This window comes from Tenebrio molitor, chromosome 8, assembly GCF_963966145.1.
Source record: "Tenebrio molitor chromosome 8, icTenMoli1.1, whole genome shotgun sequence".
Taxonomy (NCBI): Eukaryota; Metazoa; Arthropoda; class Insecta; order Coleoptera; family Tenebrionidae; genus Tenebrio; species Tenebrio molitor.
Genome location: NC_091053.1, coordinates 8,907,249 through 9,021,769, shown reverse-complemented (window position 1 = coordinate 9,021,769; position 114,521 = coordinate 8,907,249). Strand labels below are relative to the sequence as shown.

At 36.8% G+C, this 114,521-nt stretch overlaps 17 protein-coding genes and 4 long non-coding RNA genes across 38 annotated transcripts in view; 12 read left to right on the top strand and 9 right to left on the bottom strand.

Annotated features, from left to right (window-relative positions):
• Nucleotides 1-2,669: 2,669 nt before the first annotated feature.
• On the bottom strand, nucleotides 2,670-6,968 carry LOC138136855 (transmembrane protein 181). Of its 3 annotated transcripts, none has more exons than XM_069056177.1 (13): nucleotides 5,130-5,662; nucleotides 4,904-5,065; nucleotides 4,748-4,851; nucleotides 4,529-4,696; nucleotides 4,379-4,481; nucleotides 4,170-4,323; nucleotides 4,018-4,098; nucleotides 3,870-3,969; nucleotides 3,693-3,820; nucleotides 3,494-3,643; nucleotides 3,338-3,440; nucleotides 3,066-3,290; nucleotides 2,670-3,026 (listed from the first exon to the last, which is right to left on the bottom strand). In XM_069056177.1, the coding sequence occupies exons 2-13, from the start codon at nucleotides 5,059-5,061 to the stop codon at nucleotides 2,887-2,889; spliced, it is 1,614 nt and encodes a 537-aa protein (XP_068912278.1). In that variant the 5' UTR covers nucleotides 5,062-5,065; nucleotides 5,130-5,662; the 3' UTR covers nucleotides 2,670-2,886. The 3 variants fall into 3 exon arrangements, with proteins under 3 accessions (XP_068912278.1, XP_068912279.1, XP_068912280.1); XM_069056178.1 differs by having other exon boundaries at nucleotides 2,670-3,017; nucleotides 5,130-5,463; XM_069056179.1 differs by lacking the exons at nucleotides 2,670-3,026; nucleotides 3,338-3,440 and having other exon boundaries at nucleotides 3,134-3,290; nucleotides 5,130-6,968.
• An 11,146-nt stretch (nucleotides 6,969-18,114) lies between these two features.
• On the top strand, nucleotides 18,115-19,293 carry LOC138136905 (uncharacterized). The gene is made up of 2 exons (XR_011161489.1): nucleotides 18,115-19,048; nucleotides 19,105-19,293. It is a non-coding gene; the product is annotated as an uncharacterized lncRNA (long non-coding RNA).
• Nucleotides 19,294-23,193: 3,900 nt separating this feature from the next.
• Nucleotides 23,194-25,548, bottom strand: LOC138136721 (uncharacterized). Its single transcript, XR_011161405.1, has 2 exons — nucleotides 25,327-25,548; nucleotides 23,194-25,086 (listed from the first exon to the last, which is right to left on the bottom strand). It is a non-coding gene; the product is annotated as an uncharacterized lncRNA (long non-coding RNA).
• Nucleotides 25,549-26,916: 1,368 nt separating this feature from the next.
• LOC138136723 (uncharacterized) lies at nucleotides 26,917-30,419 on the top strand. Its single transcript, XR_011161406.1, has 2 exons — nucleotides 26,917-27,505; nucleotides 28,090-30,419. It is a non-coding gene; the product is annotated as an uncharacterized lncRNA (long non-coding RNA).
• Nucleotides 30,420-34,861: 4,442 nt separating this feature from the next.
• Mcm6 (minichromosome maintenance 6) lies at nucleotides 34,862-44,742 on the bottom strand. Its single transcript, XM_069055457.1, has 5 exons — nucleotides 44,496-44,742; nucleotides 44,039-44,447; nucleotides 43,798-43,989; nucleotides 35,084-36,676; nucleotides 34,862-35,030 (listed from the first exon to the last, which is right to left on the bottom strand). Exons 1-5 carry the CDS (start codon nucleotides 44,585-44,587, stop codon nucleotides 34,929-34,931), a joined length of 2,388 nt encoding a protein of 795 aa, XP_068911558.1. The 5' UTR covers nucleotides 44,588-44,742; the 3' UTR covers nucleotides 34,862-34,928.
• Nucleotides 37,857-39,466, top strand: LOC138136319 (uncharacterized). Its single transcript, XR_011161245.1, has 3 exons — nucleotides 37,857-38,832; nucleotides 38,888-39,276; nucleotides 39,334-39,466. It is a non-coding gene; the product is annotated as an uncharacterized lncRNA (long non-coding RNA).
• A 125-nt stretch (nucleotides 44,743-44,867) lies between the features above and the next one.
• Nucleotides 44,868-46,123, bottom strand: LOC138136313 (INO80 complex subunit B). Its single transcript, XM_069055473.1, has 3 exons — nucleotides 45,963-46,123; nucleotides 45,531-45,913; nucleotides 44,868-45,482 (listed from the first exon to the last, which is right to left on the bottom strand). The coding sequence occupies exons 1-3, from the start codon at nucleotides 45,964-45,966 to the stop codon at nucleotides 45,084-45,086; spliced, it is 786 nt and encodes a 261-aa protein (XP_068911574.1). The 5' UTR covers nucleotides 45,967-46,123; the 3' UTR covers nucleotides 44,868-45,083.
• A 161-nt stretch (nucleotides 46,124-46,284) lies between these two features.
• On the top strand, nucleotides 46,285-47,590 carry MRG15 (MORF-related gene 15). The gene is made up of 3 exons (XM_069055470.1): nucleotides 46,285-46,482; nucleotides 46,537-46,654; nucleotides 46,714-47,590. Exons 1-3 carry the CDS (start codon nucleotides 46,455-46,457, stop codon nucleotides 47,537-47,539), a joined length of 972 nt encoding a protein of 323 aa, XP_068911571.1. The 5' UTR covers nucleotides 46,285-46,454; the 3' UTR covers nucleotides 47,540-47,590.
• LOC138136310 (programmed cell death protein 7-like) lies at nucleotides 47,513-48,771 on the bottom strand. Its single transcript, XM_069055468.1, has 2 exons — nucleotides 48,021-48,771; nucleotides 47,513-47,970 (listed from the first exon to the last, which is right to left on the bottom strand). Exons 1-2 carry the CDS (start codon nucleotides 48,769-48,771, stop codon nucleotides 47,603-47,605), a joined length of 1,119 nt encoding a protein of 372 aa, XP_068911569.1. The 3' UTR covers nucleotides 47,513-47,602.
• A 26-nt stretch (nucleotides 48,772-48,797) lies between these two features.
• Nucleotides 48,798-49,464, bottom strand: Tbca (Tubulin binding cofactor A). The gene has a single exon (XM_069055481.1). It carries the CDS (start codon nucleotides 49,137-49,139, stop codon nucleotides 48,798-48,800), a length of 342 nt encoding a protein of 113 aa, XP_068911582.1. The 5' UTR covers nucleotides 49,140-49,464.
• A 198-nt stretch (nucleotides 49,465-49,662) lies between these two features.
• On the top strand, nucleotides 49,663-50,660 carry Tango14 (transport and golgi organization 14). The gene is made up of 2 exons (XM_069055475.1): nucleotides 49,663-50,104; nucleotides 50,156-50,660. Exons 1-2 carry the CDS (start codon nucleotides 49,810-49,812, stop codon nucleotides 50,590-50,592), a joined length of 732 nt encoding a protein of 243 aa, XP_068911576.1. The 5' UTR covers nucleotides 49,663-49,809; the 3' UTR covers nucleotides 50,593-50,660.
• On the bottom strand, nucleotides 50,611-64,692 carry LOC138136307 (arginine/serine-rich protein PNISR-like). 4 transcript variants are annotated; one of them, XM_069055461.1, is made up of 10 exons: nucleotides 64,200-64,692; nucleotides 63,956-64,149; nucleotides 63,754-63,908; nucleotides 63,609-63,701; nucleotides 63,445-63,553; nucleotides 63,184-63,237; nucleotides 62,921-63,018; nucleotides 59,932-60,088; nucleotides 52,014-52,535; nucleotides 50,611-50,982 (listed from the first exon to the last, which is right to left on the bottom strand). In XM_069055461.1, exons 1-9 carry the CDS (start codon nucleotides 64,655-64,657, stop codon nucleotides 52,033-52,035), a joined length of 1,821 nt encoding a protein of 606 aa, XP_068911562.1. In that variant the 5' UTR covers nucleotides 64,658-64,692; the 3' UTR covers nucleotides 50,611-50,982; nucleotides 52,014-52,032. The 4 variants fall into 4 exon arrangements, 3 of the variants coding, with proteins under 3 accessions (XP_068911562.1, XP_068911559.1, XP_068911560.1); XR_011161244.1 differs by having other exon boundaries at nucleotides 51,036-52,535; nucleotides 62,921-63,237; XM_069055458.1 differs by having other exon boundaries at nucleotides 62,921-63,237.
• A 103-nt stretch (nucleotides 64,693-64,795) lies between these two features.
• On the top strand, nucleotides 64,796-68,007 carry GCS1 (mannosyl-oligosaccharide glucosidase). Of its 3 annotated transcripts, none has more exons than XM_069055454.1 (7): nucleotides 64,796-64,934; nucleotides 65,138-65,401; nucleotides 65,450-65,607; nucleotides 65,659-65,836; nucleotides 65,890-66,228; nucleotides 66,287-66,477; nucleotides 66,532-68,007. In XM_069055454.1, the coding sequence occupies exons 1-7, from the start codon at nucleotides 64,932-64,934 to the stop codon at nucleotides 67,907-67,909; spliced, it is 2,511 nt and encodes an 836-aa protein (XP_068911555.1). In that variant the 5' UTR covers nucleotides 64,796-64,931; the 3' UTR covers nucleotides 67,910-68,007. The 3 variants fall into 3 exon arrangements, with proteins under 3 accessions (XP_068911555.1, XP_068911554.1, XP_068911556.1); XM_069055453.1 differs by having other exon boundaries at nucleotides 64,798-64,934; nucleotides 65,143-65,401; XM_069055455.1 differs by lacking the exon at nucleotides 64,796-64,934 and having other exon boundaries at nucleotides 64,989-65,401.
• Nucleotides 68,008-68,019: 12 nt separating this feature from the next.
• On the top strand, nucleotides 68,020-71,421 carry Mms19 (MMS19 nucleotide excision repair protein). The gene is made up of 11 exons (XM_069055452.1): nucleotides 68,020-68,159; nucleotides 68,214-68,416; nucleotides 68,468-68,648; nucleotides 68,699-68,904; nucleotides 68,959-69,102; nucleotides 69,150-70,383; nucleotides 70,434-70,555; nucleotides 70,605-70,708; nucleotides 70,761-70,905; nucleotides 70,966-71,136; nucleotides 71,188-71,421. Exons 1-11 carry the CDS (start codon nucleotides 68,069-68,071, stop codon nucleotides 71,374-71,376), a joined length of 2,790 nt encoding a protein of 929 aa, XP_068911553.1. The 5' UTR covers nucleotides 68,020-68,068; the 3' UTR covers nucleotides 71,377-71,421.
• Nucleotides 71,376-72,592, top strand: AIMP1 (aaRS-interacting multifunctional protein 1). Of its 2 annotated transcripts, XM_069055472.1 has the most exons (4): nucleotides 71,376-71,500; nucleotides 71,554-71,650; nucleotides 71,704-72,213; nucleotides 72,264-72,592. In XM_069055472.1, the coding sequence occupies exons 2-4, from the start codon at nucleotides 71,579-71,581 to the stop codon at nucleotides 72,549-72,551; spliced, it is 870 nt and encodes a 289-aa protein (XP_068911573.1). In that variant the 5' UTR covers nucleotides 71,376-71,500; nucleotides 71,554-71,578; the 3' UTR covers nucleotides 72,552-72,592. The 2 variants fall into 2 exon arrangements, with proteins under 2 accessions (XP_068911573.1, XP_068911572.1); XM_069055471.1 differs by lacking the exon at nucleotides 71,376-71,500 and having other exon boundaries at nucleotides 71,507-71,650.
• An 86-nt stretch (nucleotides 72,593-72,678) lies between these two features.
• On the bottom strand, nucleotides 72,679-75,353 carry LOC138136304 (SCY1-like protein 2). Its single transcript, XM_069055456.1, has 4 exons — nucleotides 75,213-75,353; nucleotides 74,334-75,160; nucleotides 73,982-74,284; nucleotides 72,679-73,930 (listed from the first exon to the last, which is right to left on the bottom strand). Exons 1-4 carry the CDS (start codon nucleotides 75,349-75,351, stop codon nucleotides 72,773-72,775), a joined length of 2,427 nt encoding a protein of 808 aa, XP_068911557.1. The 5' UTR covers nucleotides 75,352-75,353; the 3' UTR covers nucleotides 72,679-72,772.
• Nucleotides 75,354-75,491: 138 nt separating this feature from the next.
• On the top strand, nucleotides 75,492-76,596 carry FRG1 (FSHD region gene 1). The gene is made up of 4 exons (XM_069055474.1): nucleotides 75,492-75,633; nucleotides 75,686-76,052; nucleotides 76,103-76,305; nucleotides 76,355-76,596. Exons 1-4 carry the CDS (start codon nucleotides 75,575-75,577, stop codon nucleotides 76,500-76,502), a joined length of 777 nt encoding a protein of 258 aa, XP_068911575.1. The 5' UTR covers nucleotides 75,492-75,574; the 3' UTR covers nucleotides 76,503-76,596.
• On the bottom strand, nucleotides 76,506-78,976 carry SCCRO4 (DCN1-like protein SCCRO4). Of its 4 annotated transcripts, none has more exons than XM_069055478.1 (6): nucleotides 78,724-78,976; nucleotides 78,381-78,504; nucleotides 77,298-77,655; nucleotides 77,041-77,248; nucleotides 76,919-76,981; nucleotides 76,506-76,862 (listed from the first exon to the last, which is right to left on the bottom strand). In XM_069055478.1, the coding sequence occupies exons 2-6, from the start codon at nucleotides 78,464-78,466 to the stop codon at nucleotides 76,855-76,857; spliced, it is 723 nt and encodes a 240-aa protein (XP_068911579.1). In that variant the 5' UTR covers nucleotides 78,467-78,504; nucleotides 78,724-78,976; the 3' UTR covers nucleotides 76,506-76,854. The 4 variants fall into 4 exon arrangements, with proteins under 4 accessions (XP_068911579.1, XP_068911577.1, XP_068911580.1 ...); XM_069055476.1 differs by having other exon boundaries at nucleotides 78,753-78,972; XM_069055479.1 differs by having other exon boundaries at nucleotides 76,506-76,981; nucleotides 78,753-78,955.
• Nucleotides 78,977-79,131: 155 nt separating this feature from the next.
• On the top strand, nucleotides 79,132-90,475 carry LOC138136301 (NEDD4-binding protein 2-like). 3 transcript variants are annotated; one of them, XM_069055449.1, is made up of 5 exons: nucleotides 79,132-79,304; nucleotides 86,244-86,381; nucleotides 86,438-88,893; nucleotides 88,941-89,377; nucleotides 89,427-90,475. In XM_069055449.1, exons 1-5 carry the CDS (start codon nucleotides 79,289-79,291, stop codon nucleotides 89,500-89,502), a joined length of 3,123 nt encoding a protein of 1,040 aa, XP_068911550.1. In that variant the 5' UTR covers nucleotides 79,132-79,288; the 3' UTR covers nucleotides 89,503-90,475. The 3 variants fall into 3 exon arrangements, with proteins under 3 accessions (XP_068911550.1, XP_068911551.1, XP_068911552.1); XM_069055450.1 differs by lacking the exon at nucleotides 79,132-79,304 and adding an exon at nucleotides 85,784-85,937; XM_069055451.1 differs by lacking the exon at nucleotides 79,132-79,304 and adding an exon at nucleotides 85,856-85,995.
• Nucleotides 90,476-95,705: 5,230 nt separating this feature from the next.
• Nucleotides 95,706-99,934, top strand: LOC138136308 (cellular tumor antigen p53-like). 4 transcript variants are annotated; one of them, XM_069055462.1, is made up of 7 exons: nucleotides 95,706-95,859; nucleotides 96,239-96,356; nucleotides 96,409-96,465; nucleotides 96,520-96,565; nucleotides 98,042-98,619; nucleotides 99,057-99,270; nucleotides 99,322-99,934. In XM_069055462.1, the coding sequence occupies exons 2-7, from the start codon at nucleotides 96,277-96,279 to the stop codon at nucleotides 99,481-99,483; spliced, it is 1,137 nt and encodes a 378-aa protein (XP_068911563.1). In that variant the 5' UTR covers nucleotides 95,706-95,859; nucleotides 96,239-96,276; the 3' UTR covers nucleotides 99,484-99,934. The 4 variants fall into 4 exon arrangements, with proteins under 4 accessions (XP_068911563.1, XP_068911566.1, XP_068911564.1 ...); XM_069055463.1 differs by lacking the exons at nucleotides 95,706-95,859; nucleotides 96,239-96,356 and adding an exon at nucleotides 97,937-97,970; XM_069055465.1 differs by lacking the exons at nucleotides 95,706-95,859; nucleotides 96,520-96,565 and having other exon boundaries at nucleotides 96,340-96,356.
• Nucleotides 99,935-100,195: 261 nt separating this feature from the next.
• The window catches only part of LOC138136309 (cellular tumor antigen p53-like), a 14,969-nt gene continuing 643 nt past the window's right edge, over nucleotides 100,196-114,521 (top strand). Inside the window, exons 1-6 of one of the 2 annotated variants that reach the window (XM_069055466.1) lie at nucleotides 100,196-100,400; nucleotides 100,449-100,506; nucleotides 113,508-113,702; nucleotides 113,756-114,174; nucleotides 114,227-114,425; nucleotides 114,473-114,521. The exon at nucleotides 114,473-114,521 is cut by the window's right edge and continues 96 nt beyond it. In XM_069055466.1, the coding sequence (XP_068911567.1) occupies nucleotides 100,303-100,400; nucleotides 100,449-100,506; nucleotides 113,508-113,702; nucleotides 113,756-114,174; nucleotides 114,227-114,425; nucleotides 114,473-114,521 (1,018 nt within the window). In that variant the 5' untranslated portion in view covers nucleotides 100,196-100,302. Of the gene's footprint in view, nucleotides 100,401-100,448; nucleotides 100,507-113,356; nucleotides 113,448-113,507; nucleotides 113,703-113,755; nucleotides 114,175-114,226; nucleotides 114,426-114,472 lie in introns of those variants that run through there. The other variant, XM_069055467.1, reaches the window with a different exon arrangement.

Below are 114,521 nucleotides of genomic sequence, written 5' to 3'. Positions count from 1 at the left end.
CCGTCTTTAAGTCTTTAAGTTTATTTAAAATTATAATGTCTGGTCTGTTATGCTTAATATGAATGTCAGTTAAAATTGTTCTATCAAAATATAACTTGTAACTGTCATTTTCCAAACAACTTTCTGGTGTATAACTATAATGTGGTTGTGTATTCTTTAGTAAATTGAATTTAACAACTAAATTCATGTGTATAATTTTAGCGAATATATCGTGACGTTTTTAATATTCGCTTTGAGCCAAAACGGTGCAAGAAGAAATGATGTGTTCAATTGTTTCCCCTTCAGTTCCGCAAATCCTACATTTATCAATTATCGATTGTAAACCGCATATGTGTTTTTTATTATTTCTTGTATTTATAACACGATCTTGTATTGCAAATATAAAACCCTCCGTCTCAGGGTGAATATTTGATTTTTTAAGCCATGCATGAGAGGCCTGAATATTAACTTCTGGTTGTTCCAGTTCTTTAAAGTATCTCCCATGTAAAGACTTCTGTTTTATATTTGCTATAGTGTCAGGTATATTTGGCTTAACAATATCTGAAATTATATTATCACTTAAATTTAAAGGTGTGTAGCCTTTATCGGCTGAAACCAAAGCATTAAAAGAGGTGTTCTCACGAGCTCTATTGAGGAAATAATTTTTTAGTGAAGTTATTTGATTATGTAGCAGTATTTCTAGATTTGAAAAACCCCTACCACCGTTTTCGCGTGGTAAATTAAATCTTTCAATAGCAGATTTAGGATGGTGTTTACTAAATTTGGTAAAAAGAACTCTAGTTTTAATGTTTATGTTCTGTAAATTAGTTTTGGACCATTTTATAACACCGAAAGAATAGGTCAGTAATGTTATTCTTATGCTTTTATATTGTTTGTTTAAATATGTGTACATACTAAATAGTTTTTTTTTTGTTAGGGAGTATGGCTATTGGCGAGATCCCCTTTATAGGTTAACGCATTGCCAATAGTACCTCATTAGGTGATGTGGAAATCTATTGAACTTGAAAAAAATCAAACATGGATTTATTATACCTATAATTTATTTCATATAAATATTCATCAAGTGAGCTGTGCATGTAGGTATAAAAACACGTTTAATTTAGTTACATTACAAAAGTAACATTTATGATAGATCCCTGATCCATTATAGGTTATCTCCAATAAATCTTTACTTGATGAAAATACGGTGTGATTAAGAATGACTGAGTCTGTTGGTAACAATGAAATTTGGCAAATTTGAAATTTACCATCAAAGGTTCATTTTTATAAGAGCATAAACATAACCAGCATAACCAAAAATGTTTTTAATGTCGTCTCAAGTTAAAAAAATTCAGCCAGTGCGAATTACGAGACAAAAAAAAAACAGTACTTGTTTCATTGCCAACAGACTCGGTCATTGTTGATCACGCTGTACAAAGACAAAAGCAAATAAGAATTAGTTAATTACTTTAATTTAAGCAGTAAAAAAACGTAACAGTGCTTTTGAAATCAACAATGCCGAAACGGACAACAAAACTAAAAAATTATAATCAAGGTTCGCACAGGGCAAGCAACAACATCATATGCGTAAGATTACTACTGGCGGGAATTAATCTGCAAGGCTGCCTAAATAACGTGAAACAATTGAGATGGAAAGTTTAGTATTTTTTACTGTGTTGTTTTGGAACTCGTAATGTAAAGTACGGTGTTTACCTGCATGTCACTACATATTTACAAAACATAATTACAGAGCCAAAAATAATGTATATTTATTTAATTATGAAAATAAACTGATTTATAATTTCAAAATTTTTATTTTCCTACTTATAAATTTAAATCATATTCTGGGGAATCCGACGGAAATTTCGTAAAGCGGCTCGGGATTTAGAAACAGGGCAGAGGGTAGCAGGTAGTCTCCTTTGGGCGAAGTGCTCCTCTTCACACTAGGAGGTAACAAATACTAATCCCCTCATTATTAGCACTGCATGGTAGTGCCTGTCGTAAAACGGTCAGCAGGTGTTGTATGGTTGGTTGTATAGTTACGAAATAGATATTTTCGTTGGGTGTCTATAAGTCTTAATGAAGAGGAAATCATACGGCCCATTATCCTTAACTTTTTTGGCTCAGTGTATATTAGGATATAAGGTTAGTAAGTACATACCGTGTGAGCAACACGTACTGATTGAGTTGGCAATAAATTCTGGTGATTTTTGGTGACTTTTATGTCATTACAAAAACCAAGACGTTTAAATTTGAAATGTAACGAAGCTCTAATTTCCCGACTCGGCACCCCCCACAATGCACCACTTGCCAAAATGTAAGAGTAAATCATATTAAAAATTAAAACACTGACTACACCTGACCTGACCTCACCTGACCTGACCTGAAAAATGATGTGACAGCGTCCTTATATCGAAAATAACTATTATTTTGCACGTTTGAACCTGATATCTGGGGTCTGGGGCCGCCGCAATACCTGATCACAAAACCCGACCTGACACGTGACGAAAAGTGGGGGGTGCCGAGTCGGTATATTAGAGCTTCATGAAATGTATACCAGCTGTCAATAATGTCAATAAAACAAACCAAAATAGGTACAATTCAGTCTTGAAAATTTTAAGTAAATTTTTTTATTGCCAACTGAAACAGTTATTGTTGCTCACCCTGTAGATTATAACTGAATCGAGGGAGAGTTTTTATTTAATTTTATTGATTTATTAATATTATACACCTAAATTACAGACATCAAACAGTAAAAAATATATAAACAATTTACACCCAAATTCAATAAAGAATAAGTGGTAAACAACAAAGGAATAATATCTAACAACACGAATTATAAAAGATTATGTATCAAACATTTATAATAGTTTCAGGGCAATTCAACTAAAATATCATTTAGTATATTTAATCACTATCGTCATCGTTCCTGCTCCTGTTCAGAGGCCTCCTGCTCTCCTCGTCTGATCCATAAATAACGTCTTCATCCGAATCATTTATCATAGAAAATGCCGGATTGTCTTTCGTAATATCGAATTCTGCAAAATCTAAGAGAATATTTGTTTCTTTTTTGGTTTAGAACTCACCGTGAACAGCTTTGTTAGCAGGCGAATAGACGTATGCCATGGTATAAATGTAAAAATTGAGCAGTCCGTAGAAAGACATGAATTGGGCAGAGCTGTTGTAATGCGTAGACAGCTGCGCCACAAAATTATCTTCAAGAACTCCGACGCCGAAACGCAGCACCGTAATAACACAAGTGATCACGATCACCACTATCATCAACAAGGTAAGAAATTTCAGTCGCAAACCTGCAAAAATACGTTCACTTTTGGCAAATGAAAGATTGGAAAAGTACCAAAAAATGGCATCGACCTAAGTTCGGTGTAGGCCCTCAGTATCAAAAGTATCAAATATACGAGATACACGACCCCAAAAATGAAGAAAAACGCCTTGAGGGTCTAGAACAGGCGAATTTGAGTGTTGTTCTTGGAGAGAAAGAGAAATTACTTACATAAAAATTGGCGGTATCGACGGAATGGTTGTAGGTGGGATCTTGCAGTTCGCTGTACTTCTGCCAAGTGGCTAGAATGATGGCCGGAAACCACAACATGGCCACGATAAACACCTTCGGGAAGTAGAACGTCAACAGTCGCCTCTCGTTCTGCAAATCAAACAATCAATTCAAGCCTCGACCGTTTCAACCTGTTCACTTGTCTCAGTCCATGGTAGATGCACAGCCAAAACAAAAGCAGAGCGCAGAGGAAAGACGCCTGCGCGATAGCATCGATCATTCCCGGGATCCAGGAATTGACCAGGAACATCATGGGAAACACCGGATCTGTCAGTCATTCAGTTACCTCCAAGTCGACACAACCAACCACACTTACTGTTATAACCTAGAAGCAGAGGCAACAACAGCGACATCCACTTCTGTTCGATGGACCAGTCGTGGATCGCGTATTTGCGAAGGCTGTAAGCGAACCAACACTGCAAAGAAACTCTTGAGTGACAGCAACGACACCAAACGAGACCTACCGTGACCAGAAACGTCGCCGACAGAAATATGAATCTGAATCCAATCTCGATTTGGGTGAAAGCCGGATTGTACGTCTTGAACTGGAGAGAATAAGTGGGGGCAACGTATACCTCCCTGTCAGACTCCACGACTATATAACGTGCAGACTTACGTAAAAAGTTAACTGATTGATGTTGTAACGTCTGTGGAAGGCTTCCAGACCGTAGAAATTCACAGTTATGATGTAGTGAGTGTAGTCCAAGTAGCCCAAATGCAAAACGATGAATTCATCGCATTTTTGATTCTCACAAGTCAAATGTCGAGTCCTGAAAATAATGTGATTCGTTTTGGTAACGAAACGTGAAGCTGTCCGGGACCTACCTGTTTCTTGTACTTTTGTTGTCCAAGATTGTCACGGGTTTGTGTTCTTGGTTGACTCCTTCGATTGTGACCGACACTAGGAAACTCTTGTCGAAGGACTCATCTGCAACTGACTCGTGACTCAACAATACTTAGTTGTTGCTAAATTACCATCAGTGTTCTCAGTTGATAACTTAGCGATGACCCAGAGTTGTTGCGAGTAAGTCATCAAAGAAGGTGTCTTCATGAGAAAAGGACCCGTCGCTATTGAATTGCTGTGATTATCCTTGGTCAACAAGGATCTCCCGTCCACTTCAGTGGTGCTCGTTATGGGAGGCCCTACGATCACTATTTGATGTACCTATCTTATCAATCTGTGATTATCTTTACCTGCCACTCCGATAAAGAGTCCTAGACCAAAACAGGCGAAAAATGCAATGAACACCATGACAAATTCCCGTTTGTGCATCGAGTATAGCCTCATATAAACCGATCTTTAAACAAAGAAAATATGAAAAAGTGGAGTGTGCGTGACCTCTCGCTAACCTTTCGCATCTGTCGTGGTGGTATGCCGGTGCTATGTACTTGTCGAATTCGCTGAAGAGATCACTGAATTGTGAGAGAACACTTCTGATCTTCAGCGCCCAACCACCTGACGGCAGGTGGTAAGAATATCCTAAGCCTACTCCATCCAGTTTGGCCATTTTCCTTTGAAATGTAAACAAAAATAGTGCGAGGGGTGCCATAATTGGCGAATTTTTTCATCACTTACCTGCGTGTTTAATCGGAAAACAAATTATTTCGAGTACAAGATTAATCTATAATCCGGTGATAAGGTTCATGCAAAAAATTATTCTACCAACAAGTAATTTGTATAATACTGAAATGGGAGGTTTGGTCGCATGGCGACTTATTGATCTGCGCCGAACGCAGACTCGACGGGGAAATTTGGAAAGGTTGAGGATAAACAAACGATTAGTGTGTTGCGAACAAATAAATCACGAAGTCGGAAGGTTTTCCCGAATGGGAAAACCTTGGGAATTTTTTTATAAGTTGTGACAGGGCGATTAAAAAAGTTTCGTGGATTGAGAAGTTAGGAGTTTTATGGAAAATAACAGTTTTCGACTGATCGGAGAGAACAAACTGGAAATAAAATTGAAGTAATGAATTTTTTAGAAATAGTAGTTCTCGCCTAAATATGTCATTTAATGGAAAGAAAACACGAAATTGTCAAGTTCGAGATACAGATTTATGTAAAAAACCTAATACGCCGCCTCTAACATTATTCTCGACGATAATTTCTTATACTTTGAGTCAAATCAAATCTGAAAAATGTGTTTTATAAATTTTATAATGACGAATCGAATGTAAAAATGTGCATGAGTGTATCTTAAGTACACGCAATTGGAGAAATAGATATTTTTGTATTAAGGGTGTGAAGGACGCGATTTTTGCCCGCGGTGGAATTATAACCACGGGGCCCGAAGGGCCGAGGGATTATAAGACGCCAAAGGGCCAAAATCGCCGTTCACGCCCGATATGCAAACATTATTTTTTATAAAATCATAAATCATTTAAATCCACCTTAAAGCTTTGAAAAAATAAATGACATGATTCGTTCTCAAAAATCAAGAGTTATGTTGTTGGTTGCCAATGTGATGCAACAAATAAAATAGCTATTAAAATTAATTGTTGTTCTTTTAGGGTTTAGGGCGCAAAAGGCATTATTTACGCCGGCAAATTACTGTATAAATGACTTCATTGTGATACGATTTTATTTTATAGATAGCAAAATGGTGGAGGCGCCAGGATAATTTTTCTACATAAATATCGATGTCTGCCTTACTGTTTGAGTTAGATCAAATCTAAAAGCCGTGATTTATAAATTTACATATTCGAAATTCGAACGACTCTATCTCTAGCAATAAACAACAATAGTATATTTCAAACCAAGGTAAGAAAGTGCTTTCTTGCAGACCGCAGGCAAAGATTATAAACCGAGCCGTAGGCGAGGTTTGTAAGTGCCTAAGGTCTGCAAGGACACTTTCTTAACAAGGTTTGAATACTATTTTTTCCCTACCGGCACAAGTTCGTTGAAAAAAGTAAAAAAAAATTGTTATATTCCTGATTAAAACGAAAATTTTGAGAATTGACTAGTAGGCTGGGTTATTTGTTTAATTAACTTGTCATCGCATTTGAAGATTTGACGTTTGTTCGAAAATTTGATATAAACAGGGTAAAGTAATCTACCTACCTAGCTTATCTGTTTATTTTCCAGATTATATGATTGATCTACCAACTTGCTTTATTGAATTGGCTTTCATTTATCAATAACTTATTTCACTTTTGACACTTTTGACATTTGTATTTTGGTACAGTTTTACCATAAACATTTCAAGATTAACTTTCTTATCTTAGCGAGAAAGTTGAATTGAACCGGTAGGGAAAAAAAGCATGTACACTGCTGTGCAGAAAAATCGCGTACACTTCAAAAATCAAGCAATCAAGTTTTCCAGTATTTTGTTCTTTGTAAATGTGGATTTTGACATTATATTTGTAAATAGGTTATAAACTGTCAGTGAGATTGTCACTATTTTATGTATTTGTTAAAGTCCATTAAAAAATCAAAAAACCACCAACGTCGCATTTTCCTCGATAATTACTATCGGCAACGCTGTCTAGTGTAAAATTTGGTGAGACCTCCTTGGGTGAGACTTATAATTTTGAGGTTAAATGTTTATTAAGTGTCTTGTTTTTCTGGGCATGTTTAAGTAAAAATAATAAGAATCAATAAATAAATGAAACGTGCTGCTAATAAAACAATATGAACGAAATTCAAAGCAATTGAATTTTATTTTCAATCAAATAAATGTCATAATTTATAGTTACAAACATACATAGTATGAAAAAATATCTACCTAGGGTTTTTTAAATTTTACCAACCTAAAGCAACAGGTGGTGTTTTTTTGATTTTTGAATGGACTTTAGTAGGAAAATGTAACAGTTGTTTGACACTGACAAATAAAACGTCAAAACCAATCTATTAGATCGAATTAACCCAGCGAAAAATAGGTGTACGCGATTTTTCTGCACAGCAGTGTACTCGTAGCTTACAAAGTGCATTTGATAACAAAGTTTTTTGACAGAAATAACGATATTATGTCCTTTATGGTATAAGCTACGTCCAATTTGAAAACTATGTATTGTAGATCTAAAGTGCAGCACTCTATCTCCAACATCATTTGAGAAATTTCCAATTTTCTTTGCCATAGCTTTCAAAAAGTTGGATTCGCCAGGAAATGTTTTTAATATAAAATAACATCTCCCCTATTATTTGAGCTAAACACCGTTCACGTTGTTTTGGCATAAGGGGAGGCCATGATTTATTTTTTTATCGTTGGATACACTGTTTGATTTCCATCACTAAAGTGCCTGACATGCGGACCTATCAAAATGAACATGACAGGTTGCTGAATTTCCCCACGATGTCTGAGTATTCTTCTTTTGCAATCTAGTAAAACTGACAACAATGCACTAGAAAACATTGACGCTGTTTATAACCTCAAACTTAGAAAAACATAACTTAATTTACCACCAAATTAAATACAAAATTTCCATGGCCTTCAATTATGCCAAAACAACGTGAATGCGTTTTAGTTCTTGGAATTTATAAGAGAATTTGTGCGGTGCCGGTGGCCTTCCACGGGAACGGACTCCCAGGGGTATGTGTAAACGCTAGGAAAGATCGGTTGAAGATCGACCTCGAACCCTCTGAGTAGGCACTAGGCAGGCTGGAGTTACAGTCGAATGCAAAAAAAGTAGACAAGAAATTTTCGGCTGCTTGGTCCAGTCTTCCAGTTTTTCGATTTTGGTTGGCAGCTGACTACGACTGTATTCTTGGTTGCCTAGCCGAATGCAAGAAAAATGAGAAGAAGTTGTCGTTATTAGAAAAGCCAGATTTATACAATAACATTTTAAGGAAAAACAATTACAGGAAACTGTTTTTGTCTACTTTTTTTTGCATTCGACTGTAGCTCCTAAAAGTGTCAATGTTTATTGAGATTTACCTAATGTAAAGTCACTAGATATCTTTAACCTAATGTAAAGTCACTACCTAAAGTGACTTTAATCTAATGCTAAGCACTACGCCCTCTGACGGAGATTATTCGTATTCACGTCACGTGACGTGTAAGTGTGATTAACTCTGATGAATTTACGAGAATTCAGTGGTAGGTACTGAAAAATTAAGTATTTTCGGTAATTAATTGATTTGCAAGTGACATTACTAAGAGTATAATGAGCAGTAGAGCAAATTGCTGTGTCCCACGTTGTTTATTTCGTGTTAATGGCTTTTCTACTGCTAATTTCAAAATTACTTTTTGGGCAATTGTACTCTATTTGCTTTTTTACCACGTCTGTTTCCAAGACGGTAAGCTCTGTTTACTCGTGGCTAAGAATAAACTCGACGGTAAGTAACTTTTGGTGTTCTAGAACAGTAAGTAAATTTTATTCAAAATTAATCGATTATTATAGATAATAATTTTTATGTAGACAGAAGTTAAAGACAAGATGTGCAGGCACTTTCTGGAAACTCATAAAGCTCGTGTAGTCGGCTTTCCTTGCCCTTGCATTAGCAAACTTGCCGCGACATTGCCATTGTCAAAATTTTCATACCCCGGATTTTCCTTGTCTTCTTGATTACATATTGAGGTCACTGGTTTCGAAAATTCTTAATTTATGTAGACAGAAGTTGAAGACAAGATGTTGGCACTTTCTAGAAACTCACACGGCTCTTGTAATCGGCATTCCTTGCCACTGCAATGAAATGATATTAGCGGACTTGCCGCGACATTTGTATTGTCAAAATTTGCATACCCCGTGTTTTACTTGTCTTCTTGATTACACATTGAAGTCATCGGTTACAAAAATTCTTTAGTTGTGACGCCGAGGAATTTTTCTTGTACATTGATTCTTGTTTTCGACACAATCTTCAATGTAGCTGAACTTCGAAGAAACGACTGACTCCTAGTCCTAGCGTTCTTTGAATTTCTCAGAAATCAGGGCTCAACGCACCCCACATTCAAAGTTTCTTCTACAATAACTACTTCATTTTCGGAATCACTAAGATCATTCATTTTACTGCTTCTTTTTCAACACGACTGGCGATACTTGCACATTTTGCATATTTGCAATGGCGGTACTTGTTTGCAGATTGCCCTAGAAACGCGATACGATAAAGTGCATTTTAGTTAGGAATGTTTTGTAATAAATATTCAATCGCGAAAAAAATCTCATAAGCATCAGGAACGTTAATGACAATGTACCGATCTCAGACAATATATAATTGTATACAGGGTGTTAGGGAATGGTCTCCCAAGAATTTCAGGGTTTAACATTATGCCCCACGTTGTGGCGCCACTTTTAACATTTGTTTGTGTTGTAAATTGTTTATTTACATAAAGATAAACAAAGTTAATAAAAGTTTGCAGTGCGACTCTTGAGGGAGTTCAAATGATCATATGAATAATGATTCATTTGTCCATGCGTGCATCCCTTTTATAAGGCTATAAGCCAGGCGGCTGGGGATGGTGTGGCACGCTCCGACGGCGCGCAGCTGATGATGATGGTAGGGGCCCAGCGATTAGATTCTCGCTGGCGACGGTAGCGCTTCGAAAGGGTTAGTACGGGGCGCTTTGGTACTACATCCGTGATTTATGCTACAAGGGTGAATTTGTGAGGGAAAATGTGGTCGGAAACCTTAATACCATTTTTTCCTAACATGAATGGTTTTCTCAGAAATAAAAATTTAAAATGTTGCCCCACTGTTTGGGAGCTTTAACACCATTTTATTGTTGTGATACTTAAATAAATAGTTAACGTTTTGTAATGAACGTTAGTTGCTTAGTAACAACAAACAATGCCTCTTTGTCAGATATTATCGAGTACCTACTGTCACAATGACGTTTCGGTTTTACATATTTCCTTTGGATAATATCTCATCCAAAACTACCAGGACTGCATTTTTAATTGCCAAAATCAATAAAATGTTCAAAATAATTATCTGCATTCACCACAACCTTGAGGTAAGTGTCTTTTTATTGTTGCAAAGAACTGAAATTATTTCTGCAGCTTTATTTGTGATACCACATCTCGATCAACCTCTAAAGAGATTTGAAATCGAGTACTGACCACCAACTAATAAGATTCGTTAATTTCTGTGTAACTTTATTTATTTGTATTGAAAAACTTCATAATAAATGTTCAAAATATCCTCCGTTTGCCCTAATACAAGCATTGGCATTTCTGCTACGTTCCCTACACACAAAATGTATATCTGCATACTTCTCGGTATAATATTCTGGCATTGTAAACGACTGTAATCTTTGCAGGCGACCGATAAAAATTAGGTCAAGTCAAAGTGTAGACTTTGACAGTAGTCAATTTCGAATCGTTACCAAGCAATCATTTTTAAATCGAAACATTTTTTCGTGAACAAAACAATATTTCAGCAGTCCCAAAACAGCAGGGAACAATTTTATTTTCAGAAAACGGTTCAATTTATTCAAAAACGGTTTAAAGGTTTTTGACCACATTTTCTCTGATAAACTCACCCTGAAATTTTTGGGAGACCATTTCCTAACAGCCCTGTATAATAGTAGGTATAATTGTCTTCGATCGGTACATTGTCATTACCGTTCTTTATACTTAATATACTATCAGGCGTTCAAATGAAATCCTGGGCTGAGTAGGCGTTGGAAAAATTAAACCGTTTAGAACAGTGTAAAGTTTGAATTTCCCGCCGTTTGACACGAATGATATTTGTTTATGTTTAATCGGGACATAATTGAACATGTTTGTTTTCAGCAAAGAGTGCCCTTAGATATTTGCTTCGAGAATAGGAATCTTACGTTATTCTATTTTTGATGTGAAACATTGCAAAGAAAGAAAAAAAATAAAAAAAATGTGGCTCTAAATTTTAGGTTAGCTGTCAATATGCTCCAATTAATCTACGCTTTAAAAAAGAACAACAATTGACGGTTTCCAACGCCTTCCCAGCCCAGGATTTCATTTGAACGCGCGATATTTTAATTTTGAATTATAAAAAGTAAAATTATTGATAAAGAATACTTATGAAGTTATGATATAAAATAATTAATGAAATGCATGTCTGCATTCTTTACGAACACGAGTGAACCAGTTGTGAGTTCATTGACTGGGTTGGGATACAGGTAGCTGATGATCATAGCCTGAGGCGATGCATTTAAGGATGTCTGTCTGTTGCTAAAGCTAGTGTGACACGATACTAAATTTCATAGAAAATTCTGTAAAAATGACAAAGACAGACTATGATCCTGATCGTTCATTGGTCCTGATCGAGGGTCTCTCTCATTTTATAACAAATTTTCTACAAAATTTAGCATCCTTTAAAGAGGAATTCATGTAGCGAATATAAATTTTTTTTTAATATTCGCTACATGAATTCTCTTTAAAGGATGCTAAATTTTGTAGAAAATTTGTTATAAAATGAGAGAGACCCTCGATCAGGACCAATGAACGATCAGGATCATAGTCTGTCTGTCATTTTTACAGAATTTTCTATGAAATGAAATTGGTATCGTGTCATTATTATCATTATTAAATCAAAGTTTACCTTCATCAATATCAGATTTGTTTATCCATGATCGTTTTGACATACCCAACCATTTTACATACTTAGTTTATATTTGTTTCCTTTTTTTCGTAGAATTTTTTATATTAAATTGAAATGTGGGTGTATACAACTCTTTGTAATTCATGTGCATAAAAACCACCTAAAATTGGTTCACCATCTTCATCTTGTAGTAGACAGGTACCTACGTGGTAGAATTTGATGTACTTTTTTTATTGAAAATATTTCATTACTCCAATTGCGTGTGCAAGATTTGGAAAAGACCTGTCTATAATTATTGACACGTACAAAATCACCAACTTTGAATTTAGGTTTGTGTGGATCTATTATCTATTATTTTCATGTGACTGTAAACGTCTCGTAAAATTTTCTTTTCGTTTTTTTTTGTTGATTGCAGAAGGTTTATATTGGGTAGTATGATGTTTTGTATTGTTATATCTTTTGAAAATATGTATCTTGTAAAATATCTGTCCACTCATAGTTTTCTCGAAAACTAAATTCTTTCCAAATTAAATTTTTTATTGTTCTAATTACACGTTCGGCCATTTGTGCTTTTTTAGTGGAATAAGTGGAACAGTGATTAATGTGATATTTTTTGAAAACTGCATTCAAACTTTTATTATAAAATTCTTTACGAAAATCTGTTTGAAAATGTTTAGGAATGTTTTTCTTAGTTTTAAATAATTAATTTAAAGCCTTTGTCACTTCAGTTGCGGTTTTTGTTTTTAAAGGATAAGCCCAAACAAATTTGGAAAATGCATTTATCACTATTAAAATATACTTTATGCACGATTATATTATAATTTGACAATTATGCACACATTTTCTTGACATAAACGTCTCTTTATGGCCCACGGATCACTTTATGCCCGTGGACCATAAAGATATGTCAAATAAAAGTCAAAAACATTTTTGGTGAAATTAGGGAAAAAATTGCCACTTAACTTAAGTTACCTAATCCCAAATGGGGATTACTCGATACTGGACACTCATTTCTGCCGCTTTCTCATCTTCGTTCATCATTTCGTTAATGAATTTATAACCGAAAATTGCAATTAGCATAATGGCTACGGGTGTTTTCACTGTTCCCAAGGTTACGCGCAAAACTAAAAATTTGACGGGAGCACGCGATGCAAACATCCCGTGGTGTGGGCAGACATCTATTTATTAATTTTTCTTAAATGTTACGGTTTTTAGGTCTTAATCGTGCATAAAATAGTGTATGTACTGCGGGCGTGAACTGGCTTTTATGGCCTTCAGCGTGTTTTTAGCCCTCGTTATCACTCGGATTCAAAATCACACCTCAGGCCATAAAAGCCCTCTTACGCCCTTAATACATAAATAACTATGAAACCACTGTTAAAGCGAGCGTACGGAATCATTTCAATTAAATCAGATTGTAATAAATAAGTCATTTAGTCCTTTCACGATAACACGTCGTCGCTTAAAATAAAATTTACTCTCGCCGGAACGTGTAATTCCACTACGCTACGACATCACGCTTCATCGACACATCACCCATCACCCTGTTTCATGGTAAACTGGTAGGTAGTTTTAAAATAATCTCGATCAGTAATCTGGTATCAGTGGTATCTGTGGTTTTTTTACTTTTTTGAAAACTTAATTTATCACCGTCACGTAAAACGTATCTCAACAAGTTTCGCGTAGTATTATTTATTGAAGCCGTCCATCCTGCAGTTGGATATGATTGAATAGATTTAACAGTAGCTTCTTTTAAGGGATGCGTCCCTAAATCGTGAATTAAATAAGCATTTTTATATCAGGGTCAAATTTGTCATTCAATACAAAAGGAATATACGTAAAAGATTGCAATTTTTGAAGATTTATCTTAAAATTATGTTGCGATATGTGCTGACCAAATTTATCGAGTGTCATATTGTTGCTGTACGCAAAAGAACTGTTAAGAAACGAAACAATGAAAACTAATTTATAGTCTAAATAATAATTTTTGCTTCTCTCAATTCAATTAATTTCATTGGAGTGACTCGTATTACCGGCAAGTTGTGATGAAATCAAAAGAGACGTAAGCGATGGACTAATTTATTGGGATTATCCCACGGAACATATTCAATATTTTTTATTGGTAACTTCTAACGTTTTTAATCCTTTATCACCTTTCGATTTTGCAGGTGATGATGACGATGATGTTAGTGTTGTCGAGGGAATTTGAATATCACATGTTGCACATGTAACATATGTGGTCGTCGAACGTATATGTTTTCTTCTCGAACAATTCTCCTTTTCATGTTTCAGAAATGCTCGCTTGGTAGTGAAATGTGTCAAACAATTTCCACATTGAACGGTTTGCTAAATATTATAAACAAAAGAAAAATATACATATTTATAATAGTTGTGCGGTTTACATTTAGACTGTCTTTAGTTACTATTATTTATCAAATTAAAAAAATAAAATAAAAATAATTGATAAACAATAGATATCCAGCAAGACCACGTGGAGGAACAGTCACGCTTGCCATCGCGGGTGTGCTTTTTTTTGCGAACTCTCTCTCTTTCTCACTACTCACTCATCCCAACATCAATTGAACATGAAAGGTACCGAAAAAACACGATCTTTATCAGCATCATCACATGCCAGATTGAAAAGATGCTGGTGAATTTGAACTCATATCATTGATATCTTCAAAATCCTCACCAACCTCCACCAAACGTTGATAACCTTGGTCGTTATCACGCATCTGGCTTCTCTTATTTTCGACATCCACCAAACGTTGACAATCGTAGTCATTGTCACGCATCTGGCGTCTGTCGATTAATTGGTGAGAATTTAAAAGATTTTCATCGAAAGTAGGGATCAAATCACCATAATCACCACCGTGAACCCCTTGATCATTATTTTCCTGGTCTTTCAGACATTGATGTTGATAATCATTTATGTCAAGTTTGGAAAAATGATCGAGATTTTCATCATGATGATCATTCACAGCTACATCAACATTCACACCTTCTTCACTTTTATTATAAAAAAAATCCAACAAACCATTTAGCGATACATCATGAAATTGTTGATCTAACGCTTGGGTTGATGGAAGATTAAAATCCATTCCAAAATTATTTTCTAACACCGAATCTAAAATTTGTTGTGTATCGAGAATTTCGACAGTTTTTATCGACTGTGTATCGAGAATTTCAATAATAGGGGGTTGTGTATCGTTTTGTATCTTCAATCGCGATTGTTGCAATTCGCGGTTTTTTAAAGAGTTTGTTGGATTGGATAAAAATTTTGGGATGTCTTTTGAGCAACAAAAGACTTCTTAAAAGTGGAGAATCATTCGTACTTACAAGTGGGGGCGGAGTGCCAATGCGAGATGTACCAGGACAAGCACAACTGTTACATTCCTGGTCACCACTGCACCCACAGAAATCAACAAACGCACGTTTCATTTTCTTAACACGAAGCACACCACACGAATGAAGCTCCTCACGAATGCTCGTGATTTTTAAGGGAAAACGGATGGGGGTATTTTGGATGGGGGGTGGAGTGGGGAGAGGTCAAGACCAACTAAGGTCAAGGCCAGGTTAGGTCAAGGCCGGTCAAGTCAAGTTTTGTTTTACATATTTCATCATACTTTAAAAAAATTTCTTACATCAAGCCTTTCCGAGATATTTAGATTTTTGTGATTTTGCATTGTGATGGATATTTAGGTGATTTTTTAAAACTGGTAACTCTACATGGATCTTGCGAAAATCAGTCGAAAACTCTATTGGTTACTAATCGAGGTTTAGATACTTGGATACTTAAAAAAAAAACAAAAAAAGAATTGGTCATTGTTCACTTTAGCTACTTCTGGAATTTTCCCGTTTTTTATGGCTAGACAGCCTCGGGGCGTCCTCCTGCATCGTTTCCACCACTCAAACCTTGTGCAAATGAATTTTCCTTACCCTTTAGTTATACTAAGACATTGGCGCGACCTTGACGCGACCTTGAAACACAAGAAGAGAGAAAAAGGCGTTTGCACAAGGTTTGAATGGTGGGAAACGATCTAAGAGGACGCGCTGAAGCTGTCTAGCCAGAAAAAACGAGAAAATTCCACAAGTAATTAAAGTGAACAATTACCAAAGAATTTTTTTTAAAACCCATTTTTTATTATATTTTTTTGGAATAATTTTTTTTTAATCTAATCCCGTGGAATAAATGATACTTATCCCGCTGATTTTGAGTGGGATACGAACTTCATTACCTCACGCATTTTCATTACCTCACTCAGTGAGGTAATGAGTTTCATTACCGCACTCAGTGGGATAAATGAGTTTCATTACCTCACTCAGTGGGATAAGTAAATTCTTACTTATTTCACTGCACAATCAATAGATAAGATTTAATTTTTTAATTTGGGGCGGTCTTAGATAAAATTTTGTACATAACACGTGGGCTAAAGCATATTACAGGAAACTCAAGTCCCCAGACTCCCCAGCTCGAGTCCACTAATTATGTAAATAACTATTACCTTAAACTGCGGAATGAATGTGGTTGGGAAAATCAACTGTAAGTGTACGAAGCCAACGAACGGTCGGTTATGTTGGTTGCATAATCATTGTTGCAGTTGTAACTATCCCCATACTGGTGATAATTGAATAATTGCAACATGAAAATAACAACAATTTGTTTTTCCATATCATTAGTGCAATTTTTACCGATGTTGTTTCAATTATTATATAACATGGTTGATGATTCTAATAGAGGAGTTTCTGGTAATTCTATTACCGGCATCGTAATACACTTTTCGATAAATTTTGCCTTTTCTTTACCCTTGACATAAATTGAATCACCATCGCCTATTACTTTTTTTTAGGATTTGTTGAAATTTCCAATGCGGTACAAATCCAGTATCCCATTTTATACAATGATGATTTTTTGATAACCACTTTATTTGATATTGAACATCATCTGGTAATAATGTAGATGGAAATGGAGGAGCAAAAACGTAATGCGCCATTTTATTATTTTTGAAAATTGTCAATTCTTTGGGTATGAATTTTTTATTGGTAATGTTAAATCCTTGAATATCAATTACCACCATATTTCTTCGATCCATGATACAACTTTTTTGTTCACATTTTATCAGTTTAAGAAAATATTTTTTTCTATTAATAATCAAAAGTCGTACTCTAGATGGGCGCACTACTGCACTGAATATTGATCTGGTAACAAATGTTTTTAAATTATCCAGCTTTATGTCTTTATATTGTTATTAATGTTAAAATAAAACATTCTTAATTTGTAATAATAATCATATTTCTTTTTTAACGTCCGTTGAAAAAGTGCAAGTTTTTTCATTCGTTTGCGTTCATAAAATATGTGATTTTTGAATCGGCCAAGAAGCGTTAAAAAAAGTGTCATAGCGGTTCATTTTTGCACGCATTTTGCGTTAAAAAAAGTGCCGTAGCGTGTCATTTTTTAATGCAATTATAAAATTTTTCATTCATAATGGCATTAACCAGTCTTCTGTATTGCAGAATTGCCAATGAAAATAAGTTTCATCCTTATCATGTCATCTTGGTCCAAGACCTTAAAGAAGCAGATTACCTACCCTAAAAGACTGAATTCTTGTCGATTCATTTTAGATCAACTTTTTTTGGATAATGTGTTTTCAGTGATGAAGCGTCTTTCAGCAACAATAGGGGTGTAAACAAACACAATTTAACTATTATGCGCTGGATTCGCGAAGGACACTTCCAGACGGTTTATTCTACAAATGTTTGGTGTGGAATATTGGGGAAGAAAATTATACGACCATATTTTTTTCGCAAAAGGCTAAACGGTCTAGTGTATTTAAATTTTCTGCAAAACATTGTGCCAATTTTGTTGGAGATAAAACATATGCCTCCAACAAGATGGCGCTATTTAGACCTGTGTGTCTCTGTGTGCGAATAAGTGGATAGGTAGGGGTTCGATTAATCCTTGGCCCCCAAGAAGTCCTGACATAACTCAACTAGATTACTTTTTAAGTTTTTATAGGGAATGGTCAAAGAGCGTGTCCACCAAACATCTATCAACAGTAGAGAATATCTCGAAGTTTCGAACGTTCTGTGATCGTCGTTTGTACCGTATGTTTCAAAAAATTTCTGGTCAAGTAGGTTCTGAAAAACAAAAGCATTAAAAACGTATGGCGTAACTTGAATATTCAGGTGGAAATGTGTTTATCACAATAAATGTTTTGAATGAACTGTCATAAAATGGCAATTTCAAAAAAAGCTTGAGAACGGTTCTTTTCCCCTACGATTCTACGAGAATTGGTGTTGGCCGTTGGCGTTGGCGCCAAGATTTCATATTGCAGTACCGCGGAGGCGCTGACGATCGCTTATTTGCTTCGGATTAAAGTTAGGTTATGTACCCGGCACGGCCGCGCAACAACAACATCAACAAAAGCCAATAAACCCGGGCAATATGTGTAAACAAGTAATGTAACAACAATAAATACCTAAATAAATAAACAACAATTAACAATCATGTGTTTTAAATTACTCTAGAGCAAGTGCTAAAAATGATAGCCTTGAGCTTCGATGCACATTGGAAGACTCCTCTTTATCAAGCAACATAGATGCAAAAAATTGCCACAAATAACGAAGAGTCTCGCGTGCTGTAGCCCCGTCTTATTGAAAATACCCTTGAGCCAGCTGGAGTTGATTGTGAAAACATCAAGAATGTTGTTCCAGTATCTTTCAGCTGTTACTGAATCTTCAAGATCCTTTCGAACAATCCTTTAACAAATTAACACTGATAACTCAGTCTGCTGCGACAGTTGCCTGAGAGATAATTGGGGTTCGTCTTCCACGTTTGAGAGTCTCAATATTTTCCTCAGTACGAACTTTGGGTCGAGCACTTCTGCTGAACACTGTCACTTTCTCGAAATGTGTGAAGTGTGTGACCATTGGAAAAATAAGGTTCAATCATGAATGTCTGTTGTTCAGGAGTGAAAATCATTCTCATAGATAACATTTTGCGAACAAAATTATTACGGCAATTAATGACGTTTTTGACAGTTCAGTTATTATTTGACAAGCTGCGCCATACGTTTTTAATGCTTTTGTTTTGCAGGACCTACTTGACCAGAAATTTTTTGAAACATACGGTAGATCTGTAACGCTAGCGATGCTTATAAGAGTGAGAGGATCTTTTCGAAACAGCAATGATGCATGTAAAAGAAGTGGTGGACAGCATTTTGAACATCTTAATCGATTCACTTAATTTTTATGTTCTGTTTGTTATTAAAACATCTCTTGCGTTGGTATTTCCTTTGATTTTATAACTATTACTAGATTGGCCACCTAAATGGAAAACCGTATGCAAGAAATTTTACTTTTGGATGCCACTGATAGAGAGCGTAGCAATCAACGAATCAAATTTTTACAGTCGACCGAATGAATTTGTGAGCACTAATTAGAGTTGATGAATATTCAGGCGAGCGGTTCTTTCTTTGCCACTTTTCACAGAATCACAGACAGCGTACGCTATCAAGGGCCGAGCCAAGCCATGTAGTGGAGCAAAATCGGACTGAAATTATGACTTCTAGTGATTCCAAGGTATAACTAAATGAGACAGGTACTATCTTGTAGAGGACATTTTGGGACATACGGAATGATCATCTACAACTTTTTTTAATAAGACCGAACTTTGAAAACGGCCTTTATACGTAGTTGAGGCGTAATCCGAAACACTACGTTTCTCGTAGCATTTAACGCTGTGTTAATTCAACTATTGAAGCTCTAATTTTGATTTTTTGTATACTAGCAACATAATTCTAGTAAGAATGGTATGGAATTTCAAGTAAATGTTTGGGCAACTGTGAAGATTTTGACAACGTCAAGTTATAATTTGATTCGAAATTGTCAAACTTCGTATTGAAATCATGTATACAGCTGCAGAGTATGCCGAAATGCTCATAATTTATGGAGAGTGCCGGCGCAATGCACGTGAGGATGCAAGGGAATATGCAATACGTTTTCCATGGCGTTTGCCACATCCAAATTATAACGTATTTCTACGGTTGGTGTACCGTGCTCGAGACACTGGGTCCTTGGTGCCTACCTGACAAGAAATTAGAACGCCAGTGACTGAAGATGCTGTTCTTCAGTCCTTTGATGACGACTGTAGAAGAAGTATATTTGAAGAACTATATTTACCGCGAACCTATCAATATTTTAGAAGAACTAAATGACCAAATTTACGAAACACTGGCTACTGTTATTCCTAATATGCTTAGACTGGCAAGGGAATATTTAATAAAACGAGTTCGCCTATTCCTTCAGATGAAAGGTGGTCATTTTGACCACTTGTTATAAATTATTCTTTTTATTTGTTGCATTCTACATCGTTTAGTATTAAATTTGATCTTAAATTTTTACTAATAATGATGCTAAAATAAATAGGTTAGTTCAATCCAGTTTTGTCTTCTTTCTTTCAGAACTGCTACTATGCTTGATATGTTGTTCAAAACCTACGTGTAACTCCAGCTTTTTTTGCAATGTCAAGAATGTTCCTAAAAGTCTTTTCTTTCATTTCGACAATGACGAGTCCCGCTCGTGTAGCTGCGCTAATACGTTGCAGAGTGTATGCACAGGAATCAGGATAAATTTCTTGTGTTTCCGATTCACTTCACAGGCCCTGCGGAAGAAGAAACTTCTTGCGTTCTCTGATTTAGATTCTATACATTTGTTCACCTGCCTTTGGCGAAATTATCCCATTTTTGGTTATTTCAAAAGTAGCTGTCACTTTTGACGTCTGTTTCGACAAGTTGACCAGATAAATATTGAAAATAATTTTATTATTCACCGAATTATACGTTGCTTGGCAATTGAGGGAAGGTACTCAATTTTCTCATAAAGGGAAAATTAGATCAAGCTCTATTGGTCAATTTGATTAATTCATAACTAAAAAGCTGTTGCACCCTGAATATTTTTCTAAACGTTTTTTACCTTCATTACCATCAAGGAATATACAGTTTCAATTTGATCCGCGAGTTCTGGGACACCTGTATTTATACTAAAAAGCACAGCGCTTCCAGTAGTAAATTGGAAATTTCGCAAATATTGAGAGTTTTGAAAAAAATAATTCATAAATTTAGATGAATCAAAAATGCGCATTGTAAACTTCACTCTGCTGGGACCTATGTGAAATGTTGAAAATTTCGATACACATGCAGCGAGTCAAATGTAACTAAGATATTGGTAAAGTTTTTTAAAAAAGAATTAATTCGGTGGCCTGTATACTTTTTGAGAAAATAATTATTTTTTATTCGACGAGCGAACGCGCGGCAGCTTCTGGCAGGCAGAAATAACCCGGCACGCGTATTTTATATCGATATAGATAGAGGGTGTAGCCGTCTAAAAACAATAATTGTAAAGTTTTGGGTAGGTAATATTTTTGTATTTTTGCTAAAATTTATCTACTTTAAATGCTTTCTTCTTCGTTATCCTCATCCTCATATAAACAAGAAACATTGTTCTGACATTTTTTGGAAGAACAATCACTGCAGCATTTTAAGCCTTCCTTCATGCGCATATGAATTATTGTTTTGTTTCTTTTTTATTAAGGACAGTTAAGTTATGGTAGATACTTTCACACCATTAGGTAGTGCTGCTGGCGGTAGTGTAAATTTGTCTATTAGTTTGTCTAACGTTGCGAAGCTAGCAGCACATCCCAAATTTGTGTGGGTTTTCAACGCCAACTGCGATGGGACAATCATTTATAATGATCCTGTATATAAGTTCCTGCTTTTTTTCGGTTCCGGTCTATTATTAGGTTTGTCATATTTTTCAATATTCTGAAATGACACTCCAATGTGTCAGCCTTTAAAAGGAATATTCAATTACTTTTTTCTATAATTGATTCAAAAAATTGAAATTCACGCATAGTTATCTGTGCCTGAAGTAGGTCATTTTCTGACGTGTATTTTTTTTGCATTGTTAGTAAGATCGAAACCATAGAAACCATACAAAACAGTGTGTGAAATGCAATTTCACGCATACGACTATTTCTGTTTTTCATTTCACGCACTGTGTTTTATTAGTTACCTAGTAACATGGTCACTGCATTGAAACTTCAGAGTTCCTTCAAAAATTTGAATTTTTTATTTCAATGTTTTGAATCAATTATAGAAATAATATTGTTTATATTTCGTACGCGAAGATGTTTTTGTGCATTCAAAGGCTTATACTGCCTCGACCTTCGTCTCGGCGTAAAAGACCTTTTCATGCACAAAAAACACTCTCTTCGCGCACTTAATATAAAAATAACTATAGGAATTTCATTATTTGGTGTTAAACTATCACATTTTTCTTGAATAAAGACCAAAGCGGTGAGTGGTTTTTTTTTCGTCAATATAGTTTATAATTTGTTATGTTATGATATGAACGGATAAATTAAACAGAGACGTACCTGTTTACACCCGGTTGCCAAAGGGTTGGGGCCAAGTGAGAAATGGCAACCCGAACTTTTCAAGTTATTTACACATCTCTATTTGAAATGAATTATAATTTATCTCAGAAACGAGTGAACGAAATTGTTTGGAAAAAATTAATTAATTTAATTTTAATTAAAAATCCTTGCGGCTATATTTTCATAGGCAACTCGGCAGAAACATATTTCTTTTATTGTGAATAATTGGTTTCTGATTTTAATAAAGTATTACATTGATTTGCTCCAAATAAAATAATATGTACATTAGTACCTACAGTTGACTCAAGTTGCAAAAAACCACTTGTCATTTGTAACAGCATTTTTTTCATATTTTTGAACCAAATAAAGGCACAAAGGGATCAGAAAATCATAGTTTGGGTTGAATATTTTCCATATAAGTACAGTTTAATAGTATTTTACAGTAGAAGTCCGTTAGGATAGCCTTTACTGCCGAGCCAGAGATTTTGTGAGACGAGCTCGCAGAGCGAGTCGAATAATAGGGGAGAGAGGGGTAAAATAATCCCTCTAAGAAAGAAAAATTGATTTTTCTTAACGTGTTGAGTGAATTTGTGCGTAACTATATACATCGCTTTTATCCATCATTTAGCTACTCAAAAATATTTTTATTGGCGCCTTCAAGCTTCTGAATTTATATATATGTATAAATAATTGGGTAGTTGCAAAAGGATCATTTTGTACACAGGTTTGGGTAAAATGATCCCACACTAATAAATGCACAAAAAAGTTATATTGGATGAACAAAAGTTAAAAAAATACCAAATCTTCAAAATTTTAATAGGCGTTTGGATGAATTAGCATTATGAGATGAATTTGTTAGACAAAGGTCGCAGATGAAGTCATCCCAGGCGTTTTCATCTATTCCTGCACAAGCGTCATGAGCCCATTGACGACACCGTGAGCATTGTATCCACCCTTCGCCTTCGATAGAATTTCCATAGGGTTCAGAACAATAAATACAGAGTGCACCATTTTCCTGTTCTGATTCTTCGCTGCTACTTTCTGCAAGCTTTTTGGGAGGCCCTTTTTTTGATTTTTTTGGGTTGCATTTTCCTTTCTTGTTTTTTCTTGTTTCTTCCTTAGCAGCTTTTTGTTTTTTTTCTTCTGTTAAATTATCTTTGTAAGGCGTACTGGTTAACAATACGGTACCTACAGATTTCCTTTTCCTCTGTGCTCGGGGTCCACTTATTTTAGGTAAGGGCCTAAGTGTGATAGGACCGGCTTTGGTAAACGACGTATCGTGAGTCTTATCAATTTCAACATCCTCAGTCTTATTTGGACTAGTGTTACTTGTACTGGCTTCACCTAAATCAGTGGCATTTGCTTCAACATTTTCAGATAACTCAATCTCAGTTGTTTCTTTTTCATCCGTGGTTTCAGCCGCTATAAAATCTAAATCATTAAAAATACCACTGTTGTAAGGCACAATCCCTGTTTTTTTAAATGCATTAATCGCATTGGCTGGAGTGCAAGCCTTTAGATATCCCTCACAAAAAATTTTACTTATTTGAAAGGTTGTTATAGTCCTGCCAGGGTTGTTGTTTAGCCATCTTTCAAGTGCATGATCTACAGCTGTACTAAGTGGAAACATAATTCCTACATCTAGTGGCTGGAGCTTGTGCGTACAGTGTGGAGGTAAACATAAGATAGAAACAAAATTGTCCTTTGCTTTAACGATGACATTTAAATTTTTTGTATGGGACAGATGCCCATCTAAAATTAGAAGAACTGGATCTTCTGGCGAAGGTTTTGCAAAAGACAAAAAATGTTCAAACCATAAGGAAAACACTTCTTCTTTCATCCAGCCAGATTCATTGCATGCAAAGATGGTACCTGGAGGAGCTCCATCTTTTAATTCAGGTTTCATTCTCTTTCTACTAAAAATAATCATTGGTGGAAGAAACATGCCACCAGCTGACATACATATCACTGCAGTTGATGATTGTCCACGTTCTGCGGAAGTAACACGGCCAACTTGCTTGCGACCTTTTTTTGCAAAAGTTTTCGAATTGCGTCCGGGAACGGTGGACAATGAAGTTTCGTCCACATTGTATATTCTATGAGCTGGATAGTTGTGCTTTTGGTATTCAGCTTTTAATAAATCAAAGAATTTTGAAACAACCGGTTTATTAAAAGCTTTTGCTCGAGCAACCGATGTTGCTTCTGGGACACGCAGTGATAATCCAGGATGTCTCTTTTGGAAACCAAATAACCAGTCTCGACCAGCAATTTTATTTTCAAGTGAAAATGGGTGATTAGCAATACCATTTCGTTCAGCAAGTTGATATGCTAAACTTCGAACATCATGGGTAGTTAAACCATACATTCTCACTTCCATGTCCAAAATGTAATTTACCAATTCTTCTTCCTGTTCAGCAGAGAAGACTGTCTTTCTGCTGCCCAATATTTTTTTGTGAGTGTTAGTAATAACATTCCTACTCCTCACTCGACGTTTTAAGGACATTACAGGAACTCCAAAATTTCTGCTAGCGGTTTTTATTGGCATTCCTTGGTTCTTGACTGCGTTAATTGCACTTTCCATGCTCCGCTCTGACCAATTTTGCCTTGTGGTCTTTCGTATATACGTACGAGGCATTGTGTAGACTGAAACAAAACTTATTTACTTAGAAATCGTTGAGGAGGGTAAAATGATCCCCGGGATCATTTTACACCCTACTATGCAGGATCATTTTACCCCACACCGCATGTCTCACATTTACTTATTTTTTTTTAGGTTAAATTTGCGAAAAAATGTGATGATATTGCAGTATATCGAAAGTTTACAAAATGCTCTAATCACAAATGAATGCAATTTTACAACTACGTCGCAGTAAGTGTACTTACAATGGTAACAAAAGCCGGTTGGCCTTATATCAATGTCACAAAAAATAAATACTTCACTCTGCTGACGCTATGCGTGCTAGCTTTGGAACAATACTGGGTGCCCTGACTGCAACTGCATCTGTAAGTGATGTTGTAATCAATTTCCGCTAGATTGCGCTAACCATTCTGTCGTCATTGAGAGGGATCATTTCACCTGATAGGATCATTTTACCCCTCTCTCCCCTACTGGCAAGGCTGTAAAGGCCCTAACGGACGTGTATTGTACAATAGTTTTTGTAATATCTCCACGATTCGTTCACAATTATCTTTTTGAAATACATTTTTTTCAACGCCATCGAAAAAACCGAATGATTAATAAGTGTGCGGAGGACGTCGTCATGTCAACCGTTGTTTGTGAAAAAAAATTGTTTCAATGTTGTTTGTCAGATTTGTTCAACGCTTAACTTTCCGTTAAAAATAAATGAATGACATCAATAAAAAATCGCAATCAAGATATGCCCGATGTCCGGAAGTGAGGTACCGTTATTGACTGCAAAATCGCGCTTGTGTTAGTCTTAAAATTGTGAAGCATCGTCTTCGATCTTGTCTACATTTGCTGCTGTTCGTTAGATTTGTTCAACACGTAAATTTCCGTTGAAAATAAACGACTGAAATCAATAAAAAATGAGGATATTCCCGATGTCCGGATGGCCGCAAAGCAAGTGTGGTCATCGTTATTCCCCGTAAAATCGCGCTTGTGTTGGTGTTAAAATTCTGAAGCATCATCTTCGATCTCGTCTACATCTGCTAGTGGCATACGGATTTCGATTAATTCAAGGTGTGTCCCATAACAGTAAACATTAATTATTGTACCAATTGTAAAAAAGTTGAAAAATAAAGTTTAGATCTACGTTGCTATAGTTATTTCGTCATTCATAACGGCCGCTCCCACTCATAACGGACACCCTTAACGGACTCCGGCCGTTATGAGGTTGTTTACATGGTGACAAACAGTCCGGAAAGCCACCTTTAACAACTAGATATTACAAAAAAGTAATTTCAAATGACTAATGCCATAAAAGTGCTGTTGTAAATGCAAAGTGGTTTTTTGCAACTTGAGTCAACTTTAGTCATAGTTGCGATTGTAGAAAAAATGTTGTGTGTTGCGAGCGCAAGTGTTTTATTGGGAGCACGGAATTTCGGCAGACTTGAAATTTAACTGATATAAAATGTGAAATAGGCTTTAGATGCTAGACGACTTAATAAACCTCATTTTAATATCTATTATTGTTGCATGTCATTTTGACAAATTGCATTCATCAATCCTGAAAAGTTGCAAGTGCTTAGATGTGATTTTCTGAAAACTGAACAGTCTTTTATTAAACTTTGGAAATTACAGTCGCGGACAAAAAAATAGGACAATATTTTTTCGCTAATGTAAGGCTCTTTACTATTTCTATGGTTACTATTAAAATATTTATGTATTTATTAGAGTAAGCCAGGTTTACTTAACTCAATTTTAGTTAAATTTTGTAATAAGACTTGTCCCACTTTTTTCTGTCCGTGACTGTAATAACTAAAATGTAAAATAATTGTGCATAACTGTGACAGTTTATTTCGTCAAAATTAATTGTTATGACATTTATGACAATAAAGCTTAGACTTCATTGGGTTTTTTTAAATGACATATAAATAGCTGCCCGAAATTCCATGCTCCCAATAGTACATTGTCAGTCTCTCAATCAACAATGTATCACTTTCCGTTCTTAATACACAAAGAATTGCATATTTCGTGTTAGTTTCCTGAGATACATAACGTGAAAAGGCAACAAACAAACAGTTACCATTGATACTCGGGAATTAATTTTATAATAATTTTTAAACTAAAACAATGATTTAGTGATTACAGTATGAAATAAAACGCATTGCGTTATACGTCCAGTAATATTTTAAACAGTAACTCGTCGCCTCGTCTGTTCCTGTCGTGTTCTGGAAACATTTCGAATTTCGACTCGATAGTGCGATACTCCGAACTCCGCGCTTTATTCAAGTTACGACAAGCTTACTCTGGCGACAGAAACGTAACGTATGTCTAACCGAATTCTTACAGCGGCAATAGGCGCTTCCTCTGGTACCCGCATCCAAAAGTTTGCAGAAAACTGGTTCCATTGGTGGCCAATCTAGTAATATAAAATCAAAGGTATTTCTGTTATGTCTGTCTATGTCAAAAAATGACAATGATAATGATTGATAAACATCGTGGATCCAAATTGTGATTTTTTTAAAAAGCTTCGCAGTTGCGAAAATGTAATGTTGGTTGCATCGAGAATTTGATCAGACTTATTATTCCTGGTGTATACTAAATTCATCAAAACAAGCCCAGAATCATCCCAACAGCTCTAATAATAATCGAAATCGTGTGTAAAGCCAAAATGACTTATTGTTAGGACAGATTAAAAATTCTAAAACGAATGAGGGTATCAAAATACAGTCATAGATTTTGACTTCAAAATTACAGATCACTTAGAATTAGTGCTAAAGTCACTAGTTGACTCAAGTTGCAAAAAACCACTTTGCATTTGCAACAGCACTTTTATGGCATTAGTCATTTCAAATTACTTTAAAACTGTAGGTACTTATATGGAAAATATTCAACCCAAACTATGATTTTCTGGCCCCTTTGTGCCTTTATTTGGTTCAAAAATATGAAAAAAATGCTGTTGCAAATGACAAGTGGTTTTTTGCAACTTGAGTCAACTATACAGTCATTTCTGCTTATTTCAGGTGGCGAGCTTTAAGCCGCAGGAACAACATGCCACCTTGTTAATTGACGAAATCGCAATCAAGTCTGGACTGCAGTATGACAGCTCTTTGTGTTCAGTAGTTGGACGGTCTACAGTGGCAAATGCTTCTGGATTAAATGAAGAAACAGCTACACATGCCCTCGTATTTATGCTAGCAGGGGCGTCTAGTCGATGGAAGCAAATAGTTGCTTGTGAGTTTACTGGGAACTCCTTTTTGGCATCAGAAATACTCCAAAAAATAATGACAATCATTGAAAAGTCACATGAGATTGGAGTCACTGTGAACTATGAGAGTCGTTATATCAGATATGGATCCTCAGAATCGTGGCATTTGGAGGCTTTTAAACATAGTGGCCAACAGGCACAGTGAAATAAGAAATTACACTCCTCATCCATGCCTCGAAAACGAGAAGTTATTTATTATGCCCGACCCCGTACATCTTTTTAAAAACATCGCTGCGACTTTGAGAAAGGGACACAAATTTTACATTTCAGATGTAATACTATAGTCCTATGGTTTATCTTCAAATGAAATCTCTTTGGAGCCGGTGCGAAAAGTATTTGAATTTGATCAGCAAGACGTTATTACACTATGTCCACGCCTCAAAGAGAATGTTTTACAACCTAATCACTTTGAGACAATGAATGTATCCGCGGCAATATGATATCACATTGCCGCGAATAACATATCTTCAAGATATGAAACTACAGCCTGGTTCCTGTCTATTATGCACAACTGGTTCCAACTAATGACTTGTCGTTATCAACAACTAGCATTGTCACATAAGGAGATGGGAGAATACGAAATTTCAATAATTTTTTTGCATTCATTCATGAAGATAATACGCCATACAACAACTGAGGATAAATGCTGGAAACCCTTCCAGACAAAATGTTTGTTGGCAACACAAACGGCTCTGGATTACCAACAAATATATCTTGCGCAAAAAGGTTTTCAGTATGTAATGCTAGGGCGATTAACACAAGATGCATTAGAAAATCTCTTCTCTGTTATAAGAAGTCGCAGATCTGTGCCAGATGCTCGAGAGTTCAGATCTGTACTGCGATTAGTGTGCCTGTCACAATTTGAATGCAGCATTAAGCATGCTAGCTATGGAATTTCGGACCATACATATCTTGTTCGTTACTGCCACTCAATAAGTGACATACCACCAGTCATAGAGGAAGAGTGTAACGACGAAATTATAGATTCCTATCTCTCTGATGTAGTGAATGATCCAGTAAATGGACAAACACTTAGTGACACTGTGCAGGCTGCATTAAATAATTTTTTATTATACCTGAATCATAATCCCTGTTTTTGACACTAAAATGCGTGCGAAAAAGGGCCTTTAAAACACTAAAGCTTTAAGGGTTGCTTAGGTAACAACAAATGCACCTACATTTTGAGCAATGATAAATAGACATTGATATATACACGATTTATGATAGCAACGAAACAACAACAATTGACCATTTCTATATCAACGATTAATGACACAGATTATCTCCGAAAAGGTATTTCAGTTTACTTTTTTTTGTTATAATTTTCAGATTGTAATGCAGGTATAATAAAAAATAGCGTATGATACACGTTTATAAGGGCCTTTAAAGCGCTTGCGAAGTTAAAAGCACTCCGCTACGCGTCATGCTCTTAAACTCGTCGCGCGTGCTTTAAAGGCTTCCTTATAAACTTGTATCATAATATACTATTTTAGGCGCCTTACTTTTTAAGCTAAAGCAGAATCACAAGCTTTGCGATACATGCTGGTGTTCTGTGCTAGACACTACCGATGAACCAAACAAAGTTTGACATTTTACTGAGTTACGAGAGTTCAAAGAAAATGCGCATTTGTGTTATGCTAGCCAAAATTTGTTTTCATTTATTATGTATTGTGAATTGTCATTCCGACATAATTGGCCACAACTTTTAAATAATAAGATGACCAAAAACATGTTTACGCAACATGTGCTTCAAGAACCAAGTAAGGTTCCAAATGAAATCCCATCTTGCCATGGAGTTCTACAAAAATTAGTTAAAATGTTTGTAAACAGCAGGTTTTATTTTTCTCTGCGTGAAGTAAATAGACAGAATAAAAACATTTTAAAAACCTCATTAGACAGTCGCAGTGTCGCGATGAGACAATCTGTCGGGAAAAAAAATGTAAATAATTAAGTTTTTTTAAACTTATTTGTCTTATAAGACATTTTGTATAATAAATAGCTATTACTTATATAGGTACCTGATATTTTAGTGTGAATTTATAAATATACAAAATACATATTCATATTAAATTAGTACTACTTTTATTCGAACATTTTTATTTAAATAATTAATCCACACATCCTTTTTAGTCCCAGAATGTAAATTTGACTCAAGTTGCAAAAACCATTTTGCATTTGCAACTGCATTTTTATCGCATCAGTCATTTGAAATTACTTTAAAACTGTACTTATATGGAAAATATTCAATCCAAACTATGATTTTCTGGTCTTTTTGTGCCCTTATTTGGTTTAAAAATATTGAAAAAATGCTGTTCCAAATGACAAGTGTTTTTTTGCAACAGCATTTTTATGGCATTAGTCATTTGAAATTACTTTAAAACTGTACTTATATGGAAAATATTCAACCCACACTATGATTTTCTGGTCCCTTTGTGCCTTTATTTGGTTCAGAAATATTGAAAAAATGACAAGTGTTTTTTTGCAACAAGTCACTTATATGTCTAAAATAAACTCAGGTTGTATAAATCCACTTATCATTTGCAACAGCATTTTTTCAATATTTTTGAACCAAATAAAGGGACCAGAAAATCATAGTTTGGATTGAATATTTTCCAGTACTATTGGGGACACGGAAAACTGGGCAGATGTCATTCAGTTGTCAAAATTTCTAAATCATACCTTAGCTACTCATAAGTCATCATAACCAAGCTTAAGTTAATTTGACATTTTTTGTGAAAATATCAATCATAATGACCGTAAAGGTGCATTTACATTGACACTTTTTGAAATGACAATAACAGACTGCCCAGGATTCCATGTCCCTCATTGTACTATTCCGGACACGGAATCTTAGCCAACATTTTTTTGACATTTATAAAATAAATGATGTAAACCAATCATTAGCGTCATTAATAAATGACAATTATTAAAAATCACTTTGAAGTTTTTATTCTGACACCAAAAAAGCAAGGAAATGGCATTATCGAGTCAAAAGTTGGGTTGAATTCAATAAAGGCCAGTTCACAAATATTTGTCAGTTAAATGTCAGTTATGGCCGTAGAGGGATATCCCTCTACGGTTATGGCCTGTGGTTATGGCCAAGATTCCGTGTCCAGAATAGTACAAAGAGAATAAACGTTTAAATTTCCCGCTCGTTGGTGGCCCGACAATGGCGGCGTCATTGCGGTACTTTGTATATCTAGTGACTTTAATTAGTGCCCCATAACAGTGCGCAGTGCCACCTTTACATTACAGACCATGCGGTTGTAAGTTTGGCAACATTGCAAGTAGTCCGACTCTAGTTTGTGTTAATATATTTACGTTTCTTGCATTGGCTAAAACAGAACAAAGTGTTATGCTAAGTTCCTGTTTTGGTCATTTTAAGGGTCCATAGTCTACTCCAAATCGTTTTGGCGGGTACTGGGTACGATAAAAAGAAATGAACATTCTGGTCCAATACATAATTTAAACCATCCAAAATCAGAGATTGGATACTATTAACTGAGTCTAATATAGGAGTCGGACTAACAAAGGATACCTCTGCTGCACTCTGCTGAAAGAAGCACAACTGCTTTAGTCGATTAGTTTTATATTCTGTTCAACGGTTGGGGGTTAGTTTTATTTATGTCTTAGGAGGCAAATTTCAGACTGACTGGCAATCTAGAAAAAAGATTGGGTCAGTATCGTCGACTGTCTGGGTTGTGAGTTTTCAACAAATAGGTAGGTAAGTACCTACTTGAACAAAATAAAAAAGAGAAAATGAAATACATTTTGTAATACCCCAGTTTGAATTCAAATTGTCGCCGCCGAAACAAACGCTAAAGGAACTATTTGGTTCTTTTGTTGTGCACGGTTGGTAGATTTTGGATTGCGTACGGTTGGTAAGGGGAGACGAGAGACTGGACTCCCAGCCCTGGGAAGTGAAGGGTGATGTTTGTTAAACCGCCGTTTTCATTGTTATTGTTTTAGTTGAAAATGTAGTTATTGTGGTTACGAATCGCGAGTCGTGTATTTTCTTGTGTATTGTCAAGTTAATCTGGGCCGTGCTCCGTAAACATTCGCCAATCGCGGAGGAGATTACAGGTGTGCACCTCGTGTGTCGCCGACAGTTTGCGCGTTGTAATTCAGGTAGGATGATCTTACAGACAACAAGTAGTGTTTAGCAGGTATGTTATTTCGTTTTATTATTCCGATAAGCTCGGGTGAAGTAGGAATTGATAGAGTGGGTAAATTCTTGAGGGAACGTCGCAATAAAGTTGTCAGGTAGTTAAAATTCGTGGGACGAGTCCATTTTCAAAGTTAGAGAGAGTAAGGGGTGAACCGTGAAAATCCGTTGGTCGCGTCCAGGCTTTAAAATCAGAGTTATTTAGGGGCGTGGGCGAACAGTTAGAAATACTTTGGGCGAGTCCATTTTCTGGGTAGGGGTAGAAACGGTTAACAGACCATATTGCGTCAGCGATGTAATTAGGGAAAACGGGAGTCCATTTTGGGAACGGCCTTCCATTTGCCCCAAGGAAAAACGGGGTACGTGTTTGGCCGAAGTTAGGAGTGTAGCTGCGGGGTCAGTTAATCTACGTTGCAATGAAAAACGAGAACCCATCAAAAAGGCCGACGTGAGATTACCCACGTGGGACCCACGAGGCTTTTTAATGACGTGTGACCTTGGCCATGTAGTTTCTCGACGCCCTCGGTGGAAGGCCTCTGTTTCATCTGGTGTGGGACCCGCAAGGGCGATTCGGAGGACACAAACTGGGGCACTGCACCCATAACGAGTTAGGTGTCGCAGGGACTTGGACGACCCGACGTCACTAGGGTAGAAAGTAGGAGACTGGGGGGCGAGAATTAGGTTAACTTCGCGATCGGAGACCGTGTGCTATCTTGAAGAGCTGAGAGTCAGAGGTCCGTAATATTCAATTAGGGAATTAGAGTGGCATTGCAATCTAGAGTCTTGCTGTGCAGCCTTATGTATCATGTTGTGTAAGTTTGGCAATTGAAAAGATTACGGTGCGCCATCGTTTGTGGATGATTTTTGGGGGTTTTACTCATCCCATTTAGTGTCTATTCGTAATTACTTCACTATCACTAGTTTCACGGTATCGCTTTGTTCTTGTATTTCGAGTTCAGGTTCAGAGGAACCGTTGTTATTTTATTTGTTGTATAGTTTCGTTGCGACAAAACAAACAAAAAGAAAAAGAACTTACTTTTTCTACACTCCTCAAGAGGTAGATAGACAAATTTATTATATGTATTTTTCTTGTTATGTCATGTAAACTCGCACCGCTGAATATTTTATGTATCATGTGATCGGGTGTGATATCAATCAGCACTGTAGATGAAAACGAGAATAAATACAGGCGTCCTCCCACCGATTTATGCATTTTTATTTCGAAGTTTGTCCACCCTACAGGTCCGCCATTTGCATCCCGAGCTAGTCTGCCGCCATTTTGTACAAAACACACAACGTAGAGGTTCTTCTGCTTCGATGACGATCACGACATGGCCAATTTGTTCAATTTCGCGGGTTTAGTTTGAATTTTCAAATGTTTAAATTTTGGCGGAAGACTGGCGATTACTAGTTATTACAATTTGAATTATAATTTTATAAATATGTACACTTGCTTTCAAAACTTTCGCGTACACCTATTTTTCCCTGTATTAAATCAACTCTGACATTTAAACTTTTGAAAAGTCAAAATGCCTTGACTGATAGAGCAAGACAAAGTTTTGATGCTTCCCAAATGAGAAGAGGAGTGGTCCATAACAAGAGTTGCTACTCATGATGAGCTAAATAAAAGCACTGTTCTACAAGTAATAAGTAAAGAAGAGGTGGGAACAAGAAGTAACCGTGAGTAGAAGACCGATCATAATTTTTTTAATTACTGTCAATGTCATCTTTAACCTAATCTCAAAATTGCCCGTTCACACTGCTTAAATTTTGCAAAATCGTTGTTATACTTGATTTTGAATGTGTACGTGAAAGTTTTGAAAGCAAGTGTACATAATATTTATATTTGAATATTTTAGTCAGTATTAATAACATTTTTGATTTACAATGCAAAAATTTCCGATAATAATGCGGATTCTGGAAAAGTGCTCCGAATGCTTGCAGCGTTTCCACGTTGAATGGCAAGGGAAATCCTCTCAAAAAGGAATTTCTTTGATTTTGAATCGCCTGATTCCGCGATAAGTCGGTTTCCGATGACATTAATGAAATCGATGGTTTCTTTGCACCAAGGGCCTAAGGTTTCAAAGGCTAAACCTTTAAATATGTAGTTTGACGAAATAATTGAACTATATTTGCTATGTTTGCATTTGCAAGCCATTTCAGCGGCAAAACCTGAGACATCAGATGTTTTCAATACGTAATTGTTTGCAAGTGTATCTACAATAACAGTAACGTCCCAAACGAAAGGTTCACCTTTACCTAATCCACGGTCATTCCATCAGGGCGTTTTCCGTCATCCCGAGATAGTCCGTTTGGTTGTAAAGTTGAATTAACACGAACAGAAGTCAAAGAAGTCAAGTCATCAATGTTCAAAATATAATTTTATAATCATCAACACCACATGAAGTTGACAAAATACATAATAAAAATTAATCAATAATATAATTGGGATGGACCACCAACAGCGGATTCTCGTCTGCTTGTTGCTCAGCTCCTAATCCTGTCCTAGTCAATGGTATAATAATTTGATCCTGTAACAGCCCTCGTAGGAAAAAACACAAAAATACTATTTAATCCAACTCACGTGATAAATCAACCGATCGATAACCTTCTCGATCAACTCCTTTTTCTCCAACAACTCATCTTCGCTCTCGATTTCGTCAGCTATCATATTCAAATACCACTCGACCAGATCGCTCCTCCTCGTCCCTTCTTCATTTTCTTCGTCTCTCCTCGTCTCTTCCCGTCGCATATGCACTACAATTTTGTTACTCAACAACTTATAATTCTCGAAACTCAACTGCAACTTCTTCTTCGGGGGAGTTGGCGGTTCTTCCGTGTCGTCCGCGGTCGGACCTTCGTTATCATCTACCATCGGCTCGTTTGCGTCGTCGTCAAGATGTATGTCGGGTTGTTCCACTCTAATTATGGACTTGTTGAGTAACCTGTACGCTTCTTTGACGTGCTTTGGCTGCACTTCATCGGATATTTCCATCTTGGCCATGGCCTCGGCTAATCTGATCATGCTCTCGAGCTGTCTTACGGTGATTCTCCACGTCGATTTGCCGCTAGTTGTGGTGTCTCTCAGCCGCAGGTGGTTGTAGTGTCTGACTAAGAGTTCAGCGGCGTCTGCGTTGATTATGGGTTTGAATCTTCGCACGAAGGAAATGTACTGGAGGACTTCCTCTTTCGAGTAAACCTTCTCGATGGACTCCTCTATGTTACTGTGCAAATCAACGATTTTCCTGGCGATCGCGTAGTCAATGACTTCGTTGCATTCGTCTACTAGGATGAAGAAAAGATCAAATCTCGACATAATAGGAGCAGACAGTCCTATATTCTGTTGCAGCGACTTGGCTCGATCGTAACGCCCTCCTATGGGATTCGCAGCTGCTAGAATCGACGTCCGCGCGTTTAACGTCGCTCTCACTCCAGCTTTGGCAATCGAGATCGTCTGCTGTTCCATGGCTTCGTGTATAGCGACCTGATCTCTGGGGTCCATCTTGTCGAACTCGTCGATGCAGCATACTCCGTTGTCGGCCAGCATCAACGCACCTGCTTCTATAACAAAATCCGAAGACTCCTCGTCCCTGACCACGGCCGCAGTCAAACCCGCAGCAGACGAAGCCTTCCCCGAAGTGTACACCGCTCGAGGCGAGAATTCCGAAACCTGTTTCAAAAACTGCGACTTGGCCGTGCTGGGGTCCCCCACGATGCAGCAATTCACGTCTCCCCTTAACTTCGTCCCCTCCACGGTAGTCTTAGAGACGCCACCGAAGAGCATGAGGAGAATCCCGCGCTTCACTTCTTCGTTGCCGTGGATGCTGGGGAAGAGGCTGTTGATCAGGTTCTGGTAGAGATTTCTGTCGTGGCTCATCTCGTACATGTGGTTCCACTCGCCTTCTGTCATCTGTTGGCGCATCACTTCCGGGGTGATCTCGTTGAGGGGCAGTTCGATCCCGCCGAACTTGGGGTTGGTCGGTTGGACGCTGCAAGCTAGGAACGCGATCCGGTAGTGCAGATCGCGGACTCCTAGAGATTTCAAACCGCGCATCCCTTCGCCTTCGTCGCCACCTTTGTGGCGGGAGTTGATTTGGGCTCTGGCCCCGGGGAGGGCGAGGGCGCCGACATCGGGCACCACGATCAAGGTACCGGTGAAGTCGTAACGGTCGCCAGCCTGTGTCAAAGATACGTCACAAAATAGGTAGACTACGTCCACTGATAGAATGCATTTTTTTAAATATCCTTAGATAACAAAATTCCCAAACCATAACATTAAAATATTATGGCCGGTTGCACCGCATTTTCGTTAATCATGTATTAACTAAAACGAGATTTAAAGTTAATGGTGTATTAAAATTTGTTTCATTGCACCGCATATTTTAAAGTCTGTTTAAGTAAACATGATTAATTAATTAATTTAAACAAAAATCATCGAATTGTAAACAAACCCCTTGACAACGGAAGAAGAATTTCGCTGGAGGCGCTACTATTTGACAGTTTCAAAGTTGACAATTTGAAGAAAAAGTGGAAAAAGTCGGAGTAAATCGTAAACAATTTGTGAGAAGTTCGAAAAGTAACGATTTCCATTTTGTAAAATGATGAAAAACCAGGCAAAAAAGAAGAGAAAACGCTGTCCCAATTATCCCCCGGAGAAAAAAACGCTTCTTTTGAGTATTGTACATAAGAACATAAGTACAAGAGTATCATAGCGAATAAAAAAACAGACGTGGTAGTGTTCGGAGGAAAAAAGTAAGTGCTGGTAGAAAATTGCCAAGGATTTTAACAGTCAAAACCCGGGAAGCGTATTTCGCGGTGCAGCTTCGCTACACAGATTTTTTTTAAAACTGTGTCCAACAAACAAGAAAAACGGCTGCTGAAGAAAAAAAGGAAACACACAAGACTGGTGGAGGATTGATTTTGAGCATCATTAACAAAAAAAAAAACTGCATAAGGACTTACAAATGAGTTTGATTGTGATGCTACATTGAAACCAGCGGAATCAGAAGTAAATAAAATTAAAGTAAAATGTGCTTTTGTTGCGAAATATCTTACAACAACTTACGTTGTATCTGCAGGAAATTATATTTCCTCTTCAATTAAAATAAAAAAAAATGTAAAACACTTGCTTTTATGAGATTGAACCTCGAATAAAATGTTAATTTATCCAGTCCATGAAAACGGTCAGACCTTGTGTACTGAAACAGTGGAAAACCAAAATCTATAATCTCCAAAATGTATAACTCGTCCTCCAAGAAATCATCAAAATCTTCCATGTTGTGTAAATTTGAAGTCACATTGACATTAATGACATTACATACAGAGTGATCAACAAGAATCCAAATCAGAGCAAGCGTTGCAAATTATAGGTCACGTCCATGATAGAAAGAAGACTGGTATACCCACTCACCGCCATTTTGAGAGCCAAATTTGGGACCAGCTGGAGCCCGCAAAATAGTTCATAAAAATTCGCTAGATGGCAGTGTCTGTTTCGGGGACTGTCACTGTTGAACTTTGTACGTTAAATTTTAAAGTTTCAAATATTAGACAATTTTGATTTTTGCTAAAAATGAAAAAGTGTGTGCTTTGTGGCAATATAAAATCTATAAATATGGATATATCCTTATTCAAAACTCCTAAATGACAGTCCCTCGTACATACAGCGCCATCTAGTAGTAACTTTTGAAGCGCACACCTGGGGTGCTTTTTTGACACGCTTATTTATTAGAGAAGTATAGGGAAGTGGGCGTACCAGTTCTTATGTATATCGTGGTCACGTCGTAGCAAAATCATATGCACATAAGCGGTCAAAACATGGGCGTAGACAATTTATGGTCTCAAACGCTACATAATAAAAAATGATACTTTATGAATTTTAGACGTTGGAATTATAATTGTGCATTTTATTATTATTATAAGATAAGGGAAACAATTTATAAGATTAACAAGAGCAACATTTTACATTTGTAAGAGTAAGTAAATTATCATCTTTATTGCCAAACGCGACGCTACTGGTACGGAGCTGCTTCGTTGAAATGTCACATTTCAAAATTCAAGGTTGTTGTTGTTGACAATTTAAGTGATTTAACCTAGAAAACAAATCTTCGATTTCGGCAAAGTTTACTTATTCTGGGATAATTATTGCTTACAACGTTTATTGAAGTTGTAAGCAATAATTATCCCAGAATAAGTTGTAAAATGGGTTTTACCATTAAAGAGAAGGCATTTTTATTACATTATTTTCGAAAGAGGGTGAAACAAGAAAATGAAGACTGGCCTTACTTTGTACCCCCTTACACTGAAGAATTTTAAGCCAGATGTCCGAACCTGATGGTATTGGTTATCAACAAGTTTATCAATGTCTTAAAATTATAGTGCCTAATTTTAGCAAATCATAACCCATCATTAAGAAGAAGTCAGGTCAGTCCTTAGTGCAAATTTTAGAAATGGTGCAAAATGTTCAACAAATTATCAAGGAACATCCCTCAACTTCCATAAGGCGTTTAAGACAAGACAACAAGTTAAATTGTGTTATAGCACTTATCAGACATTTTTTAAGAAGGATATTAATTTGTTTCCCTTTGTGTGTTGCAAGAAATAAAACCCACACATTACCCTAAACAAATTGACAGCTTCATAAGGGTTTTTGAAATTATGAGAGGCGAATTTGATTCTGTCTGGACCACAATGGAGAACATTTTGAGCAGTTTTTGTGAAAACTTATTTTTTGACCTTGGAGTAATTTAAATGTTTTAAACACTGCTAGAAAAGATACGAGTAAGTTCTCAATTACCCAAAAATTAGTGAATAATAACTTTTACACTTTTCTTACAGAAAACAACAAAACAAAGAATTGTGAAAAATAATTATTTTTAAAATTTTGTAACTCAAGATTGTGCCTTATGAAGGAATTTTGTGTAACTGTGTGTTTTTTCCTTAATCAATAATAAATAATAATTAATTATAACTTGCTTTTAAATCTATTATTCATGAATTACAAAAAAATTATAAAGGCAATTAATGATAGATTTTTGAGAGGTAGGCAACCAACAAAACGAGTGTCCACAGCAAGTAAATAAAAGCGGCTGATCCATGATAGAAATACGTTTCGATAAAACAAAAGATGAGGTAGCACTCTTGATTTGGTTTCTTGTTGATCACTCTGTATAAGTCCATTTTTTTATTATAGTCCGATGAGCTTAGTCCGAATCAAGAAGTCGACATGACCTGCGTCTGCTTTCGACATTTGACAGCAGTGCATGGTTCTACCAATATTTGAAAATTTATTTAGGCAACATGAGACAGATATTGTGTTCTTTCGTGCTTTCTTGGTGTTTCTGCAAATTCATTCCTCCGTTTTAATTTTATTTTTCAAAAAACCGCTCCCTTCAGAACGCTTTTGATCAAGTAATACGTCAGATATATTAAAAATTGTTGAAAACAACACTAAACAACCACGTTTAGACTGTCTTTCTTTCTTCCTAGATTTTGTTTCGGCAACGCCATGAACACAAAACAACTCTCTAGGAATTAGTTCACCCCCTTACCTGTTAACTTCCAGTCTTGCAAGTTTCCGCGCAATTCCAATATAATTTTTGCAATTTACAAATTCGGTAAAAGGATCTGTCCACATGCTTTTCGTTGGCAACAGACGGAGAACATTTCAAGCAAAATTAAACAAAATTATCACAAATAACGTGGTTAAAACGTAACCTAAAAATTTGACGTCGCTAGTGGAATAAACGTACAATTCGCGTCTTGCTCTAATCGCACATGCTAAAGCGAGATGCATAGTGGGACACGCTTAATACAATACGTACAAGAATTCAATAGTTTGTTTACATTATGTTGAAAAGAGATAGCAATATGACAGTTGCTCTGCTTTTTAATTGATACATCGGACTATAATTAAAAAATGGACTATAAACTCTATTTAAGGGTTAATTCGCCGATTTTGGCTACTTTACTAAACAAAGATTAAAGTTTATTTAAAGTGCGTTGCAAACAAACTTGTCAAATTAAATAATACGTAACGTTAATCATTGGATTAAAAGTGCGGTGCAACCGGCCATAAGAATGTATCATAGATTGTGTTGGTAATATCTTGAAGCATTCGCGCCACTGATTCTCATTGGTTGTTATGAAACCCACGCGAAAAATAAATTATATGACATTTTAAATTTGAAATTGTCAGTTCTGTCAAGTGGTTTAAGCATTTAGATTTGCGATTTTTCATCTTTAGAGCTTTGTTTTGCGATTATCTGGTTTTAAAAGTTATTCGTTTTGATCGTGTTGCTGTTTTGACCTGTTCCGTTGCGATTTTTTGTTGATTTTTTTTTAATTTGTGAAGTGAGTGCGTGCCTCAAGAATCTAGCATTATGAACACTTTAAGTGACATTACAAACATCGAAAATGATACAGAGGTAATTTTTGTTCATGCATTAAATAGGAATACATATTAAATAATCTCTTGCTTGTGTTTAGCCATTTCCGAAAAAAGCTGTATATTTTAATTTCAATAGCCAGCTTTTTCGGAAATTCGAAAATGTATTGTGGGTTGCATTTTTTTTTCCGTCAGCCACATTATCACTCGTGAAATACCCTGTATTAATATATTACTCCTACTGTACTGAAGTTTTCTTTCGTCTTACCTAAGTGCAAACATGCAGAATAATAATAAAACATCACGTGTAAACCTGCTCTTTCCATTTTTTTAAATTTCGCGCTGGATCTATTTGTTATTTATAGCGTAAGTGAACATTTTTAGTAACATTTATGTCAAGCAATCTATGAGTGGACAGAGTTTATAATCTGTTTTTTTTTTTTTAATCAAAGAACCACCAACACTGCAATTTACACCCAAAATAGAGCTGGCAATATTGTACACTTTTGACCTATAGGGTGAAAAATCTCATCACAGTTACAAAGGTTGAGGTTATTAGAGATATTAGTATCTAGCACAGCATGTTAATAAAGTTAATAACAACTAATTTGAGAGTTTAATAAATGTTTCACTTTGCGAGGCATTTTTAATAACACGTTTAAATTTTAAATGCGAGTTTGCGTACTTTCAAAGACATTAAAAATGACAGGCTTTGGCTGGTATCATGGCCAGCTCCATTAAACCTATGATTATGGCCATCCCAATTTCCCTAAATTAACGACATTTCAAAGAATGCCGTGGAGTGCGGTCAACTAGCCCCCTCTATCTAATTTCACAAAAACAACAATTAACCGCTAACTTTCAAAAATTTATCAAGCTAACATTTTCACTTACTTTTGAGTTTAAAATGAGGAAAAAGAAGAATTTTGTTTGTGGATAGATTAATAAACCATTAAAATTTAAATTTACATTTAAAATTTACGGTCAAAAGTACATAATGTGCATCAGATCCCTTTTGCAAGAATCAGGGTTTTATTACGTTCTGGCACGATCTTTCAGCTCAGATGCTGTAGAGGCTACTTTTTCGCACGTAAGGCTAAGAGCTGGTTCTAATGATACTACGAATGCTAGAACAGCTGAGTATGCAATGCGCCAAATTTTGCGCTGTGGCATTGTCAAAGCATCGAAATTCTCGAATACGACAGAAAATATAAATTTCGTCAGTTCTGCAAGAATACAAAATTTAGTTAGTAGAGACAGAACCAATAACTTTGAAGATTTGTTAATACCATTGGAAATACGAATTCAAATTCAAGCATTCCGTCAAATTACTCTCTCTGTCGGCATCAGTGGCTTTTTTAGCAGGATACATTTAAAAAAAATTAAATGACAAATTCCTTTGCGACGACTGTCTTGCACCACTACTTTCAAGGGATATTCCTGGACCATTGCTTCGGCTCATTTTTTTTTCAAAGTCGAAGATGTTTAACGTATCCTAATAAAATATTTGTGGGACTTGTAAAATAGATCGCTGCCATAGCCCAAAAGATTTTACCGCTCTTGGAAGTGGAGAAAACTTGTCAACAGATTAGTAATATTTTGTATCCAGATGTGGAACAAAACCCAATGTTCTGATGTTCCACTCACACAGATGCAGTGTTTATGTTTTGTGTTGAATTTCTGTTAATTTAGTTAAATCTAAATGGGCATCCTTCAATAGAAGAAAAATGACTTTCTTTTTATTTGTAAATTTTTGTGTTTTTATTTGTTAATTTTTATGGACTGGTTGTAGGTAGATCTTGGAACTAGACGTTTTTATTTATAAATGATAATACCTCAACAATGATAACGTTTTTGATGCCAAGAAGCCGCATTACCAATATTATTGCTGCTATACTACGGGGTGATCAAGAAGGACTGTTTAAGTTGGTTACACTGGATCGTATTTTAAATCGTATAACAGGAGTCACTTCCGGTTGTTGGTGGCTTGTCGTTGTTAATGTTATACCTATATCAGATATTTGTCAAATAAACCAACAATACATATCCAGTTGCAGTGTTATAAATAACCCAATTAAAAAATTTTCTTAATTGTATTGCCAACTTAAACAGTCCTTCTTGATCACCCGGTAGATTACCTACTTTTTTTGAAAGTATTGTTTTAACATCACACTGGTAATTATTTGTACATGTGTGTATAATTGTTCAAAAATTTCTGACAGTCACATTTCAATATTTTGACAATTAAATTTCAAAAATAATTAACAAAAAATCTACTGGAGGTCACTATATGACCTCACGTCACACGAATGTCACAGAATCAATTTTTCATGTGAATTGGGACGGCCATAATCATAGGTTTAATGGAGCTGGCCATGCTGGTATAGCCAATTGATATCATTAAATTCCCTAAATTTTGTAATATTTTATTACTGCAAACCTAAATCAAATGCTCGTTCTTTGATAAAAAAAAAAGAAAAAACAATTATACGGGGATGTTATAAATATTTTTTCATTTGACTGATTTATTGTATACATACAGGGTGAGCAACAATAACTGATTCAGTTGACAAAAAAAAATTGTACCTATTTCGGTTTGTTTTATTGACATTATTGACAGCTGGTATACATTTCAAATTTAAAAGTCTTGGTTTTTGTAATCTTTTATTAATAAAATGGTTTTCTCGTTGGAACATGTCATAAAAGTCACCAAAAATCACCAGAATTTATTGCCAACTCAATCAGTACTTGTTGCTCACACGGTATTATTTTACCTTTAGGGGTGAATTTCGCATCGAACTACGATTCAAAAAACATTAATAATAACTCTGTATTTATTGAGCGTCATGGCATGTACACTCGGCTCAACTTCCAACGTCAGTATACCTATAACTAAGAGGGGGTGTATCTCTTACCTGTACGGTCTCGACGTTTTCCGCCCTCAAGATAATCTCCACACATCTCGGGATGCACCCCCTGGGCAGTTCAGCTTGAGTCTCTTGTATGCGCACCTTCTGGAAGTCGACAAACACTGACTTGTCCACATCCAGCATGAACCGCCTCCTGTTGCTGCACACAGGGTTTCGGCAAATGGTGGGATTGGTGAACTACAACTGGAATGTAATTTAAAGTGCCTAACTAGTAACCCATACAGACCTTGAACTGCTGCTCCACATCTTTAACCACCGTCTGACAGTCCAAACAAACGAACGTCCCTAAGACCAATTCTGGATGGACCGGGTGTGTTCGAATCACTTGTCCAGAGATCCGGATCAAAGTACCCACCTTTTCTGTTTTCAGCTCTCTTACTTTGTGTCTTGTAGGGACATCAGTGAAACTGATGTAACACTCTTTGTTTTTTTTCAAGTCGCTGCGGTCTTTGACAAAATTGGACACTGCTTGACACAGGTATGGATAAATGCGGTAGTACTCTTCGATGACGGTGGTCGCGAGATTTTGATTGTACTTTTCTAAATCTTCGAAGCTGATTTCGATTGTGCTGCGTTCTTGACTGAGGAGCTCTCTGGCAGGCTCCAAGTATTTGATCTCGCCGTCCTCTTTGTATCTAAATGATTACAACGTAACGTTTGCATCTACGAGATCAGATACTTACTCTTCTAAAAAGTCTTGGAACAATTTTTGGCATCTTATCCCGATCTCATCGGTGTGTTGTCTCTGACCGATTTGAACGTTGGCAACATCCATTATTTCACAATTGTAACTTAATTAAAAGGAATTACAGGATACAAAATCGTCTATAAATTACACGATATTTAGGCGGGAAACAATGGCTCAAACACATAACCTCAAATTCAAAACGACGCTTCCCGCCTTCAATTGACAGCCATGGCAGCCAAAATTAACAAGAAAAAATATTAGTGGCAACCAAACATTTATTTATTTTTTTTGAGCACTACCGCACCGCAAAACTGAATCCACAGTTCCACACTATAATATTTACAATATTACAAATGACACAAAAAGGCACACATGAGGTTGTAATCATGTCAGAATATTGTTCGTGTTCCTAATTATTACATTTTAACACATCAGACTTAAGATGATCTTAATACTTGCAGAAATGTTTTCATTCATTCGCGTAATAGCAATGTCGCTGTTTACAACGGCTAATGCGAAAGTCGAAAGATTGGAGACGGTATTCTATTTTCTTCTCCTTTCCTTTAAAGAAATCCACAATGTGTCACAGTATCATACGTGCAATGTTATTTTTATAACAAGCTAAGCTACATAAAGGCGCATTAGTTTGTGAGCAAGAGTATTTCTTTAAATTTCCACACCCCATAATGCAATACACAGGTTTTGGAGGTGCTTTTCGCTTAGGAAGGTTTTCTAGGGGCAACTGCATGTCTGGTGGAAAGGACATAGTGGTAATATGTGGATTCTGTCTGTACAATATCATAGGGGCGCTATTTTTCGCAATTTTAATCTTGGCCGCTTTGGCAGCTTTAGATTCCTGTTTTTTCAACAACCTCTCCATTGTCTTCTTTTTATCTTTCTCTCTTTTTTCATCAGCCAATTGTTTACGTTTTTGTGACTTAATCGCCGCTTTTTGTATCGCCTCAGCAGTCATCACCTTTTCCTAAAAAATTAAATAAATAAAAACATTTATCTACAAAAATGAGGGCACCTTGTAGCCTGTAGGAAGTGACATAAGAGTGGGGGTGGTAACTGAAGGGTTGCCATCCACACCCCTATCATACATAGCTCTTTGTCGCGCCGTCATTAAAGCGGGGTCTTTGGGCTTAATTTTTTTCAATTCATCATCAACATCCTCTAGTTTGCCTGACTCGATAGCTGTGAGCCATCTTTCCTCATCACTCGAGGCACTATCCCGTTTTTTGCGTTTTTTATTGGAAGTGTTGGGGAGCGCTGTAGGTTTACTCACGGGAGATTTGTTCTTAAGTGCCGATTCGTCAACTATCAGCAAGTCACTGGAGGTGTCATCCTCGGGAAGTTGGGACTTCATTCTTCTCAATTTATTCTTTTTAGATTTCCTTGTGTCTTGAGATTCTTAAATCAAAGGTGCAACCACTGACGCTGCAAATGGTGAAATACTTACCCATTCTCTGACAAAAAACCAGTTGGGTTTTTGGTTCACCGATGGTGAAGCCCAAAACCAAAAAGCGAGGTTATGAGAACTTTAAATAATAACATTAAGAATGTTAGGTTAAGTTGAACAAATTAATAAAATAATTAATGCAGCCGGAAGATTGGTTCTCTCGTATTTTCAAAAATTATTTAGAAATGTTTTAGTTGAAAACAGCCAGTTTTAAATTTGCACATTTCATTTGATACTTTAATTTTCCTGGCAGTATTTCGTGTAACTTCAGACGCAACCCAATTTATTTCTATTTATTGATTCATATTTTTTAGCGAAAAGGCGTAAATCCTACTCTTAGGTACATTTATTTCATTATTAATCTAATTTACTTCAACGTATAAAGTAAGTAAAAATATACAAAGTAATAAAGAAGTTTAAATGTGGATGTGGCTTTAACCACTATTGTATTTGTCAAATACGATACTTGGTTGAGAAAAGCAAAAGTTGATTATGCCTCCAAAGTTTAAATTTTCTGAAGGTAAATAGTGGAAAATCTTTTATTAAACGCAGCAACGACTTTTTTTCTTTTAAGGCGAAAAAGTTTTATGTTTTCACGGTCCACTAATCTACGAGGCGAAGTGTTTGAAGTCTACTATAACCAAAGACAAACAAATCAAATATTTCATTCATTATGCTGGTTGGAATAAAAAGTAGGAAGAACCCGTTGGTAAAGAATAGAGCTATAATTTGATGTGTTTGATCATTTTAGTTGGGACGAATGGGTACCGGAGAGTCGCGTCCTTAAATATAATGAAGCAAATGTTGCAAAACAGAAAGAAGTGCAAAAGGCTCACTCCACTCAACCTAGTAAGACGAAAAAAACAAAGAAAAATAAGACAGAAACGACGAAAGAAATCGATTCGCGGTCAAGCACGCCCAACAACGAACTGACAAAAGGTGTGAAGAATAAGCAGATAAGTACTCCATCAAGTGGACAGGACTCAAGTTCAGATGTTCCGCGGAAAAAGCGGGGTCGGTTGGATCCATCTGTTGAGTCAGAAGAACAATTTTTAAATAAGGTAGAAATTAAAGTTAAGATACCAGATGAGTTGAAACCATGGCTGGTAGATGACTGGGACATAATAACAAGACAGAGGAAGTTGGCGAATTTACCAGCGAAAGTCACAGTCGATCAGATTTTGGAAAATTATCTCACTTACAAAAAATCAATCAAATCAAATAACTTGAGCAAAGAATCTGCTACGATCGAAATAGTGAAAGGAATCAAGGAATATTTCAATGTGATGCTAGGTACACAACTGTTGTACAAGTTTGAACGCCCCCAGTACGCGGACATTTTACAAAATTACGTGGACAAGCCCATGTCCGAGATGTACGGCGCCACACACCTGCTGCGCCTCTTTGTCAAGCTGGGCGCCATGCTGGCCTACACGCCTCTCGACGAACGCAGCATACAGCTCCTCCTCCAGAACATCCAAGACTTCCTCAAGTATTTGGTCAAAAACAGCGCGCAGTTGTTCAGTCTGCAGGATTACGGAAACGCCTCGCCCGAGTATCACCGAAAGGCACTTTAATCGCATTTGTAAAAAAAATTGATTATAATTTTATTAAAATGTTACAAAGCATATTGTGAAATTCTAGTCGCTCGACAAATAAGACCCCCAAGTCTCGTTGGGAACGTCCGGTGGAATGACCCAACCGAGCGGTATCGCCGTCCCAGAGGCGTTCCCGGAACTCGTCAAAAACGTGTCCCAGCTCTTCCTGATGGCGATGAAAGTCTCCAAGTCTCGCTCGGCACTGGTCAAAGCCCAGTAGGTCGGGTTGTTAACTGGAGTGTCCTTCGAGCCGAATATTAAAGTCTCCCAATCGTCTACGACTCTTGTTTGTTTTGCTGTCATGGCTGCTTTCGTGTCTTTTGTGGCGTTGTGTTCTAGCATGACTTTCAAGCATTGCTCTTCTTTGCAGTAATTCTGGAAGGAGTTTTCCCACATACGGATCAATTTTTCTAAAACAGAAAGGTTACTACGAGAATCTCACCAACTGTATTTTTACTACCGGTGACAAGTCCAAACGCTTTTCTGTCTTCGAGTGAAGGTTTTTCGCCTCTCTGCGTAGCCATATTGTCGCGAACCGTCCTCAACTTCACTAGAGCCGATATCAGGGATAGCTGCTTGCGCGCCTCCGATTTCTTCTTCGTAACTTCGTACAACACGCAATCAGCGTCTTTCTTCATTTTTTCTTCCATCTTGGCCCGCTCCGCTTCTTCCTTTTTACTTTCCAGCCACCTGTCAATATTTTTGTGAACTTCAATTTGCATTTCCTTCTTTTTTTTCAACTGCTCTTGTAGCATTTTTTTACGCTTTTTCTGATTGACCCGCTTTTTATTACGCTTCACCACCAACCCTTTCAAACTCTTCAAAATCGTGTTATCTTCAAACGGCAGCATCGACTTGTCAAACTCATCTTTGAGACTTCCAATATCTAACGTTTTTTGTTTCCATTCGAGTGACGACATCGTCTCCACTTTACTCCTGAGTTCTTCTTGCGTCTTACTTAGTTTTTCTACGATAGCCAAACAATTGTGAAGCGAATGTTTGGCAACATTAATCGTAACTTCGCATCGAGGCTTTCGCATAGAAAAGTACACAGAATTCAGCTGGAACTTGCCCTTTTCAACCAACCAGGTGTCTATAAATTGACGGTCTTTGTCTTCGTCGACTTTCACAGGATTAGATTGTAAATTAACAAGGTTATAAAGCCTTGGATCAAGGTAACTATGTCTGGGGGGATCCCCGCCCTGATCCATGGTAAAAATATATAAATAAACTAATACTAAGCGCTCAATTTGGGTAATTGAGATTTTGCGTCTTCTAGCACTTGAAGGGCGACTTTGTATTCTTCGATCTCTTTCAAATCTTGCTCGTTCTTGAGTATATTTTTCAAATCCTCAAAAGCTACAGCAAGGCGACGTTGACAGTCCGGAACCATCATCAAAGACTCCTGCAGGACCTCCTCCTGCTTTCTGATGTCATACTCATCCTTACCTTCACGCTTCAATCTCTCAATTCGATTTCTCTGTTGATCGGATTCCGTCTCGTACGTTACTTTTTCTTTGGCCAACCTCTTCACCACACCTGTTTTTATTTTGATGGTTCTTATGCGAGGATCTGCCATAACACTAATCTGCAGAAAACGACTATGGCCTCTGTACGATCAAAAAACTATCTTTGATGCTTGTACGATTCAACATAAGTAAAAACACAATTGAATACCTAGATTGAAGTTGAATCACACAACTCGTACGTCGTACACTGACAATTTTGACAGTCGTGTCCTTGGACCACGGATTAGTCAGTTTTATGAGTCAGTCGAGCAATTAGCGGCTTAATTCAAATTATAACAATTCGGAAATGATTTTTTCTTACATTTTACAAAATAAACGTAACACATTATAGTAGACTACTTTTACAAAAATTCAGAGAAGTGTTTAAGGTTACGACAGTCGAGGAATCGTATTAAATAATCGGAGAAGCGTGGGACAATATTTTACTGCAAGACGTTTCGTGATAAGATAATAACGATCACAAGGGTGAGTATTTTTGATGAACTTGTGTCGGTCTGATAAGAGATAGTTTTAACAGGTTTTAATCGGGTGAATGTGGATGTCACATCTTTGATCTTTGAATGACGTTAGCAGTGTTGCCAACCCACTCGTGAGAATAATGGTGGGGGCGCAGTTTTTTACGACACGGTGTCTCATGTTCATTCGCTCCGAATTAATTGAGCGGTTTATGTGTGATTTAAAAAGGTTTTATGTATCTATTATGTGAACAAGACCGCCAAGATGGACCAGAAGTCCGCCGCTGTGATCTACAGAATGTTCTATTCAATACTGCACTTAGTCTTCACGATATACGAGTCAGTTGAGAGTATGTACAGAAGCCTAAAAATTAAACTACTTGAACTTCGTCACGAGTTCAAAATAAATAAAACTGAGAAGTTGGTGAAGATCGAAAAAATTCCCAGACACCTGACGGTGCTCCTGGGCACTGAAGAGCCATCACCGAAAGACCTGGCCAATTTGATTTTGTGGTGTCTGGCAGCTCGAATAACATTCGTCAGTTTTTACGATCACAAAGGTTCGTTTTTATCAGTATTGTGCGATAAAGTTAGGTAAAGGTCAATTTCAGGAGAACTGAAGAAAAAAGAAGAGAAGTTGCGATTGCTGGTCGAGGGCATGAAAATTGCGTCAGATCACGTGATTTGGCACAGCGACCCGGACAGCGCCCCCAAAAACGGATACACAGGGAGGAAAATACACGTGAAGGTGTTGTCGAGGGATGATGGAAGAGGAGGCGTAGTGAACGTAATTAAAACCCTCGCGTCTAGCAGTGACATCAACTTTAATTTAGATAGTTTTGATAAGGGACTCAAAAAACAATTCGAATTTCCCGACCCAGACTTGGGGGTGTGTTGTGGAAAGACTTTCAGTTTGTTGGGATACCCACCCTGGCAGATCCGAGTGACTGAGTTTCTGACGATAAGTAGTCACCGCAATATTACTTTTGATATGTTTGTTAAGTTGTTACATAGATACAGTAAATGTGAGCAAAGATATGGGAAGTAAATGGAAAACAATTGTATGTAAGGCGAAAAATATTTATTCCTCCAAATAAAAAACATTACATTATATTACATCATATTTTACTCGCCCTTGCTTGTTCTACGTTTCAAGTACAAGGTACAGAAATCAGCTTTGCTGTTTTATTCAAAACAACGCATTTTGAATTGAAATACTTTCATCGCAAATTAATAAATCAAGGTATTGCTATCTCTATAAGGAAGACAATAAACACACCTATGATAGAAAACTTACAAATAATCCTCATTTTTATGGTGTTTCATATTGTGGTGCAACCAAGTTAACATTATTTACAACATTATTTTATACAAATTTACAAGAAACTAACTTACGAAGAGAAATAAATTATTCGGTAGATGTTTGTCCGTGTTTAACCTAAACAAAAAATACACGTTAAACTTTCAGACATAATGAAAACATGCAAATACCATGGCCAGATTGTGTAAAGCTAGTTTTCTGATTAGACACAAATAATTTGGGAAGTTACTCGAACGAACAAAGAAATATTCAGTTTATTTAATTACTGATTCTGTAGATTTACATTCCTAAAAGTAGTTTCTCCATCGATTAAAATCAAGAAAAATATATTATCGTGATATCTTAACACTTGATGCTGACATACAACGTGACTAATAAAACACTCATTTTTATTGTGAAAATCGACCAGTTTTGCCAGTAATAAGAAATCATCAGGACGTTGACATCCCTTCATAACGTTGATGGTAATTGGGCCATAACTAAGATGAAACGGCGAAAGTTTCAGTAACATCGGTCTTCAAACCAGGCACGACAACACCGTAACACAGTGGCCACATTTCGTCCCACACCATTATTTTGTAAGAAATTCTAGGTGTTGGGAACATTCGTGTAAAATAAAAGGAAAAGTTCTTATTATAGCCACATTCTGCATTATCAGAACACGGTGACGTCAGAAGTTGAGCTGAGTGTACACATAATTCAGATTAGAATAAGTCAGAGTGGCCTACTTGTACAACATATTTTTTCACTTATTGTCTGTTACCGGGTGATTTTAAATTATTGTGACTTTTTTTCTTAAGTTGGGAACATTTTTCATAAATTATTTTGGCAAACTTGATACCTTAATTAACACATTGGCGTACGTACGTCATTTTGACATTTTATGTATTAATAAATTGTGTCAAATAGGCGAGGACGCCTATGTTTATGTCAACTATCACATAATAAAGCAGAATAACCAACAATAATATTACCAACCTATGAAAAAAAGTCACATTCATTTAAAATCATCCGGTATTTATAGATTTCTATTAACCTGTACTATTTTGAAGAGTGTCGTGTTTTATGAGTCACACTGTACATCGTGAATCCATGTATTTGCATTTTCATTCGTAAGTTGTCAATACTGTATAAAACAAAAATATAACCTGCATGCGTCGATCGTCTTCAGCGCCTGCGCGACCTCTTACCCCTGCCGCTGCTCGACGACCTCGACCTCCTCTTCCTGCTCCTCGACCTCGACCTCCTGCTCTTCGTGTACGGACTTCTCGAGCGTCTGTTCCGCGACCTCGACCTCCTCCGCCTGTATGACGACGATCTGGACCGCCTGGACCTAGACCTCGACCTCGATCTCCTAGAGTACCGTCCCTTCGCGGTGTCTTTTCTCTGTTTCGAGGTCGATCTGGACCTGGACCGTTTCGATTTCGATTTGGTAGAGGATTTGTGGCGGCTCCGTTCGGGCGTTCGACTCCTCGTGGTCGAACGGCTGCGCCGTCTTTTGGACGCCTTTTTCGAGTCGCGGCCTCCGCTGCTCGACGTCGACGAGCGACGGCCGCGTTTTCGCGAGTCGCCGTAGGAGGAGGCGTCGTCCGACGAGCTCGACGACGATCGGGACTTGGTCCGCTTCAGGGCGGTCTTCGAGTGGGAGAGGGAGCGTTGCTTGCGGCCGCCTGCAACACGCAAATTCACGCATACGCAAACGACGTTCGCTAGTTTTTCGGGCCTTATCTAGGGGTTTACACGACGTGGTGGGACACGGGGAAATTGTACTTTTATCGGTCTCCTACGAACACTTTTTACACAATTTGCGGGACATACTTCTCTGATAACACAAATTCTTTGACCAATAAAGATAGGCGAATCGAATATAGCGTCTATAAACAAAAAGTTAATTTGGTTTGTACGTGCAGAAACATCGTCGAGTAACCATCATATCAAATAATTTTTTTTAATGATCCGTAAATGCCGCACGTGCGCGTTTATGTCGTTTTTTAATACGAACTGATTCATCAACTGTGGTACTTGGTGCGCCCACAATACAAGACATAAATTAAGCAACTTTAAATATTAATTTACTGGCTACCGGCAATACCTATTACCGTAAGATCATTTAAATTTATAATTAAAGAAGGGTATGACTTTTAAATTAGGTTGGCAACACTGCTGTCGTTTAGGTTCTCATGTTGAATCATTTTAATTTAAAAGGAATTAATACAGTTTTATTGACAATCATAGAAAATGTTCAAAGTGTTCTCCCCGACTTGGATACAACTGTTAACTCGCCGGTTCATATTTTGTATTGAATTTTGAAGCGTCACTTTGACAACAGCCTACTTTAATTATAAATAATGATCTCACGGAATTTGTCAGGTTTATCATTCTCTGTGTCTGTCAATTTCCGTTTTTATAACTCAAGATTTTAGAATAAAGGAAAAGAACGAAAACCTTGTTTAATGCAGCAAGTAAGTAGGTAGAAAATAAAACCGTAAAAGCAAAATATGTAAACTTATAATCTGTTTCAAAATCAAAAATCCACCAACACTGCATTCTACCTCGAAAATACAACCGACAACGTCGCCAACTTTTGTTTTTAGTGTCTGCATGTGTCAGAAAAAAGTGGAGTTATGTCAGTTATAAAAGAAAGCTGTTGACAGTCGTTTTGGTCGTAGTTCATCCTGTTTTTTATTCTCATTTTATCATTTTACTCAAAATGTATTGGGTATATGGTAGCTACGACCTTTTTGCACATAATAATTATTTTGTGTTATTATAGGTAAATAAACTCAAATTTTGGCGGGAGGTTGGGCCAACCCAAAAAAATGAAACTTATTCTAGGGTTTTTTTTTCTGGCAACATAATTCAACAGGTGGTGGGGTTTTTATTTTGAAACAGATAGTCTGTTTTTTTTATAATCAATTTTCAAAGTGTTGTCAGGTTGGTAAAAAATTCGAAACAGTGAATTTTATAAATCACATTGACTTTCGAAATTGTCACCGATTGTCACATTTGATAATTTAAATTAAAAACGTGTCTTACGGCCGTATTCACCAACGCCAGTTAACGTTAACTGTAGGTTAAAATACTTCGTTACTTTAGTTACCTATTGTTATAACAATGTTTTCGTATATTTTAACCTACAGTTAACTTTAACTGGCGTTGGTGAATACGGGCCTAAGGCTCGGTTTCTGGAAACATTTTATTTGGCCAGTTAGTTAACTCTCCGATAAATACAAAAATCATGTAATGTGATTGGTTACTTTCTAGCGTTTCTAGAGCAACGCTTGATTTAACCGGCCGTTAAGTTATCGGACCGTTCCAGAAACCGGGTCTTACACTCATAAACATATGCAATATAACCTCAATAATGATCTAGGGGAAATCTAGGGTGAAATTGAGACAGAACTGGACCAAATGTCAATGATTTTTAATATACAGTTTGGTCTTTTTCTGTATTTTGACACTGACAATTGATTATAAAAAAAAAACGGACTATATATGAATTAATATCGAATCACGTTTGTCAAATAATTATATTGCCAATTTTGGTTATAACAATCCCCAATTTAGGAATATGTTTATTTAAGTTATCACATGGTTAAAATAAACTGAGTCCTTTCTTCAAAAAAAAAGCTTTTGACTCATTTGGAAAGGCACAGGGCAGCAAAATTAATTTTTTCACAACGGCGGCCACCACTCTGGGGTGGTGCTTCACTCTATATTTTTAGTTAAATGTTACAAAGGAGAAAGTTTTTGAAATATTTGATTCTGAAATTTAAAAAATGGAATATTTTTATCCATTAAAAAAAATCAAGTTAATCTCAAACGTCAATAATGCTGTGAATTCTAACGAACAATTGTTTCTCCCTCATCTTGCTGTAATTAACAATTCTAATGCAACAACAAATATACGGGTTGCATTTAATAGAAGTGCTAAATCAAGCAACGAAATTTCTTGAGGTTATTAAGGCTCCTTAGCACAATATGTTTCCAATTTCATAAATTGTATTCAACACATAACACAGAGATGATGATGATGAGTCTGTGGGGCATCAAATTACAGAGCTTGCGTCGATCTTACAATCCTAGGTAATTGGTTTCCAAGTACTGTAGCGGTCGGCTATGTAGAAACGCTGTTGTTTTTTTGCAAGTAGCAATGTTACTTCAAACCAAAAAATCTTATACAAAATCCATTTCATGGTTATATCGTGCGTTCATTTAAATTTATCCTCAAAGTTGGCGTTGAAGAACTCCTTTTCGAAACCCGTTTGAGTGTTGACTGTGTTAAATGTGCAAAATAGAAAAACTACTATTATCTACGATCGTGTAAAAAGTGGGCACTTTTTGCATTGAAAATCGTTGTCAAAGTTGCCGTTTAGTGAACCGACTGAACTGTGCAATAACATTTTCATTGCACAGAACTGTCAGAATAAAATAATAGAATTTGTTGGCGGTCACAATTTAAAAAATCTCCTAATAATAAAATAATAACTAAAAGTAAAACGTTATGATCGTAGATAAAATGTTGTAAGACATACGTGTAAAAAGTTCCTTTATTGCACTCACATCCTTTAAAACACTCGCTCGTAGTTTACTATTAAAATAAAAAGTAATCATTATGAGGCGGACAGCTCAATTACCAGAGTACGGTTTCACAATGGGCGTAAGCATAATAGTAGTTTATTTGACGAGTTTGTGTGTAAATTGGGCCTTTTTTGGCACGAGTGGGCCATTTTAAAACGCGAGTGAAACGAGGCCCAATTTACATACGAACGAGTTGAATACAACGTTTTTTTGTTCGACGAGCCCCTTAAAGGCTCCAAATCGCTTAAAACCTTTAAAATTAGCTTGATGTTTCGTTTTGACAAGTTGTGACATTTATAAAAATCCGTTCACATAGGAGAACATTCTCAAATTCTGACATTTTTGTAATGACGAACTAACTGGAACTTTTTTTTTTGTTAGATTTATTTACAAAATAAATGAAAATCAGACAGTTGGCAATGATTTAAATTGTCACTGCCAAAATGAATGAATTTCCAAAACGGAGTAAAGCATCAATAAGCAAACAGACGAACCAGCACAATTTAAAGGCTTTCAACAAAATAAAAGAAATTACTCATGGAGATAATGGAAACGCAAGTACGAAAAGTACAAAATTGTAGAAGCAGTGGCGGATGTTTTTTCGGTAAATTCTAATCTAAAATAAAACTCTCCCTAAGTGCTGTACAGGCTTCCCAGAAATATGTACAAAAGGACAAGGACAAGGCCTATGGGAAACTTTAGGATCCATGACATATCCCCAATTATTGTTAATTTGGTCGAAGATTCCGATTCGGACTTAGAAAACAGCGACGATGACGAGGATGAGTAACAAAATGCAAAATTATTTCTTTGTTTTGTTCAACTGCCTTTTCGTATTTGTTTAGTGCAACTTTGCTTTTTTTTTTTTCAAAATAATTAAAGAAATTTTATTTCACAATACTTTGATTGGGACCAGTTTTGACAGAACAAATGACGTGACCCATAACCTAACTTTTTAAAAGCCTAAATTTAGTAACTTTAGTTCGTCATTACAAAAATGAATCTATACTATAGTCCGTGTTGTAAGCAGTGTTGGGAGTCAGTTTTATTACCGGTAAAGTACCGGTAATATTACGGTAATATACGGTAAGTTTCATCCCTTTCGGTGTACGCTAACGCCGGTGTTGCTAGGCAATAGCGTAACCGATTCATTATTACAATAAGCGATTACGGTAATTGCTCGCGAATGGCGTACCGGTTATTTTAACGGAACGTAACGCGAAAACTCTCTATTACCGGTAACGTTACGGTAATTTACGGTAAGTTTCAACACTTTCGGTAATTTTGAAGATGGCGCCCTCTATCTTCAAACAAATATGATCTGATGCTATATGATTGAAAGTGATTGAGACTATTGAGAATGATGACTGATGATCTAAATTCTGAAATCTGAATTAATCGTTCCAATTTCCAATTCCAACATTCGCATCATGCGTAAAAAATCGGAAATCAGAAATTATTTTGCCGAAACAAAGCGCCAGGGAAAGATATCCAAATTTATATGCAAATTTTGTAAAATAGTAAGTGCTTAAAATAGGTACAGTTGCGGCTAGTGAAAAGTGAGAAACTTTGACAAATGAAAAATTTTGACTTTGTAAATTGGTGCTAAAATTGACAGTCGCCTGTATTTATAAAATGTCACTAAAATAATTTGAATCAGTGGTGTAAGGATTAAAACTCATTGAATATACAATGGAGAAACATAAAAACAAAAAATGAAAAAAGGGGTGATATTATTGTTGCATATTATTTAAAATTAGTCATTTTAACACTTGGCAAGTGCCTATCATTTGTCAAAATTGACATAGTCGATGACGCTAACAACGTCTTTAATAAAAAGTTAATTTACAAAGTAAAATTTTTCAAATTTCGATCGAATGTGTAAATTTTTAGTGTCGCACTGTACATACAATTTATATTTTTCGATTTTTGGAACTCTTTATTACTAATTGCGATGTTTTTACAAATATTACCCAAACAAAAATTACCGGTATTTTTACAACACTGGTTGTAAGCATAATTTTAAACATAACGTCTTGAGCGTTCACAATATATTTTATGTATTCGCACATGCGCTTTGTGTTTGTTTATGTTGATGGTGTTGAGGTTGAGGTTATAAAACGAAATGGCAAAGGCGGATCTTGTTATTACTAGAGCTAAAGTCAAAACGAAACATGACAGGGCGGAGCTTAGGATGCGCGCTCCCTGACAGGGGCGGATCATACAGTCGTCAGTTTAGGGGCAAAACTCAATTTTCTTCACCTGATGAAAGAAATTCTACACCGAGGTCATCTACTTTTGTTGTAAAACCTCTAATAGAATAATAAAAACTATCTTCATCTTCATAACATTCCTCCACCACCCATTATAGCGTAAACAAAAGAAAATTTTTGACTCGGCCACTGTCATATACGTAAGCTGGATTCAACTGATCTACATTCGTCTTCTGCGCAAACCACGTGATGTCATGTTTCGTTTTGACTTTAGCTCTAACACGAATTAAAAACCGTCATTGCAGAAAATCTGTTATCGGCCTGTTTGAAGCAGAAATGTGGAAAATACCCAAACAAAGTGGTCGGTTGACCCAGATAAAAATGGTTAATTTTTAAATTTCCTGGTTAGGAAAAGTACTATTGGGGACACGGAAAACTGGGCAGATGTGTGATTCAGTTGTCAAAATTTCTAAACCATATCTTAGCTACTCATAACCAAGTTGACAGTTTTCTTGAAAATATCAATCATAATGACGGTAAAGGTGCATTTACATTGACACTTTTTGAAATGACAATAACAGACTGCCCAGGATTCCATGTCGCTCATTGTATCAGATTTAGTACCGAAGTACTAAAAAGAACATCTCTTCACAAGACTACAACTCGAGCTTCAATTGACTAAACAATACCGCGGGTATTTTAAAAACCTATTTTTACGTAACATTTATGTTTAAAGTTGAAATATTCCAACTTTCTTATGACTCATGCATGATCATAAGAGGTTCATATGCATAACGATAACGAAAACAGCGTGCACTGTGAGCAGTGTCATAAGAAAACGTACATTCAATTTACCGTATTTCTTACGGCTTATGTAGTTTTTATGCTTACGCCCATTGTGAAACCGGACTTATGGACTCGTTTTCTTTTTTGGGGACACCTGTATAAGAATAATTTACCAAATACCTAGTGAAACTTTCAAAAGTTGCTTGATTTATGTTCAAGAACAATTTTCACCTTCAATAGTAAATAATCACGCAATTCACGTCGTCTTGGATTTTTGTTTTGTTATCGATGTAGTTCAAATTATACATCTATTGAGTATCGACAAAAAAGCACAAGGGTGGTAAAACTAAAATGGGATGTTATATTATTAGCTTCTCCACAAAATTAAATCATCAATTAAGACAAATACCAGTCCCGTTGGTCATACTTAAGACGAAAAGTGGTCAAAACTGGCCAACAAGAAACCACCCAGAAACATAACTTGAGTTGCACCATCCACACAGCATTCGATAATTTCTCTTAGACAGGGTGTCTCAAAATTCGCGAATTCCGAATTCAGAGCGTGGTAGAGAAGGACCTTGTGGAGCTCGAAAAATACTTCGAAAAAAAAATTTTGCTCTTCCTGAAGAAGACAGATATAAAAGCACTTTAATTTTGTTCAATACATAGCAGCCTTCATTTCCACAGTGACAAAATACTGTTCCAGCTACTACGTAGCCGTTCCATTTTTAAGAAAAATTACAAAAATTTTGATTTTTTTACTCCAAAGTAAAGCTAGTCTTCAAAAAATTGTTTTACGTTATTATTTTCCACAATCATCTACGCCATAAATAACAATAAACACTGAACTTTTCAGCCTGTATTTGAAGAAAACGCAGTTCAAAGAGTGCACCTTCAGACCAATGTATCTTTGTGGGGGAGTCCCGATTTTTTTTTAATTTCCATATTTGGACTACTGAAGTGATCCCCTACAACGCTCTGAACTCGGAATTCGCGAATTTTGAGACACCTGTATGTTATGTCATTTGCATGTTTTGAGCACCAATAAAACAAGTTGAAAATTATTCTGGTGGTTCTCCACGCAACTCCGTAAATCTCACTTTGTGAGAAATACCTATGAAAGTATAACGTGTCTTTGAACCAAATCACTCTATTGACGAGAGTCAATAAATGCTTCTGTGTTTTACCAAATTAAAGAAACAGTATTTTACATCATTAAATAATGAAAGCAACAAATTTGATTTTTTAATTCATATTCCAAATCTGGTTAAAGAGGAAAACTTTTGTGTTTTAGAATCTGAATATGCTGGCTCCTGTATGGATAGGTCACACTTCATAGTGTTTCCGCACATAGGAAGTGCCATATTGGACACCAAAAACATGAACGATTTATGTCGCTTTCTCTGCTAAGCTTACCAAAAGAAACGCGCCGCACATTTCATTACTTTTTTTAGGAAAAACTGTAAAAACTAGTGACAATACTGACCTTGAACTTTTGCGTCTACCTGTGTGTCATTGTCGTTTGTGTCAGGTGTAGGAGATCTGCTGCCAGTGTCTTGTTTACGACTCTCAGCCTCGGCCAGTTTGTCTTCGATCTCCTTTTCCGTCTTCGAAAATTCTGCCTTCTTCCGTTTTATGGAATCCTACCGTTCATAAAAACAACATTAACGTCCATTACATTTCTAAAATCACTGCAGGCGTGATCCTCGCTTTATTTATGATCCAAGCAATACATATTTAAAAGGTCAGAAAACAGACATCTCCTTACTCGTCCCCTCTGCTACATGAAATTTGAAACAATTCATTTTTTATAGTACAAGATGGAAGATTATTAAAAAATTTGCGGAGTAAATTTTTTTTGAGAATTTAAGGAAATGAAGCTTTCTTCCCGTTTAACGACACTTTTTTATAATTCGTTTTTGAAAATAGTAGTTTATTTAACGAGTTCGTGTGTAAATTGGGCTCTTTATGGCCTGAGTGGGCCAGTTTAAAACGCGAGTGAAACGAGTGTTTTAAAGGCCCACAAGTGCCATAAAGAGCAACGAGTGTTTTAAAGGCCCACGAGTGACATAAAGAGCCCAATTTACACACGAACGAGTTGAATACAACGTTTTCTTTTTTGTTCGACGAGCCCCTTAAAGGCTCCAAATCGCTTAAAATATTTAAAATTAGCTTGACATTTCGTTTTGACAAGTTGTGACATTTATCAAAATCCGTTCACACAGAAGAAAATTCTCAAATTCTGATAGTGTCGAACAAAAAACATAATTTCCCATCCTGTGGATTACGTGACAACTTTCCACGTCATTCTTTTCTAATACAATTTTGAAGGTGTCGATTTTATTAGAATCATCTGATTAGAGCCGCACAACGTGGGGGGAACACCATCTTCTTGAGATGTAATAGTAACTGTGTTTTTTCATTAAGCGTAACCAATTCAATTCTTTCTGGAGTGTGTAAGTTATGCTTCTTGCTAAGTGCAAGACAAAATTAACGAATTTAATAAAATGTGAAGATAACAATGGTCTTCTATCAACAGAAACTGATAAGGTAAGCCAAGCAATGTTTACAAGATGTTCTTTTGTAGTTTTTGTAAGAAAAATTAAAAAAGCTTAATATTTTTCTTCCATTTTATTTAAAAAATCCAAAGAAGAATCGAACCAACACTTTGTGTATTTTTTTCCAATTATCACATCCGCTGTCAAACCAACGACTCGATTATTTGTTCATCCGAAGGTCATGGTCATGGACCTGTATGGGTCAAACATGTAAACTAGGTACGAGTATGTATAAAATAATGAAGCAGACATTGCATCCCTAATAGGGTCATCTGTACGTTATTCGTGATCGTTTTTTGATTCTTCTAATATTAAAGCTTGAAAGTTTTCCTGCTACACCCCATATATCGGGTGTTCATTTAAATTTCCGGTCAAAGTTAGCGTTGAAGAGTCGATTGTGAACGCACCACTCATGTAAAAACACAAAAAACGGTAACATTTAAACAGCGGATCCGTGATCCGTAGTGCGTTCACAATCGACTCTTCAACGCCAACTTTGACCGGAAATTTAAATAAACATCCGATACACACAGCGCTAACCAAAAAGTTCGCACCGGAAAATATTTTATTCATTGATCTAGCAAAAATATCGGGTGTTTTTTTTAATTTCACCTCATAGTAGGCGTTGAAGTGTCGATTGTGAACGCACTATACTGGTTACGGATCACGGATCAGCTGTTTAAATCTTACCTTTTACACGAGTGGTGCGTTCACAATTGACTCTTCAACGCCTACTACGAGGTGAAATTTAAAAAAACACCCGATATCATTGTGTAAACTTTTTGGTAAACACAACGTTTTGGATTTTTGTAATTTAGGAAAACTCCTTACTTAATAAATGTCAAATACAGGCGATTCTGAAATAAGTTTGGAAAAAAAATGTGGAGTATCCTTGACACAAAATAACTCTGCGTAAATGACTTTTGGAGGTGAATCAAAAGGAAGGAAATTACCCTAGATCCTTGTATTTTCAACGCCTATGAATAGGGAAAGTTTGTCCGAATTTGTTCACTTCATTAGCAACCATTGTTACATCAACTCCAGAATAAAGGCTTAAGTGCAAGCACACTGCTTTGTAAATGTTTCTATGGAAATGATCGACAGGAGTAAGGTTACGTTTGTGCCTAACGGGCACCTTTGATTATTATTGTCGCTAAACTACCAAGATAATCATGTAATCACCTTTAACTCAGCAGCGTACTAGCAATTTTGACCAAATTTTCAATCATTTGTATCTCGAAAACGAAAAAACTTTTATGAGAATTTTTTTTTGTCTATGACTTCTCATCATCACCAATTACCGGGTTTTTTTTCCAAACTTATTTCAGAATCACCATGTATAATTCGATTTGTTTCAAGCAGTTTTTGCTAAAATGCATTCACGTTGTTTTGGCATAATGAGAAGCCATGAAAATGTTGCACTTAATTTGGTAGTAAAGCTGTCTGTTATGTACGTTATGTTTTTCTAAGTTTGAGGTTATAAATAGCGTCAATGTCTAGTGCATTGTTGTCAGTTTTACTAGTTTGCAATGGAAGAATACTCAGACATCGCGGGAAATTCAGCAACATGTTATGTCATTTTGATAGGTCAAGTCAGGTCAGGCACTTTAGTGACGGAATTCAAATAGTGTATCCATTGTTAAAAAAATTAATCATGGCCTCTCATTATGCCAAAACAACATGAACGGTGTTTACATTTAGCAGGTGGAGAATTTTTGAAAATATTTTTCCTCTTGAAGAAAGTCCTCCCAGTATATTTAAAACAATCTTAAAATTCATGTTTTCAAAGGTGGGTTAAAAATGTTATCAGCAGGTGTGATATAAAAACACCTTTTTTAACGCCTTGATGGTGTCAACATGATCGATGAAACACAGTCAATTAAAATGTATACAAAATATGAAATTTGTGATTTTTACCTTGAGTTCGTTGTCCGAATCTCTGCGATCTTGGGTGTTATCCTCGTCGCTGTCCTCGCTGCTGCTGCTCCCTGACCCTCCACCATAGATCCCCAGACCTGTCATTATTCGAACATTAACGATAAAAATCCAACATGCCAGCGCCTCGTCAAATGTGTTTGAACAGAAATGAATCGCTATTATTCTCAAATTGCTGGTCAAAACTTGAGAATAAATCGCTGTGGGGTGTTGTGGGGAGGGGTGGTAATTTTTCGGTAACTTACCAAGTTTGGCGATAACGTTGGCACCGCTGGGTGCGGATACACGATGATCTGAAGCTGAAGTTTACATAAATTATACACAATTAGGTCCATCAACCCTGCTAACAATCTCACAAAAAAAATTGACAAGAAAGAATGAGAGATAGGGGACGAGAGGGGACTTGCCGTCCCCGACCACTTGAAAGAAAAAAAATGAATCAAACAAACATACGACCAAACTTTTTTTATTCGTAAGTTTACAAGGTGACGCCCTAATACCGATACCTTTGTACTTTTTGTGGTGGCGCTGCAGTTCCTCACGACATATCGATTCGATCTCGCGGGTAGTCACCTTTAGCAATATCTCCGTCATGGTGCGGCGTACGTTCATCATCTGAAAAAATAATCACAAAAACAAACATAACACGGAAACCCCTTTGAACTAATACTTGTTCGGCAGGCGTGAGGGGCACAGACTCCAAATGACGCACGGGCTTCTTCCTCTCTGGAACGTCGTCGTCTGAGCACTCACCGTCGCTTTCCTACACACAATAACATCACAAACAAATAACAATCACCACATAGAAAACTAACAAATTTGCTCTTCTGCTGCTCCTTAATTGTGGTCTTCAAGATCTCCATAGTTTCCTTCTCAGTTTGCTTCAACTTTTCATTATATTCATCCCTTTCTTGTTTCTCTTTTTCCCTTTCCATCTGCTTCTGTTTATCACGTTCCATCTTCTCTAAACCTATGTACCACAATAATAAACAGCTAAATTATTATGTAATGTCTTGCCTTCACGAATCCAAGCTGGCAGCTGTTTCCTCTTATTTGCATCTAGGGCTGGTTGTGTGTCTGAAATTATTGGTTGCACAGGTCTAGGAACATTCACCTTACTGAACCTCCTATTGTGTGGTTTGATTTGTTTGGAACTACCAGCTGAAGTCCAATAACCGGAAGTGTAATCATTATTAGGGGCTGTGGAATACCTACAAACATTCCTTTTTTCGACACTACTCACGACATAACGTGCTTTTACCCCGTAAAATTGGCGTTATCACTGCTACTCTCCGGAGGTGCATTGAACTGATTATAACTTGCAGGAGTCGGTAGAAGTGGTGGTTTCATAGGTGCAGGTGGCGGTACTCCTGTTGGTGGTGTCCATGTATTATTCCAACCCCACGATTGGTTCTGTGCATTCCAACTCCACTCATTTCCTTGTTGGTTCTGTCCACTGTTCCAGTCAGAACTGATTTCTTCTTTTTCATTCTCTACATCCATCGGGGCCTCGCCTCCTTCATTCAGTGGTTCCTTCTTTGGTTTGGGTTTTTGCTCGGTGGGAATCACCGGTGGGGGTCCCGCTTCTTTCATTATTATCCACTGCTGAGCCAGCGCAGCCCAATCTACCTGGTCGTTTGACATGTTTTGGTAGGTGGAAGGGTTGAGTGCCCATTGAGGGTAATTCTGAGATTCCGTCGAATCACTTCCAGAATACATCACTAGATTCAAAACAGTAGCACAAACGCGAACATTTTGTTTATTTTCGTAAATTAAACTCCTTTTAATGATTATAGCACAACAACACAAACCGGCTAGCGGCTACATTTCCCACTAAATCCGAGCTGCTCCACCAACATAAATTCGTAAATATACCTAAACGGGAAAAAATTAGACAGTAACCAAACACAGCAAATCACATCTTCACAAGAACATTATTACGAATTCACTACCGAATGAAACACATGAATGAATACCCAAAAATACGTTTAAAATGGTAATTTCTTTAATTATTTATCAAATCATTATTACTGTTGGTATGGCAGATTTTCTTTTTTTGACAATTTTTGACAGATATGTCAATAAAAAATCAAAAAATTAGTCAATTACGTGTCAAATTTGTCGATAATCAATAAAATTTTAATTTTGGAATGTTATTTTGACATAATATAACGTAAATTATTGAAAATTTGTATGTAGAACAGCTCCACGATTATAACCTCAAAAAGAAGGATGGTCAGGCAGAGGAGAGGCCTGGGACAGGGCGACACAAAACTGGACAAAGGTACAAACAGCAGTAGCAGCAACGGAAGCAATTCCACCAACAATAGATCTAGGAAAAGCACGAGTTTACTGTCATACTGGAAACAAATCATTGGATGTATCGTTTTGGGTATCGCAGTCTCTTTGGGGTACATGGGGTACCTCGAAACTAGAGTCAACACACCGTTTGACGACAAGAAGGTAAAACTTGCGGTGATGTTAAATCAATTGATAGTATTGTGGTTGTAGATGGTTGCGAGGAGCGGTTTAGAAGTACCTGAACAGTTTTGGGGGTCCTATCGCCCGGGAGTGTACTTTGGGTTCAAGACAAGAGATCCGACGTCGCTAGTGACGGGATTGATGTGGTATTTTCCAAAGCGATTGAGACCAGGAGGCGACGGCATAAGGTGACGGTAACACTGTTCAATGTGTGCTTCAATGAAGAAAAATATTTTTAGGCACTGGTGTGAACAAAGCGATGGTTTGGAAAAATATGGGTGGCTTCAACATGACGGGGGCAATTTTGGAGTGCAACAAATCATCGATGGGTCACACATTATCGACACTTCGTTCGTGAAACGGTTAGGGGGGAGTCATGGGGGTGACTGGACAGCGAGAATTTCTGTTGATTTGAAAGTGATTGATTTTTGTTTTGTTTTTTGGCTCTATGGACGTCTTTGTTTTTTTAGCCTGGCCTCAAGAATAATCGTCACCTAGACGAAGAAATATCGCTAGTGTGGTACACGGCGTTGGATGAAGAAACCAAAGGTTTCATTTCTTTGACAAACTCCGCCACAAAACTGACAGGAATCAAAGGAGAAACTTTCGGTTTGGGAGAGTTCACGATTAAACTAACAAATCAATCAGGCTCTGTTTTGCACGAGTCATTTTTGAGTACTGTGGCACCTGGTTTACATTTATTGAAAGAAACAGTTGTGGCGTCTCTGAGGTTGGCTCAAGACAAATCAACATCTCCTAGAAAAATAGTTCTCGCGGGGGAACTGCTTCCTGAAGCCGGAATTGGAAAAGTACATTCTTTTTACTAATAATCGATAAATGTCAACAATAATTAGCTGTGATTTGAAGGCAGAACCCAATTTCGTCGCGATCCAGCTAACTGGGAAAGTACCGTTCACGGTAGATGTCGTCTTTGAGTCGGGCAGCTTCGGAACTCGACAGGACACACTGGTGGGGGAGATCTACACCAAAGCATTGTCTTGGCACCAGGCGAGGTTCGTTCAACGATTCGAAGACACATACGGACTTCAAAAACGCGGGTTTGTGTCATGTTAATCGATTGGAACAGCGCCACCTTTGAATTGAATCTTCAGGTACAATCCCAAAGAAGTGAGCTTCGCTCAAGCCGCTCTCAGCAACATGATCGGAGGCGTCGGATATTTCTTTGGTACGTCGAAAGTTCAGAGTTTTTATACTAAGGAGCCGGTACACTACTGGCGGGCACCCCTCTACACGGCAGTACCGTCCCGTAGCTTTTTCCCGAGGGGGTTCCTGTGGGACGAGGGCTTCCACGGTTTTCTCATAAGCACGTGGGATTTAGACTTAGAACTCGACATAATAAGTCACTGGTTCGACCTGATGAACGTGGAGGGGTGGATTCCCAGGGAGCAGATCTTGGGGGTCGAAGCTTTGGCGAAGATTCCCGAAGAGTTTGTGGTGCAGCGTAACACAAATGCTAATCCGCCTACTTTTTTCCTGACTCTGCAATACATTCTGAGGAAGTATTACGATAAGTTGAGCGAAGGTCGACTGGCCACTTTGGAGCGGCTGTATCCGAGACTTCAAGCGTGGTTCGCGTGGTTCAACACGACTCAAAAAGGTTCGGTGCCGGGGTCGTACAGGTGGAGGGGACGCGACCCTCTAACCAATCGCGAATTGAATCCAAAAACTCTAACTTCTGGTCTAGACGACTATCCCAGAGCTTCCCATCCAACCGAAAACGAGTACCACATCGATTTGTACTGCTGGATAGCCATCGCAGCTGATACTTTAGCCAAACTAGCAACGTTGCTCGACCGAGACGGCTACAAATACGAACAGACGGCGGAATATCTCAAAGACAACATTTTAATGGACAACTTGCACTGGTCGAATTACGCATCGCGGTACTCCGATTATGGATATCACACAGATTCAGTTAAATTGAAACGGCCGAAACCCTTGCCCCGTTCGCAAAATCAAAACATGGAGATGATCCGTGTTACACTGAAGAACCCAGAGTATCGATTGGTCGATTCCACGTTCGGATACGTCAGTTTGTTTCCGTTTTTGTTACAACTAGTGGATCCAGATTCGCTGAAACTGGGACAAATCCTGGACGATATACGTAACCCTGATTTAATTTGGTCGAATTACGGGTTGAGGTCGCTTTCGAAGAATTCGCCCCTCTACATGAAAAGAAACACAGAGCATGATCCGCCATATTGGCGGGGACAGATTTGGATCAATATTAATTTCTTGGCTGTTAGATCTCTGTACTATTATGCCAATGCGGAGGGGCCATACAGGGATAAGGCCGAAAAAATCTACCAGGAACTGAGGAGTAACATAATCAAAAATTTAATGACTCAATATTTCAAAACTGGGTATTTATGGGAGCAGTACAATGACGAGACTGGAGAAGGAAGTGGTTGTAGGCCTTTCAATGGGTGGACGGCCCTAGTCGTCATGCTAATGGGCGAACAATATTGACTTAACGTTTTCTTTTTTATTTGTGATCGATTTTTAGTCAATTAAACTTGTTATGTTGAACAGAAACAAAATAAAATCACGAGTACGGTCCTGTTCAATTTTGACATTTAATTCCTTTTGACAGTTTAAGTTGGGAGGTTATGTTGCATTGTGCAAATTATGGAAGTTGATAGCAATTTAGTAGAAGAGTTTAAACACTTGAACAAAGAAAATGTAGAATTCAGAAAAAAATGTGCACAGTTAGCTCAAGGTAATCGTTAGACACTCAATACATTGATTTTTATTTCTAACCTCAAATTTTCAGAAATCACTTCTGGACAATTGTCAATTGTGAAGTTAGTGGAAGAACTAGGTGCGCTTTTAGTAGACGTTTCTCCGAGTAATCGAGAACTGGGAACGTGGGTCTTAACTCATGTACTTGAGGGTTTACCTGCAAAGCATTTTGATAAGAAACAACTGGACTTTATCTGTGCATTTTATATTGACCGGCTTAAGGATCATCACCAAGTACATATTTTTCAGAACTGGAAAGCTAGAGTGATAATTTTGATATTTTAGGTTGTACCTGCTGTCCTTGTAGGAGTCTTAGCTTTGGCCAAGTTTAACCACTTCCCAGATGGCGCTGCTTCTCAGATTTTATCTGCAATTTTTCAAAATGTGGCTTGCCAGCAGCAGCAAGAACGTGACAGAAATAACATTTACAAAATTTTTGAAGTTTTATTAGATAAATGTGAAACAGGTTGGTAATCGTGATTTAAATTAGAACTTTTAAATTTGATATTTTTCCAGAACTGTGTGCAGTAGGTCTGGATTATGTGTGTGGCATTATATCTGCAGTTGATGGTGAGAGAAATCCCAGGAATTTGGTGTTATTATTTAACTGGTTCCCTAAATTTCTCAAAACTGTCAATTTGGGGCATCTGACCGAAGAGACATTTGAAATTCTTGCATGTTATTTCCCTGTTGACTTCAAAGCTCCTACACAAGATCCAAATGTACGTAAAATTTGTGCAATCTATCATCTATCTACAGTCAATGTTTTATTACAGCCAATCACAAGAGAAACATTGGCTGACTCTTTAGCTCCATGTTTAACTGCAATACCACAATTTGCGGAATTTTGTTTTTCTTTGGCCTTAGAAAAATTAGACTCTTCACTAGAAATCGCCAAGTTGGACTCACTGAAACTCCTGGTAAATTTTAACAACCACATATATCACAAACTAAATGATACTTTCAGGAAATGGGGTGTCTCACTTTTGACAACACATCTTATGTCCAACATTCGACAGAAATTTGGTCACAGATTCAAAAAGAATTGTTTAATACTCCCGCTCCTGTTGTGGAGGCTGCTTGTCTATCAACACTGGTAGCGGTGATAAAAAAAATATCTCTAGATTCAAGTTTGAATAGTACGGTCAAAGATATTTCAGATACACTAAAAGGGAATTTATTGCCTGATTCGAGACTGTTTGAACCGTCGGCGAAAATATTACTTAACGCGGCTAAAGCATCACATACTTCTTGCACCATTATCAGTAAAGAAATAGTACCGATTTTGATAAACACATTCAACATAACTACTACTGCTACTCACAAAGTAGCGCTCCTGAACGTTTTAATTAATTTTTTTGAAAGTTCAGTAAAATTGTATAAATTAGAGTTTGACGAATTGAATAAGATACCGATTTTGTGTCTAAAAGCTTCAGTTGACGAAAATGACAGCTTAAGAAAGATTGGATTTGATGGTTTGAGACAGATTTCCCAATTTTTGTCAATCGATTTGAGGTATTCAGTTTACGATAATTTGCAAAAACTGTTGCTAATTCCGCAAACAAACGACGTGAGAAATTCGATTCTGAACTGTCTTGACGAATTAGCGAAAAATTATCCTAATGAAGTGAAAGAAAAACTAATTGGTGTAGGAGAGATTACAAATGTGCAAACTTTGGAAGCTTATTTAGACGCTTTGAGTGTCATAGTGATCCAGGGTTTTTTCACAAACACTGTTGTCGACATTTTGTTTGAATATTTACGAAAAAATGTAAGTTTAGGGCAAACCGCAGTTAATTCTTTGAAGAATATATTACTTAAACATGATGGAGATGAAAATGTTCTGTCTGTTTTGATTGAAAGAGGTACAATAAGTACTCTCGTTGATTGGTTTTTAAGTGAAGAAGATAATCTAGGAGCAGAAAGTGTCGAAAGTGTGGCGTTCATCTTAAAATCAATAATTGGTAATCAATCTAGCGATAGACAAAGAGAAATACTCTTTAAAGAGTTCCCAAAAGTTGATTTGATTAAATCGGTGCGTATATTCGTATTAGATGGTTTGTTGTGCCGTTTAAGACGAGATGTCCAAATTGATTATAAAATTCTCGACGACTTAATGGCGCTAATAAGGACAAAAAATAATGACTTTGTGAAAAATGTTGCTGTGCAGCTTTTATCAAATTTATTAAACAAATGTGACGGTAAACATTTTGTGGTGGATTTGTACATTTTTTTATATTTATTTTTTTAGAAAATACGTTGCAAAATTATTTAACACGATACGAAAGTAATAATGACATAACAACCATGTCATGGATCACAAAAGCTTTAGTTATGCGGAATCACGAAAAAGCAAATCTTTGGACGGATAAAGTATTTATTGAATTAATTTTGATTCAGATTATTTATTTAACAGTTGTAGTTGGTAACATTACTGGATGAAAATAGAGAAGTTGCAGGAAGTTTTCGAATTGTAATGAACGACAATTTTGATGCTTTAAGCTTGAAAAGTAACTGTATTAGAATGTAAGTATTGTATTAATTGTTTTTTAAAATCATTGTTTATCGTGTTTTTAAGGTTGTTGTACCAACAAAAATTCTTCACTGTTGTTAGTAATCGATTGTACGAGAATTATCGTCCTGACCGTGGTTCGTATCTCGTAGCTCTCGGATACTTACTAGAGTTCACTCCCAAACAAGCTATTTTATTACAATTTAAAAAAGTAACACATTCAGTTTTACAAATAACTGCACTGTTGTGACATTACCTACTTTGATTTCAGCTTTTAAAATTAATTATTCTTTGTCTAGACGAATGTGAAGAAAGTGAAGTTGTTACAGTTTTACTCCAGATTATCAAAGATTTTATAGTTAGAAAAGAAAGTTGCATTGAAGATCACCTTTCAGAATTTTTGACAAGATTTTTAAAATTATCAGCCACCAACAAGTCAATGGTAACGCCGTGAATATTTTTGAATAATTATCTCGCAACTTGTAAATTGCAGAAAGTGAGAATCTTGGCGTTACAGTGCTTAGAAGAATGTACATCAAGTTTTCCAATATATAAGTTGCTTTTGCATAAGCAGGAAGTTTTATCGATATTGGGAAAAGTGATTGACGACAAGAAAAGAATAGTTAGGCGAGAAGCAGTTGAAGCTAGGTCAAGTTGGTTTCTCCTGGATGCACCTATCTAGCATTATATATATTTTTAAATATTAAAACATTTTTGTTGAACTAAATTTGATTTTTCTTTATTGCGACCAGTTGCGACGTGGGGGAAAATTAAAACCCTAAACTTTTTGCACGTGTATAGGTTAGGTTAGTACTTTGGGCAGAAAAATGTTATTCCTTAATTGTGTGAATATTTTTAGAAGCAACATACGAAACTGTATCAAAATGTCGTCAATCGAACGCGTTAAACTGAATGCCGAAACGGCAAAACAAGCTATTCAGGAATTGAAAAGTGAGGTTAGGATTGGATATTGCCCATTAAAAAACTTGACTAAATCGAATGCTTGCAGTTACATTCTCTAAATAGCGAATACAATAATATTGTCGCAAAGGAGTTGCGTGCAGAAAACGCGCGACTTCTTGTCGCGGTTGAAGAAGCGAGGGCGCGTCTTGTGGAACTTGAAACTAAAAATGGAATCCAGCAGATTCCTGTTCCGAATCAATCTCAATCTGTTGGCGCTACTGCCAAAGTAGCGACAACGATTCAGGCTTCAAAAGAAGAAATTTCTAAACCCAAAGAGGCAGAAAAACCTACAAAGGAAGCAAAAGCAAAAAAAGAAAAGAAACCAAAAGAACCCCCAACTGAAGAACCTCCAGTTGACGTCGGCCGCCTAGACCTCCGAATCGCGAAAGTCGAAGACGTGCAGAAACACCCGGACGCCGACTCTCTCTACGTCCTCAAGATCAACTGCGGTGAAGACAAGCCGCGTACAGTTTGTTCGGGACTAGTCAAACACGTCCCCATTGAAGACCTACGTGACCGCGTGGTCCTCCTACTTTGTAATCTCAAACCCGTCAAAGTAATTTTCGTATATTCGCTTCAGCCACCAAATTAACAAACGAATTTTAGATGCGAGGAATAACTTCCGAGGCCATGGTGATGTGCGCTAGCAGCGAGCAAGGAGTCGAGGTCTTGTTGCCTCCGTCCGGTTGCACTCCTGGCGAACCGGTGCATTGCGACGGTTACACCAGAAAACCAGATCCGGTGATGAACCCAAAAAAGAAAATCTTTGAAACGGTCGCGCCCGATTTGCACACCGACGCGTCGTTGAGGGCCTGCTACAAAGGCGTGCCGCTGGTTGTGCCCGAAAAAGGACCCATCCTAGCCAAGACGCTCGCCAATGTCCCTGTCAAGTAATTAAAAAATTGTAATAAAGGTGGCGACAGTACATTTTTTGACCTACCGTTTGACATGGTCACATTCGAACCACTTACTGTTTAAACGCTTTAAAGGAAGGAAAACATGCAGGAAATTGTCAATTAACTGCACTGCTACTCGGACGTTTTATTTGTAACGAAATGGAAACTTAGCACATCACAATTTCAATCATAAACAGAAATAATTAAAAAAGATATAAATTAACTTAACAAATCCATAATGTCATCCTTTGACAGCGCATTGTTGTTGGGATTTGCCAACCCGACGTTAGGACTAGGAATCAGTGGTTGTTTCTGCGGAATCATCTGATTCATCGGTATTTTTGCGTTATTAACCGGTAAGAGTTTATCCAACGCGTTCCAATTCTGCGGCGCATTGTTACTCCTGTTGGCGTGATTATTACTACTCCAGGTACTTGGAGAATGAAAATGATTTTGTTGCGGAGTGAACATCATATTGGCGTTCATCGTCGGTGCCCCGCCCCCAAATCCAACATTCCCGCCCTGAGCGTTAGCATTCGTCCAATCAGACATCAGAGATGACGCCAGATTTTTCGGCGGAGAAATCGGATTGGTCGCGACCGGTTTGACAGGTTCCAAAGCAGGTTGCCTCGTGAACGCCTTGAAACTGTCTTGCTGTTTGGCAACCTTTTGTTTTTCGCCTGAACTCATCGAAACAAACGAATCCAACCCTAAACCGGTGAAGGCTTGGTCCAACTCTTGCGGCTTGTTGGAGGGTTGAATCGAGGGCATCGCCGCTGCCAACACCTTCTGCTCGTCTTTGACCGAATTCAACTGTTCCAACTTGGTGCGGTGTTCGGTCTCGACCAGTTGAAACATGTCTTTCACCAGCGCCACCAAAGCGTTGAACTGGACCAGTGTGAGGCCGTTTTCGATGCACAGTGGCATCAAAAACGGAAGAATCCTGGTCGCTATCACCTCTTTGCTGATTCCGAGTTTCTTGTGGTTCATCGCCAGTTTGTAAATACCCAAGATTCCCATGAGAACTGCGGGTTCGCGGGATGGGATTTGCGGGAGGAACGGAAGGATTTCGTCGAGGACCAACCACTTGTCTAAGTGTTCCAGAAGACGACCCACGCATAACAAGCAGTTGACTCTGACGGAGAGACTAGATGTGGAGAGACAGAGGCGCTTGATTCGAGGGAGGAGACTGTTTTTAACGTTGGAATGATCTAAGAGGCCGGCGAAGGTCGGAAGGACGGACAGACAGAGTTCGTGAACTTGAGGAGTGTCTGAATCGAGACCTCGGTACAACATCGGTAGGACGTGTTGTTGGACGTCCTCCGCTGGCGTCAGTTTCAGGAGTAACTCCATGCGTTGTAACATGATCAACAAAATCTGAATAGAAGAGAGAACTGTTGTCTCTTCCTTGGCTACACTGCCACTTACCTGAATCGGTTCCATAAGTTTCATGACGGGTTTGAGATGTGGCAGGACGTAAGAGCAATACTCCTCCTTGGTGCACTCCTGCGCAATATCCAAAATACTCGGCAATACGAACGGTACCATCGCCGGTTGAGTCAAGTCGCGTGAAAGACACGACAGGACTCTCTGGACTTTGACGCGCTGCGGCAGCTTAGGAAGAGCTTCCGGTAGTCCTTTATAAAACTGGGACTTTTGCAAGTTGTCCCACTGAAGAAGCGAATCCAGATACGTCAACGTCTTAATCCCCACATCGTCGAAATAAGGAATCTGGAACAGTACCAGTTTAGCACAATTCACATTTTTAGACTTTACTCACTTTGATGAACTGATGCGCATCTGGTCTAATCTCCGGACTCACGTTCAGCAACAACTTGACGTATTCGCGTAGCGCTTCAGGGACGCACTGTAGCTTCCCAAGATTTAGATTCTTCAGTTGCTGAGTCCTGGCGCGAAACTGCTGAAGGTCCTTTACTGGCGAATACGGCTGGTTTCCTGGAGAGTTCAGCATGTAGGCTAACATACCGACTGAAAACATGTCGCTAGCGGGCGAATGGTTTTGAGTTAAAACGCATTCAGGAGCTAGGTACTCGAGATTGCTTTGGCAAATGTCAGGTAAAGTAGGGCAAAACCCTTCATGTGGATACGACGGTGGCAGATTTGCGGGGTTCGTGTTGTGCACGCAAAAATCCAATCCAAAAATTTTCCATGCTCCTTGTTTGTTGATTACGATGCTCTCAGGGCACACATTCTTGTGCAACAATTTTACGTCGTTATGCAAGAACGCTAATCCTTCACTTATTTGCAACAGGCCATATTTGATTTCAATGTCGTATAGTTTGTAATCAGACATGTTGGCGGGTTGAGGCATGTTGGTTGTTTTCCCAAGAACATTAGCTAAACTTGCAAAAACTGGCTCAGTTGCAAATGCTAGACTCTCACGGCTCTCCTCTAGGGGATGTTGAACCGTCAAGATTTGCGGGTGACGTATTTTCGTCAGTTGCGTCACTCCGCGCCGCAGACTTTCTAGAATTATTTCTCGATCTGACTTGTTCCATTTTTCCAGCTGACGTTTCTCGAACACGAAAATCGACGCTTCTTGCTTAGTGGAGCGCTTACAACCCTTGTACACTTTCCACACCAGTCCTACATTTTTTCATAAATTAAATACACTTTTGCTACTATAAACAGTCAGTACCTGGGCCTGCTGAGGCGATATGGGTGGTTGCGTCAAACTCTCTAGTTACAGGATTTCCAGGAAGAACTCCAGATAACTGCGATACAGTACTGCTCACTGAACTGCTCACTTGAGAATATAATTTATTGAACACTTCCATTTTTAATATAACAAACAACAAGAAACATTGATTTGTTCCATTTACATAACCTTGGAATTGACAGTTCTGTCAGGGAACAACTTCTGTCAAACCAAGGCGCATGCGTACCAACTACCAACAAAAGGAAATGAACCATTGAACTTGAACATAACCTAGTTTTACTTACATGAAATAAATTTGTTCATTTTGAAGGTAGGACATGGACATACTTTAAACAGTGAAAATGTCTGAATACGAGCAAGTACGCGGTGGTAAATTAGTTTTGAAAGGTGAAAAAAACAAGTAAGAATATAATACACAAAGGAAGTAAAATGTTTAACCTAATTTTTTGCAGATCAAAAAAACGTAAACATAAAAGCAAACGCGTACATTCGGCCCCGAAAGTTGACGCGGACTGTGTGACTCACGGCAATTGGTGGAAAGTGACAAAAAGTGAAGAAATCACGGGGCCTGTGGCTATAGAATTTGGAAAACACACTTACGTTAAGGCTTTAGATAATGGTTTGTTCACATTGGGTGCCCCACATGATGAGGGTGAAGGTCCCTCGCCTGAAGAAATTTTAACAGCCGTTCTGATTGATGAACGAAAAGTTGCCTTCAAATCTGGATATGGAAAGTACCTAAGTGCAGAAAAAGATGGAATTGTTACGGGACGCTCTGACGCCATCGGTGCCATGGAACAATGGGAGCCAGTTTTTGAGGTTAAATAATTCAAATTTTGTCACAGTTGACCCTGCACCTAATATTTCAGAGTGGTAAAATGGCGCTGCAAAGCTACTCTAATTGCTTTATGAGTGTTAATGATGAAGATGATGCTATAATAGCTGCAGACAAGAAAGCAGGTTCAGCACATATGTTACAGATTAGATCCCAAACTGTTAAAGATGTGAATCCACTGAAAGATGTTCCTGCAGAGGAACAAGGGGCTCTTGAACAGGTGGAAATTAATTATGTGTAAGTGTCACATCTCACCCCATATGTCAATCTAATGGTTTTTTTTTAGTAAAAAGTTCCAAAAATTCCAAGACAAGCGTTTGCGGATTTGCAAAGAGGACAAATCTGAATTGAAAAAAGCGAAAGAAGAGGGAAGTTTCCATGAGACTCTCTTAGACAGAAGGAGTAAAATGAAAGCGGACAGGTATTGCAAATAAACCTGATTTCTAATGGAATTTATTTATATTTCCTAAACTTATGTAGATTTATTGTACAACAAAAAACATACAAAATTAATTTACTTCTCTGTCAGTGAGTTTTTTTTTCAGTGAAATAATACCAAAACTTACACTTACATAATAAATTAACTAAGTCAGTTCGTCTGAGTTACACTGTTATAGACAAATTTCTAAACATTAGATTTTTATTACACAGTTTCTTCATCATGATACATCGCAATTAGAATTTGAAACTGGAAGTTGCTAAATTGTTGTAAAGTGTTGCAAAAAAAATTAGTTCTGTATATAAATTAGAATCACTTCCAGTATAAGATGAATTAGGTATGTATAATCATGATTCTGTAACAAAATAATTTACAGTGTTTAAAAAAAAACTTAAATGACTAAATCTCAACTTATGGCGACTTTAGCTCTTGACGCTTTCAGCCATTCTACAAATTCATCTAACATTACCGGCCCTGAAAAAATAAAAGTGTGTTTTTGGACAAGTGACTGTCAATATTGTCAATATGCTTACAAGCGCCATCTACGTCATAATTAGATAGGTCATTGTAGATGGTCCGTGAAAATTCGAGAATATTACACCACTGGTCCTTATTTATAACTTTGTACTTTGACTGATCAAGGAACTGACTGAACTGCGTGTAAAGAGCCCAATGTTTGCCCAGCAATAGCTGAAGCATCGCTTTAGCAGTTTCCATGTCCATGCTTCTTTGATCTTTATCCTAGAAAAGGCAAAATTTTTGACATGATCGGACAAGCAGTCGCACTTACCCTAGCAAAATCATACGCGTATCGATAGATGGCCTTAAATATATTTTGATCATTTAGAAGACAACGTAAATAGTCCAGTCTGTATTGCAATTTCTGTATTGAATCACACTGCATCTCGCCTAGTCCTTTCAACCACTCTTCTTTAGTGAAAAACCCCATTTGCCTGGCTTGCATTTTAAAAGCTAAAACTAACATAACAACGTTCTCTGGTTCGACTCCAATGTCTTCACAAAATTTCTCCATTCCTTCTGGTCCTAACGTGTCTGGATCGTCCGGTGTTGTGTATTCCCTGAACCAAGCCAAGCACCGTTTCTGACTGAACGACTGGGCCTCCTCGACGCGAGAAACCCGTCGCGAGCTGGAAAAGAATCCACATTTTTTTTTCACCGATCTAAAACTACGACGGAAACCTACTCTTCATTGTCCATACAGCTGTCAACAGTGACCAATCAAAACCATCAATGAAACGAGTGTTTTAAAAATACTGTCAGCGGATAAAACAGTTAAAAATAGTCTCACGGTCGGGCTAAGGAAATTCACGTTCGAAACGGACGCTCCAAAATATATTCATTGGAACGCCTGCGCCGTAATCGCTAATGCAAACATTGCAAACCCATCGAGAAAAATTCGGTCTAGAAATTTTGACACCTGTTTGACAATTTCAAATGTCTCACGCTGGAAGGGGGTTTAAGAAAATGTTTGTATGTCAGTCACGACCAACACTCGAACGGCAGATTCAGCCTCTCGTCGTAACAATGATCCAACACTTGCCATAATGTTACATAAAATTTTTCTAATACGAAAATGTGAGGTTATGGTTCTCAAACTTACATGCCGAATTTCTGCTACCCTAATTGTACTTAGTCGTTTCATTCCTCGCGCTTTGTATTTACTATTTGATGGAATGAAATCTCACAACTGATAGAAAATGTCAAGTTTCTACTATAATGTCGCATAAGGGGGCACCACAAGAAACGAATTTGTGGGAGATTGATCTGATTAAATGACTAACCCGGTAGTCTTAATTTAAAGCTAACATTTCACTGAACCGTTCAAGCGGCTGATAAGGGGGTGAATACATACCTTGAGTTTCGTAGCCTTTTAGATGCATATCTGTCATCTTCATTAGAACTCATTTCTGTCGTTGATCTACGTTTACTACGTGGCATTGCAAATTGAAAATCCTAAAATCTAGCGATGATCTCGCCTGAAAACACGAAAAATGTGTATTTGCGTTACAGACGGAAAGTAAGGTTATGTCTTTCAAACAGACAAATGATTTTTTTCTCAAAGGGGTTGGCTTTCCCAATTTTGTCAATCAAGCATTTATCGATCAAAATTAGTGTGATAACAATGCCGATTGATAAACAAACAGCGAATTCATTACCCCTCCCTTATGTGTACTTCAAAACAAGAATTTTTTTACCCCGTGTCGAGACCACTGCAAACACTTACACTTGGCTTTAAATATCGACGAGTGCAATGTGATTTGGTTGCTGACTTTTACAATTTCATGTAGTTTTCGTGTGATTAAAATTGTTAATTCTAAACTGAGACGATCTCTGCATCAGCTGTAGCATATTTTTAACCTTGAAAGTTCAGGGTTTTTCGCGATCGCGACGCAACATCGTCAAGGTTGGCGATCATGGATCAGTCTTCGATCATTATTTTATCGGAAATTTACGACCTCTCATGATAACAGGTGTCCTGCGTAAAATGGATAATCCCAAATTAGTATGTTCCACTGATGATAAATCCGTTATGAAAATCTATGAGTAATTACACAATTTTTGATTACCATGAGGTACCAACCCGACGGCTGTAAAAACCTCTATAAAATCACCAAACATGTGACTAATAATGCTATGTTGTTGTTATCATTTTTGTGCCGTCTGGTACACATTTTGAAAATAAGATTCAACGAAAAATTCTTGTGAAGTGTGTTGTACGAGTGTTTCAAGTGTGAAATATTATTTTATTCGATTTGTGTGATGCTGAAGACATCAGGTAATTATAAAGGAATAGTCGATTGTTTCAGTGATTATTTTGCTTTCAAGGTGCTGAATTGCAATTAGCTTACATAAATATGCACTCGTTTAATGTGTGAAATACCTTTTTGTGTGGTAGATTTAACTGTGTTCTCAACGTCGCCACAGCTTAATCGATATTTCGATAATTTGTTACTTCTGTAATCCAACAAAGAACAAAGGACAAGACAAAATATAACGATCATCTAGCTCTTTCTCAAAATTTTCTTTCACTAACTCGACAGAAGTCAATTGAGCACGTGAAAGCGTTTTGTTTTGAGTCACCAGAATGTCATTAATAACATATTGATTGATAACCTAGTGAATGTTTTATTTATGTGTTTCCTGCTTATGCTCAAATAAAATGGAGGGAAAGTGTTGACGTCACGAACTATTCACTGTTTTACATAATCTAACCAATTTACAACGTAAGATTTGTCATTTGTTACCAAATTTCATAGGACAGACACCAACACGTAAGGATTAAAATCGTCAAGTTCTAGTTCAGTACTTCAGTATGGAAATAACCATTCATAAATAATGAGATTTGATCAAATGTCGTATTTTTTACATCCACTGAAGCTTCATATAGATTTTGGTAATGTTGCAGTTTAAAGTCCTAATAGTGCGCGCTCCGTGCCCCAAACAGAATACTTTTGTTGATGTACTTACACCGTTGCCAGATTTATTAAAGATTGAACAGGCTTTTCTGGATCATGTACGTTTTGGTCCGATTTGTTGATTTGTTTGTTGTCTTGTTTGAAATAAGGTGACTAGCCCAGTTTTTAAAAAAATCGCGGTAATTGTTCACTTTAACTACTTCTGAAATTTTCGCGTTTTTTCTGGCTAGACAGCCTCAGGGCGTCCTCCTAGATCGTGTCCCACCATTCAAACCTTGTGCAAATGCCTTTTTTTCTCTCTTGGTTGTGTTTCAAGGTCGCGCCAAGTCTTAGTATAACTAAAGGGTAAGGAAAATTTTCATTTGCACAAGGTTTGACTGGTGGAAAACGATGTAGGAGGACGTCCTGAGGCTGTCTAGCGAGAAAAAACGCGAAAATTCCAGAAGTACCTACTTAAAGTGAACAATTACCAAAATCGCTTCATTAAAAAAAAATTAACATGTTTTGCTCAATTTTTCATTTTAAGGTGAGCTAAAAAGTGCATTTTATTCAGAAGAAACGTTTCTACGGGGTGACTGTTGTAGTGTTTGCAAAAACAAATTAAACTGAAAGACACATGGTCATTGTTCACTTTAACTACTTCTGGAATTTTCGCGTTTTTGCTGGCTAGACAGCCTCAGGGCGTCTTCCTAGATCGTTTCCCACCATTCAAACCTTGTGCAAATGAATTTTCCTTACCCTTTAGTTATACTAAGACATTTGCGCGACCTTGAAACACAACAAGAGAGAAAAAAAGGCATTTGAATTTGAATGGTGGGAAACGATCTAGGAGGACGCCCTGAGGCTGTCTAGCCAGAAAAAACGCAAAAATTCCAGATGTAGTTAAAGTGAACAATTACTCACAACATGAACAAAAATGTGAACAAAATGGATAAAATTCTGTCATTAGGCAACCCACCATACTTCTCTGCTACGAGCAATTTAAATAAATCTGGCAACGCAACGGTGTAAGTACCGAGTGACTATAAATGATTGAAAATTATTTTGTTATGTTGGTAACACATTTGAAATCTTTAGTTGGCAACATCGTTGGCATGACACACGTAATTTTTAAAATTGAAACAAACGTCAAAAAAATCTAAATCGACAAAGTACCGGGTGATCAAGAAGGACTGTTTAAGTTGTCAGTACAATTAAGAAAATTTTTTAATTCGGTTATTTATAACACTGCAACTGGATATGTTTTGTTGGTTTATTTGACAAATATCTGATATAGGTATATCATTAATAACGATAAGCCACCAACAACCGGAAGTTACTCCTGTTATACGATTTAAAATACGATCCAGTGTTACCAACTTAAACAGTCCTTCTTGATCACCCCGTACTTCGTGACTCAACCTAACCTAAATAGAAATGATTGACAGATGATGCACGAGAAGACTTGCATTACCAACTCCATCAGTGTTGCCAATCCACAATTTTCTTTCAATCATTTATAGTCACTCGGTACATATGGAGACGTAAGTATTGTACGGAACACGGAGTGCGCAATAGGGCTGCGCAGTAGTAGGACCTTAAACTGTATAACATTACCTAGATTTTTATAAAGTTATGTCTCCTGCACTGCAAATTGTAGACAGTGATTAAAAATTTGGATCTCAAATTTGTCTATTTTTAACTTTCGCAACAAAATGCAGCTTTATACACATCACATTAAAAATATGTGATTAGTTTAACCTCAAACCCTAGATCTCCAAATTGATGATATGTAAATAACAAGTTGATTTAAAATGTAATTTTTCTTTTAACTTTTTGTGAGTCAAGTTTTGCCGCCCTCACGCTAAACCCTATTATTAAAAAATTAGTAAACATTACGAAACGACAAATAGTAGTTTATTGCTTTCAACTGTCATAAATTCTCATTTTTCTTCTTTGTAAACTGCCTCTTAACTGCCCTAAAGCAAAATGAGCAGATAACGAACCGTTGCCCTAGACAACACACTCAAACTGTCAAAAGCAAATGCGAATTCATTTTTAATAGATTTGGAAGCTTTGGGGACGTCGTTTCAAATAATAAAAGTTTGTATGCAACTCGTTTCTGTGCAAATTGGGCTTTTCTAATTGCCCGAGAGGCCACATTGAAATACGTGCGTAGCGAGGATTTTTTTAAGGCCTCTTCTATTTATGGCCTCGCTCGCTGCGCTCGTTCGTCCATAAACTCGACTCGTCCAATAAAGCATTACATTATGGACTTGTTACATAAATAACTATTATTCTATTTTAGTCAATAATCGTCTTTATACGCCCCCAAATGAGGGCATAAATTGGCCTTTATGGCACAGATCTGTCAAAAATCTGCCAAGCAACGGTTGGTTTAATTATTCAAACAATGCTTTCAAACCGACTTATCGCGGAATCAGACGATTCAAAATCAAAGAAATTCCTTTTCGAGAGGATTTCCCTTGCCATTCAACGTGGAAACGCTGCAAGCATTCGGGGCACTTTTCCAGATTCCGCAATATTATCGGAAATTTTTGTATTATAAAACAAAAATGTTTCTGTAATTATGTTATTAATATAGATATTTCCTTATTTTTATTAAAGAGAATCATACATTATATACACAGTAACCCTAACAATATCGAAATACCTAACTAAATTTGCATGGACACAACTTTTAGTTGATTTCCTTTCAGGAATACTAAACATTTGTTTGAATCTTTTATAAATTATAAAATACAATAAAACGTTGTATGTACCACGGGCATAATTGTCGATTATGGCCCTCGGGAATTTAAAAGCCCTCGTTGCTCGAGCTTTAAACATTCCCTCATGCCATAATCTCCTGATTATGCCCTTAATACATAAATAACTATTTTATACCATCGCACATTGATTTGACAATTTTCAAAATTGCGTGACTATGAACTGTCAAAGAAATGTCAACTCTATCCTACCCACACAGTTGCCACATACATTTTCGTACATACTCGTATTTTTGGCAAAAACGTTAAATTTGACATTTACAAAAATATATTTTGATATGTAATTGTTAAATGTCAGTTTCAATCGTTTTCATTCAAAATCAAAGCAACAAGATTGAAACAATGTGCTCAATATCGGGACAACCAGCTAATTCTAAATCACTAATTTATATCTAAACGCTATTCAAAAATCAAAAAACCATTGTGGTGCAAATGATTTACCTGTCACTGTGATAAGTAATAGGAAATGTCATGAAAAATGTATGTTATTTGCACCACAATGTTTTTTTTTATTTTTGAACAGCGTTTAGATCTATGATCTCTTACCGAACCGTAACCCCACTTTCGATTCTTATCATTTTGACATGCATATTGTTATTCTGCTAAACTGTTTAAAGTTCAGATATTCCAAAAATCCGACATGAATCAACAAAATTAGAGCAGTCGTACAATCGCGAGCAATAAATTTTGGTCGTCAATGTCACTTTTTGACGCAATGGAGAATGCTCGTTTCCATTATAAAACGGTCATAGACATCATAACCTATCATCATCCTGAATGGCTTTAATTGTCATTTTTCCTCATTTTTTTGACACTTTGTTGACATGGGCATAATTAGGCAGGGAAAAATTTTTAATTGGTGACAATCTAACCAAATTTTGAAATGACATTGACGACCAAAACTTATTGCTCGCGACAGTACTATGGCGAGCATGGAATTTCGGGCAGCAATTTACATGTCATTTAAAGAAACCCAATGTAGTCTAAGCTTTATTGTCATAAATGTCATAAAAATTAATTTTGACGGAACTTCAAAATAAACTGTCACAATTATGCTCAATTATTTTACATTTTAGTTATTGATTTCCAAAGTTTAATAAAAAAAAATGGTTTAGTTCTCTGAAAATCACATCTAAGCACTTGCAGCTTTTCAGAATTGATTAATGCAATTTGCAAAATGATATGAGACAGTAGTTGATATTAAAATGAGGGTATTAATACGTCTAGCACCTAAAGCCTATTTCACATTTTATATCAGTCAAATTTCAAGTCTGCCCGAAATTCCGTGCTCCCAATAGTACATAGATACCCTAAGGTAAACGTTCTGTGTAGAAGAAAATGACAAAATAATTTCGCGTTTTGAAATTTACCACCCAAAAAATACCAATCATTATCAAGACGGTAATCATAATGACAGGCTAAAATTTTTTGGCCGGCATAGTACACTTGACTGTCAAATTCCATTGCTATCTAGAACACAAAGCCTTAAGGCAGCAATTGTTTTTGATCGTGACGTCACAGTAAAGGCTTCATCGAAAAACGCATTCAACCTCCAGAATTTAATAAAAACAGTAAAATTTTTGGTTAGCACTCTTTTTTTTAGTAGAACGATGTGTTTAGGCTTTACAATTACTGCCTCGTGGAGTAAAATGCCATTAATGACGCGAAAATTGTCATTTACAAGTGAGGTTAAGTTTGTGTATTTATTGTTTTTGCGTAATTTTTACTTTGTGAATCATTTAAATAACACCAAATCACAACAAATGCTTCTTACATCTTAATTATATGTGTATCAAATATAGTTTCAACTAAATTGCCCTTACGACGACTTGTAATCACGAAAATGTTGATAGGATATAAAAATACTTCCCAGGTTTCAATGTCTCTTGCGACGTTCGATGAACAGTAAATACCCTGGTATCAACTGAAACTATTATATACACTTGCCACCAAGCTTTTGCTTATCTCACAATTTTCCATAAGAATGATGAAAACACCGAATTTGATACTTTCTGAAAATGTAAACAAATGTCAAATTTTGACGTTTGGCCTTCCTCGTGACGTCACACGCTGTCTGGCTTAAGGCCTGGAGTTCGAGATGGCAATGCAAATTCAAATATGACAGTCCAAAAGTCAAAATAAATCATTGTATTGGGTGATTCAAAATGATTGTGGATAAGTATGGCAACTATGTACGAAAATTTATGTGGCAACTGTGTGGGTGGGATAGAGCTAACATTTCATAAGCGTGCATTTGATTTTTTTTTTGTTCGGCACTGTCAGAATTTGAGAATATTCTCCTATGTGAACGGATTTTGATAAATGTCACAACTTGTCAAAACGAAACGTCAAGCTAATTTTAAAGGTTTTGAGCGATTTGGAGCCTTTAAGGGGCTCGTCGAACAAATTTTTTTATATCATTGCACGTTGACTTGACAATTTTAAAAATTGTACTGTCGCGAGCAAAAAATCCTGGTCGTCAATGCCATTTCAAAATTTGGTTAGATTGTCACAAATGAAAAAAAATCCCTGCCTGATTATTTTCCATTGCGTCAAAGTCTGATTTTTACGACCAGTTTTTTTTTTTTTTTTGCTGGCGACAGTACGACAATGAACTGTCAAAGAAATGTCAACTGTATCTTTTTACCCACACAGTTGCCACATAAATTTTCGTACCTAGTTGCCATACTTATCCACAATCATTTTGAGTCACCCAATATTTTGGCTAGAATCTTAACCTAGAAAGCGAATCAACACAACTCTTTGATAAATGACTACGGATACGGAGCCATTAATCTGGTGCAGACAGAAACACCCGACTCACCCACCAGAGTTTATCTTTGTCTATGTGAAGATACAGTAACAATAATACGATTACAAAACCTTGCTAATAAATCGTTATTCAGTGGTTCATATCATAAGTGAAGCTTTTGTTACACAATAAGCAGCAGTGCAATTCAACTTGCAACAAGAGATACTCCATTCTTTCTGCTATTATTGTGGGGACTTTACCTATATTTGTACAGAAATCTAACACAATTTGTCCAAACATGTAATTTATCCGTCGTAGGTCCTATATCTACGAGTTTATCATCAAAGATAGGCCGTTATCAAGCATGTAACATGATACAGACAGAAACAATGATATTGTATTTAAAACTCCACTGTTAGTTAATGGTGACCTACAAGCTGCTCCAACAGAAACAGTTTTTTTAATCATTACAGGTGTGGATTTTGTCATTTTATTTAACATTTTAAAGTGCTTCACACACCAGATCTTAATGTAGGTATAAATTTGTTGACTGTTCTATTAGCATACAGGGATCAGTAATAATTATCCACAACTACCTCTAGTTTTTAGCAGAATTCGTATTTTTGAGAAACAAAAACATGTTATCGATATTATGACCGCCTCAGTAACTTGCATTATTTCTAAACGGATGTAATTATATTTTTTTACTGCAATTCGTTCCGTCCTTCATTTTTGAATCAATAAGCGCACCACACTAATTCCCACATTTATTCCGTAAGCAATGGCGACGTGCAAACCCTCCGAGAACAAACGCAACAAACACAAAGACGGCGTCATCAACAACCTGAAGGACTTGTTCGGGAACGTCCTCCACATCGACATCATCCGCACCGTGGCATCGGAATGCGACTTCGACGGTAAGTTTACAAAAACTAGTAAATAAATCCATTTCTCGATTCACAACCCGAACCAGTCCAGAGGTCGTCGAATTTACTCCTGGAGATGACCAACAACATCGACGAGCAACCCTTCAAGAAGAAGGAGAAGCCGAAGCCGAAAAAGTCGCCGCAGCACAATACCCAACCCGCTAAGAGACCCCAAAATCTGACCCTTCGCCCTCAGCCGTCACCGAACAAGACGAAGTCGAGGAAGACTCTCGAACTCGAACGGGTGATCAACAACATCCGGAAAGGATACAAAGTGTTGGTGCTTCTTAGGGGCCTCCCGGGTAGCGGCAAGTCGCGGTTGGCTGTTGTGATCACTGACGTCACTTTAGGACCGGGGACTAACAGTCATCACATTTTGAGCACCGATGACTTCTGGGTGCAAACGGGACGTTACGTTTTTGATTCGAGCAGATTGCAAGAGGCCCACGGATGGAACCACAGTCGGGCGTTCCAGGCGATGAGTCGCGGTCTGAGTCCGGTCATCATAGACAACACCAACACCCAAATGTGGGAAATGAAACCGTACGCGATGATGGCGACGGATTACGGCTACATAATCGAAATCGTAGAACCCGACACTTGGTGGTGCTTCAACGACAAGGAACTAGCCAAGAGGAACACCCACAACGTTCCCAGAGCCACGATAAAAGATATGCTGGAGAGATACGAGAAGAACGTCACGCCACATAAGCTGCTCTGCGCATACAACCTCGGCTACAAGTTCCAGAGGCCGCCCCAGTTGCGCCTCTTCCCGCCTATAATCCATAACGTGTTCTACAGAGTGCAGCAGAACGGTCCCATCGATAGGGTCACCAAGTCGAAGAGCACTTCAGCTCTCGACAGACAAATCTCGGTCGAGAACGGAATCGAAAACATCAATCTGATGGATTTCAGCGATGTTTCGAACGAAGATGCTGACAAGAATCAGAACCACAATCAAAATTTTTGGGACGTAAATCCAGTCGATGAGATTCTGATGTGCACCGAAGAAAGCTCCGGCGATGTGTTGCAACCGAATCAGATAACCAGTAGCGGAGCGAACTCCAGTTCGAAAAGTGATTCAGACAAGGTGTTCCGAGATATAGAGAACGCTTGGGGGGTAGATGCCAAAGCTCTAGAGTCGTGGGATATCGTCACCCCCATCACTTGCGACCCAGATCAGGTTCGCGTCATGTCAAACAACGACCAAGAAGAAGTGACACCCGAAACTAGAGACGCTGGCAGTGTCGTAGAACCTGGTGATTATTTAAGAAACGATTCAGACGTACCTGATGGATTTAAAGTGATAAGTGCCCAAAGTCGGGACATCAATCTAGACTCGCCTGTCAGAAGATTGACTCCGCGTAAGAAAATAATGATCGACAAAAGTTGTACCGCTGAAGATCTCTTCGATCACGAAGGCAAAAGCGAAGAAGCTTACATCAGAGATCTTCTAGATCTGTTCCCCAGAGTTCCACGATCCTCACTACGAGAGTTTTTCAATAAATGCAACAAAAACTTTCAATGGACTGTTGATCTTCTTCTCGACGATGCCAATCTAGAAGTGGCGGAAGGACAAGACGAAGAAATGGAGAGTGAACCGGTCGAGACGGCGACAGAAGTGGACGAGTCGTTTGGTGAAGAACATGAACCTGCACCACAGAGAGAAGTCAAAGTTTTCAAACACAAACCTATCTCTGAAGATTCTTTAGAATTGAAAAGGTGTCTCGAGGGCAAGATCGATATCAACAAAGAGCACTACTCTGAACACGTCATCAAAGTGAAACAAACGAAATTTGGAAGTTATCAAGAGCCTCAAGCGTCCACATCGACGGCGATCAATTCTGACGTGGAAACGGACTCTGAGGATGACGATTCCTCGAGTCACAGCGACGACAACCCGAAAAATATGATAGAGTTGAATTTAGGGGAAGTGTTCGTGGGGCAGTTAGAAACTATGTTCGGTGGAGATGACGGTGCTTTCCCGAAGGGCTACCAACCGGTGGTACAGATGCCGGTGGGTCTAGCTCGACAGATTTATAGTTTCTACGTAGAGTCGATTTGTCAGCAGATGGAAGCCCAAAATTACATTCTCGAGGGTTTGGTCAAGGAGGACGAAGACTTTGCTAGGAAACTCCAGTCTCAAGAGGAACCTCGCGTTCCCGAGAGACCACCGAATCTCATGGAAATCATGGACGAGCAAGTCGCGTTGAATCTCCATAAGAGAGACGTCGACGAGTGGAAGAACATGACTGCTGACAGTTTGGCAGCGAAGTTGACGAAACAAAAGTTGTTCAGTACGTTTCCTAACGTTGATAAGGAAGCGCTTCTGGAGATCTGGCACGCCTTGGACTACGACTACAACAGGACAGTTGAAGATTTGATGGCTTCCGTGGGCCCGGACTACATCAACGGGTCAAGAGAAACGATCGCGGAGCCGCCCTTGAGCAAGACCACTCTCGACGAGATGAAAGAAGCGGAAGAGGACTGTACCGAAGTGGAGGTGATCTGTGATGTTTGACTTGAACATTTGAGAATTTTTGATTGCAGGAGTCAGAAGAGCAACAACCGGCGACCTACTATAGAGAAGAAGCCAACAAACATCTGAGAAAACGCGCGGAACTCTACGAAAAAGTCCAGAGTTATTACCAGAGAGGCATGACGGAAGTCGCAAGGTTCTATTCGGAATTGGCCAAAAGAGAAACGAGATCCTACGACAGAGCTAACCATTTCGCTGCTGCGGCGTTCGCAGAAGAGCACTCGAAGAGGCTCCAGAAGTTCGACACGCTCGACCTTCATTATTTCTACGTGAAAGAGGCTATTCCAAGCTTGGACATTTTTATCGACAGGAATATAAACCTGTTGAAGGGGACTTCCAAGCGGGGTCAAGATTTGTTCGTCATCACCGGAAGGGGTAAAAACAGCGAAGGAGGTCGTTGCAAGATCAAACCAGCGGTCATCGCTAGATTGAAGAAACGCAATATCACGTGAGTTGCATACATCATCGCAATATTCGTCTGATTTGATCCTTTCCAGTTTCGTGCAGCTAAATCCAGGACTGTTGAAAATTAGAGTCATGAGAAACTCACTGGTGACTAGTGATCTATCATAAAATGTTTTTATTCTCTTCATAAGTTTATATAAATGTTATTTTTTATATAAAACACTTTTCCATTACGTTACCGGCGACATCGACCTACAGTGTAAAAGTGTTTTTTAGGTAAAAAGAGGTTGATTCAGTTGCAATGCAACAACAATCAAAATTTAACCCGGTTCAAAGGGTTCTTAGTACAAATGATTTGTTTTATGCTAAGTACCTAACTCAACTATTTTGGTGTTTTGGATAGTAAGAGTTAAATTTGTTTAAGTACAGTGGTTTGTTGGCTTCTAGTGAGAAGAGCTTTCATAGATGTTGTACAGTCCGAAAAATAACTAACTGTGAGATGTTTTTTTTGTCTGTGCGGTAATATGGTCAAGGCAATTAGTATGGCAATTATATGGCGGTATGTTGTATGAATAATATAAATTTCGCATCGATTTGTTTTGTCAGAAACTAATTTTTGACGAGAATAATTTGATAATTTTAGCGTTCGCACTCTATTTTGTGACATCGCCTCATCTTTATTCTCTGGGTTTGAATGATATGTACATACAAATCATGTGATTTTAATTTGTGTCATATTGGGTGATTCAAAATTGTGTGGATAATATGGCAACTATGTACGAGAATTTATGTGGCAACTCTGTAGGTAGGATAGAATTGACATTTCTTGACAGTTCATAGTCGCGCAATTTTGAAAGTTGTCAAGTCATTGTGCAATAATGGTATAAAAAAAATCAAATGCACGCATATGAAATGTCATACAAATGTCAACTCTACTTCACCCACACAGTTGCCACATAAATTTTCGTACATAGTTGCCATATTTATCCACAAACATTTTCAATCCCTCATTACATTAATAATAATAAACGCAATTATTCAATGTGTGTTGTTACACATGTCATTATTAGATTGTTAGTGTATTATTGTTATAAATGCTATACTTTTTATACATTTTTAAGAAATATATTTTAACTATGAAGTGTGACGTATGATTTTGTTTAAGAAAAAAGATGTAGCATCTTCAGAAGTTGCGCAGTCGTCGAAGAGTTGACGATCTTAACATAAAATTTGAAAAAGGACGATTTTAAAGAATAAAACAACTTCCGGTTTGCATCCTTGAAAGATAAAAACAAGGACGCTTATTATCAAAGTTGGCTTACATTTTTTAAAATATGATAAGTATACAAGGGTGTACCTATTTTAAAAATGTGCCGAAATTGTACCTACCCAGGTTGTGGGACAACGTAGAAGACTAAGGCCCGGTTTATTCACCTTCAAATAACTTTATTTGAACGGTAATTAGAGCTCGAGCCAACTCTCATGATCGATGACGCAGAAACCAAAATGCGTACCGAAGCGGCCTCACTATTCGAACTAAAAACATCGGTACCATTTTATCACACTACAGATTTGTGGGCTAATTTGTGTCGAATATTTATTAGCGACAGGTCCCTAGATAATGTCCGGCATTCAAACCCAAACCTTTGGACAGTGTAAAATGCAACTTTGGCGGCACCCTGAAAATTCTAACCAAATGACCGATGTTTTTACGTTTCACTTATTAAAATTGGGCTCCGCCGTCGCGCAGCTTTTGTCAAGGTCATCGATCATGACAGTTGGCACAAGCTCTACCATGGATCCACCAATAGCAGATTCGAAATTATAGCAACTACTGGCCAAATAAGTTTACTTGAAGGTGAATAAACCGGGCCTAAAGCAAATAAAAAAAAATTGTACCTCAAAAATTAAATGTCATTTAATATTTTGACAGAATTTTTTAAATATTTTTTCCGAGTTCTACATGAAGCCAGTAGCTCGTGGTTCAAAAATTGCCATGCATTTCAGGAACACCTGTATAAAACATGTCGTCAATAGCAACGTATTTTATGAAATTATAAAATACGTCGTCAATGTGCAACGTATCTTATAAGTTATAAGATTAGAAAATAGGCAGATGCACATTATTCAAGTAACATTTTATTAATCATTTTTACAGTAATTATTTCAAAAATGAAAAGTACAATTATTAGATTGGAAACTCAGCCCAGTAGGTACTTAAGCTAGAACTGCCACATTCCTTCCTATTGTTTAGCTTGGTGCTCTTGTTTATAACATCTACTTCTTTAACTGCTGTTTCATCCAATGCAAGCGTCCCACCACCGAAAACTTTTCTGGCAATCTTTACTTAAGTCAAAAGAAAAGTTTGTCCACCTTTTTTGCGTTGCACTCGATAACTTTTTAATCTTACTATTCGTTCTAACCAGATATCAGTGGCGTACTCAACTTTTGTGCTTAAATTGCACGTAAAGTTGAAAAATAAAGTTAAGATCTACGTTGCTATAGTTATTTATTCATTCATAACGGCCGCTCCCGCTCATAATGGACACCTTTAACGGACTCCGGCCGTTATGAGGTTGTTTACATGGTGACAAACAGTCCGGAAAGCCAAAATAGTATTCTACAGTAGAAGTCCGTTAGGATAGCCTTTACTGCCGAGCCAGAGATTTTGTGAGACGAGCTCGTAGAGCGAGTCGAATAATACTGGCGAGGCTGTAAAGGCCCTAACGGACGTGTATTGTACAATAGTTTTTGTAATATCTCTACGATTCGTTCAAAATTATCTTTTTGAAACACATTTTTTTCAACGCCATCGAAAAAACCGAATGATTAATAAGTGTGCGGAGGACGTCGTCATGTCAACCGTTGTTTGTGAAAAAAATTGTTTCAATGTTGTTTGTCAGATTTGTTCAACGCTTAACTTTCCGTTGAAAATAAGTGAATGAAATCAATAAAAAATCGCAATCAAGATATTCCCGATGTCCGGAAGTGAGGTCATCGTCATTGCCTGCAAAATCGCGCTTGTGTTAGTGAAGCATCATCTTCGATCTTGTCTCCATTTGCTGCTGTTTGTCAGATTTGTTCAACACTTAACTTTCCGTTGAAAATAAACGACTGAAATGAATAAAAAATCGCGATCAAGATATTCCCGATGTCCGGATGGCCGCATGCAATTGTAAAAAAGTTGAAAAATAAAGTTTAGATCTACGTTGCTATAGTTATTTAGTCATTTATAACGGCCGCTCTCGCTCATAACGGACACCTATAACGGACTCCGGCCGTTATGAGGTTGTTTACATGGTGACAAACAGTCCGGAAAGCCACCTTTAACAACTAGATATTACAAAAAATATGTACATGGCATTTCTAGCCTCATGCGGTGTATGGCGCAAAACTGAATACCTACAAGTGATTTTCATAATTCGCTTTAATATTCCGATGTAGGTATTTCGATTTCAGCCTGTATTTACAACAAATAAGAGGGAAATGAAAATGATACTAACTTCTGGGTAACAACGATAGTACAATAGTAATTTTGTGTTACCTACTTGACTTTTCGAAATAAGCAATCATTTTCTTTAGCTGCTGATTTACAATTTCTTACTAAAGTAAGTATCTGTATTTCTCTTTCTTTCTTCTTTTTCGTTGGTTTGTAAATGGATTTACACCTGTTGACCAATCTAATAGTAAAAAAAATAAAATGACATTGATGATCAAAATGTATTGTTCGCGACTGCAGTGCCGCGCCAAGTGGTGATCGTCCATGTCCAAAAATTAATTTTGCTGCACTGTGGTGCCAGCTTTCCAAATAAGTCAACAGGGGCTTTCGGAATTTTATCTTGCTTCATCTCAATTCAATTCAGAGTCATACATGCCACATGAGCATAAATGACCTAAAATTTGATATTTTGTAGCTATTTCAAAATATAAACCTACAAAAAAATTACTTGATGAGATGCCCGTTTAAAAGGTGAAATTAGAAATGACTTCCTGAAAATCGAAGCTTGTTTCGTTTGTCGCTTGTAGGTATCTTGCAAATTAAAAGAGATGGCTAAAAAAATCAGACGGCAAAATTGTTCGTATTTTTGCTCTCTAGAACAGCGTGTAAAAAAAAGTGAATTTAATAATTTTCTTCCAAAAACCATTTCGTAGTACTTCCACCTTCTTGTTTGTTTTCATAGTTGTTTTTTTTCCATTTGAAAACGGGATCAAACAAAAAATTAGTATTATTATACAGGGTGGTCCCGATATAACCTGCCAGAAGAAATCCAGTAATAGGTGACGATGAGTAGAACTCATACACAAAAAAAGTTTCTAATAAAAGTCTTTTCGTTTTCGAGATAAAAATAATTGAAAATTTGGTCAAAATTTGCTGTACGCTAATGAGTTAATCGGTTTTAAAAAGGTAATTCTGGTTACTTGGCTGCGATTTCTTTAGCAACGGTACCTGCAACACCTATGACATTTGTCAAGTTTAATTTTAAATTTGCGAATCCTTCAAAAAGTTATGAAATTCACGAAACAAGAATACGCCGATTTGCATTTACTCTATGGCGAAACACGTGGTAATTCAAGACCGGCATGGCTACCATACGGCGAGCGTTTTCCTGAAGGAGTCCTTCCGTCTCGTACTTTTGTGGAGCTACATCTGCATTTATGTGAGGTTGGTTCTGACTGATTCCAATACGATGGCGTCCCCGATCCTCCATTTAACCCCTCTGGATTTTAATTTTTGGGGCCACACGAAAGATTTGGTATACGAAGTTGAAATAAATACAAAAAGCCAACTCCAGAAACGCGTAACAGACGCCGCGAACCAGATTCGTAAAAACCCAGAAATGCTGAATTCTGTTTATGGAAATTGGTACCAGCGTACTCAAATGTGCTTAAATGCCAACGGAAGGCACACAGAACATTTATTATAAAATAATGTTTCTAGTCTAGTTTACCTTTCATTAGTTAGTAGATATGCTCAGTTAGAGTTGAAAGTACGAATATGTAAAGTGTAAATAAATTTATTCAATACATTATTTTGGCTATTTAACCACAATTAAGACGATACTCTTATTACACAGTTCTTCCACAATTTTGCACACACTACCTATACATTTATTTACACATTGAGGAACACCACTTTATTATTTTCTTACTCATTCATCTCAGTCTACAAAATCAGCTTTTGTACCTAAATAAGCTGGTGAATTAACGCACGCAGTGTACAGCGTTTTCAATAAATGTCATTAATTTGATTTAGTTTGTCAGATTTGAGATTTGTCATAAACGATACAGGTACCTATGTTGCTTAGATACTGTCATCCTTACAAACACCAACAATTAATTCCTGAGTAGGTACGTATTTTTGTGGTCAGCAGCGTCGAATGGGTGTGGATAGGGGTTAATTTATCCCCATTATTTTGGACCTAACGAAGGGGGGTTTTTTGGACTTGTTAGATCCTTCTAATGACCCAGAATTTTTTTGGCAGGTTATATCGGGACCACCCTGTATATTTCTAAAATTTAACTGAAAAAATAATTTATATGAAAATAAATAAGATGCTGTACCAAAAATGGTTTATTTCAAGAAATATATAAATCTTGTTTATTGTAATTTCTCATTTACATATTCTTGTAGAAACGTGATTAAACGAAATTTTTGCCATTGAATTTTTTCGCCATCTTTTGTGGATTTCGGATATGATACAAGCGATTGGGTGATTTCACGTGCGTCCTAAGCATTTAATTTCTTGTAAGGGTTTATAGGTAGTGTGAAGCGAACTATGGGTAGGTACAAAATATTTAAAAAATCCACCTGAATCTCAGAGTACAGTAAAGTAACTATTCACTGTCGTGAATAATTTTTAGTGCTGTATGAGTGCATTTAATTATTATAAAAGCTGCAAGTTCAAGTCAAAATGATGGAGGCCCTTGGCACACAGCCGCTTGGCGCGGCCGAACACGACTTCATATTTTTCTAAATTTTTAAATCTCAAAAAACGATATTTTGGTGTGTCATTTTTCCTTCCTTTTTGAAGAGTACCGACGTATCTCCATCTCTCTCTCCTTGCCTCAGACCATTCGATCTCACCGAAATTTACCTGAAATTCCCAATTTTTTTCCGAACAGGACGTTCTGACAGTTCGTTATTGTACCACTGACTCGTTAGACCCAACCTGTGGCTGACGAGGATGACTCACTACCTGCAGGTGTTCGAAAACCACTTGTTCCCTCCCCCTTCGAACCGTTTTCTTCTCATTTCCCACCATGTGACGGTGAGAACAAACAGATTCGCATCGCATTGTAGCAATCAGCCGTCCAATCAACGTCGAGAAATACTTCAAGGTCGCCGAGACCGACATCTTTCGACCACGTGACACTTCTTTTTACTGCTTTTTCTCAGTTCGGTTTCAATTTTGTTTGTGTGCGTGTGGGATGGGTGAGTGGTTGGCGGCGTGAGACAGAGAATTCTGGCTGGACCGGAAGTACATAATATGTAAAAATCCATTAAAACAATCCACATATTTCCAGGTAATTAGATTGTTTACTGTTTGACACTTGATAATAAGTACCGCAGCAAGCTCTCATAGTGATTATTGTCATAAAGTAAGGTTAGGAGATGTAAACAAAACATTTCTAGATAGTTGTTTCTTACCATAATCCCACTCAAATTTGCACGTTTTTACTGCTGTAAAGCAATTATTCAAAAATTGAAAAAAAGACGGATCGGGTCATGACCTACTGTAATTTATCAAATTGTTGTGCAATAATCATAGACGCTAAAACATTGATGGGCACATAAAAAAAATCCATAGAGATCAGAATTTGGAGATTGCCAATCAACGCGCTCAGTTGCTAAATTGAATGAATAATTGCGATCGACTCAGTGATACAATTTTCAATTTTTCAGTTCCCCTTTTATCAATTTTATCTGTTTCACACCGCAAAATGATCGAAGAAGAAAACGAAAATTTTTCAGACATCGTCAATGAAGATGATTACGAATTAATGCAAAGTACAATCGGAATGTGAGTATTCGCCAAGAAATCTTGAATATCAATAATTCTGATTTTGATTTAGATCACCATTGGACATGATGGCTTCACACTCAATAGCCGAAAGTGACGACCTAAGCATGTAAGTTTCGGGGTTGGTTTTGTATGAATTTGCATTTATTTAAAAAGTATTCAGGGATCCCATGATGTTGAACATGATGAATGCAGATGAGACTCTCCGTGTAAGTATTTTTAGTGTTTTTGTGACTTTGAAGTTGGCGAAACTGCACAGGGGTATATAAGCCAACTGAGGCATTCATCATGTTTTTTATTGTGTCAGTATTTGCACTAATTTTTTAACATCGTTTTTGTTTTAATAAATCAATATTATAATTATCGAAAATTTTTGTATTGTAAAACAAAAATGTTATGTACTTCAAAAACTTCAATATAATTTCCTATTTTTTAGTATATTGAGAATACTTTTCGTTCCGCCTATATACTTTTCGTTCCAATTTAATTTTGAAGGAATAAACGAATTCATAAAAATCTTTCGATTAAACATGTAGAATGGTAAAACACCGCACGAGCAGCAATAACTGTTTTGGTTGGTAATAAAAAAATGAACTTGTATTATAATTGAAAATACTGAATTGTACTTATTTACGTCTGTTTTATTGTTATTATTGACAGCTGACATAAATTTCAAATTTAAACGTCTTTGGGACCCGTTTAAAGAAGTGAAATTAAGTTAATCGTAATCAAATGCGAGATTAACTGAACACGTGATCAGATTGAACCAATCAAAGTTTCGGATTCATGGGTTAATCGCGCATTGTAATCCGGTGGTGCGTTCACAATCGACTCTTAAACGCCAAATTAAAAAAAAACACCCGTTATAAGCGATCCCCATAACACTTGAATCAATTAAGTGTAAAATTAAAATGTTATTAACCTGCATCGCTTTTGAGAATACGGCGACGAGTTAATTTAATTATATAAATTTACAATTTATTTGTCACAGAGAAACATTATTCATTTTATTTTAATTAAGTCTAGGTACACTTCTATTCAAAAAAAAGCGTACAAGTAGTGAGCACAATTTTGGCTAGATTGCCATATCGTAAACCTATCTTTAAATTGTTGTTACTTAGAAACCTGTAACAAAAGTCGGAAAATCTTTCCTAATTTTTTAAGCCACTACACAACGTTTTGCGCCAAAATGGCAGAGAGAAAAGTTGTTCCTTTTGATGAGTTCTATTACCAGTTAAAATTAATGTACTTATTTCAGAAACACCTGTATAAGTGTACTCTAATCTAATTAAAACATGTCTGAACTTAAAAAAAAATATTACGGCATGATTTGTTACTCTTGTTTCCATTTTTGTTTTGATCTCATCACGAACTTGGTAGTACGATTACGGTTTACGATAGTGAGTCAGAATTACATTGAAGCTTGAACAAGTCCAAACGTGTGCGGCATAGTTCGGTATTATAAACCGAGTCACGCCGGAATCGTCCTAGTCTCGTCGAGATCACTGACAGTGGCTGTGTTAAAGACTAATTGTCGTATTTATTAACCGTTTATACATTTTTAATTTATTTCTTTGTAGATTATAAGTAATTAAAATGGTTGTTTCTGTAAAGGTGAGTATGTGAGCACAAGGGATAAAAGTCGGCGAACACCGATCAAACCGCAACTCGCGTTTCTGTTTTAGTTGGAAGAGTATGGATTCATGCAGGACACTAACTACCTCGCAACTTACCACCATCCATTCCCACCGAGCGAACCGAAAGAACTCTGCAACACGGACTACTCCGGTCCTCACAATTTCGAAGTGTTCGTGGACCCCAATGTGCTCAAGAATCCGTGGGAGTACTCCACCATGCTGAACAAAATCTACATCGACATGAAACACAAGTTCCCGATCAATTTCAGCGTGAAAAACGAATCTCTGGATCAGCTGTACGTTCGTGTGATGCCCATGTTCGCGGAGGACCGCTACTTTCAAGAGCTAGTGTTCAGGTGCATCTGCCACGAACAACTGCAAGATTCTACCAATCAAGATGTTTCGGAACTCGTGGCTCAACATATCATACGTTGCGACAACAACAAAGCTCAGTATTTCGGCGACAAAAATTCCGGAAAGCGTCTCAGCATTGTGATACCGTTGTCCAGTCCGCAGCCTGGTACCGACAGTGTCAAAGAGTTCTTCTATTTCGTCTGTAAGAATTCTTGCGTCGGAGGGATGAACCGTAGACCTATACAGGTCATCTTCACTTTGGAAAATTACAAGTAAGTTGCCCACGGCGGCGAAAGCTCGGCCGTGGTGGGCTAATTAACGGTAGTTTCGTGTCCAGACTTGAAGACGTTCCGTTAGTGTAAAAGTATATGCTATGGTATCGGTCGTAGATTTAAACTAACACTACCACTTTAATATTCTTTAGTATAACTGGCTAACCTAAATCACATCACCTTCATTGAATACCAACCAAACACTCCAACTGGTCTAGTTCAAAACAGAGTTTATATCTATTTGTTGGTCATAAGTCATAAAGTTACCTAATTTTGCGCAATAATATATACATTCAAGGTAGTCATCTTGTACTTAATTAGTTTAAATAGACTTCCATTATTCTTTATCAGAATCATTCATTCCATTCTTCTTCATCAGATAATATCTAGATACTTACCGTTTGCGAAGAAACAGATAAGATTTGTTTAATTTTTAGTGGGACTGTTCTGGGCCGTCGCGTTTTGTGTGTTCGTATTTGTTCTTGTCCTAAGCGAGACAGAGAAAAAGAGGAAGCGAAGAGAGAGAAGCATGAAAATCCTCCAGTGAAAAAACGTAAAGCGGAAAGGAAGTTGCCACCGTCGACAGATACAGTGGATAGGAAGCTGCCACAGTCACCAGATGCAGTGGATAGGAGATCGTATCAGCTGAATGTAGGTTGTTTGCAAACAGATGTATTCGTAAATATGACATTATATTTACAGGTCAATATCGTGGGTGAAGAAAATTACAAACATGTCTTGAAAATCTGTCACGGTTTGATGTCCAGCGAGATACTTAAACTGGACGGGAAGAACGGCAACGATGCTCCATTCAGGAAATGTCTGGACGAAGTGAACGTCCTGATGAATCGATTTTCGGAATAATCGGCAATCGCGTTTTGTGGTCCCAGATTGCGGAATGTGTTTTATTTAGTTTTAGTAGCTATGGGTTTTGGAACCTACTTTCAGTACCTTAATTTTGGCAGGTTCCAAAGTCGCAGTGTTGACGGTTCTCGGAGAATTTGAAATTTATTTAAATTCTCTCGGAGGAACTAGTGATGTTTTATTGTGCATATTTTAGGAAATTTTATGATTTATGCATTCCTGTTTTACTCTGTCGAGGCATATTTATTGCCTTTTTTTTGTCTATAAATATTTGGTTACATTTTGTAGTAGGAGAAATTTTATTCTCCGGATCAGCACGGCCATGTAACTTCCATCTAATTAAGGATTTTCCTCATTTTACTTCTTTATTGCAATAAGTATGTTTTTATATCATTTACTTTTTATCTATAATATTTTTATACGTTATTACAATAAATTTTTTTATACATTTTCTTCGTGTCTTCCGTAATAATTTGCCGCCACCAGTTGACACTTTAAAAAAAAAAGTAGTTGCATCAGTGCAAATAGAAGTAAATAATTTTTAATGCCGTTTTATGTTTTATGTCCGTTGAGTCAAAAGTAAACTACTAAATATTCGATGATTAATTTAAATTAATTTAAACAATTTAATTCTAAAAATACTGGACGGCTTTATTTTATATTTAAAGTTCCCGCCGAAATTTCCCGAGTTGGTCAAATGACTAAAATGCGCATGTTGCACATAACCGTTGCTTTTGCTTGCTCAGTTTAGTCAGTTTACAAGTGTTGAGTAAAAATTTTTTAAGTCAATTTGATGTGAAATAAACGACGTAGGTAGAAATGAGTAATCAGCTAAGTCAGATTAGCGAAGGTGGCTTTTCTGACATCATCGCCGACGTTGACAATTTTATTGAAGAAAATGGCATGGCAGACGATGTGTAAGAAGATTTACCTTTAAAGATGTTTTTGTTGAGTATGTATTTTAGGGGACAATTGTTGAGGGACATACCTAACGGGAATCCAGGTTCGTTGAATTCCACTGAGGTAAGTCCAGTGAGCTGCGATATTTCACTATTTTAACAACTGACAAAACTTGTGTTTGTTCAGTTGTGTTGTTGAGTGCATAATTCGGCTTAATTATATACATTTGTCGCACGTATGTAAAGTTAGCTACACATTTTGAAAAATTACCCACTTGCACATCTGCTTAGAACCTAACCTCAAAAGTGTCTTTTGATTTAAAGAATACAAACACTTGAGAATTGTTGATATATGTATAGTCGCGAGCAATAGATTTTGGTTGTCAAGGTCATTCTTTGACGCAATCGAAAATGCTCTATTGTAAAACAGTCGTAAATGTCATAACCTATCATCATGTTGTATGACATTAATTGTCATTTTGTTCTCATTTTTTTGACACTTTGTTGACATGGGCATAATCATGCAAGGAAATTTTTTTAAATTTGTGACAATCTAACCAAATTTTTGAAATGACATCGACGACCAAAATTTATTGCTCGCGACAGTACAATGGTCGGCAATAAAAACTAGCCATCACCTTTCTGTCACGTCAAAATCTAAATGTGTAATTAATAATTAATGGTTTAATGACACTGGGCCGTATGATTTTCCATTCGTTAAGCCTTTCATTAGCTAAATAATTGATTAGACAAAGTGAAAGTATATGCCAAGCAATATGTTAGACAGAGACAAAACAATTTAACGACGTTCCTTAACTTTAATGAAAGGGAAATCATACGGCCCAATGACAGTTAAATGATGGCTAACTTTTTTTGCCGGCCACTGTATGTAGTAAACATTTCCAGAATATTTCCTATGGAAGTGACGTGAGAGTCTTGAGACGTAAGTTAAACACTAACAACGTTTGTTCTTTTGTAATGTCACAAAATAGAGTAAAGATCATAATTATTCTTTTGACCTCAATCTGAAAGTAATGATTTTTTCTTTAAACGTCCGTAAGTTATGACATTATACTGCTGCATTGATAATGCTAAAGTGTCACTTCATTGTCATGGCATCTAACGAGCTGACCAGCGTCCGTGAAGTTATTATCTCCGCTGATGAGCGGCTGTGAAGTAAACTAGCTAAATCATTTGAAATTCCTACCTCAAATTGTAACAAATTCGTGTCCGAATGTGAGATTATGGCTCATAGTAATAAAGAGGTAGCATTTGCTTTTGCTTGCAATTTTTCTAGCCTTTGCTAGAAATGCAAGCAAAAGCTACATCTTTATTAATATCAGCCATTGAAAGCTGAAGTGAATAAATAAGGTTTAATCAAGAAACTTGTACATTATTGCAAAACGTACAGTCGCGGACAAAAAAAAGTAGGACAACGTTTTTTCGCTAATGTAAATTTGCTTGCCCTTTCTATGGTTACTATGAAAATATTTATTTATTTATTATAGTAACCCCGGTTTACTCAACTCAATTTTGGCTAAATTTCTTAATAAGACTTGTCCTACTTTTTTTTGTCCGCGACTGTATAATTGATTTCATATAAATGTTCATCAAGTGAGCTGTGCATTTGTAAAAGCGCCTTTAATTTAGTTACATTACAAAAGTCACATTTATGAAGGTCATGTCCAATAAATCTTTACTTGGTAAAAATACAAAGACAAAAACAAATAAGAATTACTTTAATTTAATCAGTAAAAAGACGTAACATTGCTTTTGAAATCAGCAATGTTAAAATGGGCAAAAACTGAAAAATTAGTCAAATCGGGTTCGCGCAGAGCAAGCAACTTTGAAAGTCAGTCACTAGCTTTAATAATAATAATAATAATTGTTTATTCGTGTTAAATATACAAAATAGTATTTACACATGTCCCAAAACGAAAGAAAAATTAATTACATAAAGAATAGTAATGAGAGAAAAAATAAATAAATAAAGAACAAATAAAACAAATTTGACTATTTCAAATCATTAGATGAATTGTTTAAAAATTCATTAAAAGAGTATAGTTATTTTTATATTAAGTGCGCGAAGAGAGTGTTTCTTGTGCATGAAAAGGTCTTTTACGCCGAGACGAAGGTCGAGGCAGTATAAGCCTTTGAATGCACGAAAACATCTTCGCGCACGAAATATAAACAATATTTTTTCTATAATTGATTCAAAAAATTGAAATCAAAAATTCAAATTTTTGAAGGAACTCTGAAGTTTCAATGCAGTGACCATGTTGCTAAGTAACTAATAAAAAACAGTGCGTGAAATGAAAAACAGAAATAGTCGTATGCGTGAAATTGCATTTCACACACTGTTTTGTATGGCTTCTATGGTTTCGATCTTACTAACAATGCAAAAAAAATACACGTTAGAAAATGACCCACTTCAGGCACAGATAACTATGCGTGAATTTCAATTTTCTGAATCAATTATAGAAAAAATTATTTTTTTGTTCGACACTGTCAGAATTTGAGAATTTTCTCCTATGTGAACGGATTTTGATAAATGTCACAACTTGTCAAAACGAAACGTCAAGCTAATTTTAAAGGTTTTAAGCGATTTGGAGCCTTTAAGGGGCTCGTCGAACAAAAAAACGTTGTATTCAACTCGTTCGTGTGTAAAATGGGCCTTTTTTGGCACTCGTGGGCCTTTAAAACGCTCGTTTCACTCGCGTTTTAAAATGGCCCACGCATGCCAAAAAAGGCCCAATTTACACACAAACTCGTCAAATAAACTATGTACTATTATTTAATAAATAAGTTTTTATATGCTTTAAAAATTGGTTTGGAGGTAAATTTTTATGCGAGTCCGGAAGTGCGTTGAAAAATTTAATGCAATAATAGTGGATTCCATCTTGTGATTTAGTTAAACGTAGAGATATATGATCAATGTCTTGAGACCTAGTACTGTATTGATGATAAGATGATAGTTTGGGGTATAGTTTCGGATTTTTAATGACATATTCCAAACATCTATATATAAATATGGCGGGAAGAGTCAAGATTTTCAATTTAGCAAAATGTTGCCGACAATCGTCTCTAAAACCAAGGTTGGCAATAACCCTAACAGCCCTTCTTTGCAATCGGAAAATTCTGTACAGAGTACCTGAGTGACCCCAGATTAAAATACCGTATTCAATATGGCAATGCACTAATGCAAAATATGCTAGTCTAAGACTTTGGAGAGGAAGATTGTTAGCTAGATTACGTAATAGATATATATTTCTAGATATTTTAGAAGCCATTTGTTCACCGTGTACATTCCAGGTTAACTGCATATCGACATATATTCCTAAATATTTTGTTTGTTCTGAGTATTCTACTCCTCCAACAAATTCTTTTAAAGTAAACATCATATGTACAGTTTTATCTTTGTTTAAATTTAGTCGATTTGCCAGGAACCATTCTTCAGTTAATGAAATACTATATTTTTTTTAAGTAAAAGATTCTCCATGGATATTTCCGCATTGCTCACAGTAGTGTCATCGGCAAACAATGTAATATCAGCACACGAAACATAAGAAGATAGATCGTTAATATAAATTAAAAACAAAATCGGGCCAAGGATAGAACCTTGTGGCACCCCATAAACAATGCGTGAAAAATCAGATAATACTTCGTTTATTCTAACACACTGACTGCGGTCACTCAAATATGATAAAATTAATCGTGTACTCGACGGATGAAAATTATACGTATAGAGTTTCCTCAATAGGATGTCATGTGACACACAATCGAAAGCCTTGCTCAAGTCCAGGAAAGATGTTGAATAATATTCTTTACGTTCAAAACAGTCTATTATCTTCTCTACCAAATTAGTAACTGCTTTTACGGTGGAAGATCCTGTACGAAAACCAAATTGCTGAGGAGACAATAGATTGTTATCATGCAAAAAATTTAAAATTTGTTCAAATAATAATTTTTCAAAAATTTTTGATATAGCGGGCAAGAGAGAAATAGGTCTATAGTTATTCATATCAGCTGGATTTCCTTTTTTATGCAGTGGAATGACAACGGCCTTTTTTAAGCAATCAGGAAAAATATTTTCTTTAATGCAGTAATTACATAATTTAGTAAGAGGTGGAATTAGAATATTTTTAACACATGTTATAATCGGTACAGAAAGACCATAAATATCTTTTGAATGAGTATTACGTAACTTGGTGATTGCATCCCGTACTTGAACTTCCGATACCCCTTTAAAACAAAAAATATTATTTGTACTATTCTCATTAGTCATAATACATAGAAATCGGATCTCTGCTTCCACTGGGTAATGAATTAATGATATTTTCAGCAACTCTCGAAAAAAAAATTATTAAAATCATTGGGATTTATCTCACAATTGTTGTGTTTGTTCTTTGATGTTCGATTATATTGTTGATAAGGTTCCATAGGACTCTGGGATTGTTTTTATTATCAGAAATAAACTTGGCATTTGCTTCAATTTTAGCATCTCTAATAGCAAGATGGTAACGCTTCTTATAATCTGTTAGAAGTGATTTCAATTCCGGAGTCCTATGTAAGCGTCACATATAAGACCTAGTGTATTACGCATCTTATCTAGTACAGGTGTAAACCACTTCACAGAAGTGTTAGATCTGGAACCAGTTTTACAGAAAATTTGTTTTTGTGGGAAAGCTAAATTGTAATAGTACATAATAGTGTTCATAAACATTTGAAACCTAACATTGAGATCAAAAGATAAATCTACAAAATTCCAGTTTACATTTTCTAAGAATTTAAAGAACATAAATTTACCCTCATCAGACAAAGGTCTAACAATTTTTACTTTAGACTTTCTCGTGATAAAATGATTGGTACGTAAATTAACTGATATTCCTAAATGGTCTGATATGTGAAAATTTACTGGAGTAACGTCTATGTCTTCAGTAATTATATTAGAAAATACATTGTCAATTGCGGATAACCCTCTAGTAGGGAATTTAACATGCGGATATAGACCATAACTTTGAAGTACATAAATCAGAAAACGATTGTGCATATTTGTTGTTAGTATTAAAGTGCATGTTAAAATCCCCTCCAATTATTAGATTTTTATTTTTATAATCGATTTTACCCAAAAGCTTGTGCATAGTTTCAATAAACATGTTAAAGTCACCCAGAGGTGACCTATACACCGTAATGATGTACACATCTAATGAAGGAATAAATGTCCCTACTAATTCACAGTCTATTTCTATGGATAAAGTTTTAACAGTAGGAAGAGGTATACATTCAAAACTGGAGTTAACAAACTGTATTACTCCTCCATGGATATGATTTTTTCGAGCAAAGTATTCAGCTACTGAATAACTACCTACTGTAAAATAACTCGCCTCAGACTCGACCAGCCAGTGTTCTTCGAAACATAAAATATCAAATTTATTAGTTTCTAATACAACCTCAAGTTCCTGAATTTTGTTTCTTAAACACTGGATGTTCAAAAAAAGGATACCTGTTTTTACAACACTGCAGCACTTTGATTGCTACATCGAGTAGCGCGTTTTGCTTTTACTAACTGATACTTGTTTTTTTATATACTTCACATGAGTAATTGAATCGCGAATGATCAACTTTCAAATTTAAATTGTTGGATTTGTTTAACTTCAAACAGTTAACACACACGGAATTATTATTACAATCCTTCTCGTCGTGACCTTCCTCGCAACAATTCAAACATTTAGAAACATCTTCTTTGCACTTTTCACTAGTGTGATTAAATCCTCCGCATTTAAAACACCGTAAAACATTTACGTGTTCATAAACTTTACAGATATTCCATCCGATACACACAGATTCCATTTTCATAAAGTCGGCGAAAGTAAGAGGATCAACTTCGATAATTGCTAAATAATTTTTTTTCATTTTCTTGCAGGTAATCAGTTTAAAAGTACCGCTGATGTTTTTGAGAGATAAATTCTGTTGAATTAAACAGTTTCTCAGGTTTTCCTCGTTGAGTTCCTCGCTAAAACCTACAATTTTGATTTTTGGGTTGTACAGGATTGTTTTCTTAACACTGTACGCATCTCCAAGTTTTTTTTTTGCCTCAGTCTCCAATTTAATCCTTTCATCAGCATTGTTGCATGCGACTGAAATTCCTCCATTTTTGAGATGCTTAATCTTTGTTATTCCTACTCCAACTTCAGCTAAATTAATTTGTTCTTTTAAATTTTTCATAGTAGAAAGAGAGTCTTGAAGAACCTTTGGTTGAAGAATTACTACATCCTTGGGTTGTTTAGCAATTTCGCTGTAAGTTTTTGGCGAAGATATTGACGGCGATAACCCAGTTCCCAGCTCATTAAACTTCTGACTAACGTGTATGTTTATATCATTTTTTAGCGAAGAGAAGTACTCCGTTAAATCAGCATTAAATTTATCTGTAATCGTTTTTATAACGGTGATATCAGTACTATTTTCCTTAACTCGGAACTGTTATCGCAATTTTTTAACTTATTAATCTCCATTCCAAGGGCTTCGATTTCGGAGCTTAGACTACAATTTTCAGTTATTAACTTACTATTTTCGTTTTTCAGAGCCAAATTTTCCTGCTTGAGTTCTTTCACTACTCTTTGAAAGGTCTCCTCGACGCAACTTATCTGCCTGCAGTGTTCCTCGCACAACATCATGCTGTCGGTTATCACACAAAACTTTTTACCCTTGCCAACTAATATTTGAAAACACCTTTCGTGATATATCTCATTACATTTTGCACACTTAACTGATGCATGTAACACTTTTCGCCTGCATTTTCTGCACTTTTCATTACTTTGTTCGGAGCTCGAGTCGGAATCGTCATCCCGCCCAGGCGACATGGCGACTCTCTCGCATTGTTGTTGTTTTTAGCTTTAATACCAACAGAAAATCAGATTTTCATGGCTTGCTTAGATGCACATTTATATGAAATTGAGTATAAGCACGTAGGGAATATTTATTTAATGTAAAATCCCAATCAAAATCTACCTTTATCAAAAGAAGAGGGCATTTGGAAAAGGAAAATAGGAGTATAAAATAAATTTTTAAATTGTCAGCTAGAATAGTGTCAAAAAAAATGACAACAAAGCTTGAACTACGTCGAATTTTTCAAAACTGATAGAAATTTGATGTCCCACTTTTTATGGTCGCAATAGTACCGGATGTTCGTGACGTTTTTTCTTAAGTTGGGAACATTTTTCATACATTATTTTGACAAACTTGATACCTTCATCAACACATTGGCGTACGTACATCATTTGGCATTTTATGTATTAATAAATTGTGTCAAATAGGCGATGACGCCTATGTTTATGCCAACTATCACATTAAAAAGCAAAATAACCAACAATAATACTTATTACCAACCTATGAAAAAAAGTCACAATCATTTAAAATCATGCACCCGGTACTAACTCAGTGCAAATGTCATGACCGTCAACGACCGCATAAAAATTGACAGAAAAACCAATTTTTAAACACAGAATTACGTTTATCTGTATTTCCCATTTAAATTTTTCTCAAGAAATAGTCTGCCAAAATATCCTCTCGTGCATGTCAAATTGTCATCGTTGAGCGCAATCAACAGACTGTCGCAGCCGAAATTGAGATGTCAATAACATTGTCAAAGTGACAAACAATTTACAATAGAAAAGTCTTGGTGTTTCCAAATTAATGGCCGCCACTGTACATACAGGGTTATTCACGAGAGGGGTATTTCTGAATTTCTTTTTGCCGCAACCCATTATACACATTGCAACAATATCTTGATTTCAAATTTTGAAAATAATTATAACTGAATCCACGATGGCTCTTAGTCCTGTCTCTTTGACGTTGAAGCAAAAGATCTTTGTCAATTCGAAAAATTTGTTTTTACAATAACGACGAAAAGACTGACATGCTCCTCATTTATGGATAGTGTGGAAAGAATTCTGTCGCCGCTGCGGATGTTTACAAGCCGATGGTAGACACTTCGAACACCTTTTACAATAACTTAACTTGTTAATTTATTTGTTGAATTTTGATTAAATACAGGTTATCTGCCAATCTGACATTTTCACAAATCTATCCAACTTACTTCGATTTCTAATTTGAAAGAAATAACACATTTGATTTAGTAGTTACTGCCATTGGAATTGTTGGTTGCGGCAAAATAAAAATTCAGAAGTACCCCTCTCGTGAATAACCCTGTACACATCCCTGTACAACATATTAACAAAAAAAAATATATATTTTTTTATACAGGGTGTTAGGGACTGGTCTCCCAAAAATTTCAGGGTGAGTTTATTAGAGAAAATGTGGTCGAAAACCTTTATACCGTTTTTGGATAAATTGAACCGTTTTCTGAAAATAAAATTGTTCCCTGCTGTTTTGGGACTGCTGAAATATTGTTTTGTTCAGGAAAAAATGTTTCCATTTAAAAGTGATTGCTTGGTAACGACTCGAAATTGACTACTGTCAAAGTATACACTTTGACTTGACCTAATTTTTATTGGTCGCCTGCAAAGATTACAGTCGTTTACAATGCCAGAATATTATACCGAGAAGTATGCAGATATACATTTTGTGTGTGGAGAACGTAGCGGAAATGCCAATGCTGCTGTCCTAAGGTATGCTAATGCTTGTATTAGCGCAAACGGAGGATATTTTGAACATTTATTATGAATTTTTTCAATACAATTCAATAAAGTTACACAGAAATTAACGAATCTTATTAGTTGGTGGCCAGTGCTCGATTTCAAATCCCTTTAGAGGTTGATCGAGATGTGGTATCACAAATAAAGCTGCACAAATAATTTCAGTTCTTTGCAACAATAAAAGGAGACTTACCTCAAGGTTGTGGTGAATGCAGATAATTATTTTGAACATTTTATTGATTTTGGCAATAAAAAATGCAGTCCTGGTAGTTTTGGATGAGATATTATCCAAGGGAAATATGTAAAACCCAAACGTCATTGTGACAGTAGGTACTCGATAAAATCTGACAGAGGCATCGTTTGTTGTTGGTAAGCAATTAATGTTCATTATAAAACGTTAACTATTTATTTAATTATCACAACAATAAAATGATGTTAACGCTCCCAAACAGTGGGGCACCATTTTAAATTTTTATTTTTGAGAAAACCATTAATGTTAGAAAAAAAATGGTATTAAGGTTTCCGACCACATTTTCCCTCACAAATTCACCCTGAAATTCTTGGGAGACCATTCCCTAACACCCTGTATATGTATCCTGTTCACGTTGGATTAACTTTCATATGAGTTGTCATAGTAACAGGTCAGGTCATTTGCACCACTGATGTTCATCCCAACGTGAACAGATTAGTATTTGTTATCAGCTTGCCAACAAAACTAGAAATTTAATGTATGCAATACAATTACTTATTTACATAATTGGGGTGACAGCACAATTATCGGTTTTGTCGGTTTCATTGCTCACTTACTAAACAGACCAACAGATGGCGCCATGGCCAGCGTCCGAAAAAGAGTTACTTTTCGTCCGCTTGTGAGTACGTAAATTTACCGTTTTCATTAAGAGTGTCTAAAAATTTGTTTTTTTATTTTAACGAATCGCATTGGTGGTTAAATTTATTACGTGGACTTCCGTAATACCCGGTATACAATATTTTAAAATTTTAGATTGATTAAAGAAATTGATTGTAAATAACAAAAACTTAATAACGATAAATTTAATTCAAACAGTCATAGATCAAGTTACTTTTCCACACTCACGAATGAGAAATCAAATTTTTCGATATCATTTTAGTTTCATGGGTCTGTCACAATAGTGTTAATGTTAGTGGTAATGTTATAATGTTAGTGGAGATGGCAATGGTGATGTTAGTAGTCCAGTGTTCACAATAATGTTAACGGAATGTTACTCTTACAGCTGTCAACGTGGTGTGAACTGTCACTGCACCTGCGCGTGCTTGAAATTCTCGATGGTGATTGGTAGATGTTAACGAAGCGTTAAAGAACCAGACATTTTCTGGATCTCTTAACATCGTTTCTAACATTTACATCACCATCACCATTATTGTGAACGGTTGAACGTTTCACCAATGTTCTGAAGATTAACATTCTGGCTAACACTAACATTAACATTACCATTAACACTATTGTGACATACTTTTTTTTTACAACCGTCAAAAAACCGCCACATTTATGCATCGTTATCAAGTCGCACAGTATGTAATTTTTTGATAGATCAAAAATAGTTGTTAAAAGTTTCTTTGGATGCTTGAATTTTATTTTTTTACTGTTTTACAATGAAAAATAGTTATTTTTATAGTAAGTGCATGAAGTGAGTGGTTTTTGTGGGAAACATCTTCACGCGCGAAATATAAATAATATTTTTTCTACAATTGCTTTCAGAACTAAATTTTAAAATTCAAATATTTGTAGGAAATCTGAAGTATCAACGCAGTGACCATGTTACTAGATTACTAATAGAAAACAGTGCGTAAAATGAAAAACAGAAAAGCTTATGTGTGTGAAATCGCATTAAGTTCTACATGTAAGAATAATGCTATCTACCGATTTGATTTTGTAAAAAGTGTTTGTTACCAATAGGTATAGGAAGAAATAATACATATATACCATTCACGATGTTTTGGCATAAGGGGAGGCTATGATTTCATTTTTTAACGTTGGATACATGTTTGATTTCTGTCATCTCTGCTGTCACCAAAGTGCCTGACATGCGGACCTATCAAAATGAAAGTAACATGTTGCCGCATTTACCGTAATCATAATTAAGCGACTTTAAAACGTATTGATGGTGTTTGTATTGGACTGCTGAACATATTTTCAGTAAGTTACAATGAAGTCAAGTTTTTTTTTTGTGTATAAATTAAATCGTAGGTGAGTACAAGATAAATATGTAGCACGGATAGTGAAGGAAGAAACAACGACCCAATTGAAATGGCACAGGGGTTTTGTAAAACCTATTACAACTTCGCGATAGAGTTGTGAATTTATGGCTTGAGTCTATTTTGAAATGTACTCCTGAAATTTGCCAACATTTTTGTAGATATTGTAAAGAACTTATTTCGGAAGATTGGGCAAAATTAATGTGAAATCTTTCATTTGAAAACGTTCTTCCTTTAATAATTTCATTAGGAGAATCTGACTCGGAATTTGATTGGGATTTTGATGCAGGTAGATGATTCAGAATTTTCTAATGAAATTATGGAAGTTGAATAGTTTTGTTCTTTTTTGTCATAGACGATGGGTGTGTAAATATTTTGCAGAAAGATTGGAATAAAGTAAGGCTTAATAAGTAGGTACAAGATTTTATACAATCTAGTTCTAGAAATGTTTTGGTTAAAATGAAAAATTCATTGAGAAGTTACTAACTGGTTGGCTAAGACACTGTATAGGTGGGTTATCTAAGTGGTGCATAAATTAACAGGAGCCACTTCATCTTTCGGTCCCGGTCCCTACTATTCTGTAGTCTGTTCAAGTCAGTTTCCTGTTTTGTTAAATTGGATTAAAAATGTGTGAGTATTTTATATTGCAAACTAGTAAAACTGACAACAATGCACTAGACAATGACGCAGTTTATAACCTCAAACTTAGAAAAAAATAACCTAATTCAACAGACAGCTTTACTGCCAACTTAAATGCACTTTTTCCATAGCCTCCCCTTATGCCAAAACATCGTGAATGTCATATATGGTTTCTATTGTTTCAATTTTACAACAATGTAAAAAAATTATATGCAAGGAAATAACCCCCATGAATATCAATTCTTTGAATCAATTATTGAAAAATAACTTTTTGCATTTGCTCTCTAAAATGAGTATTTTGCGGACTCAAAACACGCCGCAAAATGGATCTTTAGCGGCCTAGTACGCTAAACATCGTTGCTTAGATACAACTATCTTAAAACTGACTATTAGACATTTACAAATGTTCTGTTAGTAGTTTCTGTCTATTCTGTCACAAATTTTTAAATTAGTTTAGAGAACTCGTGCAAAAAAATCTTGTAAGTGCATACTTACAAGATTTTTTTGCACGAGTTCTCATTAAAGACTCGGCTCCTACGTCGCCTCGTCATTAATTACGATTCGTCCCCTAAAACCCTATTTTGCGTACTTGATACATAAATACCAAGCTAATATCGCACTCGTATGAAAACAACATTTCGTTTCAGACTGGGTCTGAAAAAATCCGAATCTGCCGTATTTTGACATTTTATGGAATTAATTATTAAATTTTAGTAAAAATCTTGTATGGTAGATACTCATGTGAAAAGTGCGGTTAAGACGCTGTATGAATTGAAAAAAATTTTTTTCAAAGGCTGACTTTATTAGACTCCACAATAAAGTGTCACTTTTGTCATTAACATGCTGCGCTACTAATATCTCGATAATAATAACCTCAATTTTTATACGATGAGATTTTTCACCCTATGTCAAAAATGTACAATGTTGTCAGCTCTATTTTGGGTGTAAATTGCGGTGTTGTGGTTCTTTGATTAAAAAATAGACTATATCTATAGTTCCTGCACGTGACATCTCATACAATACGCATGAACCCTATGTGTGGAATTATTATCCGGGAAGTACTCGACGTATGGATGACTAAAGAATGTGTAAAATTATGAAACTGTAGATATTTTGAGAAACACAAATTGGTTTAATGTAATTCCGGAAATTTGCGCTTCGACCTGCGTTTTTTCGCACAAAAGGCTCAATTTTAATAGTAAGACCGGCAGTTAATAACCGAATTTGTCTTGCTATACGAAAAATGGTGGGTCACATTTACTGCGCAACTGTCTGAAGCAATCATTTCGCTTTGCGTATGTTTCAATTCGAAGAAAATTTCACAAAAAAGATTTTGTTTACTTCGTGGTGACACTTATCAATAAAAAATTCCAATCAATGTTCATTGTTGCATTCCTCACTATAGATTATTAATTAACAACTCATGAGTCACAGCTTGCACCATAGGTTGCAAGTTTTAACTCGCACAACAGCTGCAACTCGATACCCACACAACTGTGTTGTGTCAGTGTGCATAAAAATGGTTGCGTACGCGGAGGTCAGTTTTTAAACATTAATTGTAATTACCAAAGAGTGAAAACACCAAATTGCTTGTTAGGTCGACGAAGTGGAGTACAAGCCCATCCTAGGTGAAGCTTTTGGTCCTGCTGATTATCCACTCTTGTCCAACCATGAAAACTATCAACCACAATTCCCTCCGCAAGAACCGACAAATCTCTGCACCGATGAGTATCCAGGCCAGTTTAATTTCGAAGTGTATGTTGTCCCCAACGAGCAGAAGACACCATGGGAGGTAATCAGTCGTCTAGAGATGGTAACAACTGTTGTGTTACTGTTAAATTGCAGTTTTCACCCACTCTGAAGAAAATCTTCATCGGCATCAACTTGAAGTTCCCGATAGGCTTCAGCCTGACAAACCGCCCCCAAAACACGAATCTTTACATCCGAGTCACGCCTGTTTTTAGCCAAGCTCAGTTTTTTCAAGAGAGCGTGCACAGATGTTTCTCGCATCTGAATCCTCAAGACTCTTCCAACAAAGGACTGGCCCAGCACATACTCCAACACATTATCAGATGCAGCAACGACGGCACTCGCTATTTCGGGGACAAGAACGGCACCCGACTCAACCTCGTCTTTCCGCTTGCAGATCCTCAAGTCGGAACCGACGTAGTGAAGGAGTTTTTCCACTTCGTCTGTAAAAATTCTTGCCCCTCGGGAATGAACAGGCGGGCGGTTGATGTAATATTTACGTTGGAGGATACAAGGTACGTTGCGATGCTCAGGCTGTTGTCTGTCGGTTTTTACAATTTTGTGTAGCGGTCAGGTGCTTGGACGCCGAGTCACTTCGGTCAGGATATGTTCCTGTCCCAAAAGAGATAGGGAGAAGGAGGAGAAGGACTTGGAGAGGAGCAGTCTGTCGCCACAGGGGAAGAAAAGAAAGTTGAGCAAAAGGGATGAGAGGAGAGGGGAACCGGCTGGTGATGATGGAGTGGATACTAGAGTGTTTCCGCTTAATGTAAGTTGAGTTATTTTGTAGTGTGTGCGGTAATTGTTCGTTTTCAGATCCATATTGTTGGTAAGAACAATCTTCAGCACGTCTTGAGGAGCTGTA

Bases quoted from the DNA above. Each gene is read 5' to 3' on its own strand.
- AIMP1 (XM_069055471.1), top strand. From the start codon at position 71,522: ATGTTATTCCTTAATTGTGTGAATATTTTTAGAAGCAACATACGAAAC. The intron at 71,651-71,703 runs GTTAGGATTGGA...GAATGCTTGCAG, and splicing joins TTCAGGAATTGAAAAGTGAG to TTACATTCTCTAAATAGCGA. The intron at 72,214-72,263 runs GTAATTTTCGTA...AACGAATTTTAG, and splicing joins GTAATCTCAAACCCGTCAAA to ATGCGAGGAATAACTTCCGA.
- Tango14 (XM_069055475.1), top strand. From the start codon at position 49,810: ATGGACCAGAAGTCCGCCGCTGTGATCTACAGAATGTTCTATTCAATA. The intron at 50,105-50,155 runs GTTCGTTTTTAT...GGTCAATTTCAG, and splicing joins CAGTTTTTACGATCACAAAG to GAGAACTGAAGAAAAAAGAA.
- LOC138136301 (XM_069055449.1), top strand. The intron at 86,382-86,437 runs GTAAGTTTACAA...AACCCGAACCAG, and splicing joins ATCGGAATGCGACTTCGACG to TCCAGAGGTCGTCGAATTTA. The intron at 89,378-89,426 runs GTGAGTTGCATA...GATCCTTTCCAG, and splicing joins TTGAAGAAACGCAATATCAC to TTTCGTGCAGCTAAATCCAG.
- FRG1 (XM_069055474.1), top strand. From the start codon at position 75,575: ATGTCTGAATACGAGCAAGTACGCGGTGGTAAATTAGTTTTGAAAGGT. The intron at 75,634-75,685 runs GTAAGAATATAA...AATTTTTTGCAG, and splicing joins TTGAAAGGTGAAAAAAACAA to ATCAAAAAAACGTAAACATA. The intron at 76,053-76,102 runs GTTAAATAATTC...CTAATATTTCAG, and splicing joins AATGGGAGCCAGTTTTTGAG to AGTGGTAAAATGGCGCTGCA.
- LOC138136304 (XM_069055456.1), bottom strand. From the start codon at position 75,351: ATGGAAGTGTTCAATAAATTATATTCTCAAGTGAGCAGTTCAGTGAGC. The intron at 75,161-75,212 runs GTACTGACTGTT...GAAAAAATGTAG, and splicing joins TATCGCCTCAGCAGGCCCAG to GACTGGTGTGGAAAGTGTAC. The intron at 73,931-73,981 runs GTAAGTGGCAGT...TCTTCTATTCAG, and splicing joins AACTTATGGAACCGATTCAG to ATTTTGTTGATCATGTTACA.
- LOC138136855 (XM_069056177.1), bottom strand. From the start codon at position 5,061: ATGGCCAAACTGGATGGAGTAGGCTTAGGATATTCTTACCACCTGCCG. The intron at 3,291-3,337 runs GTACTTTTCCAA...GTATTTTTGCAG, and splicing joins TAGGTCGATGCCATTTTTTG to GTTTGCGACTGAAATTTCTT. The intron at 3,027-3,065 runs GTGAGTTCTAAA...ATATTCTCTTAG, and splicing joins TGCTAACAAAGCTGTTCACG to ATTTTGCAGAATTCGATATT.
- LOC138136308 (XM_069055462.1), top strand. From the start codon at position 96,277: ATGATCGAAGAAGAAAACGAAAATTTTTCAGACATCGTCAATGAAGAT. The intron at 98,620-99,056 runs GTAAGTTGCCCA...TTTAATTTTTAG, and splicing joins TTCACTTTGGAAAATTACAA to TGGGACTGTTCTGGGCCGTC. The intron at 99,271-99,321 runs GTAGGTTGTTTG...TTATATTTACAG, and splicing joins GGAGATCGTATCAGCTGAAT to GTCAATATCGTGGGTGAAGA.
- LOC138136310 (XM_069055468.1), bottom strand. From the start codon at position 48,771: ATGGATCAGGGCGGGGATCCCCCCAGACATAGTTACCTTGATCCAAGG. The intron at 47,971-48,020 runs GTAGTAAAAATA...TTTCTGTTTTAG, and splicing joins AGCGTTTGGACTTGTCACCG to AAAAATTGATCCGTATGTGG.
- MRG15 (XM_069055470.1), top strand. From the start codon at position 46,455: ATGCCTCCAAAGTTTAAATTTTCTGAAG. The intron at 46,483-46,536 runs GTAAATAGTGGA...TTTTCTTTTAAG, and splicing joins AAAGTTTAAATTTTCTGAAG to GCGAAAAAGTTTTATGTTTT. The intron at 46,655-46,713 runs GTAGGAAGAACC...TGATCATTTTAG, and splicing joins TATGCTGGTTGGAATAAAAA to TTGGGACGAATGGGTACCGG.
- GCS1 (XM_069055453.1), top strand. From the start codon at position 64,894: ATGAAACACATGAATGAATACCCAAAAATACGTTTAAAATG. The intron at 65,837-65,889 runs GTGATTGATTTT...TTGTTTTTTTAG, and splicing joins GAATTTCTGTTGATTTGAAA to CCTGGCCTCAAGAATAATCG. The intron at 66,478-66,531 runs GTTTGTGTCATG...TTGAATCTTCAG, and splicing joins TACGGACTTCAAAAACGCGG to GTACAATCCCAAAGAAGTGA.
- Mms19 (XM_069055452.1), top strand. From the start codon at position 68,069: ATGGAAGTTGATAGCAATTTAGTAGAAGAGTTTAAACACTTGAACAAA. The intron at 68,417-68,467 runs GTACATATTTTT...TTGATATTTTAG, and splicing joins GGCTTAAGGATCATCACCAA to GTTGTACCTGCTGTCCTTGT. The intron at 68,905-68,958 runs GTACGTAAAATT...GTTTTATTACAG, and splicing joins CTCCTACACAAGATCCAAAT to CCAATCACAAGAGAAACATT.
- SCCRO4 (XM_069055478.1), bottom strand. From the start codon at position 78,466: ATGCCACGTAGTAAACGTAGATCAACGACAGAAATGAGTTCTAATGAA. The intron at 77,656-78,380 runs GTATGTATTCAC...ATTCTTTTCCAG, and splicing joins AAAAGGCTACGAAACTCAAG to CTCGCGACGGGTTTCTCGCG. The intron at 76,982-77,040 runs GTAAGCATATTG...TTATTTTTTCAG, and splicing joins TTATGACGTAGATGGCGCTT to GGCCGGTAATGTTAGATGAA.
- LOC138136313 (XM_069055473.1), bottom strand. The intron at 45,483-45,530 runs GTGCCCTCATTT...TTAATTTTTTAG, and splicing joins CACTTCCTACAGGCTACAAG to GAAAAGGTGATGACTGCTGA.
- Mcm6 (XM_069055457.1), bottom strand. From the start codon at position 44,587: ATGGATGTTGCCAACGTTCAAATCGGTCAGAGACAACACACCGATGAG. The intron at 36,677-43,797 runs GTAAGAGATACA...TCTTTGACACAG, and splicing joins AAAACGTCGAGACCGTACAG to GCTGGCGACCGTTACGACTT. The intron at 35,031-35,083 runs GTGAGTTGGATT...GGGCTGTTACAG, and splicing joins TCGATCGGTTGATTTATCAC to GATCAAATTATTATACCATT.
- Tbca (XM_069055481.1), bottom strand. From the start codon at position 49,139: ATGGCAGATCCTCGCATAAGAACCATCAAAATAAAAACAGGTGTGGTG.
- LOC138136307 (XM_069055458.1), bottom strand. From the start codon at position 64,657: ATGTATTCTGGAAGTGATTCGACGGAATCTCAGAATTACCCTCAATGG. The intron at 60,089-62,920 runs GTAAAAATCACA...TATGAACGGTAG, and splicing joins ATTCGGACAACGAACTCAAG to GATTCCATAAAACGGAAGAA. The intron at 52,536-59,931 runs GTCAGTATTGTC...TGCGTGTTGCAG, and splicing joins GGTAGACGCAAAAGTTCAAG to GCGGCCGCAAGCAACGCTCC.